The following is a 144179-nucleotide window of genomic DNA, read 5'->3' on the forward strand; positions in this document are numbered from 1 at the left end:
GGTGACCTGGAGCAGATTATTTAACCCTTCAAAGGATCAGTTGCCTGAGCTGCTAAATGTGTTAAATAAGCCATAGCAAGCACAAGGCTGGTTTCCTTATGGTCCCCTCAAGGAGCGAAGAAGCAGGAGGGGCTTCTCTTATCTTGCTCTCCACTCCCTTCCCTTTGAACACTGATGAGATAAGAAAGTTACGCAAAGTTGACTCCCATAGCTTCACTGCACACTACCACCGGGGCCCCTAACGTCAACTTGCAGATCAGGATGGGTCCTTGATGGAGTTCCTTTCGGCCATTCAACATCCATTAGGCACATATTTATTGAGCACCTACTAAGTGCCAGGCACTGGTCAAAGCACAGCCCCCGTGAAATTTTTTAAAGCAGAACAATGTAGTGCAGGGCCGCTGCCAGCTCTGAAAGCGTTTTGCAGATTAGAGAAGGTTGCCCTTGCAAACACAGCCCTGTCGGCACACGGCTTAGAAAGCAGGGAGACCTTTTGTGTAATGAAAAGCAAACTTCTTCATCTGAGTGGACACAGCCCGTGCAGGGGGCATGTCTTGGCAAGCAGAGTGAGAACTGCATTTGGGCCCTCTGTGCCCCTCATCCAGGTGTGCCAGTTGTGTGCGAGTTTCCAAACAGACAGCATCCCTGAAGTCATGCATTTTTCTTAAAGATAAATGGGTTCTGTTTAAGGGCTTCTCTTTAATCTGTAATTTCAGACTGTGAAAGTGTCTTTTCTTTCACAAAGTGAGGGTGAGAATAGATGGGAGTTGTTTGTTTTCTGTTTTGTTAAATGTCCTCACTTAGCAAAATAAAAAGTTGACAACTTTCTTCCAGTTCTTTATTTTGGACATTTTACTGGTCCATAAAATTCAACATTTGGGGAATGAATTACTGACTGATGGGAGGTGTGGCATGGTAAGAAGTCCTCTGTTCAAGCGAAGGAAAAGTCACCCAAACAACATAGACCTGGGCAGGTACCATCAGTGTCCCTGAGCTGCAGTGTTCACATGACGTGATCTTGCAGAACCTGCTGGGTTGCTATGGTTATCTCACCATGCCTATCCATTACCTTTGTGACACATGAGGTTCATACCACATAGATATTCAGAAAGATTTTTTTATGTGTCTCAGAAATGAACACGCTAGAAATAAATATCATTGTTTGAACGCAGCTGCATACACACATGAAAATATTTATGCACACAGGAGAATCATTACTTCTTGCATGCATTGGTGATTAGATGTACCTCATCTGAAGTTCACACAGCTGTGGAATGGGCAGACCTTGGCTCCAGAGACAAATCTAGATTCTCTCTCTTAGGCAGGATCCCGTCAGTTGACAGAAAAAGAGAACTGAGAACTGGTCTTGGTTAAAAAAAAAAAAAAGAAAAGAAAAATAAAAAAAAGATGGTGATGAGATGGGGAAAATGCATTGCCTCACATAATTGAGAAATGAGGTGTTTATTTCAGGTACAGCTTGATCCAGGGGTTCAGGGACAGACAGTATCAGGACCGGGGTTCCTCCCACCCCCATACACTCTGCCTTCCCTTGTACTTACTGACCACAGGCTCTTCCCTGGTGAGGGCCCCACCATGTGTTCAGTTGGCTGCCAAAGTTCAAACCTTGGATGGAGAGATCAACCTTCCCAACAGCTCACAAAGTTCTGTGCCTGTGTCTCATTGGCCCGAATTAGATCATATACTCATCACATGAGGGGGACGGTTAGTTCTTTGGAATAAAGTCATGGTGCATGGCCAGGGTCAGGGGATGCTGCCAGTCACACTGAATTTCACTTCAAAAAGGAGTGGGTCTAAGAAATTAGTCCCCAAATAGACATCTCCACGCAGCTCTGCCTCCTTTTGCATTCACCCCACCTCCTCCCTGATCTGTTCTCCACCTGCTCTGTGCTCCGAGATGCTGACCTCTGAGGACTGCAAGCCTCAGAGGACCAAGCCCCTTGCTGGCTGGCCCCTGACTGGGTCAGACAACGGGAGGCACCAGCAGGATATCTGAAGGAGGGAGGAGGAAGAGGTTGGGGTATTTCTTCCATGCATCCTCTTTGCCCTAGTGCCTCCCCAGAACCCACTCCCTCTGGGTGCTGGTCACACCACGTCTATCAGCCTTTGAGGGAGTAATAGGCTCCTTCTGCTTCTAGTCTCTAGACATCTCAGCATCCCGTGTTTGTTCCTTTGACCCTGACCAGGTATCTGTACGTTGTCCCTTAAGTCTTTTAATTTAAATCAGGAGTTAGCAAACTTTAGCCCACAAGCCAAATACCACCCTCCCAGTCTCCTTTTGCAAAGAAAGTTTTCCTGGAACAGAGCCACACACACTGTTTAGGTATGTCTAAACATACCTGCGACTGAAATTGTATGTGACCTGCAAAGCCAAAAATATTTACTATCTGGCCTTTTATGGAAAATATTTGCCAACCCCTGGGTAAACCACCTGATGGATTTGGTTTCCTGCTGGGACCCTGTCTATTACATCTCCTTATAAAATGTAAGGCGAGAACACAGCTTTTGCTGTAGGATTTTTATGTGAAGGTTGGGACGATACTAAAATGATCGGCCTAGCTATCCTGATGGCTCAAGGGAAAACCACACAGGGGAAAGACAAGTTTTTCTTTTTAAAAAATACAGTGAGCACTGCTCTCTCCTGTCCTTGGAGTTAAGGGGTCTCAGGGCAGAGAATGCACCCCACTGCTCCTGTTCCTGCCCCATGCTTGTATAGACAGCACATGTGAGTGCTCCGACTTCATCAGGGCATGCCAGTGAACAGGAAAATCAATATGTAAAAAAAACAAACCAAAATGCTGGATGAAAAAGATGAACATTGCTAGGTTTAGGAAATAAAAATGTTCTAAACAGATAAACAGTAAGCAAAGTGCTTTGATTTGTACTGTTTTCCAGCCCATAAAACCCTAATATCCGGCGACGTTTCATTAAAAGCTTCCATGCCACTCGGCATGCCTGCTGTGGCTTGAATAGATGGCTGCAAAAATGTTATCCGAGCTGCAGACCCAATCTTTTGCAATGTTTTACATGGGTGCTAAATGGGGGAGAAGTCTGATCAATCACAAACAGAACACCAGTTTAGGGGAGAAGTAAATGTTGGCGTTAAATGAACAATATCTATCATTCTGCAATGTGGTTCTTCCAGTCAATCAAAAAATAAATAAATAAAAAAGGTAGGCAAAGAGCATTTATTGGAGTGAAGAAAAAAAAAGAGTAATGAACACATGCAACCAGATCTTTCAGCTTTCAGAAACAGAGAGGGCTTGTGTATTGAATAATACATAGTGAAATAAATGTTCAAATTATGTTGGAAAACGGTTCATTTGGACTCCTAGCCCTTCCAATCTCTAACCCGAATAATACTCCAGTTTATGAAATCCCTTCCTAATATATCAAAGGCTCTTCACCTATTGTTGCATTCATTCCCTCAGTGGCCCCTACTGGAAGCTTGCTGAATGACCAGTCAGACCGGAATTCACTGTGCAGGACTCTTTTCTTTAATGACCTCCATTCCTGTGGCTGCAAAGAGGAGGAAAAAGCCCTGGTCGGGAAATCAGCACCCTGAAGTGGATTCTGAGCTTTGAAGCTGAGAGGCCTTGAACAAATGATTAAATCACTCTCTGAAGCTCAGTTTCTTTATCTGTAAATTGGGACCAACACCTCTCGCCTGCCCCCACCCCAGATTCTGGTAAAGTCATTCATTCACATTTGATGAATATTTACTAAGTACATTTTATGTGTCAGGAGGGTGCTGAGTGAGAAGGAAGAGGCAGTCCCTGCCTTCTGGAAGCTCAAATGTAGAGGAGAATGGTCAGTGAAAATATGATGTCATAAGCCCCAGGAGAGCGTCAGAGACAGTTCCTGAAGACACTGGGAAGGACCTGCGGACCAGGAAGAATTGTGGGAGGAAGGGGTCTCTAAATGGATTCTGAAGAATAAGTCAGTGGGTAGGAGTACAAAGGAGGATATTATCACCACAGGGAAGAGGACAGAGAATGTGACCCTTCAGAGGAGGTACTGGAAGCATTTTTGCACGGCCGAGTCACAAGATTCAAGGTAGGGCGAGATTCAGGGCAAGAGCCCTGAAAACAAAGGAGAGCTAAGTACCCAGATATCAAGGGCCTCCAGGTTCTGTTAAAGAGTTTGGACTTCTACCTGAGGACAGTGGGGAGCCCACTGAAGGGTACCTGTTGGGATGATGGCCTGCCTCCATATGTTTTAGGCCACCCCCACCAGCCCACCCCAATAACTTCCAGGTGGAGGAGTTACAGAGGGCAGACTGGAGGCTTGGGATCCAGTGAAAGATGTCAGTGGCTTGAAGGAGAGAAGAGGCGGAGGTAAGAGGTGGCATTACAGGAGGACTCCATCCATTGCGGAGAAAAGGGAGAGGAAGGCATCACCAAGGAAACTAGGTTCTGGCTTAGCTGAAAGGGCAGATGCTGATTCTATTCACTGAGAGGGCGCATGCCTGAAGGTGGTGCCTGGTGCAAGGCAAGGTACACAGTAGGTGCTTAGTAAGTGTTTGTTGACTCAAAGCAGAATCTTTATTCTCCCAGCTTCATTCTCCTCCTACCCCTGTTAACATCGCACCCCCCCCAACCCCGCCTCGGCTCCACCCCCACCTCATCCTGCACATCACTGCCTGGTAAATCTTCTTAAAACACCAATTTGTCTGTCAGATTTAAATGGTTCATTTAAATGGCTCAGGATTTCCCCAGACACCACTCAAAGCCCCTCTGCTCAGCACCCCCCACACCCAGCCAGCCTTGCTTCTGCTCTGCTTCAGTCAGGCCTTCGGGACATCGGCCACGTGACCTGCTCCCCTCAGGGCCTCTGCTGGGGCAGTGCTTCCCTCCAGGAGCACCCCCCTTCCTTTCATTCTGCCACCGCAAATTTGAATCAGAGAATCACAGTGGAGACCAGGGAAAAAAAGAAAAAAAAGTCAATTCCCTCTGGATTCCTGTTGCTTCTGCTAATTCAAGGCAGGCTTAATTCTTTGACATCCAGGCAACTCATCGGGTCTGTGGCTGAGGAAGCTGCAAGAGAGGAGAAATAGGAGGTAAATTTATCTAGATTAGAGATAAATTGACAAACGAGCTATGTCTTAATATATCCTTCTAGCATATCCCAGACTCTTGGAGTCCTTTTGATTTTGAAACATGTTTTTAAAGCATGAGTGGATTATGATTGTCAGAAAAAAAGCAGTTTCTTCCAGGCCTTAAGCTATAAAAACTGCTATTCCTGTTCTCTCTGCAAATGAGCCCACTTTAGTATGCCCTGCTGGGAAATGAAGGCAATTGCTTTATTCCTGGGAATTACCAAAGATTTACTTGAAAGTGCTACCTCACACGCAGTGGGTAATAAGTCTAAATGAAAAGGAAAACAATTAGCCCAAATATGCCAACCTCAACAGTGTTGGTTGGTTGGTTGATTTTGAAAGCTCAATTTTATTTCTAGAATCAAAAATTGCAAAAACAAACAACAAACTACAAAACCCCCAGTGGTTAAAGTCCTTGAATGAGAAGTCCCTAGGAAGAACACAGATGGGGTTCCTTTCAGGGCCACCTACCTTTGTGCTTGAGCCCACCCAGGACCCTGGGAAAGGTGCCCATTTGGACAAATTGGGCCCCCAAATTGCAATCCATCAGGCCAAGAAAGCTACAGAGCCACCAAAAATAACAAATAGATCCATGTTCTCTTGTCTGTCCTGCATACTTCCCATTGCAAATGACAGGCCTCCAGCCTCAAGCCGGCTTCACCGTCCATCCAACCACCAGGGCAGTGTTTCTCAAGGTATGATCTAAGAACCACGTGCACCTGCATTAGTATCAACTGAACTCCTTATTAAACACACAGATGCATGACACCCATTCCACACTTTCCAAGTCCAAATCTCTGGAGGTAGTTCTTCTTTTTTTTTTTTTTTTTGAGATGGAGTTTTGCTCTTGTTGCCCAGGCTGGAGTGCAATGGTGCGATCTCGGCTCACCGCAACCTCTGCCTCCGGGTTTAAGCAATTCTCCTGCCTCAGCCTCCCAAGTAGCTGGGATTACAGGCATGTGCCACCACACCCAGCTAATTTTGTATTTTTAGTAGAGACGGGGTTTCTCCATGTTGGTCAGGCTGGTCTCGAGCTCCCGACCTCAGGTTATCCGCCCACCTCTGCCCCCCAAAGTGCTGGGATTACAGGCGTGAGCCAACATGCCCCACCCAGCTGGAGGTAGTTCTATTCTTCAACATCATCAGGGTAGCCACACTAACAACACCTCTTTTTCCTCTTAGTCCATGGGCATTTTCCTTCAATTGTTCTCAACATATCCAGCTTAAGGTCCGTGGTCCATTGTTTCAATAACAAATCTTGCTAATATTGTAAACTTCCTTGCAATTCTACTGTGTTCCTCCAGTAAACACACTCCCCATCCCCCTCAATAACTTTGTCAAATCTCTTCAAACTCCAATTTTCTAATTGCCGATCCCCCACCCTTCTTGCATTTGACCTCACTTCTAATTATCGGAGATTTAGAGATGTCTCTAAGATGTCTCTCCTCTTTCAGACACCAACACATGTACCCCTGTCTCCATGGGCCCCTTCCTTCACCTTGACTCAGGATCCCACCCCAACTCCTTCTCGGAACCTTACACTATCAACATGCCTCCTGCTTTTCGGGTGTTCATCCACCTCCTTTCAATCAATCCTTCCCCTTGGCTCTTTTTGGCTTCGTAGAGTATCATTAGTGACAATTAGTGTGAGTATTCTCTCCAATATCCCAGGAGGAGAATCATTACATCAATGAACACATACTATATACCTGGCTACCACAAGTGAATGTTAACCTGATTGTTACCTTTAAATCCTTTTTTAATAATAATGATAATAATAATAATAATAATAATAATAATAATAATAATGTGTTTCAATATAGTTTTAAAAACTTATAAAAAATTTTAAACTTTTTCTTATAAATTATAAAAATTTTCAAATACATTCAAAAACAGAGAAACTAGTATAATGAACTCCTACTTACCCATCAGCAAGCCTCAACAATTGTCACCATTTTATCAATGTATATATTTTATTTATTTTATTTTATTCTGGAGACAGAGTTTTTGCTGTGTTGCACAGGCGGGAGTGCAGTGGCACAATCTTGGCTCACTGCAAACTCTGTCTCCCAGGCTCTAAGATTCTCCTGCCTCAGCCTCCCAAGAAGCTGGGATTACAGGCATGCACCACCATACCCAGCTAATTTTTGTATTTTTAGTAGAGATGGGATTTCCCACATTGGCCAGGCTGGTCTTGAACTCCTGACCTCAGGTGATGCACCTGCCTCCACCTCCCAAAGTGCTGGGATTACAGGCTTAAGCCACTGCACCTGGCCATATTTTAAAGAAAATTCCGTGTATTGGGCCATCACATTATGCGTCTCTAATTGATAAGGGCCAATTTTATAAAACATAACCTCCAGGCCGTTATCACAGCTAAATAACTGTGATTCCTTAATATCACCTAATTCTCAGTCCATATTTTATTTTCCCAATTGTCTCCAGGATGTCTTTTTATAGTTGGGTTGTTCAAATCAAGATCCAGACAAGGTTCTCATACTGTATCTCATTGTTTTGTCTCTTAAGTTGTTTTTGTCCTCTAATAGTCTCCCTGCCTTTATATTTTTTAAATGCCATTGATTTCTTGGGCCATTTGTTACATAGAGTGTCCCACACTCTTGACTTAGCTGATCACATTGTTAAAGTGCTGATAACTTGTGTCTCTATCTCCCATATTCCCCCATATTTGTCTTTTTTTTTTTTTTTAAATCAAGAGTACTTCATAGGCAGTACTTTTAAACATACTTACATGATGGAGACCACTTTCAGAAAATCTGTCCCTCATCCTCACATCCTCTTCCAGCTACCAACTTTCCTCCTCCCCATCCATAGCTGAAGGAGTCTCCAGAAAGCCACCACGTTTGCTTTCTTAATTTCTTCAGCTTTCACCCTCTCTTCAACCCAGTCAGATCTGGCTTCTGCTCCTGTCACACCCAGAAACAGTAATGACCTCCATTCTTTCAAATCAAACAGATATTTATTTGATCAATTCCCATCTTATTCCAGTTATAGAATTCAATAGCTTAAGGCGGGAATTTATCTGTATCTCTCATAGTTCCATGGATTGACTGGAATCAGCTGAGCAGTTCTCACTTGGGGCCTCTTAAGGAGCTGGCGTCATCTGAAGGCTTCACATCCTAGATGGCTTCTTTCTTCACATGGCTGCTATCCAGGTTGGATCTCAGGAACAACTGGGGACTGGGATCTCTCCCTCTCTCTCCTTCCCCTTCCATAGAGTACCTTCACGTGGTAGTTTGGGCTTCCTCACAGCATGGGGGTTTATGGGTAAAGAGACCTCTTACATGGGGGCTGGCGTCTCACTGAGAAAGTATTTCAAGAGACCAAGATGGATGTTGCAAGGATTTCTGTGACCTTGATAGTCGCGTAGCATCCCCTCTGCTTCAGTCTAGTGATTGAACGGGCCCCACCCCCATTCATTCAGTGTTGGGGGCACTACACGAAGATATGAATTTCAGGAAGCATACTTCCCTGGGGCCATCTTTGGAGACTATCACACTTCTCCTTTGACTCTTCAACAATTATCAGCACCTCAGTAAATTTTCTGATTTTTGAAATACTCTGACCGCTTGCTCCCATAACAAGCCACTTTTCTGTTCCCTTTCTACCTCTCTGACAAAAACCTCTCAGTGGTCTTTGCAGGCCCCATCTACCTCTGCCCAGTCCTCCAGGCCTGGTCCTAGGTTTCTTCTCTTCCAAGCCTCTTCTCTCCCAAGCCTCTTCTCTCCCAAAGCCCTTTCACATGGAGGTCCATGATTTCAATTAATTCCTAAAATGGGCATGACTAAAGTATTATTCACTCCAACCCAAATCTGTCCTCTGAGTATCATATCCCACCTTCTAGAAACTGAGTATCATATCCCACCTTCTAGAAACCTCTTCTTGAATATTACAAAGGTATATTAACATGTTCAACTAAACTCAGAATCAACCCCTGCCCCAAAATAAGCCCCTTCCACATTTCTTCATTTCACCTAATGGCACCTTCACTGCCTCCAGTTACACAGAAACTTGAGGGTCATCTCTCTCTCTCTCTCTCTCTCTGATTGAATCTATTCATTCTATCACCAAAATATTACTTCTAAAATGTTTCTGCCACTCTTCCCCACCTCCACTGCCATCACCCTCTATCCAGGCCACCCTCTGGGGCTATCCCTAGAAGAAAATGGGACCCATAGCAACTCAAGTCAGTGCAGAGTTTATCCAAAGTACTGACCCTTAAAAGGGAGCCACTCTGTACTGGCACTGGCATCTTTTATTGGCTCCAGAAGATACTGTTAAAAACTGACACTCAAAATTGAATTTTAATGATGGTTCATTAAAAAGATATTCATTTTGCAGCCTCTCACCTCAAGTGTGGGGCCCAAGGCAGATACTCCATATTCTCTTCCTGAAGGAAAGGTCTGCTAACAGGTCTCCCTTCATCCACTCTTGCCCCCTAGAACCTGCTCTCCACACAGCGGCATGAGTGCAAATGTGAATTATGTCCTCTGTTTAAAACTCTCTCATGACTTTTCATTGGTTTTGGGGTAAAAGCAAAACAACAACAACAACAACAACAACAACAAAAAAAAAAAAAAAAAAAAAACCCTTAGCATAGCTTACAATATACATAGGAAACTGTATTAGTCCGTTTTCATACTGCTGATAAAGACATACCCAAGACTGGGTAACTTATAAGGAAAAAGAGGTTTAATGGGCTTACAGTTCCACATGGCTGGGGAGGCCTCACAATCATGGTGGAAGGCGAAAGGCACATCTCACATGGCAGCAGGCAAGAGAGAGAATGAGAGCCAAGCAAAAGGGGTTTCCCCTTATAAAACTATCAGATCTCGTGAGACTCACTCACTACCACAAGAACAGTATGGGAGAAACGGTTCCCGTGATTCAATTATCTCCCACCCGGTCCCTCCCACAACATGTGGGAATTATGGGAGCTACAATTCAAGATGAGATTTGGGTGAGGACACAGCCAAACCATATCAGGAACACAGTCTATCCTCTTACAGCATTTTGACGCAAGTAACAGGAACTCAAACTCAATCTTGCTTGAACAATAAGGAATTCTAATATCTCATAGAACAGAAGTCCTGAGGTAGGGTGGCCTTTAGGGCAGATTGATTCAGCAACCCAACCTTTATCAGGGAGAAAGATTCTTTCCACATCGCTATTCTGCCATCCTCAGTGCTGGCTTCTTCCTGAGAGGGGAAGATAGCTGCAGCAGGCCCAGGCTTCACATCCAGATTTCACAACACTCAGGGGAACACATGGGGCCATCTTTTCTTGTGGCTTGTTCTTGAGAGTGAGGAAGCTGTTTTTGGAAGTCCCCTGTGAAACTTTCCTTAATTGCTCTTTTGCCAGAATTGGGGCCCACCCTTATAACTAAACCAATTACTGCGTGATATGGTTTGGCTGTGTCCCCACCCAAATCTTATCTTGAATTATAGCTCTCACAATTCCCACACGTCGTGGCAAGGACCTGGTGTGAGGTAATTGAATCATGAGGGTGGGTCTTTCCCATGCTGTTCTCATGATAGTGAATAAATCTCATGAGATCCGATGGTTTTATAAAAGTGAGTTCCCCTGCACAAGCTCTTCTCTTGCCTGCCACCATGTAAGATGTCCCTTCCTCTTCCACCATGATTGTGAGGCCTCCTCAGCCACGTGAAACTGTGAGTCCATTAAACCTCTTTTTCTTTATAAATTACCCAGACCCAGGTATGTCTTTATCAGCAGGTGAAAATGGACTAATAAACTGGGAGAGGGATTACTACCTGGAACTGAGAGTGAAGTTAGCATCCCCTGATGCAGAAAGCTGTGTTAGTGGATGTATGGATTCCTGAACAAAAGAGGGATTCTGTTGGAAGGAAGAAGGGTGTAGGCACTGCTAGGGAGGCATGTCTAGTGACCCCCACCTTATACCTCTCCAGGTGATCTCACTCCTGCTTCTCTGGACTCTCTCCACTGCAGCTGCAGCAGTCTTCACATCCTTGTCTGCACCTGCTTTCTTCTATCACAGTCCTTGCACACACTCGCCCTGCCCGAGGAATGCTTTCTCCTAGGGAAATCCAATTCATCCATCTGTCTGGGAGGAAATTTAATCTCTCTTTAACCCTCATAAATTCGTACTTGGGACAGACTCCTGTTAGCAACAGATTAACAAGGGAAAAACAAGCAAGTTTATTAACATGTGCAGTGCACATCACATGGGAGAAACTTCAATAAAAGGTGTCAACCTAACGTAACCACAAGGCTCAGGATCCAGTTCAAATGAATTGATTTAAGTAAAAAGTGTGAGGGTGGCCATCCCAGGACACATGGACAGCAAAGAATAGTGACTGCTGTTCTCGGTGTAGGGAAAAGTGAAGATCATTTATACCGACAAAACTGGAGGCGCTGAACAGAATTACAACATTTTCCATCCAAAGGCTAACACAGAGATATAAGATTGACTGGCTACTCTTAATTACATTTTAAGGAGTTTGCTTAATATTCTGTTGAGAAGAGGTAACAGTCACAAGGGTCTCTGTCATTTAGTCTAGGTTTGAATGAAGAACAGAAAACCTAGTAAAATATAACTCTCAACACAAAAGTCAGGAAGAAACAGCCATGCATCAGAGAAGAAAAACAAGCATGTTATATGACTCCGTTTTCAAGGCTTAACTTTTCCCTTTGGCATAATCAATTTTGAAGGTCCTGAAATTTTCTGTTCGCAAAGGTAACTCCAAGCAGTGGCTTCGAACTCTGGCTTATATGGTATCTTCAACAAAGAACAATAAATTTTAGAGAAGTGACAAGACAAAGGAAAGCAGTTGTAGGTTTCCAGAGGTGGGAAACTGTGGGAAGGCAAATATATGGGAGTAAAGTCATTGAGTAAGGTTTGTTTGCAGATTACTCCTGTGCCATATCTGAGTGAACAACAGCTGTTCCCAGTAAAGAAGAATTTATATCCTGTCTTTGGAAGAAAAAGCAGGGGAGGATAGAAAGAGCTTTCCCTCTGTTTGCTGCTTCTTAATTGCCTTTTGCTCAAAAATATTTATGTCAAAGAAGCATCTTTTGGGATGACATATTCTACTTTCTTTCACTTCCAATCTCAGCTAAATGCCTTCCCCTGGGGAAATCCAACTCATCCTTTTGTCTGGGAGGAAAAGCTGCTGGAATAAAAGCAGGCAGAAGAACATGGAAGGACTAGACTTGCTGAGTCTCCTGGCCTTCATCTTTTTCCTGTGCTGGATGCTTTCTGCCCTTGAACACCAAACTCCAAGTTCTGTAGCATTTGGACTCTTGGACCTACACCAGTGGTTTGCCAGGGGCTCTCAGGCCTTCAGTCACTGACTGAAGGCTACACTGTAGGCTTCCCTACTTTTGAGGTTTGGGGACTCAGACTGGCTTCCTTGCTCCTCAGCTTGAAGATGGCCTATTGTGGGACTTCACCTTGTGATCGTGTGAGTCAATACTCCTTAATAAACTCCCTTTCATGTATACATCTATCTTATTAGTTCTGTCCCTCCAGAGAACCGTGACTAATACATCATTCTCCACCCCTCCCTGTGTTCACATTGTTTGCCCCATAAGTCCACTCTGTCACTGGCACATGGCTTGCTTTGGCCAACAGGATGTGAGCAGATGTGACACAGCAGATCTTTACAAAAGCACTTGCACTTTTCTGCTTAGGCCTTGCTGGCTGAGTGGCCATAAGCACATGCCTGGGCTAGCCTCCTGGAGTATAACTCCCCTGGGACAGCCAAATTGTCCTAGTTATCCCAGCTGTGGCCATCCTAGCAAAGCCAATAGCCAACCAGTCCCAAGCTTGTAAGTGAGCACAGTCAAAACAAGGAAGACTGCCCAGCCAACAGCAGCTGACTGCAGAGGCATGAGCGAGCCCAGCCCAGCAGAGATAAGCTAAGCTGAGCCCAGGTCAGCTAAGACCCTGCACACTTGTAAACAACACAGTTTATTCTTGCACGCCAATGAAATTATTGAGGTTGCTCATTACAAAGGATTAGTATGTCAATGGATATCTGGTAATAAATGCGGTTTAAACATCCAGCAATTGAGGAATGCTGCAATACCTTGCAGCAATTAAGAAAGCTGGTATAAAGACTATACTTTCAGGGATCATTTCTATAGTTCATTACTAAAGAAGTCTATCTGAACATGTAGAACACATGACACCATAAGGAGGAGGCACAACATTCTCCCTAGAGCCTGAAGCTGGCTCTTGGTGTTTCATGACTACAGCAGCCATTTGCCACTGATGACTGTTCTCTTCCAGGAGAATAAGAAGGAGAAGATGCAGTTTGGGTTGTTTAAAAAAAAGAATTCTGATGCAGATGTATATTGACTTGAAATGTTCACAACAGACTGATAAATTGTAGGCGGAATGGGAATGGGAAGCAGGTTGCAAAACAATGTATGTAATATGATACCATTTTCATAAAACATATATTTACACATTTGCATATGAATGAGTCAGGTCTGATACACAAGATGCTGAAAGTGGTTATTTCCAAATGGTAGGATTTGGGGTGATTTTCATTTGTTGTTTATCTGTGTTTTAGAGTTATTCTATAGGAACATGTGTCATTTGTACAATTTTCAAAGGGGAGAAAAAAATCTTTTCCATAGAGTACAGCATTAAAAAATTTTGAAATCCTTTAGCTTATCCATAACAACCCTGAGTGTGTTTCAAGTACTTTTTGTGGAAAAAGTCATTGTCCGCTCTTGCAGCATCCTGTCCAGGAGACTTGGTAACACTGGCTTGTCCAGGATTCACTAAGGGATTGCAGGTAGCAGAACCTGCCTGTCTGATCCCACTGGTAACCCTGAGCTCTGTGGTTGGCAGTGGCTTCATCTTTCCAGCCCACACAGAGACAGCGAAGCCTAAAAGCTCCTCTACCTTGGAGGAGGCAAGGGTTGGGGTCACTGCGGTTCCCTACTATCCTAACAGCAGAGTAGAGCCTTCCCAGTAACTTCTTGCCCACAGAGGTTAGTTATGACCTTTAGGAAAACAAAAGAGACCTTTTAAAATTTCCTACTAACAGGAAGCCAAATTTCATACATTCAGAGTAAGAAATTCAATGCCCCAAGGCAGGACAAGGATAGCTACCACCTTAATCCTTCTAAAGGATAAAAGGACTTCCTGCCGGCCTGCCTGCCTGCATTTCCTCCTTCCTTGCTCTATTTTTCTCTTTCTTTTTCTCTCTCTCTCATTCTTCCTCTTTTCTTCCTTTCTTATCCCATTTGCAGTTAGGCTTTTACCTAAAACAAATCCTAGTTTAAAGCAAGTAGATCCGTCCCTTTACTGTCCTTACCAGTTCTCAATTTGCAATAAATCCCAAATACTTTTTTTTTTTTTCTGCCATTACTGGTGCTGTTGCTAAAACCCTCCTCAGAGAGCTGGTGAAAATTACCCATCAGGCTGATGGGGTCTCATGGAATCATATAATCCGATCCCAGCTTGTCCCTAAAACACTCACTTCTTTCCATCATTCCTACTTCCTTATCCTTTTGCCGAATTCGAATAGATCTTAATCTTTTCAGCACTTTTATGCCCCAGCACTCCTGTCCTACCGTCCTCACATTCTGTGGAGACATTGACTCAGAACATGCCCAACTGCCCTTGCATCTCCCTCTAAATGGCTCCCTGCTGTTTGTTTCCAGTGTATCACCCTCCTCACCTCCCATCTCCCGCCAAGCTCTCGACCCCAACACAACTGGTTTTCCCTAGGACAGTGATTATTTTGGTTCAGATCCAGAGGATCATGAGGAGTCCATGAGGCCCTGAAGGTGATCCACAAATCTTCAGAAAGCAAAGCAGAATCTTTATGTCAATTTTTAGGTGTGAGTCCCTAGCTTTCTTTTAATTTCCAAAGGGCTGTATAGATCTAGACAGTGCTTTATCAGTTACCCTCTCTTTCTTGAATTTTTAGGCTCCCTCCCTTTCAACTGGTATCCCCTTCTCCATCTACACATAACCTGGGTGTACCAGGGCCATGGACAACTACGAAATATAATTACCAGGTGTATTGGTCTGCTCTGTTTGGCATAACAAAATATCATAGGCAGGGTAGCTTAAACAACAGAAACGTATTTTCTCACAGTTCTGGAGGCTGGAAGTTTGAGATTAAGGTGCCAGCATGGTTGGCTTTTGGTGAGGGTTCTCTTCCTGGTTTGCAGATAGCCATTTTCTCACATTTTCCTCACATGCTCTCATGACCTTTCCTTGGTGCGTGCATTCAAGGGGCCTCTCTCTTCCTCTTCTAAGGACACTAGTCCTATTAGACTACAGCCCCATCTGTATCCCTTATGACTTCAATTAACTTTTTTGTTTTTTGTTTTTTTGAGACAGGGTCTTGCTCTGTCACTCAGGCTGCGGTGCAGTGGCATGCTCATGGCTCACTGCAGCCTCAACCTCCCAGGCTCAAGCAATCCTCCCACCTCAGCCCTGTGATTAGCTGGGACCACAGGTGTGTATCACCATGCCTGGCTAATTTTTTGTATTTTTTTTTGTGGAAACAGGGTTTCTCCATGTTGCCCAGGCTGGTCTCCAACTCCTGGGCTCAAGTGATTCTCCCGCCTCAGCCTCCCAAAGTGCTGGGATTACAGACATGAGCTGTCGCGCCTGCCCATTTAACCTTAATTACTTCCTAAAGATTCTGTCCCCAAATACACTCACATAGGGCAGAGAAAAGGGAGTGTTACCACTTCAACATATGAAACTTGGGGCGACACAATTCAGTCAATAGCACCAGAAATAAAAATAACTTGCTTTAAGATATCAAAGTTGCTATCTTTGTTACACTGACAATAGATTCCTAACTTATCTTTTTTCTCTGGCTGCTTTTAAGATCTTCTCTTTATCACTGGTTTTAAGCAATTTGATTATGAGATGTCTTAGTGGAGTATTCTTCATGTTTCTTGAACTTGGAGTTTATTGAGCTTCTTGGATCTGCAGATTATAATTTTCATAAAGTTTGGAGATTTTTTCACATCATTTTTTCAAATATGTATATTTTTTGCTTCCCATTCACAGACTTGAATTATATATATAATTCCAAGTGGCACATCCCACTTCCTGGGTTCAGTGGGATAGTCCTACCTCCCTGGAGACCCTACCAACCAACACATCTTCAGCCCCTCCCTCCTGAAGTGGCCACAGCAGCTCAAGGAAGACAGAAATTTAAGTTTGTCCCAGAGATAACTAATGCTCTTTAATTTTTAAAATTCGTTCTTGTCTGAGTCTTTTACTTAGGCCAGTTTCTATTGCTATGCCTCCAAGTTCATTAATATTTTCTTCTCATTGTAAAGACTGGGGGACCTCTTTCTTAAGTGATCTTTGTCTTAAGATTTGGTGCAATATATCAGTAGACCTAACAGAATGAATATCTAACAAAAGAAAGTTGAAAACTAAATGACTGTTACCTTTCTCTTTGAAATACTGTAGGAATGAAAGTTAGATATACTTTGTGACTTCCACGAGACACTGACCATCACACAGGCTGTGATTTTTATCAGTGCAAGACGCAAGGTGAGCAGGCTCACTGAGAAAACGCACACCAGGGACTTCACAGTTCCTGCTCTGCATGATGATATGGACTAGAAGGAAAAAGATGTTAGCATGAGGGATTTCTGATCAGGGTCAAGCTGTGTTCTGATCACTAATGACTTGTCGGCTTGTGGGATGGAGGAGCAATGAGTGTCTTTGGTTACAAACTGTGATCTACCTACCAATTGTGAAAACTATATTCACAGGAGTCGACAGCAGCAGTTGATGGCAAGATGGTACTCAGAAATGGCATTGATGTAATTTAGGACGTGGAATCATAAGTGAGACAGCACACAATTAGAACAAAGAATTGGCAGAGGGGGTCGACTTGGGAAGAAAGGTGTGGATATAAACTGTTACTGAAGAAGACAAATAGATTGTTCATGACACTGAGACTTTCTACGATACCATAGCGGAAGAGATGCCCATGCATGTGGCTGACCTTATTTCATTCCGAAGTGAGATAGTTTTGGATGCAGTGCTCGTTGTTGCTGAATAAGTGACCACAATGTGCATTGTGCTTCTTTCTTTGGAAATATTTGAATCTTGTCTCAATGCTTAAAATCGATCAGAGATACAGATTTTGATAGCAAAGTGACATTAGTCATGAGCCCTTGTGAAGATAGTCATTATTTTTTTATCTTCTTTAGAGTTAGACTGAGGGGGTGGGTATAAAAGATGGGGTCTATAACATCTTTCTTTCTTAGAAATGTATTTCCTAGTCCCATGGAAATGGTTGCATTAGATGTTCTCTATCATTTAATAATATACTTGTGGACTAAAAGATAAAAGTGCTGTATGAAATAAGCCAATTATGTTAAACTAGCACATCTGCCTTTACTGCGTTTATCATTAGTCTGAATAGAAAGACCTTTAAAATTAATTTTTTAGAAAGCATTTGAATGCATTCTTTGCTATTGTATTTATTCAATAAAGTATTTAATTAGTAAAAAGATATTGTCTTCTGCAATATCTAACCTTCTGTTAATCTTATATGGTGTATTTTTCATCCCAGATTTCAAAGTTTTGCTATCTAGGCTTTCAATTTGTGTCTTTTTTGTATTTTCTCTGGCTCTTCTGAACTTTTAAAACATTTAACACAATTACAATAATTGTTTTAATGTTCCTCTCTGTTAAGTCTAATATCTGTGTCAGTTCTGGGTCAGTTTTTACAGACCGATTATTCTCCTCGCTGTGTTTTCCTGCCTTGCTGTGTCTTTGATTGGATAATGCAAATTGTGAATTTCACCTTGTTGGGTGCCAAATTTTTTTTTTTTTTAATTCTTGTATGTTTTCTTGAGCTTTTCAGGTCTTGCCTTTGTGCTTTGAGAGGCACTTTCTGGAGCAGTGCTCAGTCTAGGGTTAATTATTCCCCACCACTGAGGCAAGACCTTACTAAGTACCCAGTGCCCCATGAATGATGAGTTTTTCCAGTCTGACTGATGGGAACAGGTACCATGCCTGGCACCCACTGTTCCTTCTAATCCTTTCAGATGGCTCAGTCCTCAGCCTACACGCATGCACTGTTCACCACTTTGCTGAATGGCCAAGGGGATCCTCTGTGGAGCTTTGGGATTCTCTCTCTGTGCAGCCATCTTCTCTCCAGTACTCTCTCTTTAGAACCACGGCTGACTTGGTCTCTCTGGACACTCACTTCTGTCTTTTCAACTTCAGGAGTCTGCCAGGATCCATCTTAGTTCTCCCTCTCTGCACAGTGACCTGGCAACTCTGCCAAGGTAATTCTGGGGTAATCCTGGGACTCACCTAGTTTGTTTCCAATGTTGTTCATTGCCTGGTGTCCAGTGTCTTGAAAACTGTTGCTTCATATATTTTGTTTGTTTGTTTCAAATGGGAGGATAAATCCAGTCCCTCCTTCACTCCATCTTGACCAGAAGCAGAAGTTGGTAGCTATTGTTATTTTATCATTCATTCAAGATATTTTAGGGGCACCTACTATGAGCCAGGCACTATACTAGGTTGAGTATACAGTGGTGAGCCAAAAGAATATGGTCCTGGTCTCACAGCAAATCTGTCTTATGGCGATCAACTTCTGCCAGAAGGCAGTAAATATGGTAGGCCCTGGATTTACGAACATGGACATGAATCGGCTGTGATCATTTCTCTCAAGGAATTCAGAATTAGAAGGGAAGAAAAATTAATACAAAGCTGACTGTGAGAAGTATGTGAGATACAAAGGCTCTGGGCATATTGATGAAGAAATAATTAATTCTGATTTAAGGTATAAGGGAAAACTTCATGGAGAAGGTGACATTTGAGTTGGGACCTGAAAAGTTCATGTAATTTTGAATGGTGGAGAAGCAGGAGGGAGGTAGAGATGCTGAAAGTGCTTTTAAACATGTGGCAGACACAGCTATTTGGCTTGTTCTTCCTCGCCCACAGAACCCTAATCATGTGCTTCAGAGGATGCTACATACAGTACTTTCCAGCTCCTACCAGTGAGTCTTGATTGGTTGAAATCAATCATGGAATTTCTATTCCCCATGCCTGTCACTGGATCCAGCATAGGCACATGACACAATTCTGGCCAATGAGATATGAGGGACAGTCTGCTGGGAAAGTTTATTTTTCAAAGAAAGGGAGAGAACATTCCTTTCCCCTACTGTTTCTGAGGGAGAAACAAAAACAAAAACAAAAAAACCTGATTCCTTGATGATGTCCTGAAACCACTGAAATTAACCAATCTGAAACCAATATAACTCATGACTTCTTGTTGCATGAGATGGTAAAGTTTTCTTCTTGTTTCAGTAACTTCTGGTTGGATTTTTGTTGTAGTTGATGGTGTTACTTTTGGCCAGATGCGGGAGACCAGCATACCCTAAGCTGATCAGTTTACCCATTTGAAACTCGCTTTTCCTTTTCACTGAATCAACCCTCTGCTAAATGTTACTTATCTTGTTCTTGTTCCTCTGCTTCATCAAGAATGGAGGTTAACCTAAGACCTAAGGCATGACAATGCACTTAGTCACTCTTCCCAAACATGCACATGGGGGGGAGATGCAAAACAGCTTTGAAAATGAAAGAAAGCAATTACACAGTGCAATACCTTGACTATTCTGTCCCATCATCCTTCCTGAACCTTTGATTGGGAGGACTTGAACTCTTATGGTAGGGTGGAGGGATGAAAATAAATATAAAGGAAAAGAGTGTAGGCAAGCCCAGGGGAAATTATGTAAATTCTTCCGGATTCACAGCAGTGCTAGAATTCTCTGGTAATTCCCACAGGAGCCAAGACTACCTCTGAAACAATCTAACTGTTGGAAACCACCAGTGTCTGGCAGGAAGCCAACTATAACAAGGGCAAAAGATATGCCTTTTTGGAGAGTCTGGACCAATCCCAGGGACCCAGGCCAGCCTGTGGCCAAAGTTGTGAATATGCAAAAACTGTCACCAGTCTCCACTCGCTTTCCCGTTCCCTTCCTAGTCCCCTTCTTTTTCTAGCCCCAATCTTTTTCTCCCTGTTCCTCCTCCCACTCCTCCTTCTCCTCCCTCACTCACTCAACAATTCATATCCTGCTTGCCTGATGAGCACAGAAGGTACTAAACCGCCTACCTTAGGACACTTGCATTTCAGCAGGGAGCTCTTACACCCCCAAGGTAATGCTCCTCTATTGCTAGAAATTCAGATCTCTAGGCTGGCTGGGGGAAGCATGTCTGGTCTCAGGCACAGTACTTCTTGTGCCATGCAAAGTCAGCTGGTGGGAAGGGGGGGATCCAAGGAAAAGAAGGGGACTAGGAAGAGAAGCGGGGATCCAAGGACTGGCTTCCCAGCTCTCACTGCCAGCCAGTGGGGTCACAAAGACATTGCCTCAAATGTGGAGCTGTCCTCTGCTAGCTCGTACAGGATCTTATCCTTCTCTCACATAACTACATCCTTCCATCTAGCTTATCTTACTCACCTTCAGTCTCAATTTAAATGTGTCTTCCTCTGGGAGGCCTTCCCTGATTGATTCCCATGTCTGGATCGGTTCAGTACCCCCAGACCACTACATGCCTTTCTCTGTGAGCACTTGTCATGCTGACTTGTGATCCATGGATCTCAGTTAGCCAGAATCCAGCACAGCCTGACACTTAGCAGGTGCTCAGTTTATGGAACGAACGAACGAATGAACATCTGTTCATATACACTATAGCTCTGCAGACACCATGATTATCTTGTTCTCCATTGTACCCTCAGCACCCAGTCCAGTGCTTAGGCTGTAGTAGTAAGACAGTAATGATTTATTAATTGATTGAAAGAGGGCGTCCCAAGAAAGGGACTTGCGTCTATGTTGCGACGACATCTTTATTGCAAGGGCAAGAAGCACATCCCAGACCTTTTTGAAAACATCAGGGATGGAGGTGGGAGGCAAGGCAAGATGGAGGAAATTTCTAGGAGTACAGATATTTAGCTGTCATGGTGGGTTTCCCTCTTCAACTATCGTTTCAGTTTTCTAGGGTTTTTTTTTTTTTTTATGGAGTTTCTCTCGTTTCCCAGGTTGAAGTGCAATGGCATGATCTCGGCTCACTGCAACCTTCGCCTCCCAGGTTCAAGCGATTCTCCTACCCCAGCCTCCGACTAGCTGAGATTACAGGCGCCCGCCACCTCGCCCAGCTAATTTTTGTATTTTTAGTAGAGACGGTGTTTCACCATGTTGGCCAAGCTGGTCTCGAACTCCTGACCTCAAGTGATCTACCTGGCTCCGCCTCCCAAAGTGCCGGGATTACAGGCATGAGCCACCGTGCCCGGCCTTCTAGGGATTCTTAACCTGGGGCTCATAGGTGGGGCTTCAAAAGATCCATGAATCCTCCGACTCTTTAATCAAGCACCCGTGTCAGTAGCTGTATGTGCATTTTTCTGGAAGAGGATCATGGCTTTCAATGAGTGTCAAAAGGCTGAGACTGCTCGAGACCTCACCGTCCAATACGGTAGCCATTAGTCCCGTGTGGCTCTTTAAGTTTAGATTTAAATTAAAATTTCAGTGCCTCACTTACACTAAGCTACACATCAAGTGCTCAACAGCCACTACCTACAGGCCAGACCAGATAGAGGGCATTTCCATCATTGCAGAAAGTTTGATGGGACAGATATCTGTATTGGTAGCATTACCAACTGAATACAGGTAAGATTGGATCCAACTAGTGCTTTTGTAAAATGAGTTACCAACATTTAGAAATAAAACATAAAAATCTAAAATCCTGATTGATTTCATTTGGGAAACAGGACTATCTATCAGCGTGGGGCCTGCGTTCCCCTGGCAGCTGGAACGCACAGTACCGCTCCCTTTAGAGGGACTCTTGGTCATATAGAAGTTCCCCGCTTGACCCTCCTTGACGACTGACAGTACGACCCTCGTTTCTAGGGGACTTCGCCCGTCTTGGTCTCCTTCCAGGCTCGCGTTTGTAACCAGACTCCAAATTTTACTAAATGGGGTTGAATTGGGTTTGAGAGCACATCTTAGAGCAGGGTCTAGGGCTGAGATTCGGGGTCTCAGTTGGAAGTTGAGGAAGGGCAACGTCTCCTTCCTTACAGTTTTCCCGGAACTGTAGGAAGTCAGAGGGAATTTTATCCTGCACATCTGTTGCTTGACAAAGAACTTCCCAATCCTCCTCCGAGCCCTCCAGTCCCTAGCCCAGTTCGCCCGGGCCCGCCCCTAGCAACAAGATCGCGGGGAGGGGCCGAGGCGAAACACGAGCCCCGCGCCCACCACCCCAGCTGGCGACGTGGCTCCGCGGCCCCGGCTTCCCCCGGCAGCTCAGCGACCAATGGGCGCGCGAGCGGGGCCGCCCGCAGCTTCCCAGCCCGAGGCCCAGGCGCGCCCCTCTGCTCCGGCTCGGGGCGGGCACTGGCGGAGGGACTGGCCAGTCCCCTCCTCCGCGCCGGCCCCAACCCTGTCGCTGCCGCCGCGCTCCGAGTCCCCATTCCCGAGCTGCCGCTGTTGTCGCTCGCTCAGCGTCTCCCTCTCGGCCGCCCTCTCCTCGGGACGATGGCGCGCGGTGGCCGCGGCCGCCGCCTGGGGTTAGCCCTGGGGCTGCTGCTGGCGCTGGTGCTGGCGCCGCGGGTTCTGCGGGCCAAGCCCACGGTGCGCAAAGAGCGCGTGGTGCGGCCCGACTCGGAGCTGGGCGAGCGGCCCCCTGAGGACAACCAGAGCTTCCAGTACGACCACGAGGCCTTCCTGGGCAAGGAGGACTCCAAGACCTTCGACCAGCTCACCCCGGACGAGAGCAAGGAGAGGCTAGGGTGAGGCCGCGGCCAGGGCCCCGTGGGGGGCGGCGCAGGTGTCCGAGGGCCGCCTGGGCGAGAGCCACGCGGGATACCACCGCCAAAGCGAAAGCGAAATCGCGCGCGCGGCCTCGAGGATGGGGCCCTGCCCAACTCGGCGCTGGGGCTCAGGCTAACTTGCTGGAGGGCCCCGGGACCCCAGCTTGGAGATCGCCGCCGCCGCGCCCCGGCCGGGGTGGTTTCTCGCGGGGAGGCGAGAACGTGGCAGCGGCCGCGGGAGCCAGGACGGCGAGGGCCCGCCCCCTCCCCCAGGTTGCATCAGAAGGGAGGGGAGAGTGCACAAAAGAAGAGTTTGTCCACAGTGGCCTGTTAGTGCCATGAGTTCCTCCCCACTCTCTCGCAGTTTCTCTCTGATCCCCCACTCCCGGGGAGAAGGGCTTGAGACACTCGCTAAGAAAATCTCAGGGATGAACATAAATGGATAAAAGATGAAGGGGCAGGCGAGCGACAGGCTTGCTTCCTGGTCTCGGCCGCAGTGGTCTTGCCTTTTGCCTAATCGCCCTGTAAATCTATCGTAAGGAGTCTGGGCGCGGTGACTCACGCCTGTAATCCCAGCACTTTGGGAGGCCGAGGCGGGGGGAGGGGTGGGGAGATCACCTGAGGTCAGGAGTTCGAGACCAGCCTGACCAAACGGCGAAATCCCGTCTCTACTAAAAATACAAAAATTAGCCGGGCGTCGTGGCACACGCCTGTAATCCCAGCTACTTGGGAGGCTGAGGCAGGGGAATCGCTTGAACCCGGGAGGCGGAGGTAGCAGTGGGCCGAGATTGCGCCACTGCACTCCAGCCGGGGCTAGAGTGAGACTCCATCTCAAAAATAATAAAAATAAAAATAAAATAAAATCTAGTGTAGGGATACAAAAATCCGGTTGAAAAGGGACACGCAGTTTCCGATTGGAAACACGAGGGAGCAGGAATGGAAACGGTTCGCCTGAAACGTTTCTGTTGGCAGCAGATGTCTGCAGAAGCACTCAGTTCTTTGGCAACTGATTTGTTTGGGGGGCAAAAAGCTGGAGGGTTCTCTTGGTGGTGGAGGATTTTGACTTGGGCTGTTAAAGGCAGTTGAGTCAGGAACCAAACCCGGGAAACAAAACTTCGGCGCATTTTAGTACACCCTCCCCGGGTCCCCTGAGGAAACACTTGGGCACTGTGCGGAGGTATCTGGTGGTCCTTGCACAGAGGACCCAGCAGGCAGCCTGGTCCCAGATGGAGGCAGGGCTGGGGAAGAAACCAGCAGTCCTGCCTATTGGGCACCAGGTCTCAGATCTCCCTGAACCTGATTCCTGGGGGTGGAGGATCTTCATGTTCTGCCACATGAAAGAGAACACAGCCATCCCTGTGCTCCTGGGGGCCTCCAAAGGCCAAAGTGTTTCATTGGAATATGAGGATAAATTATACCTATTGTGTAGGTGCACCATTTGCCTGCTCTGATAAAAAGACCTTTGAACTTCAAAGTCACCTCCAAACAATTACCTTTTATCTTGCAGAGTACTTTCTCTTCTCAGTTAGGACTTAACAATAGGGGCCATTGATGAGTTCAGTCTATTGTATTGCTTTGAGGCACTTGGAGACTGATTTATCCTGGAGCCCTGAGTGGCAGCCACATTGTCACTGGAGAGGAGGCAGGGAGAGGTTTTGGGATTTGGAAAACTTTATAAGGTGTGGTCATGCAGCTTCCAGTTAATGCCTTCATTGTGACAGTTCAGCCTAGTAGTGAGAAAAAGTGACGGTGAAGTTGGTCTGGATTTGATCCTTGTATCAACACCTTGACTTCATTCATTTATTCATGCAACAAACATTTGAATGGCTACTGTGTACCAGGCCCCAGTTTAGATAACTGGCAGGTACAAAGATGAAACCTTATGCTCTGGGCGTCGAAGTGCTTGTAAGCAAATGTGGAGGAGAGAAGCACAGACAAACTAGCCATTATGCACAATTGCTGCAATGATGGCCTATAAAACCTACTGTGAGCACATTCAGGAGAAGGAGCCGCCAAGGCTGCAGGTTAGAGAGAGGGGATTGGGGCTGTCACCTGATCAGAGTTTGTAGGATGACTTGGAGGTTGCCAGGTGTACAGCAGGGGAAGGCCTTCCTGAAGAGAAAACAGCCCATTTCTAAAGGGTTTGAAAAGCGTTCTGGGGCATGAGGGGTGGTGAGTCTGCAAAGGGGCAGGGAAGGGAAGTGAGAGGTGAGAATGGAGGGGAAACCAAGGGCAGAGCAGGAAGGACCTTGGTGAGATGGACATGAGATGTTATCCTGTACATTGTCAAAATGTCATAATCCCCAAAACTCATTGGGAAAGTCAGGCTGGCAGGAGGGCAGTACACAGAGAACATAATCAAGGCACAGACTAGACCAGTGGCAGGGAGAGGAGGTGAATGCCAAAGGGGCTTGGTCTCTCCGGATTCCAGGAGGGGATGAATCTAGACACCAGTGGGAGGCAGAACTGGCAGCTCTTGCTCTTGACTCAATGAGGGGGAGAAGAGAGAGGTAGGAATCAAGGGGACATCCGGGTCTCTGGCCTTAGCCACCAGATGGGTGATGGATGCACCATTCACTTGTAGGTTAAATGTGGGGTAGAGGCGGGGTAGGAGGTGCTGGAAATTATGGGTCCTGTTTGGGATGGGGCTGAGTGTGAGAAGCTGCCCCTCTGTCCAAAGCTTCTGTTTCAGTGGTCCCCTCCAAGATTGGGCTGAGGAGGAATGAGTGTGGCTGGATCTAGGCAACTTTGTCACCATCACCTGTCAGTCCTGAAAATGTGACAGCTCTAAGGCCCCTAAAGACACCTGGACCAGAGGTTGCAAAGTGGGAACCCGTAGGCTGCATGCATTCATAAATATGCGACACAGTGTAAATTACTTGCCCACGTTTAAAGTTTGAATGGTTTCACATACAGACCCCCATATCTGGCTTCTCTTGACACCTTTATTCCCATGTGTCAGTCATCGTCTGCAGCAGAGTCGGCCAGCCCTATTTGGCGGCTAGCAGGGTACCTCCAAGTGGCCATAGGTCCCATCAAAAGGTTTTGCTCATTCTGTTACCTGTTGGTGTTGAGAACAAATGATGATGGAGTTGGTCTGGGTTTGCTCCTTGCATCAACACCTTAACTTCATTCATTTATTCATGCAACAAACACCCGAATGGCTACTGTGTAGCAGCTACCATCAGCCACTGATCTAGATTATTGTCTTTAGTGAGGAAAAGCATGCATTCTCTCCTTTATTCCTCACAACATTCCTTGTGAAGTAGGTGTTCAGTTTACAGATGGGGAAACTCAGAGAGTCAAGACACTTGCCCAAGATCACGCAGATAATGGGGACCAGAGGCAGGACGGGGATCCAGGTGTTCTGATGAAAGTGCTAGGCTTCATCTCCATCCTAGCTGCCTTTCCCAGGATCTCCCTTGACATTGTTAAAGAGAAGGTTAAGATCTTATTTATTCTTACAACAAATATTTATTGAGTCCCTAATATTTGTCAGGCTGAGCTATGTCCTAGATGTTTATTTGGCATAGATTAGATGCTGTCCTTTCCACAAAAGAGGATTGTAGAGTCTGATGTCATTACCCTGAGATTATGTTTCCCAGTTGGCGTTGGGTAACCCACTGGCATGTCTCCACTGTGTCCCCAGGATCAGAGCAGTGCTTGGCACATAACTGGGCTCAACACTGCACAATGTTAAAAGAATTCTGCTGTGTCTGGCTATGATTTCCTGGGGGAAGAAGCCTGAAGACACTTGAAGTTTCATGTTTTAGTCTTTTTTTTTTTTTTTAAAGACAGGGTCTTGATTTGTTGCCCAGGCTTGTTTACAGTGGTACAGTCATAGCTCACACTGCAGCCTCGACCTCCTGGGCTCAGGCAATCCTCCCACCTCAGCCTCCTGAGTAGCTGGAGCTACAGGCATGCATCACCATTCCTGGCTAATTTTTTTATTTTGAGACGGAGTCTTGCCCTGTCGCCCAGGCTGGAGTGCAGTGGCGTGATCTCGGCTCACTGCAAGCTCAGCTTCCCAGGTTCACGCCATTCTCCTGCTTCAGCCTCCCGAGTAGCTGGGACTACAGGCACCCGCCACCACACCTGGCTAATTTTTTTGTATTTTTAGTAGAGACGGGGTTTCACCGTGTTAGCCAGGATGGTCTGGATCTCCTGACCTCATGATCCACCTGCCTCGGCCTCCCAAAGTTCTGGGACCACAGGCGTGAGCCACCATGCCCGGCCATTCCTGGCTAATTTTTAAATTTTTTGTAGAGTCAGGATCTCACTATGTTGCCCAGGCTACTCTCAAACTCTTGGCCTCCTACCTCAGTCCTCCCACCTCAGCCTCCTGAAGCACTGGGATCACAGATCCAGCCTATCTTTTAGGATTGAGACCTGTTAAACTTGCAAATGAAGGGGTACTTTCAAGCTGTTGGTGATGTTTACACCTTCCTGAGAAAGAGGAGCTTGGGTTCTTGGGTTCAGGTAGGAGGTGGAGACATTGATTATTCACTCCTCCCCTTCTCGTGTACACCCTCCCCCACCTAAAAAAAAGTTATAGGAGATTTTCTCTGTCAAACTATCAAACTGATGAATTTGTTTCCCATTTTTTATTAATTAAAGATTAATTGCCACTCAGAATGTCTGTTGACAAGAAAGTTTTACCACTGAAGCTGTTAGAATTCCAGCCCAAAACAAAGAAAGAAATCTAGAGTTAGCCTGTATGACCTCCTCCCAGATAAATGGACTACAAGGGTGAAACTTTTTTAAACACTGGGGATAGCTTGGAGGTGTTTTTGAAGTTCCCCACTGGGATGCTGTCCTGGTTTGGGACCATCTGGTCTAGAGATGACAAAAGTGGGTTCCCAGCCTGAAGTTTGCTCTGGGCTAGCATTTAGGGTACCTCAGTGGAGTTCAGTGGGAAATTTGTGAAACCTAGGCCAGCTGTGGAGCTGGTATAGGAGTCTTTACCCTAAGAGCAGAGGGTTTAAGGTTCCTAGAGCGGATCAGCTGGTCAAGTTTTGTGAATAGATTCTATGATGTCAAGGCTCCTTCAGCCCTGACATTTGTGCTGTGTCCACCATCTGGTGTCTTCTTGCTTTACGTTTCAAGTCTTTGTATCCATGGTGGTGGGATTTAAAAAAAAAAATCACTTATCTTTTGATTTACATACAGTTTCCACTTTTTGCCTTGGACCTAAGCCAGAAGACATGAGTTCTCACCCCAGTTTTACCAAATACTGGCTGTGTAATCTTAGAAGTTATTCCATTTCTCTGGGCCTCAGTTTCCGTTACTCCAAAATGAGGGTGCTGGACTACAGCAGGGAAGATTAATAGGTTTCATCTTACAGATCAGCTCTGATCCGTTGATAATGGCCATCACCAGAGCACAGTGCTGAGAATTCTGAGAGCACCTCTAGGTTTATCAGGACAGAGGGGCACGATCCATTAGCAGTGTCTGCCATCAGCACTGGTTGGGGGAAAGCACATCAACCTTGGAAGGATAAACTTGAAGATTCCTTCCAGCCTCCTTGGATCATTGATTCTGTTGTAGTTGTATGTGCATTTTGGATTGTGCAGGTGTTTGATCTTTTGCTGGACCAGCATCACACAAGCCTTGATAATATAACAGCCTTGTGCCTGTGTGTGGGTTTCTTTTTTTTTTTTTTTGTACTGCAGGAAGATTGTTGATCGAATCGACAATGATGGGGATGGCTTTGTCACTACTGAGGAGCTGAAAACCTGGATCAAACGGGTGCAGAAAAGATACATCTTTGATAATGTCGCCAAAGTCTGGAAGGATTATGATAGGGACAAGGATGATAAAATTTCCTGGGAAGAATACAAACAAGCCACCTATGGTTACTACCTAGGTAAGAGGTGCTGCAGGAGCGATGACACAGTGGGGGCCCAGATCACAAGCTTTTTGTAGACTCTCTCTTCTCTTATCATATCCACTCCCTTCAGGGAGATGTCACAGCCTCCTAAGTAGAACCTGCTTGTATAACACCCTCCTCTGTAAACTCAGAATGTACTGAGTTGCTTACACTGAATGAAGTTACAGGTGGGAGGGAAGGGCTGTGAGGGCTAATAAAAAAAATCCCTTAGATTGAGACCCCATCTCAACTTCGTCTCAGATGCACACACGGAGAAGAAAGCAGAAAGGAAGTGTGTCTGTGGTATATTTTCAAAATGCTGCCTAATTCTGGATAGCAAGGATTGAGTGGGCCGGAGCAGTCAGGGAAGGCTTCCTGGTGTGGGTGGTTTGGAAACTGGAGCCTTGGAGAATGGATTTATATTTGGAGAAGGTGGGTCAACTGGAGGGGCAAAGATGCAGCAATGCATGCAGTAATGGGAAGGGTTTAGATCCAAGACAAACAAGATCGGGAGAAGGAAGGAGAAATGAGATTACAGAGGCACGGGGTGCAGACCTGCTGGGTGCATGGTGAGGTTGGCAAAGAAACAGGCCCAAGGAGAACCAAAGATGCACTCACGCGGCCAGAATCGGGGAGATCTTGAAAGCCAGGCACGGCGTTGAGACAAGATGTTTTGGGTACCAAAGAGCCTCTGTATGTTCCAGATCTAAGAATGAGATGATGAAAGTAGAGTTCTGCAAAGAGAAGTATGGCAGTAATATAGTCTAAAGCCTGCGCTCTTAACCACTTGCAGTAATTCCCCTAATATGCCATGAGGCCTAGATTATGGGGTGGCTTGAAGGGACTGATATTAGAGGCATTCTGACATAGAATGTTTTAAAGAACTCAGTAGGTCGGGACCTTTTTTCCCTATATGTACCATTTGAGCATGCAGGATGAGTGATCTGGCAGGAAACGCCTTTCTTGACCGCACGGTTTAAAAACATTTCTGCATACATACATCCTGCAGGAAACCCCGCAGAGTTTCATGATTCTTCAGATCATCACACCTTTAAAAAGATGCTGCCACGTGATGAGAGAAGATTCAAAGCTGCAGACCTCAATGGTGACCTGACAGCTACTCGGGAGGAGTTCACTGCCTTTCTGCATCCTGAAGAGTTTGAACATATGAAGGAAATTGTGGTTTTGGTAAGATAAGTGAAGAGTCTGGGCTGGGAAGAGACCAGGGAGAAAACTGCCTCCAAATCTTGTCTCTTCCAAAGAGAGAAGATTTTTCAGCCTGAAGGGAATTGGAGAAGGACTCTGAAGTAGAGTTTGTTGGAATCCCCGTCTACCCAGAAAATTAGTCAGGTCAGGCTGGCTGCTGTAACAGATAGCCCCCAGTTGTAGCCATTTAACACTAGCAAAGCTTGTTCCAGCCAGATGGACCTCCTGGGCTGTTCTCTGAGCACAGTTGGGTACCCAGTTCTCCTCTAAGCACTCCTGCTTGTGCTCTGCCATCTTGTAGCTTCAAAGTCATCCTGGCAACACCCAGCTGGCTGACAAAGGAAAAGAGAGGGAATGAGAAGATACAGTCTTTGTTTACTCTTCCGGCCAGGGAATGACACATCCCCTTCACGTATGTTCCACTGGTCCCTCCTAGATATGAAGAGGCTGGGAAATACAGTTTAGATACGTGCCTAGAAAGAGTAAATGGGGCCCAGGCACAGTGGCTCACGCCTGTAATCCCAGCACTTTGGGAGGCCGAGGCAGGCGGATCATGAGGTCAGGAGTTTGAAACCAGCCTGGCCAATATGTTGAAATGCTGTCTCTACTAAAGATACAAAAAAAATTAGCCAGGCATGGTGGCATGTGCCTGTAATCCCAGCTACTTGGGAGGCTGAGGCAGGAGAATCGCTTAAACCCAGGAGGCGGAGGTTGCAGTGAGCCGAGATCGTGCCATTGCACTCCAGCCTGGGCGACAGGGTGAGACTCCTTCTCAAAAAAAAAAAAAAGAAAGAGCAAATGGCTTAAGTGAGCAACTAGCTAGTCTCTGCCCCATTTTTCAATTTTAAGGGACTTGGAAAAAGACTCAGAAATGGAATGAATTGGATTGTTAAAACTGTATGGAAATGTAAAGTAAAAATTATGGCTGGAAGAGATGCTACCCTTAGCGGGTGGGTCTTTGGAGGGTGGGTGGATCAGGCCCTAGGCTTTGAGGAATGACTATGCTTGTAAGGCCTCAGAATGTAGTTGCTTTCCGTAGTGTCTTGTTGGGTCCCAAATGTCTTCATTTTCCATGACAATTAAATAAATGCCATCACCTGTTTTCCTGGGCAGATGCACCAACCCAGTTCCAACTGTTTCAATCCTGGGAAACAGATGGCTAGAGCTTTTGTTTACACGAGCTGTGGATGGTTTTAGTTATCCAGGTGGTGGAAGGGTCCACTCATGCTTCATCCTCCTGACTGCCATGACTGTAAGGACTGGGCAGTGGCTCCAAGAATCATTTCTCTTTACCACTCAACATTCATGTAGTGTTAGCTAATGTGGCAGAGGACAGTGCAGGTGGTGAATGATCCCGAGTAGACTACGAGCCTTTGGGAGTGGCTCTCTGCTCTCAGGTTGGCTCTTTGGTTTGACCCAGGATGCCTCTGAGTTGCTGTGCCAATGAACAGTAAACTCATTTAATTATTGACCCAATCAAAAAATACTGAATAAGAGGTCAAGTATACTAAATACAGAGCACAATACATCAAAAAGTCAGATATACTTTTATTTTTTAGTTGCCCACTGTTTCACATTTCTCTTGACACCAACTCAGTATTCATAGTCCTGTTAGCACTAGAGTCTATTCTTGTGGTCATCTAATCCAGTGGTTCTCACACTGGGTTTCTCGCATGTTCCCCAGTGGGTGTTTTGGCTGGATGGTGGAGTTAGTTGGCCTGGCAGGGCCTCCTGATATCGTCAGAGCACCTCTGGGGTTACAGGTACATCTTGCTTGCTTTGAAGAAAGCATTCTGCTCTGGAAACTGGGGTGGGGGATTAGGAACAGAAACTATTGCCTGTTTTTTACAGATAAAAAACTAGTTCCCAGGGAAGTAAGGCGATGAGCCAGAAGTCACCAAGCATTCAGCCGTAAAAGCTGGACAAATGAGGACAATAGAATTCTCAGACTTCTTAGAGCACATGGCCATCTTGCATTCTGTTTTACCTTTTGCTTCCTAGGAAACCCTGGAGGACATCGACAAGAACGGGGATGGGTTTGTGGATCAGGATGAGTATATTGGTGAGTACTGACCTAGAGTCTTGCTCAGCTGTCCTGACTGGGCCACATGACCCCACCCACACGTCTGGCTACTTTCCCCAGACGTCTCTTTTAGCAACAGCTGCAAGTCTATACGTCACTCCTGGGAGCTTCCAGCCTGCTTGTCCCATCAGCCCTAGTGATGTAGTATCAGGGAAGTATTATTAGGCCTCATTCAGTGGAGAAGAGATGAAAAGGCTGGCCCTACACAAGGCTGGCCAACAGTTGGCCCCATGACTCTGAGAGGTGCCCTTCATCACACTGCCTAGTTTTACCTTTGCAAAAGGACATTGGAGATCCCATAGATTTACAGTGAAGATAGAGGAGACAGTGTCAGGGCAAAGCCTCTAAAACTGGACTGGGTCAATGGAGCCTAGAAACTCTGAGTAGATGCAGCTGTGATTAACAGAACTGTTTATGTGTCTGAGCACTTTGCAGAAAGGCATTCTTCTTAGAAAGATAAATGCTTTACAGAGTGCACAATTGCCCAATAATATGCTCATTTTGTGCCCCTCGTTTCCCATCCTTTGGATGGGAGTCCTATAGTGTCAAATTAATGTATTTGGGTCTGAACCCACCATTGCTGGTTAGAGCCCTTCCTGGTAGCCCCAAATCCCCCCCAGCCCAACCCCCCGCTAGAAAGGACTAGAGCAGGCAACAAGGACAATTCCATTTGATCCTCACCACCTGCTATGGCACATGGCTCCAGCTGCAGGCTCCCTTCTCATGGCAGCTCTTTTCCCAAGTCTCAATAAAGTAAAAGCTGGAAAATCATTTGGTTTAGGTGTTGACCTATGAAAAGAGAAATGAAATATGTATAATTTTTGTACAGATTTTTAATCAAAGCCATTAATTACCTTTAAATGTAAAACTCAGAGCCTGAGTTGCTGTCTCTGGTTTTGTGGTTGTATTACTTTGCCATCCCAGACACGAGAACAAGTGCCTTCAGCAATGAAGAGCAGACTTTCCTCTAATCATTAGAAATTATGTTTGATCATGAGCCAAACACTGTTCCTTGTGTGTCATTGGTAACAGACAAGGTAGCTCTCGCCACAGTAATTAAAGTGATCTTGGTGGCACTACCCTGATAGAATAACATATGCTGACAGCTCCCTCATCAGAGCAAGCAGTTGAGCCTTCCTCTTGCTGGGTCCACGTGCGAGGGTCACGTTCGGAGGCGCAGACCTCTTACTGTGGCACTGGGGATGAAATGAGACTGACAGCAAAGACTGCATGATCAAAACAAACAATGTAGTGCTTTTGATTGAAAGTGTGCGCTCTGCCCAGCCCTCCGGAACTGTGCATTGAAATGGTGCAAAGTCAGAGGCAGAACTCTTTGAGTGGCTTTGCCTAAAAGAAGCATCCCATTCTTTACAGTGAATAGGGAGAGGGAGGTGGAGGCGTTGCGCTTGAAAATCGAATACCTAGTGACTCACAGGCAGAGGAAACCCAATGTATTGACTCGTCATTTCACTTCTCGGGGAGGCTTCTCTTCAAGCGGCACCAAGTGGAAAGTGTGTGGTGGGGGGTGGTAGTAGGAAGAGCACTGGAATTAGGAACCCTACCTTCACCAATTAGCTGTGTGACCCTGGGGTAATCATGTAATGGCTTCAAACCTCAGCTTCCTCATCTGTAAAATGGGGGAAAAAAAGTGAGCCCATTTTTACAGGATTCGATGAAGCTCGAATTAGCTAATACATATTACAACTCTTTCTCAAAAACAATGTAGACATGTCAGTTAGGGGTCTACCTTGTAGTCAAGGGTCTTGTCTTTTTTTTTCCTTCACTTACTACCTGCTTCATTCACCACCTGACATTTCCAAGCTCTGCTTCCGTGACAGAGAAACTGCCTGCAGGGTATCTCTCTTTTCCAAGAGCTACTGACACACACACAATGCAAAAACGTTTCCTTTTTCTTTTCCTTGCCATTTTGTACAATGGGGATAATGACCCATCTTGTAGAATTGTTATAAGGATGAAATATAATGACAAGTGAAAGCCCTTTGGAAATGATATAAACAATAGTACTAAACACAGTGGCTAAGACTCTGGGTTGAAAGCAGAGTGACCATGTTCCTGTGCAGCCTCCAGCTCATATGAGCTGTGGGTCATTGGGTAAGACTTTACCTCATTGTTTTCATCTGTAAAATGGGAATTATAACAGCACTCACTTTGTAAGGCTGTTATGTGAAAATCAAATGAAAACTGTGTGTAGAACACTTTATACAGTATCTGGACCATAGTGTTCAATGTTAGTCATTATTATTAGTTTTCGCTTATGTAGTGCCAGTTTGGGTTGTAGAGGGCTTTTACATCAAAATGGCACATTTGATCATAATAGCCCCATGATTTATAAATTATCATCTCCATTTTACAGACAAGGAAACTTCAGGCTCAGTCACTGAACTAAGTCAAAAGCCGGGATTTATCTTTTGGCTTCTAAACTCAGTTCTTTCTACTCCACCACATGGCCTTCATCATGAATAAATTACTGCATCATTATCCCCAAGAAGCTGCCTACCAGCTGTTTGAGTTAGGTCTCTGGATTGGTTGTCGCCTTTCCTAAAGCTCAGGAGGTCAAGTTTGTTTTATGGGGGTGGGGGAGGTTTACCTTCCCACTTTCCTTTGTAACCAACAATAACCTTCCCTTCTAGCGGATATGTTTTCCCATGAGGAGAATGGCCCTGAGCCAGACTGGGTTTTATCAGAACGGGAGCAGTTTAACGAATTCCGGGATCTGAACAAGGACGGGAAGTTAGACAAAGATGAGATTCGCCACTGGATCCTCCCTCAAGATTATGATCATGCACAGGCTGAGGCCAGGCATCTGGTATATGAATCAGACAAAAACAAGGTATTTCCCATTCTTCTGGAATCACTGATTGAAGGGAGACAGTTTACATAAGATCGGTTTTGTTTGCTTTTTCGGCGATAGCATTGACCCATGTGGCCATGTCTTTATTGACTTTTCCTTCTTGTCCTACAGTGGAGACCTGTAAACTTGAGCTAATACCGTGATAACCCACAGTAAAATTATTAGGCCCCAACTTTCCTGGAAAGTCAGCTGTGAGCCACAGACTTACATTAAGTCACATTTCCTAAGATTGCAGAACTTTGTGGGCAGGACACGATTTAAGAAGTATACCCCGTGTTGCCCTAGGATCAGCTTATTTATCCATTCATTGTCACCAAATACTTATCAAACATCTGTGAGGTGTCAGGAACAAGGAAGCCCATCCCATTAAAGCCCAGACATCCTCAGGCAAGCTCAGGTTTCTGGCTTTAATGCCTAGTACTTCGGTATCTATTGATAAACATCCAAATAAACAAATCAATACATTTAGAAAAATGTCCTGCCTATTCCCCACTTTGCTGATTGCCCCCAAATTCTCAGGTTATGCCAACAGTCAGTTTAGGCAGCGAGGCTGTAAGAGGAAAGTGGCATTCTTGAGGGCCTATTTTGGGAAGACCAACACTGCTTGTGGGCACAAATGGATTCTAGCTTCTGAATTACTCGGGGACTTCCCTGACACGTTAGCACGGTTTTTATAGCAAGAGGCTGTTCCGATTTGGAGTTTTGCAATGCAGTCATGGTAGATGAAGGAGGTGCCCAGTAGCTTCTGGATTACTAAATATAGTATTTTAAATGTTGTACATCAGTGAAATGACATGAACATCATACAGAACTAGTACAGTTACCAGAGCTTCCATGACAGTGCTCTTTGATCTCTTCTATAGGATGAGAAGCTAACTAAAGAGGAAATATTGGAGAACTGGAACATGTTTGTCGGAAGCCAAGCTACCAATTACGGGGAAGATCTCACAAAAAATCATGATGAGCTTTGATAGACACTCACCAGAATATGGCAGACTGTCATAGGCATTCTGTTATTGTCTTGGATTGTTGCTACAATTGTCTAATTTACAGCAGTTGTGATCCCACAAAAAGCAAGTTTATACCTCAGATTGGGGTATAAAAATTGTTTTTCGCTCAGTATTTACTGGAAAATGGACATCACTAGTCTTTCAGTAAGATTTCTCTCAAAACACGTGAAAACCTTGGTAAATTGCAATTCTTTCTGGGGATATATTGGTACAACATGACTTAAAACTTTTTTTTTTCTATTAAAACTTAAAGGGGAACAAAACTTGAAAAAGCCCTGTTCTTCAGAAGGTGAGTGGGTTGAGGGAGGCAGTAATATGAAGTGACTGCTGTGTATTTTAACTACCAGATTTTTTATATTTGCCACTGTTAAATAGTTGGAAAGGGGAAATTCTGATTAAGCGAAAGTGGTATCATCCTAGGTAAGCTTATTTCAGAACAAGTCTAATATTTCAGATTCTTTCTTTTCGACTTTATACTCTGAGTTATTACTTACTGTAAGTGGTGTATATGAAACCTCCATGCATTTTCCAGTATGGATCTGCTAATATGCACAGTAAATCCATGTCTTTGTTTGTTTTTCTATTAAAAAGCAATCAAGAAAGATAATGTGAAAAAGAAAGGAATTTAGAGGTAGGGAAAAGATGAATGTCAGACATTTGAAGAACTATAGTAAAATGATAAACACTAAATATACTTGAGAAAACTTTCTTAATATGCCAATGAGGTAGGCCTGATCTTTGAAATAGTGAATAGGAATACAATGCATTTCCTCAGTGATCACTGATTAGAATGAGTTGGTGGGATCCTTGGGAAGCCAAACGGAGCGGAGTTCTGGATCATGTCCCATCCAGTCCAGTGAATCCACGACCCGCAGACCTGTCCCCCCGCAACAGCTTATACCATGGAATGAGGACAAGGTGATACTCTGAGCTGTGGACTGAACTGGCAGACACAACCTGTACAGATTGAAATTTCACCTTGTAAGGAGGAAGTGAATGAAATAAAGGATCCCCCTAAGGATTTTCTACTGTGTCCTGTGGTGTTTGACTTCACAGATGCTATTTGTGACATTATTCATATAGCATAAAACAGTGGGGTTGGATCCCATGAATAACATTATAAAGGTTCTGGGGTTTTTTTTCATCCAATTACTAGAATGTTCAGAATAGACTCATATTTACTAATTTAATAAATGTATGTACTTAATGCCTTTACTTTTCTAGGTCATTTTAACTATAAAATCTTCCTGAAAAAGGTTGCACCTGGAAAATCTGGACTTCTTCCCTGGGCCTATGAGGCGCTGTAGGAGGAGGCCTATGGGATCTGGCCCCTACCAGCAGTAGCATCATCTCCTTACCACTGTCCCTTTCATACCGCCTATAGTCTGGCCCCAGAGACTTTCTAGTCCTCAGACACACCAAGGTCATTCCCAGGTTGGGCCCTTTGCACTTGCTGCCCCCTCACATTCAGAATACCCATCTCTCACGCCCTCGGGTAACACATGGTACTTCCTCAGGGGGGCTTTCCAGACCCCACTATTTAAAGTAATCCCAACTCGAATCTCGGTTTCACATCCCCATTTTATTTTCTTCTTGGCATGCATTACTATTTGTATTCATTTCCATGCCTTCTGTCCAAATTGCCACAAAGTGGGGGATTTACAGTGACAGAAACTTACACGGTTCTGGAGGCCAGGGTCTGAAGTCAAGGTGTCAGCAGGGCTGCTCTGCCTCTGAAGGCACTAGGGAAAATGCCTCCTTGCTTCTTCCAGCTTCTGGTGACTCCTTGGAGTTCCTTAGCTTGTGGCTACATCACTCCACTGCGTCATCTCTGCCTCTGTCTTCACAAGGCCTTCCTCTCCTTTCTCTGTGTCTCCCCTTGGTGTGTCTTTTATAAGCACACTTGTCATTTGATTTAGAGCCCACTTGGATTATCTAAGATGGTCTCATCTTGAGGTGCATAATTACATCATCCCTTTTTCCAAGTAAGATCACATTCACAGGTTCTGGGGGTTAGCAGGTGGATATATCTTTTGGTGGGGGGCCTTCATTCAAGCTAACCTACTACACCACTTGACATTATATTGTTTGGACATTGCTTGTCTCTCCCAAGCTAGAATATAAACCATGAGACCAGCAGTCTCGTTTTCTGATTTACTGCTGTTTCCCGGGACTGCGAACAGTAGAGTCTATTAGCAATAAATGCTCAGGAATTATTTGCTGAATGAATGAGAGGCTGATGGCTTTAATCAAAGGGAATATCTCTCAGGGAAAAAAATTCTGTAAAAAATATTAAAATAGCTAACAATTGCTAAATGGGAACTTTGAGCGATTTGCCCAAGATTCCACAATGATTAAATGGCAAGGCAAGACATCAACTCCAGGTGTTCCTGGCTCCAAAGTTCTCTTCCATTTAGCTTTAAGTTTTGCTGCTCCAAATCTCAAAATTTCATATGTTTTCTCTTTATTTCTTTGCTCATCCACAGCATATGATTATGTGGTAAGGAAATGAGAATAACTCCGCTTTACTAGAAATAAGCATATGGCTTTTTTTTTAAAGCAATGAGAAGCTGTTTTTTAAAAAATGAGAAAATAATATTGTGTAACCTAATTATAAGCATAACAATTTAAAAGGTGATGACATTATTTTTCACCTCCAAAAAGGAATATAGTTGATTTATTATTGTATGTAGTAAGACATTAAATATATTTGGAGCATTAACTTTTTCCTTTCAAGTCAGTGCACATTGGAAGACTAACCCTGAACGATACTAGAGCTTCTGGGGCTGAATTTAACACTAAAGAATGAAAACCTTAGCTAGGGGCAAAACTGTTAACATGGTGATTTGTAAAACCTTAGATTTCTAATAAGGTCTGACTGTTTCAAGGAAAACATATTTTGTTTCTAGGTAACATTTCAAGTCTGATTATGAACAAATGCTACAAAATTGATCTGTAATGGGAAATACTGTAATGTCACAAAGCATTATTTAATGCTTAATGTGACTGAAAGCATTAATTGCTAGGAGCCATTGTCTGTCCAAGCAAAACACAAACACACATTTTACACTCCGCGTCTCTTACTGTAGGTTTTCGAATGAATAAAAGTGTCACAAAAATGTAGTTAGAAAATCTGCCATACCTGAAGGTTTTCTTCACCTGTTTGGAATATGGTAGTTGTTCCCTTATTAGCAAATGCGTGAGTCGTATCTTCTCAGAAGTCCCCAGCAAACAGTTGCTGTGTGGCTGCTTGTTAGCAGCTCAGCTAAAATGTCTCGTGGGGTGAGGTAGTGAGTGGTTGACGGGATTTTTTTTTTTTCCTTCTAGATTTATTTTGTCACTTTCATAATGAAATCTCAGGTTTCTCCAAGAACGTGCAGTTGAGATTTGGCTGTCTCTGAAGTACTGAAATGAGTTTATAGCACTAGAATTCCCACTAAAAACCAATGAGTGGCATAACGTTCATCACTTTGGCTCACACTGAAGTATTAAAAGTCTGAGTACTGGCTGGAAACCTTGTGTCATCAGTAAACTCATGAGATTTACATGAACTTGGGGCTATTTCCAAAGAAACCATCCCCATCCTCAATTCTGGTCAGTCCCAGGGTCCATGGCTGGGGATACATACCCTAGGTGTAATGCGTCGCACCACCCCATGTGCTTTTAGTACCTCTATAATTTTTCTCATGTAAAATAGAAAATGGAGTCTGATTCTCCCACAGAAGTCCATCAAAGAAAATGGCTGTAAGGATTGGCTACCTTCTACCTCAAAGGTGTTTGTGTAGTGAGCACTTAAGCATTTCATTGCTCCTAGGATAAACACTAATAGCTCTGTACCAGGAACTATACCAAGCACATACATACATTTCTTTCTCATGTAACCCTCACAGCAGCCCTTGAGATTGGTACTTGTAGGAAAGAGGAGAAGCCAGGTTATGTTGCAGTAACAGACAATGCTAACATCTCAGTGGTTTAAAGCAACAGAGGTATAATCTTTGCTTTTGCAAAGCCAGCTGTGGCCTGGCCAGTTGTCTGTGGTGTGGGGTCTCAGCAAGATATCTCCACAAGCAACCATATCCACTGGAGACCCCACACAGGCAATCCACTGCTGCCACCTAAAAGTGGCCCCTGTCACTCATGCTCACTGACATTGGTCAGTCAAAGCAAGTCATGTGGCCACTTCTAACTTCAAGGGAGCAGGAGAGTGTGATCCTACTGCTGAAAGCACTGGTGAGCAGCATCTGTGGTTACCACAGTGGATTCCCATCTTACAAATCAGGGAACTAGAAAGGGAAGTAATGCCCAAAGCCACCCAACTCACATATGAGATGACTGTATAATTGATTGTCCAGACAAGGACACCTTTGCCAATGAAAGGGAGGAGTTTTAATCAATATCTCCCTGAATCCTGGACAACCTGCTCTGCTCACTTTGGGACTAGTAAAGACTCATTCCACTCCTTGTCTCACTATGTTCTTCCCCAAGGGTTGAGAAGTCCATGGGCCAAAAAATTTTGCCCATTCAGAGCCAGTGCCTCCTGCTTCTAGACCATGCTCCAAGTCCCCAGATGACTCCAGAACTCTCTGCCCAAATGACCCCAAGTCTCTTCCAAAGCCTGGGTCAGCCTCTTCCCCAGGTATATCTTCCAAAGGGCAGGCAACATGGTGGGTAAGCCCACCTCTAGTCCCAAAGGATGGCCAACGGGCAGCTGTTGGGGGGTGGACTTGATGTAAACCTGCAGGCTGCGGTGTTCACACACACTGCTATGGTTTGAATCTATGAATCACCCAAAATTCATTTGCTGAAACTTAAGACCCAAGGCAATGACATTGTAAACAAAAAAGTATGCGTCAGGTCTCAATCAATTTAGAAGTTTATTTTGCCAAGGTTAAGGACATGCCTGGGAGGAAAAAACAAAACAAAACACAGAATCAAAGAAACAGCCTGTGGTCTGTGCTTTTCTCCAAGGATGATTTCGAGGGCTTCAATATTTAAAGGGAGAAAGAGGCTGCAGGGGAAAGAGTGAGATAGGATATGGAAATCCACAGGTTGCAAGGAAAAAAGAGCAGGTAGGGGAATAGTGAATTATGTATTCGTCTCCTGCTCAGTAAATCGGTACTTTACATACAGTAAGGGGAATATAAAGTAGCTACCTGTGGAAATACTTAACTTTTATCGGTAGGTATCTGCTCAGGAGCAAAAGGAAAGGGAGCTTCTTGCATGACTCAGCTTTCGGCTTAACTTTCCCTTGTGGCAGAGCGAATTGGGATCCCAAGTTTTTATTTTCCTCTCACAGTATTAAGAGGTGGGGCTTTTAGGAGGTGATTAGTTCATGAGGGCAGGGCCCTCATGAATAGGATTAGTGCCTCTATAAAAGGGCTCAAGAGAACTAGCTAGGCCTCCTTTTTGCCCTTCTGCCATGTGAGGACCCAGCAACAAGGCACCATCTTGGAAGCGGGGAGAAGCCTTCACTAGATACCAAACCTACCAGGGCTCTGATCTTGCACTTTCTAGCCTACAAAGCTGTGAGAAATAAATTTCTATTCTTTATAAATGACCCAGTCTAAGGTATTTTGTTACAGCAACAAAAACAGACTAACAGACACACCTACATGGAGCCCATTGGTAGGAAGAACAATAATAGAGTGACCTCCATTTTTTATTCCCATGATGGGGCCCACAAGTATTAGGGGATGGCCTGCCATGATGCTAGGGCAACCAGGATCGTCTTGGGTAAACAGAGACATGTGGTTCCCCTACTTAGAAATGGCAGATAAGGCCGAGCGCAGTGGCTCAAGCCTGCAATCCCAGTTCTTTGGGAGGCTGAGGTGGGCAGATCATGAGGTCAGGAGTTCAAGACCAGCCTGGCCAACATGGCGAAACCCCATCTCTATTAAAGATACAAAAAATTAGCCCGGCGTGATGGTGCACACCTGCAATCCCAGCTACTCAGGAGGCTGAGGCAGGAGAATCGCTTGAACCCAGGAGGTGGAGGTTTCAGTGAGCCAAGATCACGGCACTGCACTCCAGCCCAGGTGGGTGACAGTGCGAGACTCTGTGTCAAAAATAAATAAATAAATAAATAAATAAATAAATAAATGGCAGATAAGGGATACAAATACAGGTCTCTCTGTTAATCACTCCACTATACTGCCTCTGATTCAGGAGCCTCTTAGTGGAACCAACAGGGCTATCACCACAATTTTTAAAACTGGTGGGAGGGCATGGTGTCATTTGAAAATTCAGGACTACTGTGATGAGATGCAGAGTTGGTAGCATGGAAAGACGGGTCCAAAGTCCTGGTTGAATTCGAGTTCTAACTCTGCCACTCAGAAGTGCTGTGATCTTGGCAGGTTACCCTCCTCCTGAAGAGCCTGTTCTGTTTTAAAGTGGGGATCATCATCATAATACCTAGCTCCCAGAGTAGCTCTGCAAATGAGGTGAGATAATGCATGTGCAAGGAGTTCGAGGACTGGGAAGTGACACACACATAAAAGGATTGCTCTCTGTTGACCCTCCTGAGCAGGTCAAGTGCCAGAGTTCAGGTAATCAATGCCTGCAAACACCAGGCTGCTGTTTAATCATCTTTTCATGCTTTAGAATTATTCCTGTGAAGCATTTTTAAAACCCCCAAATCAATCTATTACTAGGTTGAACTAAATGGCCTCAATGACAAAGGAATAGCACTTCGCAATTGTTTTTATTATGGTGAGGGTATTCCAAAGATATTTATAAGTGGCAGGGATTTGGAACTCAATTCCATAGCAGATGGAGAGTCTCCATACATGCAAAAAGCATTCAAGAATCCAGATGGAAAAGGTCACTGGGGATTATGTTTTCCAAATCAGGAAACTGAGGCCCAGGGAGATTAAACCCATGGTTTTCCCTGTGGCACTGAGGTGGAGACAGACCTTGGACTAGAACCTGACTCAGCTGTCTTCTTTAAAACCTCAACTTTCTCATCTGGAAAATGGTGATAATAACACCTGTTGTATAGAACAGTCATGATGATTGATTGAAGCAATGACCGTAAAGCATTCTGTGTCTTCAGCATTCAGCAAATGGCAGCCATTTTTATTATGACCCTCAAGTATGGTCCTTATGTATTTCAGCATCAAAGATTTATTTTATTCATAGTTACCTCTAGACTGCAATCCATGGCATGAGTGACTGATTGAGGTTATGGATTTAACAGAAAAGTGTCAAAGGTTTATTGGTTGGTTGTTGTAAACATGTAAAGAAAGCTGGCTTTACTGCACTGAAGTTTACATCTTCTGTAAAAGGGAGGTCTGAACAGTACCTACCTCATAAGGTGACTGCAAGGGCTCAGAGAGGAAAGCCCTTAGCCCCAAGCCTTGATGCAAGAAGGCACTTGATCAATGGAGCTAGATGACTCTGTTATAAAAAATATTAATGAATTGACAGTCATTTTAAGGTCAAAAATATATGCAAAAGAATCAAAAGAAATTGTCTAGAGAATAACCTAAACTTTATTTTATGACATACACAATTCCATGTACAGTATGTGTGATTCATATGGAAGCTGTCCTCATCAGCTGCAGGAGGCCCCTCTGGAAGTCTTCTGGAAGGCTTGTTGGCTTGCCGGTGGCTGGATTCACAAAGACTTAAACTGAAGAACCAGTGGTACAGGACAGAGCATCAAACTGTGCCAGCAGGGGATGGCCAAAGAAAAAGGCATCACTGAGGTCACGGTGATCTACGGAGGGCAGCTCCTCAGTGGGCTTAGGTGGAAATAGAGCAAGGAGGTAATGCACACTGGAGTGACTAACTTTCTCCACAACCAAGGCAGCCACTGGGATCTAAGGAAACCTGATAGGTGTGTGGTAGATACACCAATTGGCCACCCTGAACCCCAGCATGGAGGATGACTGCAAGCTAGTTTTCAGGCCACAGTACCTAGAAGATTAGATCACAATGCTTATTCTGGGGCACCATGATGCTGTCTCCCAGCCCAAAGGCAGCCTGTTTCAGTAGCAGAGGGCTCTAGCCTCAAAGGACCTTGGTCCAAATCCCAGCTCTGCCACTTAACCAAATTACCTTTGGCAAATTACTTAACTTCCCTGTACCTTTGTTTCTTTTTATTTTATTTATTTTTTATTTTACAGTGCTCTGCATGTTCAGAGAAATCTCTAGTAATGAACTATAGAATGATCCCTTAAAATATAGTCTATCTCAGTCTCTACAACAATCTAACATCATAACCTACCTCATAGGCTGATTGTGAGAATTAAATGACGAGTGTATACCATTTAATATATTAACAGTTCCTAGACAGGGTAAGTTCTTATTAAACATTGGCTATTATTAATACATGCAATTCCTTTTAATGGCAAAAACCACAATGACTTTTGCACCAACCTAATACTTACGTCCCTCTTGTTCTCTTGCTTCTCACAATGAAAAGTCAGGTGCTTTTATGCTAAATGAGAAGGGAAACTCATTTATTAGAGATAAGTTATTGTGTCTCTTATTTCTGCTGCTAGATATTAATCTCAAAGAACAGGGGCTGGGTCTTGTTCACTTTTTAAGTTTGTCTAATAGGAACAAGGTGACACTTGAGATAAAATTTGGAGGCTGAACAGAATCGGAAATAAAAAGCATCGAGACATGTTGTCTTACTGTCTTCTCCTCTTGACAAAAATTAACATTGACTATGAGAGTTCATTGTGAAGGAAGAATTACGGCTTGTATAAAGTTTGACTACAAAGTTATTCATTGATGCATTGTTCATGGAGGGAAAACAGAAACAAGCTACAAGTTTCTGCTCAGGGAGGGCACCCACCAAGAGTGTCATGTGGCCAGCCCCCCTCAGGGTACACCACGGTCACCCATGGTGCCATGAGATACGTCCACCGACTGACGTGGAAAGATGTTCAATGGAAAAGATCAGGTTACAGAACAGCATGTTCTACCCCACGTGATCTCACTCATTATACAAGAACATGTTGGTTTATGTACATATTGCCTAGAAAAAACGTTGAAAAGCTAGGCTGCAAAATGTTTTCAGTAGTTATCTAGCAGTGGAATTGTGGATAATTTTTTTTCTTCTTTTTGCTTACTTGAATCTTCCCAAATGAACATAATTTGCCTTTGAAATAAGAGAACATGTTATTTTTTCAATGGCTGAATGTAATTTTTTTTAAAAGAAGCACTAGAGGGATGAGCAGTGGGATAAATGAGGCTCCTTCTTCCTTCTGCCAACGTCCTGCCCCCACTTCCCTGCTTTAGAAGTCTTCCTCATGAGTACTGTGAGAGTGCTGCTGTAACAAAATACCATAGCCCAGGGGGTGCTTATCAACAACAGAAGTTTATTTCCCGCAGTTCTGGAGACTGGGAAGGTCAAGAACAAGGCGCCAGCAGGTGGGTGTCTGGGGTGTGCCTGCCTCCTGGTTCACAGATGGCTGTCTTTTTACTGAGTGCTCACATGGCAGAAGAAGGTGAGAGAGTTTTCTGGGATCCCTTATAAAGGTGCTATTAGGTTGGTGCGTAAGTAATTGCGGTTTTTGCCATTGCTTTTAATTCACATGGAAGCTGGGCTCATCAGCTCATCATACATTACTTTTAATGGCAAAGACTGCAATTACTTTTGCACCAACCTAATAATTCTACTCATAAAAGCTCTGTCCTCAGAACCTAATCATCTCCCAAAGGACTCACCTCTGAAGATGAGGTTTCAACTATGAATGGGGAGTGGGGACAAACATTTAGTCTAGGGCAGAGGGAAAGGGGAAAGGTGAAAAGAAAAGGCTTGCTTAATTTTCAGCATGACTCCAAGATCCAGTGAAAATCAAAATCACTTGCTTTTATTTCCCTTACCTTTCTTTTCTATTCTCTGCCACTGTTTTCCTCTTGGACAGTAAAGAAATCGTGCCTCTTCCCACTAGGAGAGCAATATTTCATGAGCAGCCTGTTTTCTGTGTGAGCCCAATTATATTTTTAAATAATTGAATTGCATTTAAACAATGCAGTCTACTGAACACCTGGTATGTGTCAGGACGGTGCTAGGTGCTTTACATTTTATACTCAGTTTGCAAAACAACCCTGCAAAGCAGGTCGCAGTTTCTCCATTCTACAGGGAAGAAAATAAAGCAAAGAGGTGGAATAAGTTTCCCAAAGACATGCATGCAGTAACTGGTGGACTTGGACCCAAACTTTGGGCTCTCTTGATGCAAAGTTCTCATTTTCTCCCCCATTCTGGATCTCTAGATGGAGAAAACAAAATCTACATTTCAGTCTAGTGGATGAACTGCATTTTTTTAAGTGGTTCCGGGACTTTGAAACAGTGTCATCGCATTTAGGCAATATGCCCCATGTTTGGAAGTTCATGCCCTGATTTGGTTGGCAGTAACAATAGGCTCCTGAGTGAGAATGTTCCCCCTTGATTCTTTTCTTTTAGGTTTTAATTTTTATTAAAGTTTATATATATGTGTCTACTTTTAAAAATTCAAATAGTTGTTCAAGTCTTATCACACACACATACAAAAAACACTTTTCTGGCTGGTTATACATTTGGTTATAGTCTAGGTCAGTAAGTTCTTAGAATGAGTGAATTCATTCAAAATCTCTATTGCACACCTGCTCTTAGTTAAATGCTGAGGACACATCTTTGGGCAGCCTTTCCTCAGGAGTTCTCAATAAAGGATCTGGGTAGCATCAGCTCCCGTTTTCTCCTCTGGCAAGAAGTAGATGCCAGCTGTGTTACTTTCTGCTTGCAGAGGAAAGAAAAATCGGGCTGCCCCCTTCCACTCTTTGCTTCTTCTTTTTCTCGTCTCCTTTTCTTCCTTTCCTCCACAAACATTTATTGTGCACCTACTACATTCCAAGCATGTGGTGGGCATGGAAGAGACAGCAGTGAACAAGCTAGGTGGTAAAGATCTCTGCCCACATATAGCCTTCGTCTAGACAGGAAGCAATCACTGGATGCGATTATGATGCATTGTGATGAACGCAATGCTGGGAAAAGCACAGGGATTCTGCAGGATCTAGCAGGGGCCTGACTTGGTCTAGGAAGTCCAGGCAGACCTTCTAAGAAGGGACAGCTAAGCTGAGACAGGACGAGCATGTAGGAGCTATCCCAGTGAACAGTAGGGGGAAGAGTCTTCCTGGAAGAGAAATGCGTGTGAGGGCCCAGAGGCCAGAGAGAGACTGTGGCACATCCCAGAGATAACAGAAGTCCCAGATGGCTTCTGTACATATTGCCTAGAAAAAACGTTGAGATCCTTCCCAGGAGCCAGGCTGGGAAGGATCTGTTAAAGAATTTGGATTTTATCCTGGGGCAATGGGAAGTCAATAAATGGGTTGTATGCATGGGAGAGCAAGATCCAGTTTAGTAAAATGGTCTGTTTAGTAAACTAAATGATTATGTTTAGTAAAAAGATCTGTGGCTTCAAATTGAACAGTGGGTTACAATAGAAACAGCAATATCTGCAGGGAGAGCAGTTAGGCCTCTACCACAGTCCTGGCAAAGACAATGGTGGCTTGGACTAGAAGAGATGGAAAAAACTGGATGGATTCAGGCGAGATTTTACAGAAGGTCTGGGGATACACTAGAGTGAAGGAGAGGAAGGAGCCCAGGATGACTTCCGGTCTCAGGCATCTTGCTGATGATTTCATTGGTGGAGGGGAGGCTTGGGGTGAAGATGAGGAGGGAGTCAAGTTGAAGTGAACTTTTGGCTGGGCACAGTGGCTTTGAGCAGAGGGCCAAGCACTTTGGGCAGATGGCTTGAGCCCAGGAGTTCGAGACCAGCCTGGGCAACATGACGAGATCTGTCTCTACAAAAAAAAAACAACCAGAAATTAGCTGGGTAGTCCCAGTTACTTGGGAGGCTGAGGTGGGAGGATCAATTGAGCCTGGGAGGTCAAGGAGGCAGTGAGCTGTGATTGTGCCACTGGACTCCAGCCTAGGTGATACAGAGAGACCCTGTCTCAAAAAAAAAAAAAAAAAATGAAGTGACATTTTGAAGAGGCTGAGCTGGGTGCCTGTGAGATTCTAAGAAGAGGTGAGCATCAGGAATAATAATGTCACTAACTCACATTTATTTAGCCCTGTACTATATGTACTACAGGCCAGGCCTTCCTTTAAGCACACAAACTGGATGATCTCACCAGGAGGTAATTGGATAGATGGGCCTGAAGATCAGAAGAGAGGTTTGGGCTGGAGACGGGAGTTGAGAGACTGAATTAGGTCTAAACTCAGGGTCCGGACAGGCAATGTAAAGAGTTGAAGCTGGCTGGGTGTGACCCAGTTGTTGTGGTGGGCCTGTGGTGCACTGGCCAGCAAATACCAGTCTGACACCAGACACCAGACAGATTCAGACTTTAAAAAATACTGGGCAGAGTGAATAAAACTCAGTGTGGCCTGCCCTGTGGGCCTTGTGGTTTGCCTTGTGAGCCTCCAGTTTGTGACTTCTGAGATAGATGGCCATCAAACCATGAGGGAGAAAGACACTGCCCAGGAGAGAAGATAGGAGGGGATGATGAACTTGAGGCCAGAGTTTCAGCCTTCTACACAGAAAATTGGCTCTGAATATAAGTTCCCAGTGGGTTTCCTGGGATATAACAAGTGACTGATAAAGTGTCTGATTCTGATGCTGCCTAATTGTCATAGGAAGCGAATTCTTATCTTCATGCTTTCTTATCCCTGATTTAGTGTACGCTAGAATAAGGGAATGTTAGGGTTGAAAGACAGATGCCTTGGGGATCATCTGGGACAGGGGCTTTCTACACTGACATGGATCAGAATCTCCTAGGGAAACAGGCAAACCTACAGATCCCAGCATCATCCTCCCAGGCCTTCAGAATCAACCCACATGGAGGGGTCCAGGCATCCTTATTTTTACAACCTCCCCAGGTGATTCTGATGTACACACATGAGCATAAGACATTCTTGTCTAGCGCTACCCCCTCAGATAGGGAAACAGCTTAGAGAGATGAAATCAGTTGCTCACAGTCACACAGCCAGAAAGGGGCAGGATTGGGGCCCACCATAGTGATTCACATCTATAATCCCAGCACTTTGGGAGGCCGAGGTGGGAGAGTAGCTTGAGCCCAGGAGTTTGAGACCAGCCTGAGCAACAGGGCGAGACCCCATCTCTACAAAAAAAATTTAAAAATTAGCCTAGCATGTGCCTGTAGTCCCAGCTACTCAGGAGGCTGAAGCAGGAGGATCACTTGAGCCCACGAGTTGAAGGTTGCAGTAAGCTATGATCACCCCACTGAGCTCTAGCCAGGGTGACTGAGCAAGACTCTATCGAAGGAAGGAAAGAAGGAAGGAAGGAAAGAAGGAAGGAAGGAAGGCAGAAAGGAAGGAAGGAAGGAAGGAAGGAAGGAAGGAAGGAAGGAAGGAAGGAAGGAAGAAAGAAAGGAAGGAAGGAAAGGAGGGAGGGAGGGAGGGAAAGAAGAGAGAGAGAAAAAGAAAAAGAGAAAGAAAAAGAGAGAAAGACAGGTGAGGTCTACGCTCTGGATCTCCTGCCAGCCCCTTCAGCTGGGTTCATTAACCTTCCCACCCCCAGACTCAACCCCAGCCCAAACTTGAGGACCAATGAGTCTCCGAGGCAACCATGGCTCAGAATCAGACCAGCAGTGCCCATGATCCCAGCCTGACTTTGTATCTAGCTCCAACAATGGGACTTGGTCTTATCTTCTCCCCTTTCCCCAAGTTCCCGCCTCCTTCCTTGCATCCATAACTAGGTTCTGCCTGGACCCCTGAGCTGAAGCCCTGCTTTGGTGCCTTCTGAAGCCCTGGGTCCCTCTGGAGCAGGAAGTGTGCACATGAGGGACCCAGTGCTCCTGGGTCTGTGTGAGGACACAGTCCTGCCTCCTCCTGAGGTCAGGAGAGAAAGTGCCTGTCAGGTTGTAGGAAGCCAGTGGGCAGATGGCACAGGTATGCCTTTCAGAGGGGTGAGGCTATTTTTGTCACTCACTATAAATAGCATAGAAAGGGCCATGGCTTGTGGTCAGTTACCTGGAATATCAGGGCAGGATTCTGGCAGGAAGTCCACTCCCACACTCCCCTCAAATCAGAATAAACACGGGCTTGGCCACATGAACCTGAGACTGTGCAGAGTCCTCAAGGAGCATCGCACGGGCAGCTGAAGGGCAATTCAGGCCTTGGGACCCCACACAAAGAAGCCTCTGACTGTGTGGTGGTAGCAGATTATGTGGTTACAAGGATAAATACCCACATTAAGAAATAGAGGCTGGGTATGGTGGCTCATGCCTGTAATCCCAGCGCTTTGAGAGGCTGAGGTGGGAGGATCACTTGAGCCCAGGAGTTCAAGGCTGCAGTGAGTCATGATTGTGTCACTGCACTCAAGCCTGGATGACACAATGAAACATTGTCTCTAAAAAAAGTTCTTTAAAGAAAAAAAATAAAAAGAAATAGAAAATACCTTAAATGGGAACACGTATAAATTTAAAAGATTAAGATGAAACTAGCACTTAAGAATGTACTCTGTGTATCTTTATGAAAATAATTTATCTTCAATCAAGCCTATTTTAATATTGTCATCACAGAATTATTCAGGTATATAGGGCCCAGGAAGACTAATAGAAATAAATGACATACCAACCATTTCTATTACTGTCATCATGCAGTACAGAATACTGTCTAAAAGCTTAATTAAGGTCATTAGATCTGAATTTGATTCATGGCCCTGCTGCTGTGTGATCTCAATAAGTCACTCAATGTCCCAGAGCCTCAGTTTTTCTTATCTCTTTTTTTTTTCCTTTTTTCTTTTCTTTTTTCTTTTCTTTTTTGAGACGGAGTTTTGCTCTTTTGCCCAGGCTGGAGTAAAGTTGCGCAATCTCAGCTCACTCTAACCTCCACCCCTTGGGTTCAAGCGATTCTCCTGCCTGAGCCTCCCAAGTAGCTGGGATTACAGGTGCCTGCCACCACGCCTGGCTAATCTTTGTATTTTTAGTAGAGATGAGGTTTCGCCATGTTGGCCAGGCTGGTCTTGAACTCCTGACCTCAGGTGATCCACCTGCCTTAGCCTCCCAAAGTGCTAGGATTACAAGCTTGAGCCACCGTGCTCGGCCAGTTTTTCTTATCTGTAAAATGGAAATAATAACACAGACTTGATTGGATTTTTGTGGCAATGAAATAAGACAATGCATATTTTTTATGTCCTGGCTAATTTCTGGACCCTAAAGATTTTTGTGGTTATTGTTGTCGTTTGCTTGTTTTTCAAAATTTGCAAATGGTTTTGGTCTCTATGGGTGGAGACCTACATTTACCTTTGGGCCAGACTTTTCCCTTATTTAAGAAGACTGCTTATATCAGGACCCTGGTAACCACCTAGGGTGTGGATAGTGGTGATTGTCAATGAAGGCCACTGTGTTATTCCTTCAGGTGGTGTCCAGTGTCACAGACATCAAAACCAGGGAGCCGGGCAAGAGGGAAAGACCCAGAGGGATGAGAGGTGGCAACTGTTACACTGTAGAAACCTCCAGGAAAAGCTGAGGGATGCTTCAAAGGGGAGAGAGGACCTGTTCAGCCATTGAGCCAGAGGAAGATTAAGCCAATGAAATTTGCATAGTAAATATTATAGAACGTAACTAATTTTTACTGCATTGTCATAACAGGAATTTACTCAAGAGGTACAACAGAAATCTTGCTTGGTCTCTTGGTGGCAATGATTCAAGCATAATCAATTAGTGGAGCTAAGATCTCCTCAACTCCTCAACAGAAACTGGTAAATCAATCTAGACTTCGACTTAAATTTTACCATTTTAACTGATGTAGTTTGGATGTCTGTCCCCTCCAAATATCACGCTGAAATGTGACCCCCAAAGTTGGAGACTGGGCTTAATGGGAGGTGTCTGGGTCATGAGGCGGATCCCTCATGAATTTCCCACAGTAATGAGTGAGTTCTCAGTCTATTAGTTCACACGAAAGCTGGTTGTTTAAAGAGCCTGGCACCTCTTGCTCTATCTTCTTGCTCCCTCTCTTGCCATGTGATGCCTGCTTCCCCTTCACCTTCCACCATGAATGAAAGTTTCCTGAGATCCTCACCAGAAGCAGATGCTGGCACCATGCTTCTTGTACAGCCTGCAAAACCATGAGCCAAATAAACCTCTTTTATTTAAAAAATTACCCAGTCTCAGGTATTCCTTTAGAGCAATGCAAAATGGACTAATACATTAACATTATCCTTGGGTTTGGTGCTGGTGATACCACCATGATAAAAGGTTCTCTTCTCTTGACCCTACACTAATCAAAGAGAGACAATATTGAATACTCCATCACAAATTAAATGTGAGTGTTCTGCAGGAAGTTTATATACATTTGGCTCTCCGTATCTGCCATTTCTGCATCTTCAGATTCAACCAACTTCAAATAGAATATATCCAGGAAAAAAAAAAGAAGAAAAAAATTAAAATAATAAAAATTTTTAAAAACAGTATAATTATTTTTGTAGCATTTACATTATATTAGGTATGATAAGTAACCTAGGGATGATTTAAAATACACACGAGGATCTGCATAGGTTATATGCAAATACTGTGGCATTTTATATCAGGCACTTGAGCGCCCTTGGATTTTGGTGTCCACAGGGCATCCTGGAACCAATCCGCTGCTGAAACTGAGGGACAACTGTATATGGTTGTATGAAATGCAATAACAAAAGAGCCTAACCTAGACAGAGGTAGGTGGGAGCAAAGAGCTTCTGAGAAACCGAAACCAGTGAGGCCCTGTGGCTAGACCACAGGACTGGAAGGGAGCAAGATAGCAGATGAGGCAGGAGCAGGTGGCTGGGCCAAATCACATAGGAACTGGATTTTATCCTAAGACAGCGGGAAGCTATTCTGTTCTGGGGAGGGAGTGGCATGACCATCTTTTTATTTCAAGATCAGCACTCTAGGAAATGGATTAGTGAAGTCATATGTAGGGGCAGAGACACCTGTTAGGAGACTATTGAAATATTGAGAACTGAGCTGAGTGGCAACAATGGAAATGAAAGTTGTGGCTTCCAGAGATATTCAGGGAAGGGCTTAAAGGACAGATACCTGGACCTTTCCTGGCTTACTGGCTTCCAGCTCTCACCAAGGTCAGTATTTGGTAGCAATGGCACCTATAGCAAAACCAGGTGCCTCCACCAACTCCTTCCAGGCTTTGAGGTTATTGATGAAACTTAGGGTTCTTCACCATAAAGAAACACCATACTCCCTGGGTAGATTTCTGCCTCAGTTACCTATTATTCTGCATGGCTATACCTGTGAACTGGTCCCATTTTCTATTTACGTATAACTTTAGGTCTAGGTTTTTCAAGTACTTCCAAACCTAGAGGAGATGACCCCATAGATAAATAAATTTATTTGAAACATATAAACTGTTTTGCTTCCAAAAATATTGGAGGTAAGACAAAAATGGGAAGGAATGTTTTCTGACAATCTCATATTTTGAAGAACCATGACCTGGAGAATACTGAGTTTTTCCTTTGTTTAGCTTTATGTTGCTTCTTAGTATATTTGGCTTTATTTTAAAGGACAAATGCTGTAGGTAATAAGAAAAATTTCTCAGAACTCAACTCTAGCAAGATGCGAGGTTGAGCAAATATCAAAATAAGCCTTTACCCCATGCTATGTTTATCTTGCCACTTGGCAATATACTAATATTAAAAATGATATTTCCAAACAAAGTTGCCTAGCTCTAAATCTAAGAAGCAAATATAACGAGCTGGCAAGAGTTCAAATTAGGAAAAAGCCTAGACCCACTTGGCTGCAGATCACTGCTACTTCACATTTCAATGTGCATGCATTGGGCTCCCAAAGTGAGGAAAATAAAAATAATGAAAATCATCTACTGTCAGAGAGAACAATTTCTTTGCCACAGTGTTCTCACAGGAAGTTCATTGTGGTAAATGAGTGTCAAAATGACAAGAAAATCCAACATGTCTCAAGAAGCACAATATATAACAAGCAAAAAATTCTAAATCAGTGTTCAGAAATTGAATGTTAAAGGAACTAATGAAAAATTCAAGACAAAAAAAATGATGGATGTGAAACAAATGCATTAAAACATTTTGAGTAAAAATAAGAAGACCGTGACATTATGCTCAATTAACAGGAAAATACAATCTTAAAGGGTAAATGTGGTAGATAATGATCTGCTTTTTCAGACATCAAGAAGTGGAATCAACCATTAAAGATGGCTCTGAAAGAGAGACTAGATTAGATAAAAATTGAATCTACACACTAATGATATCACAACTGTTGTGCTTTTTGCCTTTGCTAGATTTGCCCACTCAGCAACAGATTTCTAAGAAAGCATCTCTGAAACATGATTACTGGATAGTTCAAGCCTCAAAATTAAGCAGATTAGGGATACAGTAATCATTCCTGGGCACCTGTTGTGAATCAGTGAGAATGGAAGCTCAGAAGAGTGTGGTGATGCTTCCCACACCCACAGCACTCAACGAAGTCCCCAATGTCCAGCATCTTGCAATTCGTTATGGACAAGTCTAGGAGAATGTGCGCAGCAGTAATGTAAAACTCTATTTCAAATCACCAGTGTCAGAAAATACTTAAAATCCCTGGAGAACAATTTAGAATATCAAATATGCTAGAAATAACTCTCTGAAGAAAGCAAAATTGGAGGAAACAGAGGATGGAACATGAAGAGTTTTTCTTTCTTGAAATCACCACGGTGTGATTTGGGAAGTTGAAAGAACTTGAATCTCTGCCTCAGAAAGAGGTTACTAAATAAGGCAGGTACTCCAGCTAAGAGGATCCCAACATCAGTCCAAGCATTTGGGTGGCTTTAAAGCTTGTTTATCATTTGTTTCTTCATGTTTTTTAAATAATTAACTTTTTTTACACAATTAATGCATGCACACTGTAGAAAGGTAGAACGTATAGGTAAAAAGAAGAAAATTTAAGTCACCCTTTATTCCGTAAGTCAGAAATAACCAGAATTAACATTTTGGTATATACATCTTTCCAGACTTTTTTAGGAGAGGAGATTTTTGTTTTGTTCTAATGAAACCAAGATCATACTGAAACTTGCTTTCTTTGATCAATTACATATCATGAATTCGTTTCCATGCCAGTAAATATATTTCTTATCATGACTGCTGAATATGCCCTTGTATGGGCAGAGCGTCATTTATTTAATGAATCCAAAGGTGATTTTTTTAAATGATTTTATTTTTATTTGTGTTTTTTGTTTTTTGTTGAGAAAAGTTCTCACTCTGTCACCCAGGCTGGAATGCGGTGGTGCGATCATGTCTCACTGAAGCCTCAACCTTCTGGGCTCAGGTGATCCTCCCACCTCAGCCTCCTGAGTAGCTGGGACCACAGGCACACACCATCATGCCCAGCTAATTCTTATATTTTTTGTAGAGATGGGTTTTTTCCATGTTGTCCAGGCTGGTCTCAAACCCCTGGCTCAAGCAATCCGTCCACCTTGGCCTCCCAAAGTTCTGGGATTACAGGTGTGAGCCACCATGTCCAGCCTGATTCTATTTTAAAATACTTTCAAACTGACAGAAAGGCTTGCAAGAACGGTACAGTGGACTCCTGGGTATCTTCTATATAGAGTCATCCATTTTAAACATTTTGCCACATGTGCTTTATGATTAACTTTGATTATTTCTGAACTATTTGAGAGTAGGTTGTGCATGTCATGCCACTTTCTCCTAAATATTTCAGTGTGTATTTCAAAGAGTAAGGACAGTTCCATAGTCACACTACTGAATGATTTCTAAGAGCCATTTCTGCACCAAACTGCTGTAATTCTTCATAATAATAGTCATCCCTTTCCTGGTATCATGTTTAGATCTTCAAACAACTCTTGGTTCTACTCTGAGCAGGACTCTATGTTGGATGTCAAGGATTAAAAATGAATAAAACAATAGTCCTCCCCTTGAGTCACTTACATTCTATTGTGAGAGACACAAGTAGGTACTTATAATGCAATGTGGTAAAGGCAGCGTGGTGCTGTGGGCATGGAGGAAGGTCCATAGAATGTTGGGAACACAGAGAAGTAGCAAATCTCATAGTTGGAGTCAAGATTGATAGAGGTGAACAATGGCATGGGTGTGTGCTTGTGCATGCATGCGTGTGTGTGTGTGTGAGCGTGTGTGTGTGCATGCGTGCATGCGTACCTGCTCAGGGAGTGTGGAGGGAGTGTGTTTTGGCAGGTAAAATGCCAGGCTGAGAGCAGTGAGAGATGAGGCTTGAGGTGAGGCAGAGCTACAGCATGAATGGCCTGGACACAAGATCTACAGCTTGGACTTGACCCTGCAGATGATACAGGGTAAGCTGAAGAGAATATGACCAATAAGGTTTGATGGGTCACCCTGGGGTCAGCAGAGAGGTTAGGTCTGAAGACAACAAGACCCTGGAAGCAGCAAATAAGTTAGTAGGATTTTGCAACAGTATAGGTGAGAGAAGAGTCTGCTCTGAACCAGGACAGTAGGGGTAGAAGCAGTGAGGAGACAAAAGATCCAAGACATCTCTAAGAGGTGCCTGAGTGTGGGGGTGATGGGAAGGGAGGAATTGACTCCCAAGTTCCCAACTGTTCAGAGAAAAAAAATCATAAATGATATTACTTATCTCAAATTGATCTTTGTAACTACCCTGTCAGATAAATAGAGCCAATAGCTATTATCCCTATTTTACAGATTTTTAAATTGAGATATTCAGAAAGTCAAAGTGACTTGTCAAAGGTCACACAATTAGTCAATGGCACAACAGAGATATCAAGTTCATCCTAGTATGAGTACTAATGGATGATACAAAACTATTCAAAATGCCACAACTAGAGAATCACATTTAAAAAATGAAATTGAATCCATACCTCACATCGCATGTAAAAGTAACTCAAAATGGATCATACATCAATATTTAAGAGCTCAAACTTTAAAAACGTATGGAAGAAAATATAGGAGAAAATCTTTGTTGCTTTGGGTTTAGCAAACATTCTTAAATAGGACACACAATAGTACAAGCTATAAAGGTAAAAATCAACACATTAGACACCACCAAAATTAACACCATTTTCTCTTTGCTATAGTCTGAATGAATATCTATGTCCCCCCAAATGTATATGTTGAATCCCAATTACCAAGGTGATAGCATTAGAAGGTGGGCCTTTGGGAAGTCATTAGGTCATGAGGGTGGAGCTCTCATGAGTGGGGGTTAGTGCCCTTATGAAAATGGCCCTCCTCACATAATCCTTTGGATGAAAAAGAAAAAGAAAAAAAGAGCCCAGAGAGCTGCCTTGCCCCTTTTGCCCTCTGAGGATGCAGCAAGAAGATGCCATCTATGAAGCACAGAGAGAGCCCTCACCAGACACCAAATCTCCCGGCACCTTGATTTTGGACTTCCCAGACTCCAGAAATGTCTGTTGTTTTTAAATTACCCAATCTAAGGCATTTTGTTATGGCATCCCAAATAGACAAAGACACTCTTCAAAACCTACTATTTCAAAAATGAAAAGATAAGCAACACACTGAGAGAAAATAGTAGCCAAACATATCTGACAAAACACCGGGATCTAGAATATATAAAGTATACTCACAACTCAATAATAAGACATACAGTATAATTTTAAAATGTGCAAAAGACTTGAATAGGTATTTCATCAAAGAATACATACGGATGGCAATAAGAACATAAAAGAGTGTTCAATGTCATTAGTCATTAAGGATATGCAAATTAAAACCACAATGAGATACCCATTGTACATCCACTAGAACATCTAAAATTAAGAAGGTAGACAAGATGACTGACTAGATAGAGCCAGGAAGAGCTTCTCCTCCTGAGAGAGATCAGAATATCAAGCAGACAAGCATACTCTGAACAGATCTTCTGAGAGGAAGCACTGAGAGCAGATGAAGAAATGATGGAGACAATGGGGCTGAAGCGGGAGGAAGCTGAGAACCCTTGCAGGGTTGCTGAGTGCTGGGGCTTGTTCCTGGCACTAAATGGCTCCCAAGGAAACAGTAAGTGAAATAACTGCAGGGCAGCCCACTCTCACCACAGACCTGCAGGGTCCTAGCTACAGTAGATCCCACATCATCATGGACATTTAAGTTGGCATGGGGGTTGCCTGCAGAGTTGGCAGAAACAGATCCTGAGTCTCTTTGGAGCCCAGCGAGTTTGGCATGGGGACAGAGGCAAAGGAACACAGCCAGAGATGCCCATCCCCCAAGGCTCTCCTTATTCCTTTAAGTGCCTCTGACCTTTGTTATTTGTTGGACCTGAAGACAGCAAGGCCATCTTTCCCACAGGACTGGGGCGAGTCTGATCTGTGCACTCCCTATCCACCAGCCCCTCCCAGGGTCCCTGCCTGGGAGCCCCTCCCATGGGAGCAGGCACACAGCACAGCCTCCACTGCTCTGCCAGAGCACTTTCACTGGCTCCCCACACGGCCCTGCTGGAACACTTTCACCAGCAGCCCCTGCCACCCCAATGGGGCACTTTTGCCACTACCCCCAGTGGAGCAATTTTGCTAGCAGCTTGGGAGAACCTTGTCTCCCCCAACCCCCCCAAACTCAGCCAGTGCTCAACTTTGAGAAGCGAGAAGACAAAGCTGTGGGCCTGGTCCCAGCCCTGCTGGGTTAGAGCACATAGCCCAGGAGTGCCAAGCTGAGCCTTGGTCCTCTGAAAGCATCCAGAAATGAAGCCAATCAACTATACCCAACTTATTCCACAGTCAAACCTTCCAGGTAAATAACATATAAATGAAAAGCCCTCTCCAAAGGAAAGCAACTTCAAAGGATAAAGGAACACCAGCTCTCACAGATGAGAAAGAACCAGCACAAGAACTCTGGCAACTTTAAAAGCCAGAGTGTCTTTTTACCTCCAAATGACCAGGCTAGCTTCCAGGAATGATTTTTAAACAGATTGAAAAGGCTGAAATGACAAACACAGAATTTAGAATTTGGATGGCAAGGAAGCTCAATGAAACACAGGAGAAGGTTAAACCTCGTTCCAAGAAAACAGCAAAATGATCCAATCATTGAAAGATGGCATAGCCACCTTAAGAAAGAACCAAACTGAATTTCTAGAATTGAAAAATTCACCACAAGAATTTCATAATACAAATGGAAGTATTAACAACAGAATAGATCAAGCTGAGGGAAGAATCTCAGAACTTGAAGACTCCTCCTTTGAGTCAATGTAAGCAGACAAAAATAAAGAAAAAAAGCATTTTTAAAAAGGAACAAAAACCTCTAAGAAACATGGGACTATGTAGAGACCAAACCTACTGACATTTCTCAAAGAGAAGGAGAAAGAGTAAGCAACTTAGAAAGCATATTTGAGGATATAGTCCACAAAATTTCCCCAATCTTGCTAAAGAGGTTAACACGTAAATTTAAGGAATTCACAGAACTCCTGCAAGACACTATGCAAGACAACCATTCCCAAGACACATGATCATCAGATTCTCCAAAATAATATAAAAGAAAAAAATTAAAGGCAGCTAGACAGAAAGGGCAGGTCACTTGCAAAGGGAACCCCATCAGGCTAACAGTGGACCTTTCAGCAGAAATCTTACAAGCCAGATGAGATTGGGGGCATATTTTCAGCATTCTTAAAGAAAATAAATTCCAACTAAAAATTTCTTATCCTGCCAAACTAAGCTTCATAAGCAAAGGAAAAAATAAAATCCTTTTCAGACAAGCAAATGCTAAGGGAATTTGTTACCACTAGACCTGCCAGAGGTCCTTAAAGGAATGCTAAGTATGGAAATGAAAGAAAGATACCTGTCACCATAAAAAAACACACTTAAGTACATAGCCACCAGCACTATAAAGCAACTACACGATCACATCTAAACAACAACCAGCTAACAACATGATGACAGGATCAAATCCTCACATATCAATATTAATTGAATGCAAATGGGCTAAATACCTCACTTAAAAGGCATAGAGTGGCAAGGTGGATAAAGAAGCAAGACCCAACTGTTTGCTGTCTTCAGGATATCCATCTCACACGTAATGGCTCAAAGTAAAGGGATGGAGAAAGATCTATCATGCAAATGACAAACAAAAAAGAGCAGGAGTTGCTATTCTTGTGTCATATAAAACAGAATTTAAATCAATAATTATCAAAAAGGACAAAGAAGGGCATTATACAATGATAAAGGGTTCAATTTAACAAAAAGACTTAACTATCCTAAATATATATGCACGCAATATTGGGGCACCTAGACTAATAAAACAAGTTCTTAGAGACCCAAGAAGAGACTTAGATAACCACACAATAATAGTGGGAGACTTCAACACCCCACTGACAGTGCTAGACAAATCATCAAAGCTGAAAGCTAATAAAGATATTCTGGACTTAAACTTGACACTTGACCAATTGGACCTAATAGACATCTACAGAATACTCCATCCAACAACAGAATATACATTCTTCTCATGTGTAAACAGCACTTACTCTAAGACTGACCACATGTTCAGCTATAAAGCTAGTCTCAACAAATTCAAAAAAAATGAAATCACACCAATCACACTCTCAGACCACAGTACAATAAAAATATAAATCAATACCAAGAAGACCTCTCAAAACTATACAATTACATAGAAATTAAACAACTTGCTCCTGAATGAGTTTTGGGTAAAGAATGAAATTAAGGCAGAAATCAAAAAATTCTTTAAAACTAATGAAAACAGAGACACAACACACCAGAATTTTTGGGACACAGCTAAAGCAATGTTAAGAGGAAAGTTTATAGTGCTAAACACCTACATCAAGAATTCAGAAAGATCTTAAATTAACAACCTAACATTGCATCTGGAAGAACTAGAAAAACAAAAGCCAACCAATCCCAAAGTTATCAGAAAAAAGAAATAATAAAAATCAGAGCAAAACTGAAAGAAATTGAGATGTGATATTCCATACAAAAAAGGTCAATGACACCAAAAGATAGTTCTTTGAAAGAATAAACAAGATTGATAGAACATTAGCTAGATTAACAAAGGAAAAAAGAGAGAAGATCCAAATAAGCACAATCAGAAATGACAAAGGTGACGTTACAACTGACCCCACAGAAATACAAAAAGTCCTCTGAGACTATTATGAACACCTTTATGCACACAAACTAGAAAACCTAGAAGAAACTGATACATTCCTGGAAACACACAACCTCCCAAAATTGAAGCAAGAAACTGAAACCCTGAACAGACCAATAACGAGTTCCAAAATTGAATCAGTAATAAACAAACCTACCAACCAACAAAAGCCCTGGACCAGATGGATTCACAGCAAAATTCTACCAGGCATGTAAGAAGAGCTAGTACCAATGCTACTGAAATTATTCCAAAAAATCAAGCAGGAAGGACTCCTTCTGATCTCATTCTATGAAGCCAGCATCATTCTAATACCAAAACCTGGCAGAAATACAATACAAAAGAAAACTTTGGGCCAATATCCCTGATGAACATAGATGTGAAAATCCTCAGCAAAATACTAGCAAACTGAATCCAGCAGCATATCACTAAGTTAATTCGCTATAATCAAGTAGGCTTTATTCCTGGGATGCAAGGTTGTTTCAATATATGCAAATCAATAAATGTGATTCACCACATAAACAAAATTAAAAACAAAAACTATATGATCATCTCAATAGACACAGAAAAAGCTTTCGATAAAATTTAACATCCCTCATGTTAAAAATCCTCAATGAATTAGGCATCAAAGGAACACACCTCAAAATAATAAGAGCCATCTATGACAAATCTCCAGCCAACATCATACTGAACAAGCAAAAGCCAAAAGCATTCCCCTTGAGAACCAGAACAAGACAAGGATGCCTATTCTTACCACTCCTAATCAACATAGTACTGGAAGTCCCAGCCAGAGCAATCAAGCAAGAGAAAGAAATAAAAAGCATCCAAATAGGAAGAGAGGAAGTGAAATTATCTCTCTTCATAGATGATATGACACTATACCTAGAAAGCCTTAAAGACTCTGCCAAAAGGCTCCTAGAACTTCAGTAAAGTTTCACGATACAAAATCAATGTACAAAAATTAATAGCATTTCTATACGCCAATAATGTTCAAACTAAGAGCCAAATCAAGAATGCAATCCAATTTATAACAGCCACAAAAAGAATAAGACACCTTGGACTATAGCTAACCAAGGAGGCGAAAGATCTCTACAATGAGAATTACAAAACACTGCTGAAAGAAATCAGAGATGACTCTAACAAATGGAAAAACACTGCATCCTTATGGATAGGAAGAATCAATATTGTTAAGATGGTCATAGCAATTTACAGATTGAATGGTATTCCTGTCAAACTACTAACATCATTTTTCACAGAATTAGAAAAAAACTATTCTAAAATTAATATAGAACCAATAAAAAGAGCCTGAATAGTAAGACAATCCTAAGCAACAACAACAAAAAGATAAAGTCAGTGGCATCACACTACCAAAACAGCATGGTATTGGCATAAAAACAGGCACATAGGCCAATGGAACAGGATAGAGAGCCCAGAAATAAAGCCACATGCCTACAACAAAGTTGACAAAAACAAGCAAAGGGGAAAGGACTCCCTATTCAATAAAAGGTGCTGGGATAACAAGGCAGCCATATGCAGAAGATTGAAACTAGACCCGTACCTTTCGCCATATACAAAAAACAAACTCAAGATGGGTTCAAGACTTAAATGTAAGATCTAAAACTATTAAAATACTAGAAGAAAACCTAGGAAACACCATGCTGAACATTGGCCATTGCAAATAATTGATGACTAAGTCCTCAAAAGCAATTGCAACAAAACAAAAAATTGACAAGTGGGACATCATTAAACTAAAAAGCTTCTGCACAGCAGAAACTATTAACAGAGTAATCAGACAACCTATTACCCTGTATAAAAATGACCAAACCACATGAATAGACACTTCTCAAAAGAAGACATACATACAGTGAACAAACATATGAAAAAATGCTCAACGTCACTAATCATCAGGGAAATGCCAATCGAAACCACAATGAGATACCATCTCACACTGGTCAGAATGGCTATTATTAAAAAGTCAGGTTCTGCAAGGTTCAGTCATCTTTTTTACACTGGAGAACCACAGGTCAAGAGTCATCTCTTCAAGCAGAGTTTGAGGGAGCTGCGTCAGGCCAATGGAGTCTTTATTTATTAATACTTGCATGAAAATAACAGATGTTGGAGAGGTTGCAGAGAAAAGGAAAGGTTTATACATTGTTGGTGGGAATATAAATTAGTTCAGCCACTGTGGAAAGCAGTTTGGAGATTTCTCAAAGGACTTAAAGCAGAACTACCATTTGACCCAGCAAGCCCACTACTGGATATATATTCAAAAGCAAATAAATCATCCTGCCACAAACACACATGTACTCATATATTCATCCCAGCACTATTCACAATACCAAAGACATGGAATTATCCTAGATGCCCATCAACAATAGACTGAATAAAGAAAATGTGATATATATATATATATATATATATATATATATATATATATATATATATATATATATACACACACTGTGGAATAGTATGCAGCCATAAAAAGAATGAAATCATGTCCTTTAAAGCCACATGGATGCAGCTAGAGGCCATTATCCTAAGCAAGTTAATGCAGGAACAGAGAACCAAATACCACAAGTTCTTACTTATACATGGGAACTAAGCATTCAATACCCAAGGACATGGAGATGAAAACAATAGACACTGGGGACTATTGGGGGACATCTTGGGGTGGGGGGCAGTGAGGGTTGTAAAACTATCGTGTACTGTGTGTGCTACCTGGGTGATGGGATCATTTGCATACCAAACCCCAGTGACATGAAATTTACCCACATAACAAACCTGCACATGTACCCACTGAACCTAAAAAAAAGTCGAAAAAAAAAGTAGAACTGGAAATGAAGCTCAAAAAAAATTTTTAAGAAGGTGGAGTGTAGCAAGTATTGACAAGGATGCTAATATGATTTGGCTGTCTCCCCACCCAAATCTCATCTTGAATTGTAGCTCCCATAATTCCCACGTGTCATGGGAGAGACCTAGTGGGAGATAACTGAATCATGGGAGCAGGTCTTTCCCATGCTGTTCTCGTGATAGTGAATAAGTCTCATGAGATCTGATGGTTTTATAAAGGGGAGTTCTGCTGCAAACATTCTCTTGCCTGCTGCCACATAAGATGTCTCTTTGCTCTTCCTTCATCTTCCACCATGATTGTGAAGCCTCCCCAGCCGTGTGGAACTGTGACTCCATTGAACTTCTTTCCTTTATAATTACCCAGTCTCAGGTATGTCTTTCTTTATTAGCAGCATAAGAATGGTCTAATACAGATGTGGAGGATTAGAACGCTCATATACTGCTGATGAGAATGTAAAATTACACAACTGCTTGGGAAACTACTTTGGTAGTTTCCTAAAAAAGTAAAAAATACATTTACCATATGACCCAGCCATTCTACTCATTGTTATTCATCCAAGAGAAATGAAAGCATATGTCTACAAAACGGCCTGTACAGGAGTATTCACAGTAGCTTTTTTCGTTATTTGTTTATTTTTATTTCAATAGTTTTGGGGGTACAAGTGGTTTTTGTTGCATGGATAAGTTCTTTAGTGGTGATTTCTGAGATTTTAGTGCATCCATCACCTGAGCAGTGTACACTGCACCCAATATGTAGTTTTGTATCCATCACCTCCCTCCCAAACTTCTCCTCTGAGTCCTCAAAGTCTATTATGTCATTCTTATGCTTTTGTGTCCTCATAGCTTAGCTCCCACTTATAAGTGAGAACATATGATATTTGGTTTTCTATTCCTGAGTTACTTCACTTAGAATAATGTCCTCTAGCTCCATCCAAGTTGCTGCAGAAGACATTATTTCATTCCCTTTTATGACTGAGTAGTATTCCATGGTGTATACACACCACATTTTCTTTATGCACTCAGTTGATGGGCATTTAGGTTGGATCCATATCTTTGCAATTGTGGATTCTGTTGCTATAAACATGCATGTTCATGTGTCTTTTTCATATAATGACTTCTTTTCTTCTGGGTAGATACTCAGTAGTGAAATTGCTGGATCGAATGGTACTTTCATTTTTATTCCCCAAGGAATCTCTATACCGTTTTCCATATTGGTTGTACTAACTTATATTCCCACCAGCAATGTAAAACTGTTACCTTTTGACCACATCCACACCAACATCTATTGTTTTTTGACTTTTTAATTATGGCCGTTCTTGTAGGAGTAAGGTGGTATTTCATTGTGATTTTAATTTACAGTAGGTTTTTTTTTTTGTAATATCTGGAAACAACCAAATGTTGGTCTACAGGCTCATAAACAAACTGTGGCATATCCATACAATAGAATACTACTCATCAATAAAAAGGAATGAACACACAACAGCACGTAAAATTTCAGAATAATTATGCTGAGTAAAAAAGCTGGATCAAAAAAAAAAAGAAAAGAATGCATAATGTATGGTTCTAATTATATAAATTTCTAGAAGAGTCAAACTAATCTCTAGTGAAAGAAAGCAGATGCATGGTTACCTGGGGGTAGAGCAGAAGGGAGGGATTACAAAGGGGGCACCAGGAAACTTGGGGGCGATGGTAGTGATATTCATGATCTTGATTGTAGTGATGGTTTCACAAGTTTGTAAATATGCTAAAACTCATCAAATTGCACACTTTAAATATGTGCATCTTATTTTACGTCAGCTATACCTCAGTATAGTTATTTTAAAGAAAGAACAGAATGGAGAAGAATATAGCAATATCTTAGCAAGTAGCAAATATACCAATATCTTAACAAAATTAGTCTCTGTGAGATTATCAATGATGATTCTTTTCTTCTTTATCCTTTTCCAAGTTTCCAAATGAACATGTAATAATACCAAAATCATACAAAGTACTTTTTTGGAGAAAAAACAGAATTAGGTGAAGAGAGAAATTTGAAGAAAATAGTCTGTACTTGTGAATCCTAATACCAGTGGGTGAAAAAAAATCAAAGACATGAAACTTTTCAAATGACAAAGATCCTCTATTCTTTCAAAAGCCATGATAAGCCAGGAGGCACTATGAGAAGGTTTGATAAGTTGCACAGGAACATATATAAATCTAAAGAAGTCTATGGAGAAGTCATCATATTAGCAAAAACGCATCATTTGGTTGAGCTTTCCAGCTCAAATATCCTTCAAATACGTCAGTGAGAGACAATTGCAACAAAAAAAGAAAAAGAAAGAGGCAGTGCTAGGCAGCAAAGGAAGGTGGAATTTTTTCGTTATGTCAGGACCCATCAGTTCTGTAGTTCACCCAGGAATCTAAGGATTAAAGAACAATCCAATATAACTAGAAATTTACTGGCATCATATGTCCTTAAAAAGAATAAATACTGCAAAGAACAAACCAGGCCACAGAAAATGCTGTTCTCCTTCTGACTAAATATGGTCAAGTCTCATGAATCTGGGTTTCCACTCTTGGAAATGTTTGTTAAATCTGTGTGCACTGGGCTGAAGGCTCACTCTGAATTTTTTATTAGTGGTGGAAGTAGTAAGTTTTAAAAAGCTTTCAGAGACATACTTAACCCATTTAGATGATAAAATATTTTTAAAGCTTTCAGTGTATTATTTGGATATCAAATATTGAAAATTATCAAGTAATTTTTATATTCATTTATTCAAGAAAAACTCACTAAGTGCCAGCAATTGTGCCAGGTCCTGGGACACAAAGAAGCAAACACAACCCATGACCTCATGGAGCTCTTAGACTAATGACTGATAAACCTACAAACAGTTGCTATACAAGGTGTCCTTGGCTTGGGAGAGTGAAAAGGAAGTCAGAGAAGCCTGCAAAGAGAAGGTAACACTTGAGCAGAGTCTTGAAGGCTATGTAGGAGTTTTCTGGTTAGGAAAAGAGAGACATTCTAGGCAGAGAGGACAGCATGAGGCAGAGAGGCAGGAGAAAGGGAGATTATTTGGTAAATGGCAAGAGCTTCTGAGAGGATTAAGAATAGGATTCACCTGGTGGGGACAGGCCCTAAAGCAGATGGAAGCTCTTTATCCATGCTGGAGAAGTTCAGGCTTTATCCTAGATAGAATGAGGAGGTGTGTTGGTTACAACTCTGCTTTTAACCAAATAAACTGGCCTAAAAGTGAAAAAGATGACCTTCAGTGTTCAGAGAACTCAAGGGCTTTATATAGTCAGACTTAAAAAGAGGCTGAAATTGGTAACTGGAAAGCTAAAGAAACTCTCCTCCTCTCTCTTTTTTTTTCTTTCTTTTTTTTTTTTTTTTTTTTTTTTTTTAGACAAGGTCTCCCTCTGTTACCCAAACTGGAGTGCAGTGGCGTCATGTCGGCTCACTGCAATCTCCGCCTCCTAGGTTCAAGCGATTCTCCTGCCTCAGCCTCCCGAGTAGCTGGGACTACAGGTGCGCAGCATCACGACCAGCTAATTTTTTGTATTTTTAATTGAGATGGGGTTTTGCCATGTTGGTCAGGCTGGTCTTGAACTCCTGACCTCAAGCAATCCACCTGCCTCAGCCTCCCAAAGTGCTGGGATTACAGGTGTGATCGCCTCAATCTTTTATCTTGGTTTTTTTCCCCCCCCCTCTCCATATCCATTTTCTATTAACCTGTTCTTTTGGTCATAAGTGACAGAAATATAACTCAAAATAGTTTAAGCCAGAAAGGGATTTTTTTTACTCTCAAAGGGAAGTCTAGGCACATGCTATAGCAGGGGTTAACTTTGAGGACATTTCGCTATGTGAAATAAGCTAGTCACGAAATGACAAATATTGTATCACTCTACTTCTGTGAGGTACCTATAGTACATTCATAGAGACAAAAAGTAAAAGGGTGCTTGCCAGGGGCTGGGGCCAAGGAGGAATTGGGAAGTGTGGGAAGATGAAAATATTCCACAGATGGATGGTGGTGACAACTGCACAATAATGTGAAGATACCTAATGCCACAGAACTTTACACTTAAAAATGGTTAAAATAGTAAATGCTTTGTATAGGTTACCACAACTTTTTTTAAGTGAGGTGTCCAGAAGTATAATAAATACAACTCCAGGCACTGTTGGATGCAACAGTTCAAGTGCCTTCATGGGAATCTTGTCACTATTTTGTTCTTCTTTCCTCTTCATTTGCTTCATTTTCAAGAAGAATCTCTTTACGTGGTGGCAAAGATGGCCACCCTCATCTTAAATCATCTATATACCTCATGATTGTCGCCAAAAGAGAGTCTCTTGCCTGACAGTTCCAGCTAAAGCTCTGGGAATGGCTGATTGGCCTGGTGTTGGGTCATAAACCCACTCTTGAACTAATCACTGTAGCCAGAAATCAGAGTACACTGATTGGTCAAGCCTGAGTCATGTGTTCAACCTCAAGCCAATCACTGTAGTCAGGGGAGCAGAGTTCTCTGGCCATGCCTCCCTGATGGGAGTCCACCTGAACCGTGGACTGAGAATGAAAAGGGTGATTTCTCACAGAGATACTGGACAGTCAAAACATGTCCATCACAGCTTCTTCTTTCTTTCTCTATGGACCAGTTTTCTGTGTTTTCAGTCAGTATGGTAGAAGAAATATTGCTATGCCCAGCTCAAGTTTTACTTTCTCTCTATTCAAGAACACTAGAAGTCCCTGGGAGACTCTGACTAGTGAAGCTCATACAACTAACTGTGATGGTGGAGATGAGGATAGTCTTAAAGGTAACACGGTTGCAACAGACTCATCTATGCGAATATAAAGGTAAGTTACAGGGGCCATTAGGAGCAAGGCAGATATCTCAAAAGGTGTCTTTTACAACAGATGATAGACATGCTTTCAGGAAAGTGGTATGAGCACACTGTATGAAAATAGTTCTGGCTGCTAAATATTGGATAGGTTGGAGCAGGAAAATATGACAGCAGGAAGACTAATCATAGGGATGTTGCAAAAAGATGACTCAAATTTCTAGCTTAGGAGGATGAGAATGGTGATGTCATCCACTAAGAATGAGATTATGAAAGGAATGTGTGGTCCGGAGAGGGGTAGGAAGAAAAGGGTGATAAGTTTAGCTTCTGACGTGTTTCCTTCAAGATGCCTGTTGGACATTCAAGTGGAGAATTCTATTAAGCAGTGGAAAATAGAAGCTTAAAACCTGAGAAAGAGAATATGGCTGGGGACAGAGATTTGGCAAAAATTGGTATGTGGATTGATATTGAAGCCATGAAGTGTATGAGATTGCACATAGAGAGCACTGAGTATGGGCAGAAAAGAGAATAGAGGGCAAAACCTGCATTTATGGGGTTATGACAGGAGCCTCAGTACCCTGCCCAATGTGCTCAGCACTCACTGTTTCCAAGCATGCCAATGGCATCCTATTGTAACTCCATCCAAGGGCTTTCTCTCAAGTTGAGCTTGATGCAGGCCAGAAATGCCAGGGTAAACAGCCCTTAGCCAATGTTGATGGGACTCTTGTGGGACAACTCAAATGTGTTCCCCACCATCTCACAGAGGTCCCGGTGGGATCTAGCCGCAGTTGCTCACAGCAGTTACCTCCTCATTACTATACCCTGTACTTGCATCTTTCACTTCCCTGTCTCACTTCTCAATGGCTCCACTGGTGTGCCCTATGATCACCTCCCAGATAGATCACTCACACTCAAATCTTAGTTTCAACATCTGCTTCTGGGAGAACTCAAGAGCGCACAAAGAAGGATGCTCCAGGGAGAATGAGACCAAGAGGTCTGGAGATGGGAGTAAAACCAGGATAAATGATTTCCCTGGAGCAAGGAAAGAGAGAATTAGAGAGGAGCTGGGACTCCATTGAAAGTACTTGAGAAAGGCCGGGCGCGGTGGCTCACGCCTGTAATCCCAGCACTTTGGGAGGCCGAGGCGGGCGGATCACAAGGTCGGGAGACCGAGACCATCCTGGCTAACACGGTGAAACCCCATCTCTACTAAAAAATACAAAAAATTAGCCAGGCATGGTAGTGGGCGCCTGTAGTCCCAGCTACTCGGGAGGCTGAGGCAGGAGAATGGCGTGAACCCGGGAGGCGGAGCTTGCAGTGAGCTGAGATCGCGCCACTGCACTCCAGCCTGGGCAACAGAGCGAGACTCCATCTCAAAAAAAAAAAGAAAAAGAAAATACTTGAGAAGTAAGTCATATACCCTTAAAAGTAATAAAATTCTAAATCTATACATATCCAGTTCCCACAGTTTTTTTTCTAATATGGCAAGGACTTTCCTTGGATATTTCATGTTCAGAAAGACCATTTGTAAGAAAATAAGCCAAAATTATAATCTCCTGAAAAGGAAACCCCAAGGGCCCAGAACAGTGGCCTCTGATGCCTGAAGAGGCAGGGGGCCTGAGAGCAAAGCAGAGCCTTAAGCAGCCCTGTTTGGGATCCCTGTGTGTCCCCCACATGCGAAAGTGTCATGCAGGTGGTAACAAACACTTTGGCTTTGTGGAGGATCGATTCATTGCTGGCCCTGATTAACGACCTCCTATATTCATGCCCCTTGCCTGTAATTTCATTGTCCCCACCCACTATGACTCTGGCCAGGCCTTTGACTTGCTTTGGCCAATCAAATAGAGTGTAAGTGGTGTGCAAATTCCAACTCTAGGCTTCAAGAGGGCTTGCAGTGTTTGTGCTTGCTCTCTTAGATCCTTCTTCTGCCATGAGCTCAAGCCCAGGCTAACCTGTTGCAGTATGAGACCACATAAAACACTGCCAAGTCACCCCAGTTGTCCCAGCCAAGCCCTAGACATGTGAAGGAGTACAACCAAGATCAATAAAGATACCTAACTGACCACAGGTGCAGAGAAAGCCCAGCTCTGACTAAAAGAACTATCTAGTAAAGATAAAAGACTCATGAGCAACATTAATCATTATTGTTTTTGTGAATCTTAGTGAATTTTGAGATGAATTGTTACACAGCAGGAGCTAACTGAAATATAGGCTTCATGCTGAACAATGCTCAGTGAGTTACCTGAGCTGGATGCCTTTTGTGCATCTGGAAGGCAAGGCAAGTTACTTAGGGACAGTATTGGTCCATTCTCACACTGCTGTAAAGGTACTACCTGAGACTGGATAATTTATAAAGGAAAGAGATTTAATTGACTCACAGTTCACCATGGCTGGGGAGGCCTCAGGAAACTTACAATCATGGCGGAAGGCAAAGGGGAAGCAAGGCACCTTCTTCACAAGGCAGTAGGAAGGAGAAGTGCCGACCGAAGTGGGAAGAGCCTCTTATAAAACCATCAGATCTTGTGAGAACTCACTATCACAAGAATAGCATGGAGGAAACCGCCCCCATGATTCAATTACCTCCACCTGTTATCTCCCTTGACACATGGGGATTATGGGGATTACAATTCTTGTGGGGATATAAAGCCTAATCATATCAGGGACCAAGATAATAAAGTTGAGGTAGCTGCCTTGGAATAGTAGAGAGAGGGAAAACAAGCAGCAGACCAGACAGATGCTTATTAAATACCTATGCTGTGCTAGGTGCCTGGCATGTTATTATCTCACTGTCAACTCAAAAACACCCTGTGAGGAAGTATTATTATCTCTCTAACCAGAATGGCTCTGGCAACCAAGCAATGCTCCACTTGAACCAGTGTCTGGGTGGCCACCATTGCCATTCTACCCCAGATAAGAGTGTTCCTTTGCCAGCTGCACCGTGGGTACAGAAGCACTCTGTATTTATCTGAGACCCATTGACTTGGGGGCGGGTCCCCCAGCAAAGCTGATGCATCCAGGGATATTTCAGCTCTTTTAGGTTTACTTAGAGCCCCCTTCCTAGTCAGGCATGCAACTTCCGCCAGAATAACTGGATTGGGTGGATTAAAGCAACAGCTGCCTGGGGACCCTGGCTTATCTCCATCGATTCTCAGACTCTGAATGGAATCAGACACTTGCTCTTCAGGAAGAATTCTCCTTAGAGGGGTCTACTCTGCTTCTTTGCTATTTGCCTGCTGTTGGCCTCTGCCCTTCCCCTTGCCCACCCCATCTCTAACTAAATCACCCTTTGTATATTCAAACCTCAGCATAGAAACAGTTCCAATTTTTCCCCAGGGGCAGGGAGCTGGTGTGTACCAGCTCACGACAGCCAATTGTTATATTCTCAGAACTTTTTATGAGTTGGTTAAAGATGATCATTATTAAAAATTAAATAATATAGATTTACAATTAAAGAAATTATGTTAAAACAAAGTAATACTCAAAACTTATCATCCCTAATTATTTTGTGACATTTTACTATTATCTATGCTCTTTAGCTTATTTACATCTATTGTATCTGTGCAGTGAGAATATTATATTCTGTCAATCTCCTTCTCACTGTGTATTCAGTGACACAGAGTTAGAACTTGAAATTTGCCATAGTGGGACTATGAATACCAAGAAAATCAGCAACCACTGCAAATTTATTGTTTTGATTTATTGATTGAATTTATTATTTTATTGGTTGTAGGTATAGGGAAGGAGGGTAAGCAAACTTCTCCTGTTAAAGGGCCAGGTGGTAAATCTTCTAGGCTTTGTGGGCCATCTGGTCTCTGTCGCAGCCACCCAACTCTGCTCTTGTAGCATGAAAGCAGCCACAGACAATACCTGAAGGAATGGACATGGCTGTGTTCCAATAAACTTTATTTACAAAAATAGGCAGTGGGCCAGATTTGGCCCAAGGGCCATAATTTGTTGATCCCTGAGCTAGACTAAAGACTTAAGAACATATTAAAAATGCATATTAAGTTTAAAAGTGCATCATGTCTGCAGTGTAAACAGCACTAAAAATTAAGAAAGTTTTTTTTAGTATTATTATTATTTTTTGAGACAGGGTCTCACTTCATCACCCAGGTTGGAATGCAGTGGTGCGATCATGGCTCTCTGCAGCCTTGACCTCCCTGCCTCAGGTGATCCTCCCATTTCAGCCTCCCAAATAGCTAGGACTACAGGTGTGCTCCACCACACCCAACTATTTTTTTTTATTTTTTATAGAGATGGGGTTTCACCATGTTACCCAGGCTGGTTTCAAACTTCTGGGCTCAAGCAATCTGCCTGTCTCACCCTCCCAAAGTGCTGGGATCACAGGCGTGAGCCACTGTGCCCAGCCAAAGGAAATATTTTTAAGTATTCAAAAACTATTATTTTTAGCTCACAACATACTTCTTACTCATTAACATGCACACAAAAATATCAACGAACATTCATGCCAGAAGTACAATTGTTTGTTAGTTGCAGCTAAAAGTTGGCTAAGGATAGAAGAATTCAGCCAAAAATCAATAAAGACATTTTGTGAGAACCAACTGGCCGTAAAGAGTTTACAATAAAGAAGATTGTATATTTCATTATAATTTGTAAATTGTGTGCCAAGCATCTTTTTTATCAGTAAAATGCATAATGAACTTATGTATGTACATATATGCTGGTTGTTAAAAACTTTTACTGCATACCTCCAAACAGAAGGCACCTGTTTCTGATGCAACATAACACATGCAAATGGATCCAAGGGGAGGAAGCTGTTGCCAAATATTTCATCCCACACTGCCTGGGAAGCCTAGGACATCTCCATTTTACAGATGAGAAAAGTGAGGCTTATCCAGAGTTGTATAACTAGTTGTTAATAGTACTGAAATCCAAACATAAGTCTATTTGACTCCAAAGTCCATCCCTTGAGGTTGCCTCTTAGAAACCGTGTATTTGGTTCAGAAGAATACAGGGAAACTGTTAATGAGGCTCACTTTGGAAATCAGCAAGAGGAGGCTTGGAGAAATTCCAGAGGAGTCAATACCCAGGTGAAGGCCCCGCAGGCCTAAGGGAAGGGGAAGCTGCATTGGGGGCACACCCACAGGTACAAATTACAGATGTGGATGAGAGCAAACATGCGGGCATGGGGGTGGAGATGTGGGACTTCCTGTGTCAGGGCTGCAACAGTAAGCACATTTCACCTCATCAATGATGGTTTGTACTCATGAAGAAATTGTGAGTGCAAGGATCCATAATCCAATTAAATGGTTTTGTGATAGGAAATGAGGCATGCTTTTCAAGCGGTACGCAGTCAGAGATTAATAGCAGGTGCTGAGCCATGGCTGGGAATGGTGCTAGTTGATCATAAGGTGCACTGCATTTTTGCTAATGTTACAGCTTCGGAGGTGAGGACAGAAGAGAGCATAAGAGGTCCTCAGGGCTCATGCCTACTTTTTGGAAGATCAGTAGTCAGGGACATCACTGTGGCAGTACCACTCTTCCAAGGAGCCTTTTGTGATCTCCAATGGCTGAATGGCTCTGGCTGGAAGGGGTCATCACTGGGACCTGAACCATGCCTCATCTAGGTACCTGACTAGGGGAAGCTGAGTCTCTCTTTTCCAGCCATGCACAACTGTGAGCCAATTAAACCTCTTTTCTTTATAAATTACCCAGTCTTGGGTATTTTACCTACCCCGGGTAATTTACCAGTCTCAGGTAAATTACCCCATCCCTTCTAGTTGCAAGGGATAGAAAGTCAGCTCAAAAGGCTTAAGCAAAAAAAGGGAATCTATTGTCCTGAGTAACTGGGCAGTTGAAGAGTGGCCTCAGGAACTGTAAGGTTTGAAGCAAGTTTCTCAGACGAACACCATCCAGCTTCCTCTTGATCTCTGTTTGTTTCTCTTTGCCCCTGCAGACTCTTCCTTCTGCAGCAAGTAGAAGGCATGACTGAAGCAACTCAAGTCTACATCATCCCAGCTTCGCAATCTCCCAAGAGAACAAGAGCCCCAGTTGGCCAACATCTGAACATAAATTCTCATCAGTCCACCTTCATAAGCAGACGGGGAGGGTCTCCAGGGATAACAGGAATTTAACCAACTTCAGCAATGAGCCTGGTTTACAGCCTCCTGCCCTGCAGCCTGTTCTTCCACAAACCCTGGGTAAAATGCAGTCACCTTGTTGGTTTAAACCAGCTCTTGACAGACCCCCGGCAACATACAGATGAACGCAAGTGAACTTTCTCATGACCACGCTAAAGTCTCCACCCTGGGCAACCTGTAGCTTCATTACCATGACATGCAACCTATGCGCTGACGTAATGACTCACTGCATCTGTGCAACTAGACCTCTCCTCGTCATGCAATGATGCTCCCTGTCTCCTCTCCATTGCGCCATAAAACCCTCCTGTCACTTTCCCTCGGAAAGACACTGCTTTGGAGAATACCCCCAGTGTCACCCTTACTTGAGTTAAATAAAACTCCTATTGATCAAAGACAGTGTTCTTGTGGAGAGTCCTTTGTTATTCATGAGGTGAGTGAACCCTGGTATTTTGGGGGTAACAAATCTGGTACCCCAGGTGGGACTGTGGACCAAGCTCTGACTCAGTCTCCCTTATAGGCTTCCAATCAGGTGAAGCCACAACCTGTGGACACTTGGGCTAACTCACCTAAGTTGCTGAGAGGGAAACTGGAGAAGGGCCTCAGGACACTCCTGTCTGGTGTCTGGTCAACCCACAGGTGCCACAGGACCTCCCAGGGAGAGCAGAGATGGCCACTTGGACCTTTTCATTCAGCGCTTTTTTTTTTTTTTTTTTTTGAGATGGAGTCTTGCTCTGTCACCCAGGCTGGAGTGCAGTGGCGCGATCTCAGCTCACTGCAAGCTCCATCTCCCAGGTTCGCGCCATTCTCCTGCCTCAACTTCCCGAGTAGCTGGGACTACAGGTGCCCGCCACTATGCCCAGCTAATTTTTTTGTACTTTAGTAGAGACAGGGTTTCACCATGTTAGCCAGGATGGTCTCGATCTCCTGACCTCGAGATCCGCCACCTCGGCCTCCCAAAGTGCTGGGATTACAGGTGTGAGCCACCGTGCCCAGCAGTTCAGCGTTCTTTTGCAGCGGTAAGTGGTGGCAGTTTTGTGAACTGACTTAAAAGAGTAATTTCGGTTTTGATCATTAGGACTCTGGGTTGTCAGGGTTAGGACCTAGGTCAAGGGATTCAGGGTTGTTGGGAAAAGGGAGGACTCCCCTTCAGGTCTGGGAGATTGAGAGACATCTCCATCCATTTTAACAAGGGGAACTCCCAACATAAAGACAAGGACTGTCATCTTCAGGATTTCATCCCGTCTTGTATATCCGTAGGACTGAATATTTGTTCATCTTTGTCAGTGTTTGTTTGTCTTTGTCTGTGACCTGAATGACTGTGAAGCCTGGATTCCCCTCCCCTTAGTCTGTAGCAACCCCTAAAATATTGAGCTTCCATTTGCAGCAGTCACAAGAGAACTGTTATTGGTTTGCCAAGGAGACCCATTTTTGAAGGAGGCAGTTTTGTGGGGTCCTGATCCTTGGAACTAGAATGCAGTGACACAAAGGATAGGTGAACAGAGAGAGACAGTGTGTGTGCCTTCTCCTGAGGGAATATCTCGCTTACCTGATTGATTTACCTACCTCCCCACCATGCAAGCCCAGCCCAGAACTACTCCAGTGGCTTTGTGAGATCTCCTGGGAAGCCTCCCAGACCAAACAGTCCAGGAAGAGGCAATCCCTGTTATCCTCTCATAGCTTCCCGGGACCTCTACTCTAGGGTGGCCTAGGTGTGGTAGCAAGCAAGGAAGGCAGAAATATTCTGCGGGCTAAAAGTTGCAGGATTTGTGTCACCACTAACCCTCAATAGAAGTATCTTGGAGCGTGGAATCAGACTCTTTGCAAAGACCCTAGAATATGGGGAACCAGGTCTCAATACCTAAAGAGAGCCCACTAAGGTACTTCCTCTGACATTGGAAACTGTTTGGGTATCTACCCATGACCAAAATGCAAATGATATATTAATGTAATGCAGCATGGCCCCACTACTCCCTAAGAGATTAGGAGAGATGGGCTGAACATGGATCGCTCACTTATGATGTAATTTTCCAATCGGATTTATTTTGCAAGAAACAAGGCAAGTAGGATGAAATGCCCTTTGTACAATGTTTATGGCCTTCTATATAAACCCAGCCCTGCAGAAGAAATATGAGGCATGGAAATTGGCCAAAGGGCCAAAGAGAACTATGTTGCCAATTCTAGGCACCCCTGGAGAGGAAAAAACAGTCATGTGGGGACCTGTAGGGAAGGTAACAGGAAGAAGGAATGTCTCTACTTCCCTCCAAGAGAAGAAGCGAGGCCCTCTAACCCCACTCAAGGACTGGAACTTTTGCCAATAGAGAGAAGAAATAGTCCCCCTTCTTCCTCAGGAATTGAATGCTCAGTGGCTCCACAGGAAAGCAAGCATCCTCCTCCATACTTGCTGTATTAATCTGTTCTCACGCTGCTGATAAAGACATACCCCAGACTCAGTAGTTTATAAAGAAAAAGAGGTTTAATGGACACACAGTTCCACATGGCTGGAGAGGCATCACAATCATGGTGGAAGGCAAAAGGCACATTTTACATGGCACAGGCAGGACAGAGAATATGAGAGTCAGGCAAAAGGGGCAACCCCTTATAAAGCCATCAGATCTCATGAGACTTATTTGCTACCATGAGAACAGTATGGGGGAAACCACTCTCATGATTCAATTATCTCCCAGTGGGTCCCTCCTACAACACATGGGAATTATGAGAACTTCAATTCAAGATGAGATTTGGGTGGGGACACAGCCAAACCGAATCACTTGCTGGGCCCTCCAAACTCTGAGGAGTTGACTGTAGCTCCTACTATGGCAAGAGCAGCCCTCCTCCATTTTACCCCTCCCTGTCTGGGAGCACCACTCATAGTGGGAATACATATAACCCTAAAGGGGGCTGTTCCCCCTCAGGCAGGTGCCTGATGGACATACAGGTTTTGCTTGGGTCTGTGTGCCTTTTACAACTGCTGACTTGTATAACTGGAAATTCCATACTAAGGTCTTACGGGTGAGCCCAGAAGAGTTCATAATTCTCATAAGTGGAATATTCTCCACACATAACCCCAAGTGGCCAGACATGCAGACCTTAATGGCAACCCTGCATGGGAGAAGGGAAATCTGCCATCATAGCCAAAGCCAAGGAGGAGGCAGACAAGATGTGTGCTGATAACCATGGTCACAAAATCTACTGGGCTGCTAAAGTGTCATTCCCAAGAGCCAATCCTCACCGAGTCCCAGTGGTAATAGGGATCAAAAGCAGCTAGATTATTATAGGAATATGCTGCTTACATTAGCCAGCCCCTGGTCAATTGGGGAAACTCTGGGAAATAGAACAAGGCCCTAATGAAAATCCATCAGTATTCCTAAAGATACTACGAGAATGGCTCCAGGATTACACCCTTTGGAAACCAGAGGACCCTGAAAAGCTGAGTAGTGCTTGGTTCCCAATTCATCTCTCAGAGTACCCTAGATATTCAGAGGAAACTCCAAAACTGGTGATAAATCCAGGCACTCTCCCTTCCCAACTGATAGACATTGCCTTCAAGATCAACAAAAATAGAGATGTGGCATCTGACAAAAGGGAGGACAAGAAGATGGAGAGACAGGCTCATTTTCTGGCAGTAGCCCTACAGACTACTTCAGGTGAACCAGGAGGAAGGAAGAAGAAAGCATGGATAAGTAAGCAGAGACCCCGCCATGGGACTCAGAGGGTGCCTAAGCTGGGACCCACACAATGTGCTTACTGCAAGCAGGAGGGACACTGGAAAAGGAAGTGTCCAGATCCTCCCCGGAGGGGGAAGAAAGAGGACAAACCCAAGCACCAGTTCCCTGTAAATGGAGAGAAAACTGACTAACAGGGTCCTGGGGCTCCCCGCCTGGATCATCAAGATCCACATCTCCCTCAAGAATCCCTGGGTAACCCTAGAAGTAGGGGGACAGCCAGTTGAGTTCTTGACACTGGGGCTACATTTTCTATGTCTCACTAAAAGGGGACCCCTCTCCAAGAGGGAATATAATATAAAAGTATGTCTGCTAAAAGAAATTCTAAGATTCCTGGAGCCTCTGGTCTGTGAAGGGGATCTAAGTCTTTGACTCATTTCTTCCTCTGTGTCCCTCAATGCCCCATTCTCCTTTTGGGAAAGGTCCTTCTGACTAAGTTTGGGGCTATAATTGCTCTAAATCAGGACAGGATATGGTGGAGTTTCTCTGGGCCCATGGTGCCACCATGTTGGCCCTGGTTCATGGGGAAGTTCTGGACACAGAGGAGATTCCTTTAGAAATTGAGAGCCAAGTTAACCCTGTGGTGTAAGCTCAGGAAGAGGTCAGAGGAGCAAAAACGGCTAGGCCAGTGGCATCAGTACGATTGAAGGAACCAGAACTGAGACGCAGGGCTAAGCAATACCCAGTGAGGTCTGAGGCACTGAGAAGAATTCTACTGGTGCTCCATCACCTCCTGGAGCAAGGTGTAATCTATGTTTGTCAGTTTCCCTATATCTTGCCAGTCAAAAAGCCAAGAACTGAAGAATACTGGTTTGTTCAAGAATATTGGTTTGTTCAAGATATTCACCCAGTTGTACCCAATCCTTATAACATTATGATTAACCTTCCAGGAGAAAGCAAATTGTATACCATGCTAGATCTTCAGGACACCTTTTTCTGTGTCCTCCTGAGCCCAGAATCCCAGGAGTTGTCTGCCTTTGAATGGGAAGATGCTGAGTCCCATCAAAGGCAACAATATTGCTGGACAGCCTTGCCTCAGGGATTCAAGAACTCTCCCACTATTTTGGGTAGTGTGTTAAGTAAATACTTGAGATATTTATATTTAGAAAAGGGTGCTGAGTGCAGAAGCTCACACCTGTAATCCTAGTACTTTGGGAGGCCAAAACGGGAGGATCACTTGAGCCCAGGGGTTTGAGACCAGCCTGGGAAACACAGAGAAAACATAGGGAAAACATAGAAAGCGAACCCCTTCAGAACTCTAAGAGGTCTGGTTTGTAGACAGGAGTAGTTTCATAACAATGGGCCAGCAAAAAGCAGTGTGTGCAGTGGTGTGCTTACTTGGGCTTAAGCAGGCTAACAGCCTACCTCCCAGGACATTGGCCCAGAAGGCTGAGATTATTATCTCAGCCTGACCGAAGCCTTGTCCTTAGGGCTAGGCAAGGCCATCACTCTCTACACAGACTCTAAGTGTATTAGCCCGTTCTCACGCTGCTATAAGGACATACCTGAGACTGAGTAATTTATAAAGAAAAGAGATTTAATTGACACTCACAGTTCCACAAGGCTGGGAAGGCCTAAGGAAACTTACAATCATGGCAGAAAGGGAAGCAAACACATCCTTCTTCACATGGCAGCAGCAAGGATAAGTGCAGAGTGAAGAGGGGTAAATCCCCTTATAAAACCATCAGATCTCATGAGAACTCACCCACTATCATGAGAACAGCATGGAGGCAACCGTCTCCAAGATTCAATTGCCTCCCACTGGATCCCTCCCATGACAGATGGGAATTATGGGAACTACAGTTCAAGATGAGATTTGGGTGGGGACACAGCCAAACCATGTCATTTATGCCTTCTATGTACTCCACGCCCATGGGGCAATTTGGAAAGAAAGAGGCCTCCTGACTGCAGGCAATAAGTAGATTAAGCATCCAAAAGAAATATTACAGTTGTTACAGGCAGCACTGGTCAGCATGAGGAAGTTACAGAAGAATGACCTCTGACTCAGACCCCTGAAGAATGAGGATGACATATCTCTAGGGGGAAGATCTCAACTCGGGAAGATCTGTAGGGGAAAGATTTATAAGCAGACAGGGAGGGTCTCCAGGAATAACAGGAATTTAATCAACCACCCATCAGCTTGGTTTACCGCCTCCTGCCCTGCAGCCTGTTCTTCCCCAAACCCTGGGTGGAATGCAGTCACCTTGTTGGTTTAAACCAGCTCCCCAACGGAGCAGCAACACAGCAACATAGATGAACTCGAGTGAACTTTCTCATGACCACGCTAAAGTCTCCACCCTAGGTGGAGCTGTAGCTTCATTACCATAACATGCAACCTACGTGTTGACATGATGACTCTCTGCATCTACGCAACTAGGACCCCTCCTCGACATGCAATGACCCCCGTCTTCCCTCTCCACCACCCCATAAAGCCCTACTGTCACTTTCCCTCAGAGAGATGCTGCTTTGGAGAATACTCCCAGTGTCATCCTTACTTGTGCCAAGAAATAAAACTCCTATAGATCAAAACCTGTGTTCTCGTGGGGAGTTGTTTGTTATTCACCAGGTAAGAAACCCTGGTATTTTTCGGGTAACAAATCTGGTAAAGCCAGGTGGGACAAAGCCAGGTGGAACTGTAGACTGAGCTCCAACTCAACCTCCCTTATCGGCTGCTAACAGGTGAGGCAGTGAGCTGAGGAAACACGCTCAGGCTAACAGGTGTGTTGCCGAAAGGGAAATAGGAGAAGGGCCTCAGTACGCTCCCACCTGGTCATGAGTCTGCCACCTGGTATTTTTCGGGTAACACCTTCAGTCATGTCCCCATCTCTGGCCCAATCAGGGAGGCCAGGCAGATGGCGTTTATCATTCCCCAGGCCAGGGGTGGTACTGAATTGGCAGCCTCATCAGGACCACACTGAAAGAAAACGGCACTGCCCTCCAAGTAAGAGGGTGCTGTTTTATGTAAAGGAGGTGTTGGGGATCAGAAACAAAACCCCCAAAATATGATACTTTGACATAATCAACTGAAGAAGCTTCAAGGTCTCTCTGACCTTCCCCCCGAACCTCATAATCTCTCCCAAAGAAGCTGAAGTTCCTTTATCTCCCTAGGATCCAGACCTATCAAGGAGAACAATTGTTTTTTTTTCCCCTCCCTGAAATACCAAGAACATAACCACACCTAAACAGACCCTTTCACTGTCAAAGACAACTATTTACAAGTGAGTTTCTGTTCCACTAATGAGTGGATTACTAGGGATCCACTCATTCTCCATAATAATCCTTTATTGCCCCTCTTCTCCTCCCACCTCTCATAACCTGTGTTGCCAGGAAGGCATATAAGTTTCTGAACCCTGTTGAAGGACAGGCAATCACTGTGATTTTCCCCATGCACCCGTTAAGTAAGTTTATATGCTTTTTTTTCCCAATTAATCTGTCTTTTTTTAGTTGATTTTTTCCAAACCTTCAGAGGGTGAAGGGGAAGTTTCCCTTGGTCCTTACAGAGGAAAGGGATGCTGGAAAAATGAAAGCTAGAATCCCTTGATCAGTAGGATTTTCCAGGGGAGTCTCAGACCCAGAGTAATAGCTAACTCCAAGGCTACCATTATGAAGGGGCCGGGCTCTGCAAAGGGAAAAAGGGAGAATGAACAGTCGTAAGATGACTGCTGTTTCTAAGGGCCTGTCCTTGTTGGTACACACTGCTTGGTCTAATTTTGAAACTATATCATCCTCATTTTACAGATGAAGAAACAGACGATCAGGACAGTTAAGTAATTTGCCCAAAGTCATACAGCTAGTAAATACTAGAGCTGGTAGAGGGAGGCACAGGTCTCCATCCTCCGACAGGGAGGAAAGGTTTAATTTCAGGTGCCCTCACTTAGCGTACCTCACTGTCAAAGCCTTAAAAATATTTTTATGACCCTTCAACCAGATTTTCTTTGGATGCTTTCCAAAGCTCAAATGAAGCAACATATCTTCCCTTTCATCTCTGATTTTTGGAGGGCAGCATGTGCTATTTCAATGTCCCTGGACAGACACAGAAAAAGATATGGAAATGGGGCAGAAGCTAGTGTTGTCTACACTGCCCAAAGAGTCACTGGGTCTCCAACCACATTAACCAGCATTCAGCCTGGCTGTTGAGTGTCCCCTGTTCACACATCTTGTGCAACAAATAGCATGGATGTTGCAGAGTCAGCACATCAAGTGGAAGCAAGAGGATGGAGTCTGTCTTACCTTGTCCCTAATTCCTGTCTCTGACACCTGTGAGCTGTCCTCTAACAAGTAACTTAACCTCCATTAGCCTCAGTTTCCTCCTCTGTAAAATGGGAAAATCATACCTCTTTTAAAGATGCACCAAACAGATATTATTATCCCCATTCTACTTGTTCTACCCACAATTCCTGTCCCTTCTGGCCACAGAAAAGAAGGGACATATTCCTGACTCGAGGGTAGAAAACCCACTGGCCGATAAGAAACCACTGACATTGTATAGGGAATGTCAACTAAGGAGTGGAGAGTCCACCAGCCAGTGGCAGACACTTCAGGTGCAAGGGCCTGGGTGAAGGGGGTTGGAAGGGCTATTTGGGTTCAAGCACAAAACAAATGAGTAGAGGAAGCCAGTGAAGAAAAAAGAGAGCTGGGAGGAAAACAGATGCCAGAGAGAGAAAAGCAGAATGAGAACAGTAACGTGGCTCCTGAACAACAGAGAAAGAGCATGAAAGAGCCTGCTATTGGTTCCTTCTTCCTTAGCTTGTGTGAGATCACAGTCTCCATTTCATCTGAGCCAGCCTGAGGAAGTTTCCATTCCTTATGTCAGAACAATGCAACACAAAACACTGAGGGGGCAAAAAGACCATTGGGAGAGTTATCTTCCTGACACATAGTAGGTGCTCAATAAAAATCCTCACAGTTCTCTTCCTAAACTTGATTGAGGATAAAACACACTCAAACTAGCCCCATGTGACTACAAGCCAAGTCTGTATTTGAATCACTTTCCTTCTACACTTCTATTCCAAAAACCGTGGCCAAACTATGTGAGATATACTGCATAATTAGTGCGTACCTCTTAGCCTTGCCTAATTACCTCTTTTATCAATTAAAAATATTTTCCCATTAAGGAGAGGAGTTGAGAGGGAGAATGGAGTCACTTCCCTATTTCTAAAGCCTCTGAAAAATCCAGCAAGATAATGTCACCGATTTGGTTAATTTCAGGTGCACATCGGGCTATTCAACCTAGGTGAATTTAATGACTCAGGACAGGTCGGGCGATGAATGTCCCTGTAAATCATTTATAATTGCAAACATAAAAATTAAAAATCAGTCTGAAGAGCAAGATAACGTAATGGTAATGACAAAGAGCAGTAATCTGAAGATAGCGGCTCCTTGCTTTAATCAGGCCCATTCGAATGACAGAGCGCTCAGCCTCTGGGGGATTGTTCTGGAAACAAAAGGCTGGGAACCTACTTCAGTCTTTAATGACTCACTACGATAAAAGAAATTAACTGAATTTTCATATTATAATTATAAAACTTAATAGGGAATTTTTTCCTCTTCATACTCTTTATTTTTCTTCTAGTTGAGATAAACCAACAGACAGCCTATTCTCCTTACAAGGATGACTTTAAAGGCCAGTGATGTTCAGCCATGTCACACTGAAAGTCCAGCTAATAAATTATGTCCAAAAAGAGGCGCTGCCAGTGCTATAAAAGATAGTTTCTGGAGGCTTTGAGAAATTTTAAAAAGTCCTTACCTTATTTTCAGTGTGTATATGATACTGTAGCCCTCCAAGTCAGCCAGATCAAGAAGCAGATAAGCAATAAAGCATCAAATTCTTCTCTCCGGTGCTTGTGAACCACAAATTGAACATTCTCCTTCCCTTGCCTTTTCTGCCTGGTAGACATTTAGTCATAGTTCCAGGTCTAATTTAGGTGGAACTTCCTTTAGGAAGCTTTCTCTGATTACCACCCTTCCTTCCTCTTTTCCCAGAACTTCCCCCTTCCTGGCGGCTCATTCTCTCTTCTGGGTTTCCTCTGAACCCTAAACACAGACCTAATCCTGGACTTATCACACTGTGTGTCTTACTGTCACAGGAGTAGGATAATTGCATTCTCTCCTACAAAGCTATCATTCTTTTGAGGAGAGACTATGTAGGAATCATGACCAACCGACCCTCCAAACACATGCCACATTGTGGGCATTGAATAAATATTTGTTGGCTGATTGAGATCTATCTTAATTCCAGGTTTAACCTGGGAGAAAAAAGTGAGGGCAGAGTCAAGAAAATACCAAGCCTTTAGCACTGAAGAATAAAAAATACAAAGAGAGATAAGGGGTAGGGGCAGTCAGTACATAAGCTTCCTTAAATAGACACACAAATACACAATTCTTGCTCTTGATAATAAGAAAATAAACATGGGGTATTTTCTCTGGAGCTTTTAAATATTTCCAAGAGCCCTTGATAAAATTACAGTATTTTCCTGAGCAGCTGGGGTGACATTGCTCCATATAATTTCTTCTCCACGTGAATTGTATTGTGACATGAATGAGTAAGAATTTTTCAGTTGCAAGCAACAGAAACTGACTTCAGTCAACTTAAGGGCAGGGGGAAAGTCAGAGGTAGATTTTGTAGTTAGAACATAAAAGCATCTCACTAAACCGAAGGACAGGAATGTGGCTGGGAAGCAGGAAGAGCTGGAACTGGGAACTGGGAAGTTATCTCTTCAACAGGAGTTTCCTCTCTCTATTCCATAGATCATATTTCCTTGAGTCTCTCTCACCCTCTGTGCCAACCTTAGTGAACATCAGAATCCCCCAGAGGGCTTGGTAACCTGCAGGTCGCTGGACACCTCCTCCAAGTTTCTGAATCTGTAAGTCTGGGTGGGAACTGAGAATGTGTGTTTCTGACCAGCTCCCAGTGATGCTACTGCTACTGATCTGGGCACCAAATTTGAGAACAATTTCTCTATATCAGCTAGTGTACAGGGCAGGAAGAAGGTCAATGGAGCTGCCACATTTGCAGGTCACAGTCATAGCCACCAAGAGAGACTCAACCTGGTCCCACTTTCAGCTTCCTGGGAGACAGAACTCATTGCCCCAAGTGGACTAAGAATCTACCCTGGGCCCATCAGCTCTGGCTAGACACATGGCTGCCCCCTGAGCACACTGAGCCATTCCCAGGGAACAGGAGCTGGGCAAGCCACCCAATGTGACTGCCATGAGACTCAAAGGAGTCTTGCATTTTTACTGGACTAGTGGAAGCCCAGGTACCTTTAAGACAGCAGAAGCTCAGAGTTCAGGAAACTCCCTCTCACCTGAAACAAAACTCAGAACTACTCCCATCTCTGCAAACAGCAGCTCCTGTCAAATGTGTGAGGGCAGGAAAGAAGTAGGGCTTCCTTCCCATGTGACACTGCGGCAGAGGGTTGAAGAACTTGGTCTGCAGCAGTGGTTCTTAAGCAGGGGTGATTCTGCCCCCTAGGGACACTTGGACATTTCTGGAGACAGTTTTAATTTTCACAACTTGGAGGTGAGGAGTAGGGCTGCTACTGGCATCTAATGGATAGAGACCAAAGATGCGGGTAAACATCCTACAATGCACAGGACAAGCCCCATAACAAAGACTTCTCCAGCCCAAAATGTCAATAGGGCCAAGACTGAGAAATTCTGGTTGAGAGCCTAAGAGATCCTCAAAAAAAGAAAAGTTATGGTCTTCTCCTCCACAGCATGGGTGACATTGTTCCACATAGTTGAATCCCAGTCCCACCCACTGAGTTAGAGCCCTACACGGCTGCTTACTGGCTGTGGGAACTCAGGCAAGCCACAATCCCTCTAAGCCTTAGCTTCCACATATGTAATATGGGACACTAGGGCTGTTGGAGGGAATTTAATGAATTAATAGCCATAAAGAACTTAGCCCAATGCCTGACACACAGTAAGCACTCCATACACAATAGTTATGTATCAATGTTATTACTGTTGTTATTATTATTATGTATTTGTGATTGGACTCATGGAGGAACTCTGACATTCCTCCCTGACTTGGGATAGATAGCTCAATGAATTCAGGAATTATTGTGAGGGTGGGAAAAAAGGAGGCTAAACTCTCATGGAAAAGAATAAACGGGGTGGCAGTGGGGTTGGGAGGAGCCACTCATCTTAAAGAAAGGAGACACTAGAACCTGCATGTGGCATCATTCTGCATCCTCTTTCCCTTTCACAGCAAAGTGTTTTTACGTTGGCACTTTTCATACTGAATTAGGGAAAGTAAATATTAATAGGAGATGATACTAATCACCCATGACAGAAAATTCCCACTCTGATCAAACTTTCATAACACATTAGGAGCAAAAAGCCCTCTCCTGCCTCTTACAGGCCAATCTCCATGTTGCCCATACGCGATGGCAATCACAAGCGTCTGTCCATCTGCAAAGGCTCCTTAACACAGGCCAATGACAACATGCAAACCGAGATTGCACTGCAAATGCTCACTGCCCAAGTGCCAAGGCCAGCCTCCATCACACGGTCAGTGGTAACCGTAGTGTCCTTGATGCTCCTGAATGCGGGCACAAAGCTCTGCCTATCCAGGGGAATCACTGTATCTTGGCATTTTAGAGTTAAAAAGACCTTGGAAATCTTTCAGACCAATTCACTCACATTTAAGCTATCAGTTCATGGAAGGGACTAAGTAAATTTATTTAACCACAAGGTACTAAATCTTCTGTAGGAACCAGACATTAGGTGGAGCAGCGGAATAATCTGAAGGTCTTTCACTTCTAATGCAATTGTGGTAGACAGCCCTTTAGGAGAGTTCTGGGCCAATATCTAGCTGGACTTTGTCACATTTTATTTTTTAGTTTGCTTTGATTCAATTTGATAGTCTCTGTCATTTAATTGATTAGTTATATTTCTTGAGATACTGAATTATTTCTGCCATCTTATTTTGTGTGTTTCTGTTGGTTATCCACTTCTTGACTTCTTTCCCCTCATTTTCTGGCTTCTTTTAGATTGACAAAGTTTTCTATAATTTTTCTTGTTACATTGTTAGTTTGGAAGGTATAGAGTGTATTTCTAGTCTTCTAATGGCCATCCTTAATCTTTTTTTTTTTTTTGTCTCAAAAAAATGAGACAGCATCTTGCTCTGTTGCCCAGGCTGGAGTGCAGTGGTGTGATCACGGCTCACTGTAGCTTTGACCTCCTGGGCTCAAGCAATCCTCCTTCCTCAGCCTCCTGAGAAGCTGGGGCTACACCTACATGCCACTACTTCGAGCTAATTTTTTAAAAAAGTTTTGGTAGAGCCATGGTCTCACTATGTTGCCCAGGTTGGTCTCAAACTCCTGAGCTCAAGCTATCTTCCTGCTTCCTCCCACAGTGCTGAGATTACAGATGTGAGCCACCACATTCTGCCATTCTTAGTATTTTAACCAACTTACTTAATTCTACATTTGTACAACAAAGTCCCAAATTGCTCATTATTTCTATCTTCCTCCCAAATGTGACATAAATCTTAGTGGGCAAAAATGGTCATATTGCCTTGAAGCCTAAAATATTTACTCTCTGGCCCTTTAAGAAAAAGTTTGCAGGCCCCTGCTCTAGAATAATAGTTTAGTGGGGTGGAAAAATTATAGGTTGATGGTTATATTTTTCAACACTTTGAACATATTCCTTCAATGTCTTTGGCCTTTACTGTTGCCCATAAGAAATTATACTTTATGTATTACAGTTTTACTATGATGTGTTTAGCTGTGAATTTTTCTTTGTGTGTACTGCTTGGAACTCAGCATACACTATACATAAGGTGATCACGCCTTTCTTCAGTTTCTTGTCAGATACTGTTTCTCTGCTATTTCTTACATTGGAGTTCTTGATCTATATATTATATCTCTTAACTTAAAAAAAATAATTGTTTTGTTTTTTAAAATGTCCTCTCTGTTAGTGCTGCATGCTACTAACTAAAGCACATGTTAACTCAGTGCTATCTTCCAGTTCACTAATTCTTTCTCCAACTACATATACTCTAAAGTTTATACTATTGCTTTTCTGGTTTGGTGGCTATATTTTTTATTTTCAAGGTTTCTAATTGGTTCTTATTTCATTTGTTGGTTTATTTTACCTTTTATTGCTTGCTTGACTTCCTTATTTGACAGCTTTGCAATTACCTCCACGAAGATGACCCCCAATCAGATCTTCTAATGGCATTTCAGGGCTCCTGTCCCATGTATTGTTGGGAAAATCATAGATCCAATCATGAGGCAGTGGCCAATTTAGTTGAATTCTTACTCAAGAAGCTCTGGGTTCTCCAGCCTCTATAGGTTCCCATCATTCTTACAGTCATAGCCCAGCAATTCTGAATTTTTCCACAAGGGACACTGGGCAATGTCTGTAGATACTTTTGGTTGTCACAACTGGAGGAGGTGGGTTGTTGTTACTGGCATTTAATGGGTAGAGGCCAGGAACAGCGCTAAACATTCTACAATGCATAGAACAACTCTACTACACAGAATTATCTGGCCCAATGTGTCAACAGCCCTTAGGGTAAGAAACTCTGCCATAGCCCCAGGTAGTGATCAGCACTTTTCAGTCTCCTTTCACAACTAAGGGAGCTACACTCCAGCTCCCAGCTTTAAGCAGTGAGTGTGGCCTGGTGAGCACTGTTAATCTTGGTCTGGTGAGCACTGTTAATTGCTGAGATCCCTCAGAGGTGGATCTCCTAGTGATCATTGTGAGCTTCTAGACCCAGAATCAACAGACCCAATGATGAAGCCCCATTCGTGTTGCATTTCTGGTCCGTGGACTTACCTTATTCCTGAGCCATGCCTCTTATACCTTTTTGGTTTTCTACTTTAACATTTAATCTCTCACCTCTGTATGTTTGAAGCAAAGATATTGAGTCAAAACACGAACTCACTGTGCCACCTTCACCCAAGCCAAATGCTTAATAAGGACAGTCTACATGATTCAACCATTTCTTTTTCCTTTGTTTTATTATTTCTTAGATTTTTTTTTAGATAAAAATATCAGATGTTTTGCAATATGCTCTCCCACAACTCACTGTATAATGAGATAGTACTTTCTAGGTTGAATTTTCTCAGAGGTATTTTCAAGGGAGCAGCTCAAAGGGGCCTTTGAAAAGATCTAGAAGCCTTGCAGCTGACAGGAGGAAAAGGAGACCCTGATGGATGCTGGCACATTTGACTGGAGCTTCTCCCATATTTAAAGGATGCTGGGGTGCAAGGTGGAGGTTTTTGAAGGTTGTATTTCAATGGACACAGCTTCCTTTCCCTGTGACTTGTGCCCCTGCTTCCTTGTGTCTTGGTGACCCAGTGGGAACTGCTATATATGGAAAGAAGATAGTTATGAAATGCCCAAGGCAGGCGTCTCAGTCTCAAATGAGATTAGAGGAGCAGGATGTGGAAAATCAAAACCACAGAAGACCCTAAAATTCCCTGACACTGGATAAAGCACAGCTGTCATCAACATCCAACGTTTTGCTTTTCCAAGCCCACTGGGTCTGAGTGTTTCATGTGCAAGACCAGGACTCGGTTCCATCTAATTCAGATGCCATGCATCCCCTGCAGTGTCTCCCCTCTAGGGACACTGCCCTAGCCCAGCAGAGGTATGGTTCCTAGAGTCTCCTTCCAGAGCGCTGTTTATCATGGGTCTGCTCCTGGCTCACCCCAGGCTCATTTGATTGGATGAAAGATGGACACCTGGCCTAATTAACTTCTGTCTCTGAGGAAACTGATTTTGAGTAATGAAGATGTAGTCATTTACCTGTGGGGAGCCTAGCTGGAAGGTCATGTGGAATTGGAGGCTGAGGACACCATTTTGGGGTTGCCAGAAGAAGGCCATGTGCAAGCAGGACCGCCATGTACAAGGGCATCCAACTGAGAAGTAAGTGAGCCTGGAAACTCAGCTTGCCAAACTGTGTGCCCTGGAGTGAACACCTTCTTCTAATTTGCACGAAGTTGTCACATGGGCTAGCATTGGAACCTGTGTGCAAGTAGATGAGTGTGCAGAGGAGATGTCCTATAAAGACAAGAATGAAGGAAATGTGCAGCCTGGATGCGAGACGAGTAGCCTCAGGGAGGAATAACAAGCGAGGTGGAAGAAAGAGTTGCCTGTAGTCCTCAAAGCTCCTGAGCCCTTTGTTCCAGTCCCTGCAAACACCCAGCTCCACTTCCTACCTATGGCTTGTGGGAAATGTTCTAGTGTGCTTATAATAAATTCCCCATTGCTTAAATTAGCTTTAATGAGTGGATTTCTGTTCTTTGCAATTAAAAATGCGCTGTTGTGATTCAGCTTGTTCTTATGTACTATTGTATGCTCAGAGCCTAGCACAGTGTCCACACGTAGTAGTTGCTCAGTGAAGATCTGCCAAATAGATGCATGGAAGAGAAACTTGTGAAATGAGTGGTTTAAGAAAGTGCCAGTATTTGAGATTCCTCACCAAGTCCATCTGGCACAACAGAAACATGAGAGTTTCTATGGTGAAATTAAACCAGTAACATTTTTCACCAGAACACATTGGTGAAATTCCAATAAGAAAATACAGTGTAAGCCTCAATTTTCAGAGGCTTATGATGCTCCCTTGGTGAAAAGAAAATTTACGTCAGTGGTGAAATAAAATCTAGGATTTTTTAAAATGACAATAAAAATGTTTAGCAAAGCTAAAATTTGGAATTCTTGCTGGAATGATATATTAACTAAAAAAAAAAAAAACCAACATCTCAGCCGAGCATGGTGGCTCATACCTATAATCCCAGCACTCTGGGAGGATGAAGCTGGGGGGTCACTTGAGGTCAGGAGTTCAAGACCAGCATGGCCAACATGGTGAAACCCTGTCTCTATTAAAAATACAAAAATTAGCTGGGCGTGGTGGTGGGCACCTGTAATCCCAGCTACTCAGGAGGCTGAGGCAGAAGAATTGCTTGAACCCAGGCGGCAGAGGTTGCAGTGAGCCGAGATCACGCCACTGCACTCCAGCTTAGGTGACAGAGTGAGATTCTGTCAAAAAAAAAAAAAAATCCATACATTTAGAAAAGGAGAAGGAGAATTTATTTTTTATAAAGGGTTACAGCCTACAAGGTGGCCATCCTGCAGGCTGGGAAGCACAGCCTTTGGTCAAGACCAGAGACAGGCACTTCAAAGGAGGAGGGATAAGGGTAGGAGCTTTATTCTGACTAGGTTGGCTAAACATACACATTCAACAGGTTACAGGAGAATCCATGAATATTCATGAACGTTCTAACACATGCATACTGAACAAACATGTATGTAGCATGTTTCCTTTGGGGTGGAGACTTAACATTTAAATGTACTACAGTTGGGCCCTATTCATCAAAGGGTCTTTTCAGAACACAAAGGCATGCAAGTGTGCAGCCTCCGTAAACAAGCCAGAACCAGTCCATGGTTGGTGGTCTTATCTGGAGGAATGTTACCGAAGTCAGTCTCTTGTCCAATCAAAGCTGTAGTTCTGGCTGGTGGAACAGGGATTCAGTGAGTCAGTGTCTATGAGCTGGATGAATTTGAATTATTTTAATATTGCTAATCTCAAGGCCAGTGCTTGTTTAGCTGCTGAGAAAAAGAAAACCCTTGCAGCAGGTAGAACATAGCTTATTCTTAATTGTTGGGGTTGGGGCTGATGTGTGACTTAAACCTTGTCTGCCATAGCCTTAGATCCTGTTTATGATTTGGTATTTTATTGCCACAAAGAGTCTGTTCCATCTTAGGATCTCTATTTTAACATTAATGCTGGTCAGTTATTGTGTCTAAACTCCAAAAAGGACAGGGTATAATAATGTGTATTTGCCGCCTGACACAGCTAGGAACTCAGTGTTAAGGTTTTGCTGGGGTCCCATTGACCACAAGGGGGTCCATTCAGTCAGTAGGGGGTGCTCAGGATTTTATTTTAAGTTTATATATAGATGGGATGGCCTGCAAGAGATCAGTCTATTCAGCACTATTCTTGGAAGCAGTAGCTCAGAGTTTGAATAACTTGCGTGAGGTCACACAGCAAGGGTGGGACAAGGGAGCCTCGATCTCAAGTCTTTGGCTCTCAAGGCAGTGTTTCCACTACAACGAGCTGCCCCTGCCAAGGAGGTTCTTATCCTTCCTCATGACTTTGCTACTGCAATTAAAAAAGACACCTTTTCTGATACCCATTGAAACAGTTCTCAGTCTTTTAACCCTCGTCAAATGGTTGGACTAATGACTGCATTTATGCATTTATAAATTGAGCGCACATTTAAGAAAAACAACCCATCAAATACATCAGCTTCATTGCAGCTCCATTAAAAAGAAGTTTTAAATGACCAGGTTACCAAAAAAATGTAATTTTCTACTGTATTATTGCCTGTGAAATATTACAAGTGTGAAATGTAATTACATTAATGCTATTTTTGATATCATATCAGCAAATTATGCCGAGTCCCCACTGTGACACTTCTATCAGGGTAAGCATTATCCTGTTGTGAGTGTCGATCCCGGGGGAAAATGAAGTCGCTCAAATGGTTTCAATGCTCCAGCAATTAGCCACCTCAAGGCTGCTGAAGCTTCCAGGGAAGGGTTGATTTCAGAGCCACTTATGGAATGTTTAACCTGTAAACATCTAGGCCACTTACCTCCTGTTTGTCTTTTTTCCAGTTAAGCCCCAGAGAATCCTCTTTATGTAAGCAAAGCATCATTTTATGTAATAAGAATTTTTCTACTACCATTTTCCTTCTTAATCATCAGCAAATCCCTTTCTGCTATTAAAATACACACCATGCAAAGTGGAAAAAGAGCTGATAAGTATATATTGTGCTGAGGAGTAATACCCTAATGCCATGAGGAAAAAAAACACACACAATGTGATATGTTGGAGGATTAGCTATGTTCACGTTGAGCAAACAAAAATAATAACTTCAAGTATCCTTTGGAGACCCCTGATTTGTTTTCTGAAGTTCAAAAGCTTTATTAGAAGATTTAAAATGATGCCAAAAAAATAAAAATAAAAACCACACACTTAGGCTTTGTAAGATTCCCATTTACTCTGGGTGTAAAAACACCATGTGCTGAAGTCAGATCCAGCTTACAGGTGGGAAGAAGCTGTCTGGGCAAAAATGTCCCTCTAGGCAAATACCATGCAGAATTTCAAATCATTTTTTCTACCAAAACAAAGGACTCCATCTTCACCTCACTCTTACTGAACTCTATTAAAAATTAACTGGAAAGACCTTGTGATATAAATGCAATAGTAAGTTGCTAATATAACTTAGACTTCTGATTAAATTCTGTAAAAATTAAAGTTTTGAAGCTGGAGATTGTTCATAAAGAGGTATTTCATCCATAGTGTAAAACCAACCTCTCCAAAAAGGAAACAGTTCCCTCCAACTCAGCAGCTGCAATTAAGCTTAGCTGCAATGAAGAAAGCATTAAGGTCAGTTACCAGATCTTGAGCATCTCTGCATTTTCAGTTCTATTTTAGGCAGAGAACCACCCCTTAGGCTGCCATTCCATCTGGAAAATGTAATTAATAAATCATCGGTTCTCGGCTCTGCACGCTGCCTTACAGAGCGTACAAGAAAGAGAAGGGAAATCTAAGATCTATTTATTACATATCAGCCCCTAGCTCTGCCATGCATGTCTTCTAAAGTACCCTTGGATCTCTAGGAAAATAGGTGCTCAGATTTTCATGGGGAAGCTCAGCCCTCTCCTCTGATGCATAGAATCCCCTGCTCTTTCTAACAATCTAATCTGCAAGCCTGGACTACCATACAATCTCAACCTTATTCTCTTGAAGCTGGGAAGGGGAGGCTGAAGAACAGAAATACCTCAAGGGGCTTCCAGGGCCTAACGAAAGGCACCCTTCTGCGGTAACAACCTCAAGAAAGCCAGGGGTAGGAGGAGACCTGGGGCGGGGTGCGGGGGGTGGTTGGGGAGGGGCGCTGGGGCAGCTACCGGTTCAGGTTCCTGGGGGAGCAAAGCATTCTTAAATTGGAATCAGATTGAACAGATTCAAACTCAGGCTCTTTCTGGGGGTGTGAAACTTGGGAAACTGACTTAACCTCTCTAAACCTCAGTTGCACTTCAGAGTAACCACTTAACTCTTAGTTATCACTATGAAGTTTTTAACTGAAAACCCAGGAAACACCTGCAAGTACTTTTAGTCACAGGTTTTTTGTTTTTTTTTTTTAAATGAGAAAAGTGATGCACAGAGATGTAAATGGCCATGCCAAAGTCAAGATGGTAACTCCAGTCCACGGTGTAAAGCTCTGTCCAAGACCTCAGGGTCTCATCCTCATGGTGGTTTTACTCTTTCTACATAATCCGAGTGTCTCTCTTGTCATCCTTAGGCCAGGAGAACTATCTGAATGCTACGTTAAACCTAAAAAGCATACTTAAAAAAATACTTAAAAAAAGCCCTTTTAAGCTTTGATTTTACAATATTTACTCACTCTGCATGCAGCCCTGATTAATGCCTGAATTCAACCATTGTGGTAGTGTGTATATATGCCATTTATATATAATTCCAATCCTCCACACCTAACTGGAGTGCTGTCTTGGCTTCGGGGTTTCTGTGCCTCCTTGCTTCAGAACACCGGGTATTTGGGATTAAATCCAGCCTGAAATGTTATTTGCTCTGTTTAGTGCTTTTATGATGATTCTCTTATTATCTGCATGTGCTTCAGTGCTAATTGTACATTACAATGGTTGTAAGCAGGCAGCCTGTGAGCCAAACAGGAGAGTGCAGGGTTTGGAACAGCCGCTATTTAGGGTCCAGGCAAGGGAAGGGCTAGAGAAAGAAACACCAAAAAGAAAAAACAGGGTAACTTTATTTTGGCATTCAGAGAAAACAGGACCCTGTGCTGCCCCAGGACCAAATTAACTGTTTCAGGATATTTAGCAAATTGTTCCATCATGAAAATCTGTAAAAGAGAAAAATTAGTGTTACCCCTAAATCCTATATCTAAAATCCTATGTCTTCACATGCCAGAATCCATATGTGACTGTATGCAAGCAATGTTAAAAAAGGGAAATATACAATTTAAGTTATAAAAGCAGTCAAAAGATTTTGATGATAGCCGACATACCAATTTAAGCAAGAAGATTAAATTAGCCAAATAATAAATTTCTAAACCGAGTTTGAAAAGAAACTTTACATCTACAGCCATACCACCCTGAACACGCCTGATCTCGTCTGAAAAGAAACTTTATAAATCAGCCCTCTGATATTTATGATAATATAAGAATTTACAGGAAAATTATGCTCCACCCTCTACAAAGACATTTCCAGTAGCTTAGAAATAACAATGAGCCCCCCAAATCATGCTTTATGGTGCAACATTCTAATATTCTATGCATAGTTTGCAAGTTATTTTAAAAGACCATATATGGCACTAAAATGCATGTACAGATGAATGATAAATTGCACATAGAAAACAAATTATGTAGTAATTCTTGGTATTTTTATTAGCTTAAACATGATTTTAGCATTGACATTTTGTACAGTGTAATGAAACACAAATTATAATTAGAAACATCTTGGTGTTCATTCTTGAATTCATCTTTTGCAATTCCCAGTTTTCTGACAACTGCTCAGGCACTGGAGAAGAGGGACAATCAAATGTTACCAGCTTTAAACTTAACTTGCCCACAGTCTCTAGGATTTCAGCTTTTTGCACGTTTCAGGATGATTATCAGAAGGGCCAGATTTATGTCAGGCCATTGAAACCTAAGCTGCAGCGCCCTTCAATGGCTCAAGCCCTTTTCAAGGTCTAAGACTTAATTTTGCCTTTGTAATTTTGTCTTTTTTTTTTTTTTTTTTTTTTTTTATAAATAGGTCTTCTCAAATGCATACATATCAAGCCCCACCCAAACTGCTCCTTGGTAGACCAGATGAACCTTTGTTGGCATCTGAGCCAGGTCATGGATAGCAAAATGCCAGCCCTGCTGAGTCCCTTCGCAACAGTGTGCTCACCAAGTGCACGAATGCCTGGCATCATCAGACTGGGTGGTGAGCAGATGACACTCTGAGTGACAGTCTCAGTGGGTGATTTTCCTTGCACGATGCAGGCAGATACTGTAGTATAAGATGGTTTGAGATGAATTTTCTTTTTAAAAAAGAAGTATGTTGGCAATGCTTTGCTAGCCCTTGTTTTTCACATGTAATGAAAATTTGCAGATACCTGTGAAATGAACCTGAGTGTTCCCAAACAAGGATTCCAACCAACTTTCAGTAAGTTAGTAGGCCTTTAAAAAAAAAAATCAGGCTTGCAAAATGGTACAGTTTGGCTTTTTGTCTAAACATTTGAAAATTTTTTTTACTTTAAATTTTTAATTCATGTAGCACAGCTCAATCCAAAATGGCTTGCAAACTCCATGAAAATATCTAAAATATCTGGTCTGGTTTTTATTTTCTTTCAACTAAGTAATCAAGAGTTAGTAGATTTCACAAAGTAATTCATTCCCTAAAGACTGCCTAGAGTTTGTCTTACCATCGTCTATTTCATCTTAGAGCTTCTCATGAATACAACATTAAGGAAATGGGTGAATAGATCTAATCTTATTGATCACCTGGCCCAGGTATTTGCTAATATGATGCTAATGTAACCTCAGAATAATTCTAGGAGGGTAAATACCATTATCTTCATTTTATAGCCATGGAAACAGAGCCTCAGAGAAGCAAAAGAAGTAGCCCAAGTCAGGTCATGTAACTAACTAGTAACAAAACAAGTATGAAGTCCAATCAATTCTATTACACTAGACAACTAAACATTTAAATACACACATAACCATTCTCACAGTATATGAGGAGAATCACTAAGAAAAGTGCAGAATTCGTCACCAGTTTGTAGTTCTCAGAAATAAGTATATGTAGTTTGGCTGGGCGTGGTGGCTCATGCCTGTAATCCCAACAGTTTGGGAGACCAAGGAGGGTGGATCACTTGAGGTCAGGAGTTTGAGACCAGCTGGTCAACATGGCGAAGCCCTGTGTCTACTAAAAATACAAAAATTAGCTGGGCGTGGTGGCAGGCGCCTATAATCCCAGCTATTCAGGAGGCTGAGGAAGGAGAATCACTTGAACCCGGGAGGCAGAGGTTGCAGCGAGCTAAGATGGCACCACTGAACTCCAGCCTGGGCAACAGAGCGAGACTGTGTCTCAAAAAAAAAAAAAAGAGTATATGTAGTTTGAAAACTTCGAAATAAAGAAGATGGGGGTTCACAGGAGGTGAGAGCTTATCCACGATAAAGCAGAGTGAAAGGTAAAGACTATATGCAAAGTAAACATTTTCCAATTCCGGTCATGCATTATTATAGCATAACAAACAGAAATTGTGAAGTCACAGGGTGAAGATAATACAATAGTCTTTTAAAAAGAGTGCCAAAATTCTTGGGCTACAGCTGAAAAGTGATCTAGGTTACTCAGTCTTGCATCCTAGAAAGTATGCTTAAGGCTTGAGATTTAAGAAAGAAAGAGGACTCTTAAACAACAACTGAGACCAAAAAGCTGGAGAAATTCTTCATAAAAGACACTAAGCTTATCATGTTCCATTCCACATTTAGCACTAGACCAGATACTTCAAAGAGAAGAGAAGAAAGTATCAGGATAGGATCAAGATCGTATCAGTTTGGAAGTAAGTTAAGGATTCTGAGGCTGTAAATCAGAAATCAGAAAACAAGGTCATTTATTCTGGAATGTGATGTGGTTGAGTTTTCTCAATGGGATTCAATGGAGATGGAAAAGGGCCCACCCAGTTATAAAGCTAGACACTGACAGATTGAATGAGAAAATGGACAGAGGCTAAAACACCAAATCAAGGAAGATGGACAGCCTTTGGCAGGAGAAGAACGGGCCTCTAAAATGAATTTGGGGCATGGGTTGATTTTAAGTCTTTTGGCATCGAAAAAGAATGACAGCAGCACTCAATTTGATCTTGAGAATCAATGCCAATTCCTTATTAAACTGTCAATCTTTTTTAGTGTCATTCCTAAAGATCTTGATTGGATGAATGTACCAGTGAACCAGAATGTTACAAGTTTCAACAGTTCTCCTCGAAAAGTAAACACCAGGCTCCACTCAGAGTTTCTGGCGTTTCTGGTGCCATTAGCACGACCATGATACTGATTAAGACATCAACAACACTGCAGATATTCCTAAGAAACTACATTGAATTGTTTACCTCATGAATAATTTGCAGAAAATGTCTAATTTTGAAAAATATTTTCAAAATAAAAAGCTGGTATTGGTTTTCATTGAGCCCCCAAACAACGGAGCTTCCTCAGGGCTGCATTTTTCTCTCCAGAAAATTGTGGGAACAGCCATCCTGGCAAGCTGGAAATTTATTAAGGCCATGATAAGATCAGTAACTTTGAATCACTTCTCCCCTAAAGGATAATTCCTGTGTCATCTGTCCACTTGAGCTCCTTTGGGACTGTGGAGAAGCCAGCAAAAGGATTCAAATCTGACTCTTCCTTCAGGGACAAAATATAGGGAATTCCTTGATTTCACAGCTCCCAAGATTATGCAATGACCTAAGTCACTTGTCTACACCAAGCTTTAAGATGTAGATGGATTCAGATAAGCCAGAAAGTAAAGCTCCTGTTTGTGCTCAACTGCAATTCCATCCTCAACCAACAGTCTATTCCAAGTCAAAGAATCCTGAATTCAACTACCCATCATCCTTATTGTAGGTCTAGGCAAAGAAAATATGTTTACATACAAGGTCTCCTCAGTCTATCCCAATGAGGGAGTAAGGCAGTATTTTTTCAATAAGAATTGAACAGAGGGCCAAGCACAATAAAGACAATATGGCCATCAATGCAGCTAAGTAGATGTAGATGTATACATGTGTTTGCTCTCTGCCACACACTGTGCTAAGCACTTTATCTACTTCCTTTGATCCGAGTGCCTAGCATAGAGCCTGGCACATAGAAGGTGCTCAATAAATATTTGTTGAATGAATGAATGAATGAATGAAATAAAGCTCTGTGGGCATCATCATGATCATGTATAATGAGGCTGAGAAAGGGTAACAGAGGTCCCCTAGCTAGTAAGGAGTAAGGCCAGAATTCAAACCCAGGCATAGCTGTGCGTTTATATAAGTTTACCCATACAAGTTCATGTCCTTAACCATCTACTTGCCTTTTAAAAATATTACTTGAATGCCTGCTCTTTGTCAGACATTATGTCAGGGCCAAGAATAATGAACCCTCCCCTTCAGAAGTACACAATCTTGTATAGGAAACAGGGGCATTAACAAATGCATTAGCAAATAATAGATGCAATCATTACAGTAGACACATGGTATAGAAGACACCCCTCTGTCCGATGAGATGGGGTCAGGAGACACCCTAGAAGGGACTCATGGATTTGGGCCAGTGGAAGTCTGGGTATAGGGAAGTTCTGGAGGTCATTCAGCAAGGCAGGCTGAGCAAAGCCAGGCTGGAGGATGTCTTTCCTTACCATCTGATCACTTTTAGGTTCCACCACCAGTTTGGGGTGGTCCTGCCAGATATATCTCAGAAATATTTGATTGAAAAACAACCCTGATAGCATCAGAGCCTGATCTTTGGAGGCTGTGCATGCAGCAAGCATGCACTGAGGGCAGCTGGTCTCACTAAGCTCTGCTGCTGTGACCACCTTGGCTCAACCCAGCCTGGACTAGAAGTCCTCACCCAACCAAAGCCAGGTCGTACCGGGTAGATCAGACTTTGCTTAAGGACATTAACACAGAGTAACACGCACGGAGGCAAATCCAGACTGTGAGGCTCAGTGGTGTCTCATGCCTAAGATCTTTTCCCTATCTGCTTCCAGCCTGCCTCTGTAGCAGAAACCACATTCCCTATACCCACTCCAGAAGTGTCTTCAGCCATCTCTAGAACCCTCTTTGTCCAGATCCAAAGGGTTGAAGTCCAGGGACAGATGGGTGGGACTCCCCTCTCCAACCTACCAAGGCCTCCCTTCCAAGGCCCTCTTTCTTGTCTGAGGGCACCTATTTCCTGGACTTCAACTCTAGGAGTGTCACTCTGTACAGGGGAAACATTGTCTTTTATTCTCAAGGGTGTGGCCTTCCTTAGACTCACCACATCAGGATACAACATCTACAGAAAGGCCCCTCACACACAGCAGAGGCACAGGCTGTGGGTACTTGCTGACTGGTGCTCTCAACGGCAGCTGTCAGTCATGATTCATACACTCAAAAAACAACATGGAAAACTGTCTCTGGGCCATTAGCATGCAAAGCAAATAATATGTGATCTCAATTTTCTAGAGGAGCACTATCCAATAGAGCGTGAGTCATGTACGCAATGTTATATTTTCTACATTAGTAGCCACATTAATAAAAGTAAAAAAAATCAGGTGAAATTAATGTGAATAATATATTTTATTTAACCCAATATATCCACATATTTTCACTTCAATGTGTAAATGAAAATTTTACTCTTTTGTTTTGTACAAAGTCTTACATATCCCTGGTAGATTTTACACTTACAGCACATCACCACTGGTGGCTTCTGGCTACTGTATTGGACAGTACAGGTCTAGAGGCTTCCAGTTAGTGGAGCTCGAAGATGCTCCCATTATCTCTAATTACCTCTCCATGTAAAGTGATATTCAGACCCCTCCCTTACCCAGGGGATGATGGCCCAGGACTTTTCCAGGCAGATTTCCTTAGGCTACCCTTTAACACACACAGATAAACTGCTTTATGCCAAGCAATGGAACAGACTCAAGAGAGTGGAACATTCATGAGCTTTGCAAGGCATCGCCAGCATCTCAGACTACCCGACCCTGAACACATCCCCATCCTTGGATTCCTGCTATAGCTGCTTTGTTTTAAAGGGTAAAAAGGGTCTGTTGATGTTCCCACAGCTGAGCTACCCTACCCAAAGGCTTTCACAGTTGTTGTCTTTGGTTAAATTCTGTTCCATTACTGATGCCTGAGTGACTGATTTTAATGTATTAGACACTTTGATATTAGTAGTTATCAGTTAGGAACTCTTCAGTTGCAAGTGACAGAAAAACCAATTCAAATTCACTCAAACAATAGGCAGAGGGTGTGAGTGCTTTAGCAGTCCACATAACTAGAAGTCACCAACGATCTGATTTCATGCTCTTCCCACTCTGTGTTCCTCTGCATCAACACAATCTCTCAGCTTCACACAGTGCTCTCCTGCAGCTCCAGAAAATCACCTTGAGATCTCAGAGTGTCTTCAAACATGGCAGGTCTCACACCCAGCAGAGGAGAAAGTGCCCCTTCTGCTACCTCTCCACAAATCCTAGTATTCACTCTTTGCCATCGGCCAGAACTGAGTCACATGTCCACCTCCGAACCAATCAGTGCAAGTGGTTGCTGGCTTTCCTAACTGGTTAGACCAATTGAGGCCCACCCCAGGAGTTGAAGAGGGGTTAATCCCACCCAACTGTATGGCTGAAAATGGAGAGGGAAGAATTCCCAAAGAAAAAAACTCAAGGTCCCTTAGTGTGAGAAGCTAAGAGTAGATATTGAAGAAGCCCCAACAAATGTCCACCACAATCAACATAATATGTCCAAACTTGTTACTTTATCTTGCCTGATGTGTGGGTATTCAACGGGGGAATTGCTGAAATATCTAGTAACTTCAACTATGTCACATGGAATTAATTTCAATCCCTCCAGAGAACTGTCATAACTACTAGACTCCTTTGGCTAGAGAAAAATCTCCTTAGCACAACGCTTTTAAGAAAACAAACCTCCCAACTTGGGTGGGATATCCTCAGACTGCTCCATTGAAAGCCTGAATATAATCCAGGGATGTTAAGACACAGATACCTCTTAAGAGTTAAAAATTACAGAAAGATTTTTGGAACAAAGTACAAGTATTCTGTTAGTACCTTACAAAGCCATGTCAAATGTGAGGTTGGCAAATCTTCTAATAAGATCCAATAACATGATTTAAGGAAATTTGTGCTGTTAAATTTCTATGAAAGGGTTTTTAAATAAATTTTTTCTTAAGCTCTTTCTATGGACAAGACTGCACCATGTGTACCAGGGACTCCGAGGCTAAAAAAGCAAGGAATGCACTTTGAAAAAGAATCATTCTCAATACTACAGTATTCCCTGGTATCTTTCCGCTCCATAGGGCTTTAAAATACCACATTCATTTGAAAGATGGAATGTTCTTCCCAAGTTTATCATCTGTAGCAATTACTGTAATTAACAATCAGGACATCCATAAGGTCAGGGTCGGTTCTGCTCACCATTATGTACCCAAGTCCTAGAACACAGTAGGTGCTCTTTAAATATCTGATGCAATGAAAGGAAAATGAGATTGAATGCATTTTGTAGAAGCCTGCCTATTTCAACACAGCTCAGCCTGAAGACTCGTCCATGTGTTCCTCTATAAATCCCCTAGATGGTTGGGACTGAGGTGAGGGGTTGGTGGTGAGGGAGTGGTTGAGAATGAATGGGATGCTAAAAGATGGCCTAAAAGCAACAATGCCCAGTGCGGAGGATTCAGAGATGGAGAAAATACACGAGCTCACTGATGCTCTGGCCAAGAGAGACATCTAAGTAGCAAGAGCACACGTGACCACACATAGCGAAAGGAAGTGTGAAGTGCTGTGGCACAGAGAGGAAGGGGCAATTAATTTTCCCCAGGGGAATCAGGGAGAAATATAAGAAATTATATTATATTAGATTGCAAGTTGTTTTACCAGAAGCTTCCACCGAGACAATATTTAAGACCTCCAGAGACCTAGAGAAATAGTGAGTAGGAGGGCAGGAAGATCACAGGATTGTTAAGTCCCAATCCTCCGAGCCTTAAAGAGTGGCTGATCCGGGAGCGGTGGCGGGCTCCTGTAGTCCCAGCTACTTGAGAGGCTGAGGCAGGAGAATGGCGTGAACCCAGGAGGCGGAGCTTGCAGTGAGCCGAGATCGCGCCACTGCACTCCAGCCTGGGCGACAGAGCCAGACGCTGTCTCAAAAAAAAAAAAAAAAAAAAAAAAAAAAAAAAAGAGTGACTGATCTGTGTTCATGGATGGATGAGTCTTCCCTTCGCTGCCCCGAGGACCTTTGAGTATGTCCCCTCACAGGCCCACGGGTTCCTGTTCTGCTCGATCAAAGCCCAGCCAGACAACACTGTGTCCCAGGAAACAAGAAGTTTAGCAGAGAGGGACTGAAAGTTCTTGTTTTGAAAGGATGCAGTGGGTTATTTCCTGCCACGCTATTTTGTTTCTAGCAAAAATTTTAATAAACAGGCTTTCAGAAGAAGGGACTACATCCTCTCTGCTAGATAGATTTGTTTTTGCCACATGGGTTTCAGTGTTCCTAATGAACTGTTAACAAGCTGTCAATTACACGCACAAATTAGGAGAGATGACATGGAGAGGTTTCTATCACAGAGTGTACTCCTAGGCTGCAAACTACAGACCCTTAGGGCCGAGGGCCTTGCCTTTGGACTTTCCAATGATCCCTTTGACCCATATGGGAAAATCATTGCAATTAGGTCCTGGTTTTGGAGGGGAGGGAGGTTTGAAGACCTAAGTTAAAAGTAAATTTTTTTTTTTTCTCACTCCAAGTGCTGAAAATTCTCTTGGTTTCTAGCAAATCAAACAGTTAATTCTCTGCTGCAACATGTAAACCTGTTTAACTTAAATGGGTGCTGACAGAAGACTTCATTCTGTGCGACTTTTATTGTCATTTCTTTTCCAGCCAATTGGCTCTGTAGCCTTTCTGCTGTTTATCAAGCCCCTCTTTGGGCTTCCGGGAATAAACTCCACACAAAGGAAGAAAACTGTGCAAGCAAATAACAAACTTTCAGTGTAATTATTCCTGCTCTCTGCCTGTCACTCCTTCCCAAGAGAATCTCCAGAAAGTCCCACTTATTCGAGGAGCTCTCAATCTCCCTGGCCTGTTTGAAGTCAGGAATGTGATGCTAGGGGAATGGTTTAGAGCGCCGTCGGCAGTGCTGAGGAAAGCCAAGTAGGCTGGCACATTCTGGGTGGCGGCGTGCCGTTCTCTAGGACACAAAGGGACATGAAAGGTTTTCCGCAGACCCGAAAGAGAAAGGAAACAAAAATCAGAAGTGCTCCCTTGGTGAGAATTGTTGGCAGGGCTCCTCTCACAGAAATCGGATAACAAAAAGACCAGTTACTGGTTAACTTTAAGAAAGAGCCAGCCACGCCAGGGGAAGGGCGCACATTAATAGTGAATGAAATGACCGTGTGCACGGCTTTGTGGTCAAAGGATCCGTGGGAGATTCTGGAAAGGAGGCTGCCCAGAGGGGCTGTCCCTAAACACACGGGGCTGATGGGCCACAGTTGTTCCCATTTCACTCCCATAACGTCAATCGTTTCCCCAGAAAGCCATGGGAGACTCTGTGGGCTGGGCCCTCAGATTTGCAGGGCTGATTCCTGGCCAGCTTAGGTACCCTGTGACTCAGTTTCCTACCTGCTGAAGAACTGGAATGAGGCTGACAATCCCAAAATGAAAGGAGATGCCCAGTGGCAGGATCCCTGGTCCCAGATGCAGAGGCTAGGACTGGCTGGGAGGGCTGTGGCCGGCAATCAGGACGCTGGAGGCTCCGATGGTTTCTTCCCTTTCTGGGGCACTGCTGCCTCCTGCTGTCCTGCCTATTAAATCTCAGGTTTCTCCCTCCACCCGGCTAATCAATCACCACCACCCTCTCCCTGGAGACTTTTCCTTGTGTCACCCAGGGTGCCATCACACATCAGGTCCCTCTTCAAGTCTGATCTTAGGTTCTCACTCTACTCTATCCTGCTGTAAGGGAGGAGTCCTGAATTTGGATTCTGAAGGCTCAGGCTCAAGTCCAAGCTCTGCCACTCACTGTGTAACAAGGAATATATTTCTTCATCTTGATGAACTTTGCTTCCTCTTCTGAAAACAGAGATTGGGGAGGATGAAGTCTCTGTGAGGTCCAAGTGAGATCATGGGAAAACTCTGTAAACCAGAAGGCAGTCAACCAGAGGTTTAATTTTATTATTTACTTATTATTTATTGAAACAGGGTCTTACTCTATTGCCCAGGCTGGGTGCAGTGGTGTGATCACAGCTCCCTGCAGCCTCAACCTCCAGGGCTCAAGCAATCATCCCACCTCAGCCTCCTGAGTAGCTGGGACTACAAGAGATTGCCACCACACCCAGCTAATTTTTATTTATTTATTTATTTATTTATTTATTTATTTAGTAGACACAGGATCTCCCTATGTTGCCCAGGCTGGTCTTGAACTCCTGGGCTTGAGAGATGTTCCTGCTTCAATTTCCCAAAGTGTTGAGATTACAGGCATAAGCCAGCAAGGCCAGCCTTAAACCAGAGGTTTTAAATTTGCCTCTATCTCTCTCTTTTACTCTTTTAGCAGTGGAACCCTCTTTTCCAAATTAGATCTTAAGTGGAGCCCCAAAAAGGCAGAGCGTTCTGGTAGAAGCAGGGGCAGAGCCCCCAGCCCCTTGGCCACACCCTCCAGGTTCTGGTCCCTACCCCATTGCTGGAAAACCACTGCCCTTGAGGAATATTCACTATTAACTATTAGCAATCGAAAGTATTTTGAAAATAAAGCCCCATGCTATTACTGAAAACATGAATAAGAAGATTAGAAGACAGCCAAACAATGCCCTTCAAAATGTCTGTCCACCTCCTTTTCTTTTTTCTTTCCTTTTTTTTTTTTTTGTTTGAGACGGACTCTCTATCTGTCGCCCAGGCTGGAGTGCAGTGGTACGATCTCGGCTCACTACAACCTCCGCCTTCCGGGTTCACACCATTCTCCTGCCTCAGCCTCCCAAGTAACTGGGACTACAGGCGCCCGCCACCACGCCCAGCTAATTTTTTGTATTTTTAGTAGAGACGGGGTTTCACCATGTTAGCCAGGATGGTCTCTATCTCCTGACCTCGTGATCTGCCTGCCTCGGCCTCCCAAAGTGCTGGGATTACAGGCGTGAGTCACCGCGCCCAGCCCTTTTTCTTTTTTCTTTTCTTTTCTTTTTTTTTTTTTTTTTTTTGAGACAGGGTCTCATTCTGTCACCCAGGCTGGAGTGCAGAGGTACAATGGTGGTTCACAGCAGCCTGACTGCCTCAGCTCAGGTGATTCTCCTACCTCAGTCTCCCAGGGTAGCTGGGACTACAGGTATGTACCACTATGCCCGGCTAATTTTTTGTATTTTCTATAGAAACAGGGTTTCACCATGTTGCCCAGGCTGAACTCGAACTCCTGGGCTCAAGCAGTCTGCCCACCTTGGCATCCCAAAGTGCTAGGATTACGGACATGAGCCACCATGCCTGGCCTGACTCCCACCTCTTTAAACACAATTTTTTTTGCAACCTGGTATTCTTTAAGTTTTCCTTGCAATGACTCCTATTTCATTTGTCATATCACCCATTTTCTCCTTGTCTGATACTCATGGCTACTTATCTTTAAAAGTGGTATCTTATGTCCATTTCGTGACTCACCCCTACACACACTAACATGCATGCACACATACACACAATTAAGAGCTACCTAAAAGTATAAATTTCTTAAAACCATTCTACAAAAATGAAAAATGAGCTATAGATCCACTGGTAAGAATCCTTTTGAATCTCCCAACAATCTCTACCACCAGTCACATTGCCAAAAATGACCACAGACAATTGTCCCCATCTGACTAATGTCCTCATCGTCAAGAATGGGATTTGCTGGCAGGTTTGGATCTGACATGAGTTGCAACACCCTGATCAGCTCGTGGGGCCTAGGCCCTGTTTTAATTCAGAGCTGGTATTCCTGCAGGATTCCCCACTACCTTCCCCTTCACTCTGCCGGTTTCATTAGGCAATTCTTCCCGATCTAAACACTCACTGTATGGTAGGTTGCAAAGCCACAGTCCCTACCCCCAGCCCCAGAGAGGCCCAGAGGGAAAGTCAGCAGGTACAATTATAGCTTTCACATGTCCTTCTGGAAAGAGGAGTTAAGTGTTATTTTATATATTTTTCTCAGCACCGTGTCAGTGATTTTCTCGGGAAGCACAAGGCTCCTGCTCCCCCCGCCCACATACAATGAAAATTTTATGGAAAAGTTATCCAGAGGAAGGATGGCAACGTTTTGTTTTGTTTTTTCCTGAAAGCCATGTGGGCTATTTTCTACTGCATACTACTGTCAAGAGCGGAATCACAAATAAATCTAAGAAGCAAGGAGAGGGGTATAAAATATAAACAAGGAAGGAAAGAAAGAAGGGAGTTAGCGAAATAAAGAGAGCTCCACATTTATTAAGAAAAAAAAGAATAAATTGGTTTTTTTTTACAAGCGACAGAAATTGGCCTACAAAGGGCCTTTCCTACTTGCATCCCCAAAACCAACCCGCCAAGCTATGGGCATTCATGGCTCTCTTGTGCCCTCTAGTGGGCAAAGGTGGTCCATGTTTTTTCCTTGAGTGACAGCCAGAGTCTCTCATGCACTTGTCGGCCTTCTTATTACATCATGAATTTTGATAAGCCCATTAGCCAGCCAGGCAGCCAGGAGGAGGATGTCTTTCTCACTTGATGACTACACAATGAGGAGTAATATATTTTAATTTAAACACCATAAACCTATTGAGTGCTTAATTAACTTTAACCGTCTTTAGGGGAATGAAGCCAATTTGAGGGGGTCAAAAGGAGTTGTTTCAATATCAAACAGTTTTACATAGTCAATCCATTCATTCGGCCTACAGCTACTGATTAACACACAAAATTAACATGTTAGTAAAAATTCATATTCAGGCCTCTGGGGAAATTAAGATGCGCATGCACAGGGCATGATTAGCACAGCTATTGTTTTCTCCCAACAATATAATTTAATGGGTTTTTAGAATTACAGAAAGAGAGACTCGGTGCTGGTTTGAATTGATTATTTACCACAAAGCTTTGAAATATAGAAAAGATAGAAAACATCTCAAGCCAAAAAGGCCAGCGAACAGAGGCGGATGGGCTCAGAGCGAGTGTATCTCACTAAGGAGGTTGGCGGGATGAACTGATGGAGAGGCAGGCTGGGCATCCCAACTCGACATGAGCCAGGGCCAACGGGACCAAAGAGAGGATTTCTGGCTGCCTGGAAAAGCACAGTAAGGGCTGCCTGCCCAGGGAGGAGGAAATTATTTCATTTAATATGTAATCATATTATACATACAGTCTATTTCCCAGAAGTATCTAAGGCAGATTATGTTATTTAAACATACTAAAAATAATAAATTTTTAAAAGAATTTTTTTTAAAAAAAAAAAGATAGGGAGTCAATGAGAAAGAACAAAGAGCAACTGAGTAAGGCAGTTACCACATTCGCAAAGCAAATTTAGTTCTGAGCTTCCTGGCAGCCAAGGAAAAAGTGCCAAGTACACTAGGATATATGGTTCTCATTACCTGTTGCCTTCAAAGGGATGTATAAGTTTGACTGAATAGATGTGTTTCCTTCCTCATGCTAAATTTGAGAGCAACTGATTGTGTAGTTACTTACAGAAAGGTCACTGAGTAAAAGGACTGTCAATGTGTTTGTCTGTTTATTTATTTATTTATTTATTCTAAGACAGGGTCTTGCTCTGTCACCCAGGCTGGAGTGCAGTGGCATGATCTCAGCTCACTGCAGCCTCCGCCTCTTGGATTCAAGCAATTCTCATGCCTCAGCTTTCCGGGTAGCTGGGACTACAGGTGCCTGCCACCATGCCCAGCTAATTTTTGTATTTTTAGTAGAGATTGGGTTTCGTTATGTTGGACAGGCTGGTCTTGAACTCCTGGCTTCGAGTGACCCACCCTTCTTGGCCTCCCAAAGTGCTGGGATTACAGGCGTGAGCCAACACACCCACCCCTGTCAATGTGTTTAATGACAGCTTAGCAAAATATACAGAAATGTTCTTTAGAGCTTCTTTTGTCAGCACTCCATAACAGGCAAGCACAGAGGTTCAAGTTGAAACTCAAGAAAGCCATTTCTGTAGGGAGGTAAAATAATACTGTCTAGATATATATTTTTTGATAATCCTTCTTCAATCCCTATGGTAATGGTAATTTTAGGACCCAGACAATCAGGAAGCAAAGAGGACTTGGTCTCAAGATGGAATTCACAGGACTTGTACAAGAACCTCATAACTGGCCTGGTTGCCTTCAGTCTCTCCCTCTGTCCAAACCATCTATACATGGCCAAGAAGTGAATCCTCCTGTAACATTTACTTTAATTTCCCTGTATCTGCTCAAAGATCCTCCAATGCCTCCTCTCTCCCCACATGATCTATTTTCAGCCTCATCTCCCAACACCCCTGACACACCCTGCAGCCAACCATGAAGGTCTTTCCTCATGCCCTCCACATGCCTTGTTTAATCCCACCTCTGTTGCTCATGCCACCCCCCCATCCCACTCTGACCTACTTTTCCTCTGCTTTTCCACTTCTTCGAATCCTCCTTCCTCCTCCAAAATTTTCCCCTTCTTCTCAAAGACTAATTTTTCTATCTCAGCTACCTTTTTGTTGCTCCTGAGAAATAGCTTTTAAATTGCCTACAAGGTCATGTTCCTCCTCCTTAACATAGTAACCCAGACCCTCCAGGCTGTGGAACTCCCCCTTTTCCCCAGATTCTCCACCGATGTTCAGCCCTCCATGCTCTGTCCTTTGCCCACCCGTCCGCCTTGCTGTCTAGCCTCTGCTTTCGACCTGGCAAACTCCTTCCCAAGACTCAGTGCGCCTTAGACTTCTGGGAAGCTGTGTGCTGCCAGAGTGAGGCTCCTTCTGCCCTCTGCTCCCAAAGGCCCCTGCACACACCTCTTCCCTAAGCAGCCACAGTTTCCTGTGAATGTTGAGGTCAGCTTCTCCTCTGCCAGCTCCTTGGTAACAGGTGGGATGTTTTAGTGGCTTTTTCTTTTCTTAAATCTCCTGCGGCTGCTGGTGCGTGGCACTTAATAGGACTCGGCAGATGCCACAGAACTACTTCATCGGCTGATCCTCCACCAGCAGCACACCCACCAGGCTCACAGCGCCTGCGTGCCAGGGTGCCTGGGCTCCACTTCTCTGCATGCCTTCATGTGCCTCCTCAGCTGCCTACTGTTGTAGGAAGAACCTTCACTTCTCTGTGTCTGTCCACCTGGCTACCCACTCTCCAATCCCTTATCTCTTCTCTTGATGGCTTTTATTCGCCAAAAAAGCCTGGCAAAGAGGTACAGGGAAACCAGGTCCATGGGACTAGATACAGAAAAAGAGACTGATGGAGAGGACCCAGAGAACATAAGTGACATGGTCTCTTCCCTCAGAGATGCTTTGACTCTAACAGCCTCCAGTTACTTGGAGCCAGAGAAGGCCCAAGGTCAAAAGGTGCTAAAGCCTGGTCCTTTAGCCAAACAAGCAAACCAGGTGACTCAGGTGACTCTACCAGGCTCATGTCAAAGTGATGGAGACAGGGATCCAGTTGGCTCCAGCCCAGGAAATAGGGTTGGGACTCCCAAACAGAAGCGCCGAGGGTCTGGGAACTGAGGCCATGTCAGGATCACTTTTGGGGCAGACTAGCAAGGCACAGGACATTTCACGGTGGCCTCACAGGCTGGGACCAGGCTGGACTATGTCATCAGCAAGTTGTTGCCCCCACAACTCTGGCCTGCCTCTCCTCCTCCTGACTCTTGTTCTCCATTAACCATTTGGTGTCCACTTTTTTGTTTTTGAGACGGAGTCTCGCTCTGTCACCCAGGCTGGAGTGCAATGGCGCGATCTTGGCTCACTGCAACCTCTGCCTCCCGGGTTCAAGTGATTCTCCTGTCTCAGCCTCTTGAGTAGCTGGGACTACAGGCATGTGCCACCACACCCAGCTAATTTTTGTGTCTTTAGTAGAGACAGGGTTTCACTATGTCACTATGTTGGCCAGACTGGTCTCAAACTCCTGACCTCAGGTGATCCACCTGCCTGGGCCTCCAAAAGTGCTGGGATTACAAGCTTGAGCCACTGCACCCGGCCTGGTGTCCACTCTTTTTCCACAGGATTCAGTAGATGCAAACACTTCAAGCCAAATATGTTCATAAGAAAGTCTCTCTGCTACTGGCTGAGGGGAATGTGAGCAAAAGCTTCTCATAAGCACACACTGAATTCTGTCTTCGATCTGTCTGCTGGGTTCATTTTATTGAGAACATGACTTCCCCAAACAATCTGACAGACGTGGCCAATCCTATCCTGTCATGCCTTGGGGGTTTGTACTCTGATCCCTCCCTCCTCCTCTTTACTGCACTCCTTCATTACAGAATAAGTACGTGTACACTGTACTGCCTTTGGGTGGAACGTGTGGTTTGGGGCTGGAGCAGTTACAAAGCTACCAAAGATATCAGCTCTTCATCCTGGGTAGATGAACCCTCCACCCAAAGGGCAGTCCTCGACAGTGCTGGGGAGAAACTGTCTGGGGGAAATTTGGCATATTAGCCAAAAGTCTTTAAAAATGTATGCATTCTTAGGACTCTCAATTTAGGAATTTATGCCAAATAAATAAGCGTGGATAGGTTCAGAGATTCAGCTGTATAGATAATCTTCCAAGGATTGTTTAGTGAAAAGCTGGAAACATGCTTAACCATAGATTGATTCCTTAATGAAATTATGGTACCTATTCAATGGAACACCAGCAGTCTAAAGTAGATTAATGTTTTGGACAGAGAGAAAAAGTGTTCATTCCACATTATTAAATCAAAGCAGCATAGAATAAAATAGTAACTACAGTGTAATCCCATTTTATTTAAAAATAAATTTATGCATGAAAAATGACATTTCACTCAGTGACAGACTGCATGTATGATAGTTATTCCATAGGATTATAATACTATATTTTTATGGTACCTCTTCTATGTTTAGATACACAAATGCTTACCATTGTGTTGCAATTGCCTACATTCAGCACAGTAAGATGCTGTACAGGTTTGTAGCCTAGGAGCCATAGGCTATACCATGTTTCTTAGGTGTGTAGTAGCCTATTCCATCTAGATTTGAGTAAGTCCACTCTATGGTGTTTGCACAATGATAAAATAACCCATCAACACATTTCTCAGAAGGTATCCCCATCCTCAAGCAATGCATGACTGTATATATATGTATGTGAATGTACAGAGAAAGGTCTGGAAGGATAGCTACCATGATCTTCATAGCAGTTACTGTTATATAATGGAATCACGGTGCTTTTCAATTGCGATGTTTCTGCTAATCTGCAATTCTAAAATTTCTAATAATAAGAGTTGTGCTGCTTTTGTAAAAGGAAAAAGGCAACAGGAGTTATTTTCAATGATTTCTTTAAAAACCTGACTATGCAACTGTGGGATGCCCTGCTCTTTATTACAAATATGATCTCTGGATTTTTTTTTTTTTTTTTGACACAGTCTCACTCTGTTGCCCAGGCTGGAGTACAGTGGCGCGATCTCAGCTCACTGCAATCTCTGCCTCTTGGGTTCAAGCAATTCTCCTGCCTCAGCCTCCCAAGTAGCTGGGATTACAGGTGCCCACCACCATGCTCGGCTAATTTTTTGTTTTGTTTTGTTTTGTTTTGTGTTTTTTGTTTGTTTGTTTTTAGTAGAGATGGGGTTTCACCATGTTGACCAGGCTGATCTCAAACTCCTGACCTCAAGTGATCCACCTGCCTCGGCCTCCCAAAATGCTGGGATTACAGGCGTGAGCCACCACACCCAGCCTGATCTCTGGATTCTATGGAACTGCTATCTTACTTGAGTTTCCTTTCTCAGCTAAGATGATTTGCCCCACATAATTGCCCTCTCCTCATCCCATACCCCAGTGGCCATCAGCTGCTCTGATAATCTTGACCCTTCCCCATCATTTTGAATGTCTGAGTACCCCCTTAGGGTTCAGTTTTTCCCAGGCAATCCAACTTGAAAACAGGGCACAGGCAAGGGGGCCTTTTGGAGACATTACCTAAAGGACCACCCACGGCATTTCTCTGTTTTAGAGACAGGGGAGCCCAGCAGTTAAGAAAGCAGAGTTGGGGTAGTGGACTCAGCCAGTGGGTTCATCAAACAGGAGAGTCAAGGCAGTTGCTTAAATTAGAATAAGTAACAGGCTGAAATGAAGGCAGTTAAGATAATGAAGCCAAGAATAGATCTCTAAGAGTTGAGATTCAAGACAGGAAATGCTGGGTATCCATCCTCACATTCCTTTGAAGCAAACCTTGGCATTTTTCTCCAGGCTGTAGAAAGTCTTTGAGATACCTAATGGGGCCAGACCAGAGATGGGGACAAAAAAAGTCACTTCACTGCAAAGAACACCACATTTTCCTGAGCAAGGTACATGTAAAAATACAGGCTAGTGGTGTAGATTGAAATGCCTCAAAGAAGACAGCATGGGCGAGACTGTGACTGCCATCCAGTGTCCATTCTTTCCTTCTTTGCTAACAGAACCCCAGTGTTAGCCCAGGTGCCAACGCACTCAACTAAAAGACTACATTTTCCAGCCTCCCTTGCAGATAGCGTGGCCAAGAGGCCAAGTGCTGCCCAATGAATGGTACGTAAGTGTTAAGTGGGGCTTCCAGAAAAGCTCTCCAGGGGAGCTGACTCAGCTGGAAGTGTTGTCCACCTGTCCTCCCCTACTTGCTCCTTCCTCCCGCCCTGATGGTTGAAGCCCCAGCAACTTTCCTAAATCACAGGTGACTTTAGGATGGAAGCCTAGGTGGAGTGAAAAGACAGAAGCCGGGTCCCTGTCATACCAGCTATGTCTGCCCTCTGGACTTCTTTTATATGAAAAATAATTGCAATCTTAAGTCCCTGTTATTCTAGATTTTCTGCTATACATGGCCATTCCTATTCCTTGGTGCTACAGTGGGGTCAACAGTTACTCTGAAGGGAAAAATAAAGGAGGAAAGGAACTTGAAATTCTAAATTGTGGTGGCAAAGAAAGTCAGCAAATACTTCAAAGATTCCTTCTAGGCTTTTATGTGCTATTATTTAAAATCACAAATGCTGGCATTTATGCAACTGAGGGAGGAAATGCATTAGTAGCACAGAACTACTAATGGCAAGTTATTTCACTTAGAAGATGTTTAACACAGGTACCATAATTGTCACTTAATAGGTCAGAGAACCAAGAGAGACCTGCCTTTGTGTGTTTGAGCCCCCTCTCTGCAGATCACAAATATTTCCTTTTATGTTTAAGAAATGTAATTATGTCTAATGCAAATTACAAGCCAGAATACCACCACAAAGCTTACTGCTTTTGTGCCAGTTTAGTCCTTTCATTATTTTATAAATGTTGCAGTTCTCAAAAGGCAAAGCTTACCTCCCAAGACCTTTTGGAGAATGTTTAATCATGCCCTCCTCAAACCTAGTCAGTGAGTGTAACACTCATGTTGGACAAGGCTTCCAGATGGCTTTTTAACCACACCTTCCCCAAACTGAAGCTTTCTGCTACCTCTCTGTTGCCTCTTTCCTGCTTACCCTCTTCAGGTCGGTGTCCCCTCCTCCAGGCAAAGCCCAATCTTTGGGCTCATCTCTGGCATTCCCAAATGATCTACTGCTAACCTCATTCATAATAAGAGCTACCACCTATTGACTCCATGTTATGCACCAGGCACCGTGCTCATTAGTGCTTTGTGGGGACTATCTCATAACCCTCATAAGATCCCTGTTCCTGTGAGGAAGGAACAGGGATCCTCAAATGAATGAGGATACTGAGGCTGAGAGAAGCTAACAACTTGTCCTCTGCCTTGGAGTTGGTAAAAGATGATGCAACAATTCAAACCCAGGTCATCTGGCCCTAGAGGCCAAGTCACACTATTTTGTAAACTAGTGTACAGTCTCTTTATATATTGCGTACTTCCCACCTTTTCCAGTGCCCAGCATCCAGCGGTACTCAATAAATGCCAGCTGAATAAGTGTCTGGTCCAGCATCATTCATTCCTATCCCACTACACAGACTTGGATTAAAAATTACCAGATGAGAGTGAGAATTAGTCTCCATGCTTGGAAGAAGCAGCCCCAGAGAGGTGTGGTTCAACCGGAGTCTGCTTACCAGGAACACAACCCACTGCTGAGGAAGGAAGCCCATTTCAACCATTTCAAGGTGCATCCTTACTGCTGGGAAATAGATGGTTAGAAAGAGATTCATATTTTTTCCTCATGATTCTTCACAGAGACGAAATAGAACCAACAGTGGCTTGAAAACATGGAAGGAACAGCAACTGGAGGCTGGCCAGCCCTGTGCTCTGATTCTGGAAGACAATGGCTCCAAGCTCTGAACTGGATTTAGAGGGTATCCTTTAAGAGGCTCTGGACACTCCCAGGGGCAATTCGGCTTGGGCTGGAACCAGAAAGGGCTCAACCAATAAAGAATTTCCTGAGCCTCACAATGAAGCATTCCTGCCCTAGGAAGAACCAGGCAGAACCAGGCAGGAGAAGTGAATTCTCAGGAGCAATGAAGAAGGCAGGCCTGTCCCTTGAGCCTCCAGACAGAACTACTCCATGAGGGCCTTCTGGTGTCTCTCTGTCTGTCTGTTTCTCTCTCTCTCTCTCTTTCCCTCCCTCTCTATCTCCCTCTCTGAAACTATCTTGGCGAGCTCACACCAGCAGGGAGACAGCCCTCCCAGCCCAGGCGCAGGAAATGGCTGCCACGACAGGCGGCCATGCCAAGTGGGAAGTGTGGCTTCCAGCAGCAGCACCTGGCCTCCTGGCAACTGCTCAGCCAGGCTTGGAGAGGTGCCTGAGCTTTTTTGTTCCTGATTTTTGACATCTCCCCCACCCCACCCTCCACTTCATTTTTTTTTCCCCAAAAAACCATCCTCTTAAAAGCCTCCCCCTGTGGCCTTGTGAGGGGCCAGAAGGGGCCAGTCCTAAACGGCTTCCCTCTTCTTGTTACAAAAGCTATCTCTGACTCTTCAGTTAACCACAGGCTAAAATCTAGCCTTCTTGAAACTGCAAGTTTCATTTGTGAAAAGAAAATGAAATCTCCTTTTCTCTGGCAGTGTAACGAGGCTGCTTTTGTTAAGGCTGTGTGTTTGGGGGCAGCTATCCGGCCCCACAATGGACATCGGGCAGGACCGTCATCCGTCTTCCCAGTGACCACTCTGAGACATCAGCATCCTGAAGAGGGATGAGGTAGGCTGGGGACACAGAGGCCCATCACCTCCTTGGTGTTTCTCCTTTCTCACCCCCGACATCTGCAGTCACCAAGCTCTGCAAACTCCGTGTCTGCAATAGCTGCTTTGCCGCCTCTTCTGTGTACCTGGCGCTAGAATGCCAGCCCTCAACATCTCTGGTCTGTGTTACTACAACAGCCTCCCATCTCTCCCCTTATCATCCCTCCTCCATGCTGCAGCCCTAAAGCACAGTGTGATCATGTCTCTTCCACTACCCAACTCCTCAGAACCACAATCCAGCCCAAATCTACTTTTCCCTCCTCATCAGCATCTTGACAGTTCCTTCCCTGACTTCCTCTTGCACTCAATCCCTTTGAGAACCATCTCCATGGACACTTTCAGTGGGTTTGTGTTGTTGCCCTGGCCTAAAGTGTGTTTGCCACATTCTTGTTTGGTTTGCTCCCCATTCTTCAAAATCCAAATCAACATCATCCCTTCCACCTACTGCAGGCTGAATGAATCACTCCCTCCTTTGAATTCTGTAACGTTTAATTCCTTTTTAAAGTTTTGATTCCAATTTCCTTAATTGCCTCCCTCATGGGATTATGAGGTCTTTGAGTCGAGAGCCTGGGTATGAATTCATCCTTTGTATTCCCAGCACCAAATAAGGCACCTGTCCTAGTTTGCGTCAGACAGCTTTGGGAAATGAATGGCAATAATGGAGAAGAGGAGACTCTGTGCACAGATACTAACCTGTGAGCCAGGCTCAGGTAAAGGAGGAAAACTCACCTGAGACATCCAGAAAAACCCTGGTGGTACTCAGTTAGGAGTCCCCTGCCAGAGACAGGTCTTTGGGGAATGACAAGTCTCCTCAGTGAGCTTGAACTTCAGAGCCTTCCCACTTCCCTTGGGCCAGATCTCTCACATTCCTGAGTCACGCCTCTCCATTTCTGAATTTGTTTCCTCAAACATCTTCTTCACCCTGATCTGCTCAGATGGCCTCCATTTCCAGTTGCTTCCTAGCTGTGGGTTTGGTGCTAGTAGAAATGACCTTGGCCTATATCGGGCCTCTGAGTAACTTGACTTCCAGAAGAAAAGGCCTGGGATCTTTCTCTATCAGATATAATTCAAAAGACAGGACGATCACCTCCTGTGCAGGTCATGTGGCATCAGGCTGTTACTGCACAGTGCTGTGGGTTAGGGGAAAGGAGGATAGGATCTGGCCCACTCTGTGGCTCCTCTGTCACTACAAACTCATCTTGATGGAAACCAAACTCGTTAACTTCAGTTCCTCTATTTCAATTACCTCTGATAGCTGATCAGTAACTGGGTTGTGTCAACTCACTTCCACAGTCACAAATATCCATCTCCCCCTACTCATTTCTACTTCCACTTAGCTAGGGCCCCTTCATCCTTCACCTGGGCTACTGAAATGACCTTCTAGGAGATGACCTCCTAGCAGCCAGTCTTTCCTTCCCCTGTCTGGCCTTCACATTGACCCAGTTGTCTTCCTAAAATACAAGCTGATTATGTCACTCTGCTGCTCAAAATCCTTCAATGGCTCCCCACTGCCTACAGAATAATGTTCAAACTCCTTCAATTGCCACTTGGATCCTCTAACAATGTAGTCCCAACTGACTTTTGTCACCTCACCTAGCGGCAAGCACCTTTCCCTCCTTCCCAACATAATGATCCTTGCTCCTTTCAGTCCAGATAAAATATTCCATTCTCTCCAAGCAAAATTAATTCTTCCATTCACAGCATTTCCACAACACACATCTTATATCTTAACTGAGCACTTCTTTATTCTGCCTTCATTATATGCGGCTGTTTTCATAGCAAACTGGCCCTGTAGATTGCAAACTCTCAGAAACAAGAAGCCTGCCTTATCCACCTTTGCTATCCTCCACGTTGCCCTGGGCATGACACACACTCAGGGTATTTCCATTAACTGCAAATGACACAAGTGAATCAAAGAAGTTTTGCATTGTGTTTAAATAGGTTCATATAGGTTTGGAGGCCATTGTGGTCAGGATCATGGTATGAAGCAGTTCTGGATGAGAAAATGGCTCTTAAGGAATTCACAGTATATTTGAGATAATATAGGTGAATGTCCAGACACTAAAAAGCCACAAAGTAATAGAAAGAAAAATAATGTTCTTCAAGCATGCATGCAAAATGAAGCAGAGATTGCACACAATTTATGCAGCACACAGAGGTATTTTCATGCCATGACTCTGAATCACACATTTGAGATTTAAAATACCTTCACCTTTGCTTGGGGGAACAGAGACTCTGAAAAGTCTTACTATTGCTGCATGTGACTGGTAGACTGTATCATCATAATCAGTCCACATAGGGGAGTCTCCCCAGGCAGCATAACCTACTGGTTATGAGCCAGACCACCTGAGTTCAAATCCCAGCATCACCATTTCCTAGCTGTGTGACTGAGCAATTAACTTCTCTGTGCCTCTTTTTGTTTCTCCTATAAATGCAGAGAATAACAAATGCCTGCCTCATTCGATCTTTAGAAGAATTAATATAGATAAAGGGCTTAGAACACAGTAAACTCTGCATCATCACTGAGGATTATTATTATTATTATAAATTTTTTTTTGAGACAGGGTCTCGCTCTGTTGCCCAGGCTGCAGTGCAGTGGTGCAATCTTGACTCACTGTGACCTCTGCCTCCCAGGTTCAAGCGATTCTCGTGCCTCAGCCTCCTGAGTAGCTGGGACTACAGGCATGTGCCACCATGCCTGGCTAATTTTTTGTATTTTAGCAGAGACGGGGTTCACCATGTTGCCCAGGCTGGTCTTGAACTCCCGAGCTCAGGCAATCCATCCATCTTGGCCTCCAAAAGTGCTAGGATTACAGGCATGAGCCACTGCGCCTGGCCATCACTAGAATTATTTTTAACTATACCTATGTTCTAGAGAGACAGAGGGTCAGACAGATTGTCCAGCTGATAAGCATTTGTATAATACCTAGTATTGAGGTACTGTTCTTTCCTTCTCATGTTTTCAGGATCTACTGTTTAATGGGAAGTGTCTTCTTTTTTTTTTAAGTGGCTACCATCTGTTAAGGGCTTACTCTTTTTCTGATTATATCAATGAATCTTGGATTCCAAAAAAACACAACATGGTAGCAAAGAGCTTAGGTCCTGGAGCCAGGCTGCCTGAATATTTTTGTAGGTGCCTCCATTATGTGACTTAACTTTTCCAGATCTCAGTTTCTTCATCTGGAAAAAGAGGTTAATAACAGTTTCTACCCCCTCCCACCAGTGTGAGAAGTAATGAGTTGGTGCATGTAAAATGCTTAGAACAGCACTTGGAGTGTTGTTAATCCTCAATAAATGCCTCTATTCCTATTTAATAAACAGGTACTCGGCACCTACTATGTGCCAGGCACTGTGCTAGGAGCTTGTGATCCAGCAGCAAAAAGGCAAAGTCCCTGCTTGCTGGAGATGTAGATACTATTATCATCATCATCAACCTCTAAACTGAGGCTTTGAGTGGTTAAATCTGCCTGAAGTAAGTGAACAGTGAACACGCTGGGGTTTGAATCCAGGCCAGGCTTAACCTCAGGACTATCCCTCTCCAACATGGAGCCCCTGGAGAAGGGAGGTGTTAGCTTTCACTCCCTCAGAACCCTAGAGACCCTGCTCAATGTCTGCAGAATTAGAATCTCAACCCCTTAGGTTGTCATTCCAGATACGTCAACCATGGTGCCAGTCATTGTCACACTCTGTCATATGGAAAGTAGCCCAAGGCAGATCCACAAGCAAGACAGAGCTGAGAACTGGACCATGGCTGAGCACTTGGCCTCACAGCCACCCAGCGCTAGGCTAACCATGACCTAGGATGTAGCCAGTGCAAAAACTGCCCAAGGAGGATAATGGTAACTTGTTACGCCAAACAGACTCAAAGTCTCCCTCTAGAGTGTAAACAGAGAGCTTCAGAGAGAAGCCACCCAACAGAAACCAGGAGCAGGAATAAGAAAGCATCAAGATGCAGAGGACGCAGGAGAAGCAGCATCTGCACGATGGGCAGAGGACAGAGGTGAGGATCTCACACCCCAGGGGCTGAGGGAGAGACCTCAGACCCAGGATGAGGAAGAATCCCATGGGATCCCTACTCATCTACAGCCCCCACACCCTGACAAGAAACCCCTATCCCCTGAGAGTCTCTGACCCAGCTGTGTGCAGCCATTCAAGACTCTCCAATCCCAACCCACCTGCCGTGGCTTCTCTTCTATTCCTGCTCCACACATAATGCTCCTGGGCCCCAAACAGGCTGTGTGCATGCCTGCTCACTCTTCCTCCCCACCCCAACCCTTCAAGGCCCAGTCACACTCACCCTCTGCCTGATGGAGAGACCTCCCAACATAACTCCAATCGCATTGTGACCCCGGTGCCTTCTAGCACATACCCAGTAAATGCTGGCTGGCCAACTGGCCTGATAATATGAAATATAATACAATAGGCCTATAATACAATAGACCTAGAGCAGTAGTTCTTTTTGTTTTATCCTTTATTTTTATTTTTTTGTTTCTCAAGTTCTATAGAGCAGTAGTTCTTAACCCCAAGCCCCAGGGGGCAATTCTGCTCCCCAGGGGATATTTGGCAATGTCTGGAGCCATTTTTGGTTGTCACAATTGGGGGCAGGGAATGTGCCAGTGGCACCTGGTGGGTAGAGTCCAGGGATGTGCTAAATGTTCTACAGTGCACGCGACAGCCCTCCACAACCACGAATTATCAGGCTCCAAATGCCAATAGTGCCGAGGTTGAGAGACTCAGGGCTAGAGTTTTAGAAAAACTTAAAAGAAATAAGATTTGGGTAATACAATTACAATAACAACACATTATTAGAAGTGGAATGGTTGAACTGTATTTTTCTGAGTGCTGCTCAAGATTTTAGATATATTACAGTGAACTCCCATCCCAAGCCCCATATTGATGCTGATTTGGATATAACGCGATCAACAATTGGCAGCAAACACCCCAGCCTTCCATTCACCTCTCCTTGGCAATAATGTGGCCCCTTATTTTACCAGGCAGAGTTGTTTGGACCCACTGATAGTATGACAGCAGCGTTTGATCGTCGTGCCACAGTGCTGGTGGAGACCATGAGCAAGCTAATGCCATTCTCGCCAGTCTGACCTTTTTTTTTTTTTTTTTTTTGAGGTCTCACTCTGTTGCCCAGGCTGGAGTGCAGTGGCGCAATCTTGGCTCACTGCAAGCTCCGCCTCCTGGGTTCACACCATTCTCTTGCCTCAGCCTCCCAAGTAGCTGGGACTACAGGCATCTGCCACCACACCAGGCTAATTTTTCGTATTTTTAGTAGAGACGGGGTTTCACCATGTTAGCCAGGATGGTCTCGATCTCCTGACCTCGTGATCCACCCACCTCGGCCTCCCAAAGTGCTGGGATTACAGGTGTGAGCCACCGTGCCCGGCCCAGTCTGACCATTTTTAATCCAGTCTGTGGGGCTGCGTTGACAGATTCTATTCAGCATTTTTTTTTTAACCTGAATGGCGTTTCTCCCTTCATGCTGGTTAAGAGCATAGGCTTTGGAGGTGGCCGTAGCCAGATTGCACTCTCCGTTCTGGGAGGGTTTGTTCCATCAACCACTGCACATTCAGTGCCTGGTAAGACAGGGTGCTCAGGAAGAACTTGGGGAATGAATGAACGTAGCAGTCATTCTCTGTTTCACCTCATTAAGCCTTAGTTTTCTTCTCTATAAGATGGAGCAAATAGCACCTAGGACATCAGGTTATTGCAAGAATGAAATGAAATTAGACCATGCATATCAAGCCGACAGCCCAGAACCAGACGCACAGCTCAGTAAGTGGCTGCCATCTCCATTTTCACAACTAGTGCAAGTCTGTGGCTCTTTCAGAATCCTGAAAGGTACCATGATTTTCTATCCTAATCCTCTGTTCTTCAAAGAATCACTATCAAGGCAGAGGAAGTTCTAAAGCACGGAGAATGGGGTGGGTTCATTTTTCTGAAACTAATTAAAAATCAGAAGTTCTGCCGTGATTTCCAATTAACTTTCCATTTTTCTGAAACTAATTAAAATCAGAAATCTGCCGCGATTTGTACTGTACTGTATAAGTTTGTGCTCATATGTGGGCTTCCTATTTTAAATTTTCATTTGATTATGTACATCTCAGTCTAGCAAAAGGAATGGATGAGGGCAAGTATCCTGTATTTTAAGATTTTCTCAGAATTTTCTACCTGTTACAGGTACCCAATATAATAAATAGTAAACAAACAAAGTGAACAAACTTAGGTTTTAGCTACTGGGTTTTCTAAGGGTGAAGTCTAGTTATATAAATATGATACAATTATCTACTTTTACTCTGGTTCACATTTAAACATAAAGCTATCAGAATGAAAGAGATTAACTGTGGCATCAACTCTTCACATAAAACCTTGCAGACCCCATGGCTGCTGAGAGCATTTCCCTAAGGCAGTATCCATCAGGACACAACAGACCTGGGAAGGCAGGATGGCAGACAGCAGGCAATGCGCTGGCTTCAGACCACACTGGGTTCAGACCCTGGCTCCAGCACTTTATAGTTGTGCAGTTTCAAATCTCTATTTTCTTTTTCTTCTTCTTCTTCTTTTTTTTTTTTTTTTTTTTTTTTTTTTTGAGACAGGGTCTTGCTCTGTCACTCAGATTTCAGGCTGGAAGCGCAGTGGTGTGATCATAGCTCACTGCAGCCTCCAACTCTTGGACTCAAGCAGTCCTCCCACCTCATTCTCCCAAGTAACTGGGACTACAGGCACATAATACCATGTCTGGCTAATTTTTAAATTTCCTTGTAGAGACAGGGTCTCACTATGTTGCCCAGGCTGGTCTCGAAATCCTGGGCTCAAGCAATCCTCCCACCTCAGCCTCCCAAAGTCTTGGGATTACAGGTGTAAGCTACCACACCTGGCTCAAGTCTTAATTTTCTCACCTGTAAAAGGACAATAGCATACCTGCTGTTACTGGTTGAATTATGCATCTCCCAAAATTCATATGTTGACATCCTAAGACCTGATGCCTCAGAATGAAACCTTATTTGGAGACAGGGTCTTTACAGAGGTAATCAAGTTTAAACAAGATCATTAGGGCCCTACTCCTACATGACTGGTGTCCTTATCTAAAGGGGAAATTTGGAGACAGACACGCACACAGGAAGAATGCCAAATGCAGATGAAAGCGAAATTGGAGTGATGCTTCTATAAGACAAGGAACCACGGATTGCTAACGAACCCCCAGAATCCAGAGAACAGGCCTGGAACAGATTTTTCCTCACAGCCCTCAGAAAAAAACAACCTGGTCAACACCCTGACCTCAGACTTTTAGCCTCCAGAACTGTGAGAAAATAAATTTATGTTGTTTTTAAGCCACTCAGTCTGTGGTACTTTGTCATGGCAACCCAGAAAAACTAATACATCTGCCTTGCAGGGTTATCATGAGGAATAAAAATAAAGTTTAAAAGATGTAAAAAACACATTCCACAGTTCATAGTAGGTGGGCAAAGTTGGTAACTGTCGCTATTATTAATTATTAGTGTATCACAAGTTGAATATAACATAAATATCAGAAATGTGTATGTTAGACACAGGAAATATCATATTGTCTGAATATAAGGCAACACCCTAAATGCCAATTCACCTTCTTGTCAATGAGAAAATCAGAGAAAAAACTTTTTAAATATAGAAATAGCCAAATGGAAACATATTATATTTAATTAAACTTAGGTACCTATACACATATAAAATTACATGGTATACAAAAATCATACATTGATTTAGAAACTATATTCATATTTCATGAAGCAATTTTATTTTAACTTCAGTTGTTTTCATCACTAGAACCTTTTTTGAGTCAGTTTTCCAGAGAACTTCATCTTCATTTCCATCTAAGTCATTTGAGATACAGCACTTTTGAATCTGTGTATGATAACACAAAAATGTTATCCGAAGCTGCAAATATTATTTTCACATACCATTATAACTGTTGTATCTTTCTTTCTTCTGTACTTATATGTATATATATTCATGATCTTCACTTGTAACCACGTACTCTATTGCTTTGTAACATGATTTCTAAAAAGTGCATTTATAACAGAATCTAACACTTGCCATTGTGAAGTCGTGCTCAAAGAAATAATCCCTAAATCAGTACTGGAAACCTGTATAAGCATCGAAAACTAACATTGATTTAGGTGATTTCAGGCTAATATAGTTTTACAAAGTGAAAAAATTGGAAGTGAATCCCCTAGTGTGGGGGAACTTGAAGGACTTAAATATAAGGCAATTCTTTCTTTACTGAGAAGCAGATTTTGGGGGGAAACTCATCCCGTTAACTTCAGACTATAAGCAGTTTATCACCATTGGCCTTATCAATTCAGATGCTTTTTCCATGTCCCGCTGATTCTTATCCTTCAAGGTCAAGTTCAAATGTCACTTCCTCTATGAACCTCCCCACCATACATGCAGAGTTGGAATAAATCTCTCATCACTTAGCTCCCCACCCATGTGTGTGTATCTCATAACTTTCCTCCATCCCTGAGGCCAACTCCTTCTTGTGATCATCCATACACTGCACTTTGCTTTATAAATAGTAAGTTCCTTTTTTCTTTAATGAGTGAGAGGAAATAACTTGGTGCTTTTCTCCTGAGTATAAATAGTACATATTTATTGTAAAAAACCCAGATTCTATAGAAATGTTTTAAGAGTAACATAAATCTTCTAAAGCTCCCCCACTATTAATTTTTTGGTGTATCATTTCCAGAATTTTTACTACATGCATACACACGGGCACACACATACACATACACATACACATATATATAACCCGGACATATTTTTAAACAGATAAGAATCAGGCCATAGCATGCTGTTTTGTAACCTGCTCTTTTCACTTAATCATACAATCTTCCTTTGTAAAGAAATGTAAATGTAAAGTGTAAATTTTAATGGCAGTATAGTATTAAAATATCAAAATTTCCTTAATCATTATCCTACTGTTGGATTCTTAAATTGTTTCAGGTTTTTTATAATCATGAACAATGCTACAGTGAAAATCCTTGAAATTATAGCTTAGACAAATGATCATTATTTAGGATAAATTCTGAAAAGTAGTATGCTAGTTCAAAAGGGTATACTTCATGTAAGTTTTAGTTATGCCCAGTAACAGTGCAAAAGACTGTCTATTTCCCTGGGTCCTTACCAATATTAGCACTATTCATCCTTTTAATCTTGGCCAAAATGAAAGGATGAAAAAAAAAGAGAGATTTTAATCCCATTTTTATTACCAGTGAGTTTGAGCATCTTTTAGTGAGTCCAATTATACAACTGTTTATTGTACAACGCTGTACAATATAATTATTTACATCATATTAAATATACTTGAGTATATATAATTATTGTATTATATATTCATTGCATTGTATTTTACTATATAATTATTTATCAAGTTCTTAATAGATGTTTGCAGAATAATAATAGCTGGCACTGCTTATGTGCAAGGCACTGTTCTAAGCACACCTTGATGTGGTCCTACCTCCTCCTAGCCACGTGGGTGCACTTATCCCGCCCTTGTGTTCCACTGGTTAGGTGAAGGCTCCTTTCTGGTTTGAAAAGGAATGTATATGAGTACATTTGAAATATGATTGAATTTTAAAATATTTAAAAATATTACAACGTTTAAAATGTTAATATTTTTTAAACACTACACACTTGTTCTCATTTTAGTCCCAAAACAACCTGGTGAGGTTGGCACTACTACTACTATAATTCTTGCTTTAAAGATGAAGAAATTGAGACACGGAGTGTCCAGAGACTTGCCCAAAGACACAGATCAAAGAGGGGTGTTCACAATCTGAACCCAGGTTTTTTTATCCCAAAGCTTCCATCTTTAACTACTACACCGAACTGCCAGTAACAAGAGCCACTTCATGTCTTGAAATAGCAGTTGGTACACAAGCCCCTAATGGAGGCTTTGATTTCTAAGTCAAGAGGGATGCTTAAGCCTTTCAAATAAAAACAGAAAGGGTCAGAGACGTATCCCAAGGGGGACTGGAACCCGCATGCCTCCACCTGGTGCTTCAACCCCTCAATCAGACACAGAAGAGTCTCAGAACCAGAAAGAGGGGACAGTGTCACAGTGGGAGGTGGGACTCCCTGCAACAGAGGCAGAACAGGAGGTCGGGCAGCAGCAGCACCTGAATTGGGTGGGCGCATTCCACCTAGAAACCTAGACTAAAAACTTCTGTTAGCCAAGCAAAAGGGAACAGGAGAGAGCAAAGTGAGGAAGGAGGTGGGAGAATAAGAGTTAGTGGGCCGGGCACGGTGGTTCACGCCTGTAACCCCAGCACTCTGGGAGGCCGAGGCAGGCGGATCATGAGGTCAGGAGATAGAGATCCTGACTAACACGGTGAAACCCCATCTCTACTAAAAATACAAAAAATTAGCCAGGCGTGATGGCACACACCTGTACTCCCAGCTACTCAGGAGGCTGAGGCAGGAAAATCGCTTGAACCTGGGAGGCAGAGGTTGCAGTAAACCAAGATCATGCCACTGCACTCCAGCCTGGGCAACAGAGCGAGACTCTGTCTAAAAAAAAAAAAAAAAAAAAAAAGAGTGAGTGAGAAAGGGAAATAAACCGGAAAAGCACATCTTCTGAGTGCTTACTCTGCACCAGGTACCGTGCTATGTGTTTTGGTGAGTAGCATTACTTAGTCCTCACAACCACCCCATGAGGTGGGACCTACTAGACCTGATTTGCAGATGACACTTGTGCAAGGACACAGTAGCAGGGCAAGGGTTGAAAGCCAGGTCTCCTGATTCAAGTCCAAGAAGAATCCCCGGGTTCGATAGGTGTGCCTGGGTGAAGAGCAGAGACTTAGGGGCAAGGCTGTGGTTCCAAACTCATGTCAGCCAGTGCTCCTTTTTATAACACACAGCTCCAGGTGAGAGTTTGTTGGAATAAAAGAGTTCTACTGCTTAAAAAACTCAAATTTAATTTATAAAAAGAATTCAAAAACACAATACCACATCACATCTGGTTCCTATCTTCCTCCAATCATCAATCAATTCCACTAAATAAACATCTAGTAATGATTGACTGTGTGCAAGGTTCCCTGAGCCAGCAGCGGTATTATGAAAACAAACCAGACATCAAGAACCAGCCCTGATCACCCTTCCTACACATCATGGAGAGAAGGACAGCACTGAACAGTGATGGTCCAAGGCAAGTGTAGTAAATTATGCAATAGTGTTATGGTATTATTCAATCCTTGCAAAAGGAAAAAAATAATGTATGGAGAAAAACACCAAAGTGTTTATAGAGGTTATGTGATTATTGAAGACTGTGGAATTACTGGAAATTTTGGCTCATCTACATTTTCTAAAGTTTCTACAATAGACATTTTTCACTTTTGAAATATGAAGAAAACCAAGCAGTCATTGTTTAGTGTTCTTCCCATCCAGAATCAAAGATCAGGGACAAGTACGTGGCTGTGATCCCTGATTCTTGTTTCTGTGACCCAGATCATTCCTAGGCACAGTATTTAAGGTTGGGTATCAGAAGTAGAGACTGAATACTCAATGGCCCCCTGCCCCCTGGAACATACACCTCCCAAGCTCTCCACGCCTTCATCACTATTTCATTTAATTGTGGAAAAAAGCATTTGAGTTCAATTCATACCTAGTGTGGTAGGCTATTATTTAACATTAAGAGCTACACTTACTATGCACTGCCTGCATGCAGGACTCTGCTAAACACCTTCAAATTATCTCACTCAATCCTTCCACAACTGCGGAAGTTAGGTACCATTATTTCCATTTTACAGACAAGGAACAGAGGCTGAGAGATATAAGCCATTCGTCCAGTCATTCATGACCAGTCAGTGAAAGAGCCAGGCTTTAAATTGCAGTCTGTCTGGTTCCAAAGTCTTCAGTCTTTATGTCTATACAATTCTGTCCTTCTAAATAGGGCCTGATTTGTTAATATTTATAGAGAATGCATATGTGTTATAATAGGTTTTGCAAATGACCTAGGACTGAAATGAAAACCTCCATGTAGGAAGTGGCTAGATATGAGGTAATAGATGACAACTATGAAAACCAAATAAATTATATTAAAAAACAAAGGTAAAATATCTATGTGAGGTGATGGGTATGCTAATTAGCTTGATTATGGTAATCATTTAACAGTGCATACAGATATCAAAGCATCACATTGTACATTGTAAATATACACAATTTTTATTTGTTAATTAGACACCAATAAAGCTAGAAATTTAAATTTAAATTAAAAACAAGATAATAAATATAGTACTCCAAACTCATTGCTTCCTAATTAATTGACTTCATTTTACTACTAAATATGCTTTTATACCTGTGTAGTGGAAATACTATCTAATAGTGTTCTACTACACCTCTCTTCCCATTTCCGTATTTCACAGTGTCTCATTATGGCTTGAAATTGGCTATAGTGGGAGTATTTACACCAAAGAAATCAGCAAACACTACCAATCAGTGCTCAGTTGATTGTTTTGTTGATTGTTTAGATTTAAGGAAGTGACAAAGGAAATGTTAACAACGTAGATTAAACCTGAACTGTGTCACCTTTTAGCTGTTACATTGTGAATAGCACACAACATTGAGATATTCTTCCAGTATTTGAAAACTATTATCTGCCTCTCTAAAGAAGTATCTTATATTACTGACAAATGAGTAAAGTTCTGATATGTCTTTGATGTGTCCTTCACATTGAAACCGTACTCCTTCACCAATGATGTGAGCAACCTCTGTGTTGAACCAGACTGCCATCAAGCACATATTTGTAGCTGATTTTGTCAAACTATGGTTGAATTGCAACCATAGGTTGGCTACTGATACATGAGTTCAGTAAAAATCGGTGGAAGAGTCCTGTGATAATTAGTTGACTATGTGAGATTTACAATACAATATGTTGCATTTTTTAACTTTTTATTTCATACTTTATTTTATTTTCCCTGTCCTTGGAAATCAATGTTGTATACGTTAATATTATTTGTAAATTGTGAGCTATGCATATTTTATATCGGTAAATTTTATAATAAACTTCTTTTTTCCCAGAGAGTCAGGTGTTAAACATTGAAAGCACACTACTGGGTAGAACCATGGACAGCCTACTTGACTCCTTTAGTGACAAATTCTCAGAAATTTTCAGAACTCTGGACAAGGTCTTCCCAGTGATTCCCAAGGAACCCCTAGGTGAGTGACATTTCAGACCTAGTCCTTTCTCAACTACAGCTGTCCCAATTCCCAACTTCTTAAGTATCACTGGAAGTCTGGCCCATCTTTCAGAGAACTAACCACAGATCACTTGATAGAATTAGAAACTCTCCTTTGGAACACAAGTTGCAAACAAAACAAGGTTTCTGCAACAGAAAACATTACTGGAAACCTTGGAAAATATTAATCACACTCTCTCCAGGTGAGTACTTCATTGCTGTATCCATCATGCAACATTATCAATTACTAATTTATATGTTAATCTCCCCTGCTGACCACAGGCACCATGAAAACAAGAGTGTCTCTTATTCCTTCCTTGCCCAGACAGAGTTCAGCCAATGTTCCTGAGCTCATGTATGAATGACAAAAGAGTCGGGGATTGAGGCCCAGCAGAGTGGCTCATGTCTATAATCCCAGCACTTTGGGAAGCTGAGGGAGGAGGATTGCTTGAGCCCAGGAGTTTAAGACCAGCCTGTGTAACATAGCAAGATCCCTGTCTCTACAAAAAGAAAAATTAAAAATTAGCTGGTCATGATGGTATATGCCTGTAGTCCCAGTTACTTGAGAGGTTGAGGCAGGAGGATCACTCAAGGCAAGGAGTTTGAGATCAGCCTGAGCAACACAGTGAGACCTTATCTTTACAAAAAAAAAAAAATTAGCCAGGCATGGTGGTGTGCACCTGTAACCCTAGCTACTGGGGAGGCTGAAGCAGGAGGATCACTTGAGCCCAGGAGTTGGAAGCTGTAGTGAGCTGATTGCACCGCTGCACTCCTGCCTGGGCAACACAGCAAGACCCTGTCTCAACAACGACAGAATAAAAAGAGAGAAGAGAAAGAGGAGGAGGATCTCCTCACAAATCTGGCATTGGCAGAATTAGCATCATTTTGTTGTGTTATTTAGGTGTTTCCTGTATGGCTCAAGAGCAATACCTTTATTGTGATTCTATATCCAAATATATATACAACAGCAAGTCAACTGACAAGATCACCCAGATTTTTCTAAATATACTACATATAATTGTTACTCTTACTAAAGCACACAACCATCATGATTAGTGAACAATAACCATGGGATTCATCCATACAAATAAGTTGCCTTTGCAAATAGGATCCCCAAATCCCCAAATATATGTGGGCTAAAGACACTTTACAAGTGTGATCTAGAAACTTGCCCCTTTTTATGTTCTGTACTTACAGAGTAGAGGGAAGAACAAGCTATCCTTGGTCATGTGGCTGTGCATTATAGGGGCAGGTCCTATATGAATGATTTTTATCTAGAGGCTGTTGTATCTACCTTGTTTCTGAGTATTTGAGGGATCTAAAGCCAGGGCACTTTGGGAATGGGAGACAATTGCAGAGGGGGCAACAGCTACTCTCAGAATTGATACTGAGAGCAATAAAAGCCAACACACACAGGAATTGCTACAAAACCATCACAGCATACAGAGTTTTCTAAATTGTGCCTGGAATTAAAAAAAAAAAAAAGAATGCCAAAGGATACATTTAAGATAATTAAGTCATCATTTAACTCAATCAGTGAAATAATAGACATGAAAATAGGCCCAGAATTCTCCTTCAGGATCCGTATGGATATTGGTATTGGCCCACTTTCCTAATTTCCATGCTTTCCACGGCTTTTAATTTCTTCTTTCCATGACTGAAAACCAAATACACAATTTTCTCCTCCTTAATTCTGTCTCACTCGGAGCTGGGAATTTTCTGACATAAGAAGCTAATTAAAAACGCATTACTACAGCAAGGGTTGCCTTGCAATTCACCTGGCATCTAGGGGTTAATCTCACACATTTTCAATCCCACCTTAAACAGAAATAATAGAAACAGGAAACTGGCTTTTGGGCAACCTTCCTAAGATGGTGCTTCAGAGCACAACAGTTAAAAAAAAAAAAAAAAGAAAGAAAAAGAAAAAAACCTCTGTGCAAATGGAGATGAATGGTACGCAGGCCACTGAGGTAATTAAAAATGTATTTTCCGTCTCCTAGTAATTGAATTGTGTACAAGCTGCAAGTTAATGAGGTCATCTACCCTCGAGCACTGACAGGAAAGCAGGAATAATTATCTTTCAATTTTTTCTTATGTAGCAATTAATTTTAACCATTTGCCTACACCCCACTTCCACTCCCCTCATTCCAGTCAGTCAAAGTCATCGCTAAACCGAATTGACAAGCAATTGATACGGTGGCGGCACGGAGCTGCCGAGGCGGGCAAGGTAATCAAGGGGCTGCAGCTGTTGAGGGCTAAGCGCTTCCAGGTGACTGTCGCCTGAGATTTCGCATTCTGTCTCGCGGAGGATGTGGGACACACAGTGGTGGCTGATGGAACATCTGGTGCCAGGTGGGCTGGGAAGGGGCACTGCTGACTTGGGAAGGCAACAGAAGGATGGACAAGGATTGATGGATGGACAAGACTTTGAAACAAAAATGTCACTTATAAAAACTGTTATCGCAAAATGGGGGAGAAGCGCCCGGCCACTCGCTACACACATCTTAAGCTTATGGCCTCCTTGAACTTCTTGAAGATTTTGGCTGGTTAAGTTTAGAGTGGGGTCCAGCTGCTCAGTTCTCCTAGAACTTACAAACACAAAAAGTTTCTTCCCTCATTGAGCTCAACAAAAGCTCACCGCTGTTTTTACTCATCCTCATTCTAGGCCCACTGTTCTAAGCCAGAGCAGTGCTGAGGAACAATTTATTCCAACTCAGCTGCAGTCTAGCCCAGAATGCATCACGATATGATGTAATGGAAGGTTGTCCATACGCTGGTTGGTCCAATGTTTAGATCAGATCCTAGGTTTGTGACTCCACATCACCCCCACTTGTCTTTCTAATTGGCAAAAATTAGAGAAAAATCTCACTTTTGACAGGTTTCAACCAAAATGAGTAAATGTTTATGAAAGAGAGAGAGAGAGAGATATCAGGTCCGTGATGGTTAATTTTATAAGTCAACTAGACTGGATTAAGGGATGTCCAGATAGCTGGTAACGCATTATTTCTGGGTGTGTCTATGAGGGTGTTTCCAGAAGAGATTGGCATTTGAATCATGGACTGAGTCTGGAAGATCCACCTTCACCCAGTGGGGCTGGGCACCATCCAATCCATTGAGGGCCCAAATTGAACCAAAAGGCAGGAGAAAGGTGAATTCACTCTGTCTTCAAGAGCTGGCACAGCCATCTTCTCCTGCTCTTGAACATCGGAATTCCATGTTCTCAGATCTTCAGACTCCAGGACCTGTACCAGCACCCCACATGGTTTCCAGGTCTTGGACTCAGACTGAACGATACCACTGACTTCCCTTGTTCTCCAGCTTGAAGATGCATATCTTGGGAATTCTCAGCTTCCATAACTGCATGAACCAATTCCATATATCCATATTTATACCTATATCTACATCTAACTACCTATTATTGGTTCTGTTTCTCTGGAGAACCCTGACCAATACAAGGCCATTATTCATTAAGCCTATTCAGACTTATTAAGTGTCTAAATGGCTCTTCATGCTAAGTAAGCTCTTAACACTAAGTTCTATGAGAAGAGCATGCATAATACTAAGTATCAATACTTAATATAATACTTAATACTAAGTAAGCATATTGCTCAGTTTATATCTGCTGTCCTGATGCAATTATTAATAGCAACACTTCACTCTTGAAAGTGTACCACTACTGATGATAGTTTATATAGCCACCTGGTCATGAGGTGCTATGGGTGAAAGCTATCCAGGAGGCCAACAGAGATAAACTGAAGTGTCTTTTAGTTTAGCAGAAGAGTAAGATAAAATACCTTTCTCTTTGTTCCTGAGGCTTTTGTTAACTTTTTTTTTTTTTTTTGAGACAGGGTCTTGCTCTGTTGCCCAGGCTGGAGTGGCATGATCATAGCTCACTGCAGCCTCCAACTCCTGGGCTCAAGCAATCCTCCTGCCTCAGCCTACCAAGTAGCTGAGACTACAATCGTGTGCCACCAGGCCCAGCTAATTTTTTCATTTTTTGTAGAGACAGAGTCTCGCTATGTTGCCCAGGCTGGTCTCGAACTCCTGGGCTCAAGCAATCCTCCCGTCTCAGCCTCCCAAAGCTTTCTGGGATTACAAGCGTGAGCTACTGCACCTGGCCCCTTTGTTGACTCTTCATTCTCATAATGTCTATGCCATTTCTCCAAGGGGACCACAGAAGGAAGGGCACTTTGGAGCCATTTTTACTCAGATCAATGCAAAGTCATCAGGTGGACTCAGGGATCCATGACAGAGCAAAAAGAGGAAAAAGTCTCCCTCGAAGCCTACAAGGGATGACAAACAGGCTCTCAATCTGTGTCCTGAAGCAACTGTAGGAGGAGAGTGAGAGGGGAAGCTCTTGCAGGCCACTTTTCAAAGATGAGCAGGGCTGGGTGCAGTGGCTCACCCCTGTAATCCCAGCACTTTGGGGGGCCAAGGCGAGTGGATCACTTGAGGTCAGGGGTTCGAGACCAGCCTGGCCAACATAGCGAAACCCCATCTTTACTAAAAATACAAAAAATTAGCCGGGCTTGGTGGTGGGCGCCTTTAGTCTCAGCTACTCAGGAGGCTGAGGTGGGAGAATCGCTGGGACCTGAGAGGCAGAAGTTGCAGTGAGCTGAGAATGCACCACTGCACTCCAGCCTATGAGACAGAGCGAAACTCCATCTCAAAAAAAAAAAAAAAAAAAGGGATGAGCAGTTGTCATTATGGGTTTGCTGCTCCTGCAATTAAATACATATCTGGGCCAGTCACGTGGCTCATACCTGTAATCCTAGCACTTTGGGAGGCTGAGCAGGAGGATCGCTTGAGCCCACAAATTCTAGAATAGCCTGGACAACACAAGGACAGCCCCACGTCTACAGAACGAAAAAAATAAATAGCCAGTCATGGTGGTGCATGCCTGTGGTCCCAGCTACTCAGGAGGCTGAGGTGGGAGGATTGTTTGAGCCCAGGGGGTCAAGGCTGCAGTGGGACATGATCATGCCACTGCACTCCAGCCTGAGCAACAGAGCAAGGCCATGTCTCAAAAATAAATAAATGCACAAGTGCTTAAAAATAAATAAATTCTGGGCTGGGCACGGTGGCTCAGGCCTGTAATCCCAGCACTTTGGGAGGCCAAGGTGGGCGGATCACTAAGTCAAGAAATCGAGACTATCCTGGCCAACATGGTGAAATCCCATCTCGACTAAAAAAAATACAAAAATTAGTTGGGTGTGGTGGCATGCACCTGTAGTCCCAGCTACTCAGGAGGCTGAGGCAGGAGAATTGCTTGAACCCGAAAGGCGAAGGTTGCAGTGAGCCGAGATGGTGCCACTGCACTCCAGCCTGGGCAACAAGAGTGAAACTCTGTCATAAATAAATAAATAAGTTCTGTAAACCCAGAATTATGGATGCCATCAGGGAAGGACGCACTTTGTACCATGGTCACTGCAACTTCACGTACAGGTTTAAGTCTCACTGCCCCTGCCTACCTTCAGACAAATTTCTCTCTTAAGAGGATAAAGAAGCTAGCATTGTTTTAGCTCCTATCACGTCCTAGGAAGTTTATATGTATGCATTACTTGTCACAGCAATCCTCTGCAGCATTAAAATTGCAATTTCCAGATGAGGAAACTGAGGCTCAGAGAAGTCCAGGGATTTGCCCAAAGACAAAGGATTTAAGCCTGAGTCCATCAGATGTCAAAGCCCATGCTTCTTCCCTGACATCACTCCAGCAGGCTGGACTAGGCAGGTGAGGTTTTGTTCTTTTTCTCATTGCAGGCTTGCTCCTTCTAGCTCTATGACTGTTAACTAATCTAGCATTCTGGAAAAATGAGGCAACATTCCCATTGATCCCTAAGTGTCCATTCTTGGAGAGTTTTGTGTAAAGCGTGGCCCTCTTCCTTTTCTATGGCAGACCCCACATGGGAGGGGACACATATCTGTCTCTAATGCCTTGGTATGACTGTGTTTATCAGGTCCCTTTTCTCCGAATTATATGGCCATTAGGAAATAAATCCTATCAGAAGAGAAGAAACTAGAACCAGGGGGAAGGACACACATGAGCAGGCTGAGGTAGACCAGTGTATTTTTATTATTTTCTTTTTTTTTTTTTTTTGGTGGGGGAGGACAGTCTCACTCTGTCACCCAGGCTGGAGTACAGTGGCGTGATCCCGGCTCACTGCAACCTCTGCCTCCTGGGTTCAACCAATTATCATGTCTCAGCCTCCCTAGTAGCTGGGATTACAGGTGCAAACTACCACATCCAGCTAATTTTTTTTTTTTTTTTTTTTTTAGTAGAGATGGGGTTTCACCATGTTAGCCAGGCCGGTCTCAAACTCCTGACCTCAAGTGAGCCATCTGCCTCGGCCTCCCAAAGTGCTGGAATTACAGGCATGAGCCACTGCACCTGGCCTGGAGGAGTATATTAGACAGGGTTCTCCAGAAACAAAGCCAACAGGATGTTGGAGGGGGCAGAGGCCAGCATGCTGGAGACTGAGGAAAGAGTTGCAGTTCAAGTCCAAAGGCCATTAAGCTGGAGACCCAGAAAGAGCCAATGTCACAGTGCAAGTCTGACATACCATCTAGCGCAGAATTCCTATTGCTCAAGGGTGGTCAGCCTTTTGTACTAGTCAGGCCTTCAACTGATTGGGCGAGGCCCACCCACATGATGGAGGGCAATCGCCTTTACTCAAAGTCCACTGATTTAAATGTAAATCTCACCCAAAACAGCCTCACAGAAATCATTTTTAATATCCGGGCATCATGGCTCAACCGAATTAACAGATAAAATTGACCATCACAAGCAGAGAGGAAAACAAAGCTGGTGTCATCTTAAGGCATCTCTCGGGCCAAGAACTTGGAGGAAGTAAGATTTCCTCATGGCTTCCATTTTTGACCCAATTCATTTTTTTCTGCTTTCCCTAGAACCTCTGCTCCTATGAAACTAAGGAAGTGTAAATATAAAGCGTTCAGGGTATTTGTTGAGAAAGAGAGCAGACATATGACAAAGGGTGATTTGTTTCAAAGATGGGAGAGAGTGGGCTACGTGTCTACACTGGCAAGAATGATCCTCAGGAGAGAGAGAGGGAGTAATTCAAGAGGAACACGCAAAGGAATCAAGACCTCTGGAGGAGCCCTGGGTAGAATCCCAGAACCCCAGAGCTAGAAAGGACTCTCAAGTCCCTACTCTTTTTAACCAGCAGAACATCAAGGTGAAACAACATAGGTAGGGCTACTTAGCTGGTAAACTACACAACCAAGAACCCCTGTCTTAGCAATGACTTGCTGTTTGTTGAGCACTTACCATCTGCCAGGATTTATCTTACAGAAAAGGAAACAGGCTCAGATAAGTGAGTTGTCCAAAGTTAGACAGTTACCAAGGGTTAGGACTGGAATTCAAACCTGATAATGTCTGACTCAGAAATCTTAACATTTACTGTCCACACTGGATAGCCTGCTGGCCAGGGTACCCTGCATCCTGTAGAACTGAGTCCCCGAGTCTCTGGAACTCCTCATCTGTAGCTATTTACAGTCTCGGGGAAACCAAAATGTCCTAACCTCTTGGAAGGTGGCTCAGACAGGAGGTGATGCTGTCTATATCTGTGACACACAGCCACATAGCATCTCAGAGTGGGAGATTAAGACCAGATCCTTGGGAAAGTTCATCAGGAACACCACACATACAAATGTGCACAGGTGTGCATGCACACACACACACACACACACACAGATGCACACATGAACGTGCTCATGAACAGACGGCACAGATTTCCTATGGCTCTGTGAGGATAAGGGGCTGCCAGCAGGACACTCCACCATCACCTGCTGAACACAAGCTGTTCCACCCCCTTGCTGAGCCTTGGAACCAGTGTGCAATCATACACAAAAAAGCCCGGCTCCATTTTAGTGGCTAAATTGCCATCCAAAGAAAAGACTTCCTAGGACAACAGATTTCTCGGAGGAGAATACAAAAGAGTGAACAGGTGGTTTCCCATCCAAAAGCGTCACCCCTAACTTCCTCTCCAGACTCCAGGCTGCCTGGTCAGGCCTGGAAAGGAAAAGACATGTTGGCGCAAAATAGAGACATTTTTGGAAGTGCAAATGGAACTTGTGAATTGTTTGGCGTTTTGTTTCAATAAAGAACATCTTTTGAAAAAGGTAGATGATGATGATGATGATGATCATGATGATGCTACTACTTATTAAGCATAATAATAATGACTGCTGCAATTTATTGAGCACTTACTACATGCCAAGAACTGTGCTTCACATGCACTCTCTAATTTGATCTTCACAACAACTGTTTGACTAGTAGTCTGTTCATGCTGCCATTTTACAGGGGAGAAAATGGAGGCTCTGAAAGGTTAATTCTCTTCCCAAAGGACACGAGCTAGTAAGGACAGTAGCTGGGGTGGAAACCTGAGTCCCAATTCTGATTCTGAGGCCTGTGCCCCTAATCTGTGTGTGTGTGTGTGTGTGTGTGTGTGTGTGTGTGTGTGGGTGTGTGTGTGTATAGATGACTTAACATAAAAAGTAAGACACCTTGAGCAATTAACTCTCCAAGAAGAACTTCAGGACACAGACTGAAGTAAAATTCTCTCCTCTCTCTCTCCACTAACAGGTCTACACTTGGGGATATGCAGGTGAGCGCCCACAGCTCCCTTCTACTCACAGGGCAAAGGTGTGGGACCCTCCATCCCTTTTCACTTCCACTTCACCAGACTCTCCCAGCTTTCTGGACATTAGTGAGACATGGGTTCCTTGGCATCCAACTCCCTTTGTGATGCCCAGCTACTGCTTTCTCTAGATCCCCTCCAACGGCTTCCGTCACACTTAGAACAAAATCCAAAGCCCTCCTCTTGGCAAACAGGGCCCTGCATGATCTGGCTGTGACTCCCCCTTTACCTTTTCTATTCCAAGTACCCTCATCTATGCCATTCTCCCCACACTGACCTGCCCAAGCATGTTCAGAGGCTTTGCCCTCACTCTTCCCACTGCCTGGAATGCCTGTCCTTGGGTATTCACGTGGCTCGCTGTATTCAGGTACCTTGCCCAAATGCCACCTGATGAGAGAAGACTTCCCATTTACCTTCTCCCCAACAGCACCCTTCAGCCCCTCCACTCTCTGACCACTGATCCTGCTTTATTTCCTTTCACAGCATTTATCACTACCTGATCTTTCATTGTGTCTGTATATGTTATTATCTGTGTCACCAACTAGAGGAGGAACTCTGTGAGGACGGGGATGTCCCCCGGTGCTCAAGCTTGTCTTAGCCTGTAATATAGCACCTCGCCACTGAGGCCGCTCAACGAACACTGTCAAATGCACGCCCAAGTCTCCAGGTTGCGTTCCCTTGCCCTGTTTTACAATATAATACATGATGGGTTCTTTGACCCAAACTAATTAAGCAAGAATTATCAGAAAAATGTCATTTTCTACTTCTTTTCAATCCTGCCTTTTTTTCTTTTTGAGACAGGGTCTCGCTCTGTCATCCAGGCTGAAGTGCAGTCACGCAATCACAGCTCACTGCAGCCTCCATCTCCCAGGCTCAAGCAATTCTCCCATTTCAGCCTCCTGAGTAGCTGGGACCACAGACGTGCCACCATCTTGGAGTATATTTATTTTTTATTTTTTGGTAGAGACAAGGACTCACTATGTTGCCCAAGCTCATTTCAAACTCTTGGCCTCAAGTGATCCTCCTGCTTTGGCCTCCCAAAGTGCTGGGATTACAGGCATGAGCCACAGCCCCCAGCATGCCATTACCTTTATGCAACATCACACCACTCATCCTAAAAAAAAAAAGAAAAGAAAAACATCTTCTGACTAATATTCTCAGGCTCACTCTCATGTTGGAATGCACCTCAGCTGCCATTGCTCCAACCACGTTTCATAGGTTAGGAAGATGAGGCCCAGACAAGTTAAGCCCCTTGTCCAAGATATCACAGCTGGTTAGGGATGTAGCAAACACTGAAATCCAGCTGTTTTGCTTTGTATTCTAGTCTCTAAAGAAGAGATGTGTAACTTGTAGGAGGTACAAAGAAGACACATAATTTAGTCCTGGTCTCTTGGTATGTCCTCCAGTGGTAGAAAGAGAATTGGGAGTTTTCAGTTTTTCCTACTTTTCATTCCCTAAATTCGGAATACTTCTGGTTCCCCCACAGACTCCTCAAATCTGCTAGCCCAGATTCTCAAGGCCCCTGGCACAGAAACTAACGACTGCTCTAGAACTAAAGATTTGGTCCCCATGGTGAACAGGTAAAGCAATATTTAAGGAAAGATGATCACCTAGAGAACAGTGGGCAAGTTCCATAGTGGAAAAGAGGCACAGGCAGTTCAGACTCAGCATCCACAGCGTCTAATCTGGAAGACGGAGGACATCATGGGCTGTGCCGGCGCTGATGCTCACCCTGTTCCCATGGGGACACATCTCCAGTGTTTCGCCCACCAACTTGTCACGCTTCTCTAATGTTTATTTGACTTATCTATATATGGTGGGAAGTTGAGCAAAGAATGTGTCAAGAGCCCAAGCGAGGACCAAAGAGGATGGCCTGGGAAGAACAAAGACAAATCAATCCAGAGCAACTACGCGATCTCAAACCAAATAAGGAAGAAACAACTATTGATTTCCAAGAAGGGCAAAAAAAAAAGAAAAAGGAGGGAGGGGAGGGAAGGGGGAAAGGGAGAAGAGAGAAGAAGCGGGAGAAGAAAGAGGAGAAGGAGAAGGAGAATCCCTTGTCCAGCAAATACAGGTCACAGAGCACCTAACAGCTTTTCTCTATCCTGGTGTGGCAGAGCCTGGCACCGTCCCTGCAGTAGCCATTCTTTCCTTTAGGACTCATGGCTGTCCCACTAAAGACTACAATTCTAAGACTCCCTTGCAGCTGGATGTGACCACAGGGTGAGATTCTGGCCAATGGGATGTGAGTGAAATGTGCAATTTCAGGAGCTTGCCCTCTTCTTTCTTCCCCCTCCTGTCAGGGAAGCCTGGCTGTGATGGCACATCCTCTGCAGCCACACGGGTGAGGACAACACTCCAAGGACAACAGAGCTACAGGAAGAAAAGAGTAGGGGGCCCCAGCACAGGCAAGCTCCTCTGCCGGTGCCAGATCTTATCCCTGGACTGCGATGTGACAGGGAAATAATCTCTCTTGTTTAAGCCACTATATTCCGGTGTCTTCTGTTACAGCAGCCTAACTGACATTCTAACTAAAGCTCTTTGTTTCTGCACTCAATATTTAAACTTTACCCACTGTCGTTGAATCTCTGACTTGCCCTGTCCACTTAACCCCACTCTCAGGAGATGATCTGATCTTCTATTTCAGAAAGCAAAGAGAAGCCAGCATATGGGAACACTCAGCTTCCACTACATAACCTTTATAGGTGACATCTGCACATACCTGCTCCTCCCATCCCTGCTGGAACTCTGTGGGAGTGTCCCTCTTCCTATCATGGCCAGGATTTCCATCTGGGCTTTGGGTCCCATCCCTTCCTGCCCTTCAGGGTAATCTCATTATCAACCATCCCTTGTCTTTTATCATTCAGCCTCTCCCTCCCTCTTGACTGTTACCATGGCAGTTTTTTAATATGTTGGTGTCTTTCCCATCTTAATAATAATAATAATAATAATAATAAAATACTAAGACCTTCCTTGATCACACACTAGCATGGCACATTTCTATAGCCTCCTCCATAGTACACAAAGAACTGTGTATTCATTAGTGGAGGAGAGGGTGCAAGAGGGGCTTTGTCCCCATGCTCCTTTCTCCCATACCCCTTTAGTCGGGCCACCCCCCAACAACCCGTCGTCTCAGCAGGTAATTCTGAGCACCCTCATGCTTTCCTTGCCCTGAAAGGTACAGATCCCAGACGCTGGAGTTCAACAGCCCTACTTTGCTCTGCTACTCAGCCTGGCATGACCCCTGACTCCTGCACTTCAGTTTCATTGATCATAAAATGCAAACAATGGATATGCTACTTCATAGGGTTGTTGTGAGGATTAAAGCATATATGTGTCTTTATCAGGATTTCTAGTTGCAATCCATAGAAATGAACTCTGGCTAATTTGGTTAGAAAAGGGAATTGTTAAAAGGATTTTGGAGACCCCAGATCTCCAGGAAGGCTGGAGAACAGGTTTGAATACTATGTTGCCAGGAATAACACCCAAAAATCACATCACAGAGCTAGTCCCCTGAAGAAACCTCTGCCAAGCCACGGCCGCTGTCCCCAGACACACTGTTCACTGGCCCCAGAGCAGCAGTGACGGCTGCCATCACAAGTGGGAAGTCACTGCCATAGGCCCCTCTCCCTCGCCAGAATGGATCCTGAGCAGTCACAGCCTCAGCCCGTCAGCAGCTGCTGATTCACAGCCTGGGGTGGGTCCATTGGCAGAGCCTGGGTCTCATGCCAGCATCCGAGCTGCAAAGGAAATGGGGAAAGCAAGTTATCTGTTATATTCAGCTTCTGTACTGTGCGCATGGGTGAGGAGGAGTATCCTATAGTCAGAGGAAGTGTGTTCAGCTACCAACAACCAAAAAGAATGACTAATATCCACTAAACAAATGAAATATTTATCCCAGTACTTGACGTGTTATCTTTCATCATTGTACTTTATTTTACCCAAGTCTGTGTTGAGACCATCAGGCTGGCTTAGTGGCTCATGCCTGTAATCTCAACAGTTTGGGAAGAAGGGGAGGGAGGATTGCTTGAGGCCAGGAGTTCGAGACCAGCCTAGGAAATATAACAAGACAGTGTCTCTACCAAAAAAAAAAAAAAAAATTGGCCAGGCATGGTGGTGTGCACCTGTGGTTCTAGCTATTCGGAAGGCTGAGGCAGGAGGATGACTTGAGCCCAGGAGTTGGATGCTGCAGTGAGCTATGATCGTGCCACTGCATTCCAGCCTGGGCAACAGAGCAAGACTTTGTCTCTTAAAAAAAAAAAAAAAAAATCCAGGCACACCTGTAATTCCAGCACTTTAGGAGGCTGAGGCGAGCGGATCACCTGAGGTCAGGAGTTCAAGACCAGCCTGCCCAACACAGTGAAAACCTGTCTGTACTAAAAATACAAAAATTAGCTGGGTGTGGTGGCACGTGCCTGTAGTCTCAGGTACTCGGGAGGCTGAGGCACGAGAATCGCTTGAACCCAGGAGGCGAAGGTTTCAGTGAGCCAAGATCGTGCCACTGCACTCCAGCCTGGGCAACAGAGCGAAACTCCATCTCAAGAAAAAAAAAAAGAATATCATGTGGTAAAAATATTCACAACCATCCCCCTCTTTCCCCCAGCAACAGAACTTTCCAATAAAACCTACCTGTCCCCACATCCCAGTATCTCCTTTTATTTTTTTCTCCAAGGAACTAATGGCTATCTGATAAACTTGGGCTAAATATGGATGACTGAAAATTGGCTAGTTGGTGTCTGATTCTTTTCTACATCTTCCTGTGTTCATAGGAGATTCCCGGAGTCACAGAGCTTCCACCCAAAGGGTGTCTGATTCTTTTCTACATCTTCCTGTGTTCATAGGAGATTCCAGGAGTCACAGAGCTTCCACCCAAAGGGATTTCAAGCAGCTGTGAAATTTACCTCAGGGAGTTTTTGGTCAGCAGGAAGGTCTTTTGACTGAGACGACTGCTATTCAGTAAATAACCTTGGCTAAATTGATGTCACCAACTCCTTGTCAACCCCATAGGTTTGAGCACATCTTACATACTTTCACACATTTTATCTCACCCGCTCTGCCCCCAAAGCCCCATGTGATATTCAGGATGTTATCATCTGCAGTTGATGAGATGTCCAGAAAGGCTTAATGAACTTCCCAAGGGACTAAATTTGGTAAACAGAAGTAACACTAGGCCAGATGTGGAGGCTCACACCTATAATCTCAGCACTTTGGGAGGCCAAGGCAGGAGGATCGCTTGAGGCCACAGTTCGAGAACATCCTGGGCAACATAGCAAGACTGGAGTCTCTAATATAAATATATATATATATATATATATATATATATATATATATATATATATATATTTGAGACGGAGTCTCACTTTGTCTCCCAGGCTGGAATGCAGCGGTATGATCTTGGCTCACTGCAACCTCTGCCTCCCAGGTTCAAGCAATTCTCCCCTCAGCCTCCCAAGTAGCTGGGACTACAGGTGCATGCCACAATACCCGGCTAATTTTTATAATTTTTTTTTTTTGTATTTTAGTAGAGACGGGGTTTCACCATGTTGCCCAGGCTGGTCATGAACTGCTGAACTCAGGCAATCCTCCCACCTCGGCCTCCCAAAGTGCTGGGATTACAGGCATGAGCCACTGGCACCCGGCCAAAATATTTTTTTAAATAGCCGGGCATGGTGGTGTGTGACTGTAGTCCCAGCTACCTGAGAAGCTGAGCGAGAGGACTGC

The 144179-nt window shown here is 43.5% G+C and overlaps 1 protein-coding gene, 1 long non-coding RNA gene, 2 other non-coding genes and 2 pseudogenes across 4 annotated transcripts, besides 7 other annotated features; 4 read left to right on the plus strand and 2 right to left on the minus strand.

Annotated features, from left to right (window-relative positions):
* The first annotated feature begins 13233 nt into the window (after positions 1 to 13233).
* LOC124902847 (small nucleolar RNA U3) lies at positions 13234 to 13443 on the plus strand. Its single transcript, XR_007063024.1, has one exon. It is a non-coding gene; the product is annotated as a small nucleolar RNA U3 (small nucleolar RNA).
* Positions 16581 to 17182, plus strand: EIF4A2P5 (eukaryotic translation initiation factor 4A2 pseudogene 5; annotated as a pseudogene).
* Positions 22259 to 23288: a silencer, noted in NCBI's record as "silent region_3220". NCBI's record gives its function as "represses an Ori minimal core promoter by ATAC-STARR-seq in GM12878 lymphoblastoid cells {active_cell/tissue: GM12878}" and the evidence as "EXISTENCE:reporter gene assay evidence [ECO:0000049][PMID:35858748]".
* On the plus strand, positions 22544 to 37192 carry RCN1 (reticulocalbin 1). The gene is made up of 6 exons (NM_002901.4): positions 22544 to 22920; positions 28614 to 28807; positions 29820 to 29998; positions 32018 to 32078; positions 34751 to 34950; positions 35835 to 37192. The coding sequence occupies exons 1-6, from the start codon at positions 22667 to 22669 to the stop codon at positions 35940 to 35942; spliced, it is 996 nt and encodes a 331-aa protein (NP_002892.1). The 5' UTR covers positions 22544 to 22666; the 3' UTR covers positions 35943 to 37192.
* Positions 23757 to 24478: an enhancer, noted in NCBI's record as "OCT4-NANOG-H3K27ac hESC enhancer chr11:32113833-32114554 (GRCh37/hg19 assembly coordinates)". NCBI's record gives its function as "activates a minimal SCP1, AML or CMV promoter by ChIP-STARR-seq in naive H9 embryonic stem cells {active_cell/tissue: H9 hESC(naive)}" and the evidence as "EXISTENCE:reporter gene assay evidence [ECO:0000049][PMID:30033119]".
* Positions 37465 to 37734: an enhancer, noted in NCBI's record as "active region_4562". NCBI's record gives its function as "activates an Ori minimal core promoter by ATAC-STARR-seq in GM12878 lymphoblastoid cells {active_cell/tissue: GM12878}" and the evidence as "EXISTENCE:reporter gene assay evidence [ECO:0000049][PMID:35858748]".
* THEM7P (thioesterase superfamily member 7, pseudogene) lies at positions 43519 to 100293 on the minus strand (annotated as a pseudogene).
* LOC107984322 (uncharacterized) lies at positions 68306 to 75193 on the plus strand. Its single transcript, XR_001748165.2, has 2 exons — positions 68306 to 68712; positions 74614 to 75193. It is a non-coding gene; the product is annotated as an uncharacterized LOC107984322 (long non-coding RNA).
* Positions 69370 to 69459: an enhancer, noted in NCBI's record as "active region_4563". NCBI's record gives its function as "activates an Ori minimal core promoter by ATAC-STARR-seq in GM12878 lymphoblastoid cells {active_cell/tissue: GM12878}" and the evidence as "EXISTENCE:reporter gene assay evidence [ECO:0000049][PMID:35858748]".
* On the minus strand, positions 75212 to 75382 carry SNORA88 (small nucleolar RNA, H/ACA box 88). The gene has a single exon (NR_132770.1). It is a non-coding gene; the product is annotated as a small nucleolar RNA, H/ACA box 88 (small nucleolar RNA).
* Positions 106960 to 108909: an enhancer, noted in NCBI's record as "PAX6_hs2 or HCNE2". NCBI's record gives its function as "enhancer in hindbrain" and the evidence as "EXISTENCE:transgenic organism evidence [ECO:0001131][PMID:19073165]".
* Positions 107414 to 108658: an enhancer, noted in NCBI's record as "VISTA enhancer hs113". NCBI's record gives its function as "enhancer in: dorsal root ganglion[4/12]" and the evidence as "EXISTENCE:transgenic organism evidence [ECO:0001131][PMID:17130149]".
* Positions 107916 to 108222: a conserved region, noted in NCBI's record as "conserved region; ultraconserved element uc.329". NCBI's record gives the evidence for it as "COORDINATES:sequence similarity evidence [ECO:0000044][PMID:15131266]".

The sequence above is a fragment of the Homo sapiens genome, chromosome 11, assembly GCF_000001405.40.
Source record: "Homo sapiens chromosome 11, GRCh38.p14 Primary Assembly".
NCBI lineage: Eukaryota > Metazoa > Chordata > Mammalia > Primates > Hominidae > Homo > Homo sapiens.

What these genes read in the sequence shown, in the direction of transcription:
- RCN1 (NM_002901.4), top strand. Translation starts at nt 22,667, where the DNA reads ATGGCGCGCGGTGGCCGCGGCCGCCGCCTGGGGTTAGCCCTGGGGCTG. An exon ending in CACCTATGGTTACTACCTAG is followed by an intron (nt 28,808 to 29,819) that starts GTAAGAGGTGCT and finishes TACATCCTGCAG; the next exon opens with GAAACCCCGCAGAGTTTCAT. An exon ending in ATGAATCAGACAAAAACAAG is followed by an intron (nt 34,951 to 35,834) that starts GTATTTCCCATT and finishes TCTCTTCTATAG; the next exon opens with GATGAGAAGCTAACTAAAGA.